This window comes from Staurois parvus, unplaced genomic scaffold, assembly GCF_062004578.1.
Source record: "Staurois parvus isolate SC_StPar_1 unplaced genomic scaffold, SC_StPar_1.0 ptg001376l, whole genome shotgun sequence".
Lineage (NCBI taxonomy): Eukaryota > Metazoa > Chordata > Amphibia > Anura > Ranidae > Staurois > Staurois parvus.
Window position 1 is genome coordinate 536,236 of NW_028319172.1, and position 136,674 is coordinate 672,909.

The window sequence follows — 136,674 nt, forward strand, 5'->3', positions numbered from 1 at the left end:
AGACCCAAGGAGATAAGTGAGAGCAAACCGACAGAAAAGCGTGCCAAGAGGAGGGGAGGAAGGAGACATCCAGCAGATGGTGGACAGTGCCAAATGCAAAGAGAAAACAGATAACTAGTAAACGGGAGGAGGAGGACAAACAGAGAGGAGGAACAAAACAGCCAACAGGTAGAGGAGAGAAACAAATCACAGAGGAGAAAAAAAGACAGCGAGCTAACAGAGGAGAGTGCCAAGGGAGAAGAGACTGCAAACCCGAGAGGAGGAAAGAAGAGACAGAAAGTAGAAGAGAGCGCCAAACGGACAGAGAGAGCGTACAGAAAAGTAAAAGGCGGAGAAAAGCCAAAGCAGATCAGCACAAGGGACACGCTGCAGAGACAGCAACCGTGCAAAAGAGGGAGTCTACCGGACCATAGAGACAGCTGGGTGCTAAGAAACAGAGCAAACAGCCGGCAAGAGACATCTAGACTAAAACAAGAGGAGATGGACAAACAGAACTGACAGCAGGGGGCGGACAAACAGAACTGACAGCAGGGGGCGGACAAAGAGAACTGACAGCAGGGGGCGGACAAAGAGAACTGACAGCAGGGGGCGGACAAAGAGAACTGACAGCAGGGGGCGGACAAAGAGAACTGACAGCAGGGGGCGGACAAACAGAACTGACAGTAGGGGGGCGGACAAAGAGAACTGACAGCAGGGGGCGGACAAAGAGAACTGACAGCAGGGGGCGGACAAACAGAACTGACAGTAGGGGGGCGGACAAAGAGAACTGACAGCAGGGGGCGGACAAAGAGAACTGACAGCAGGGGGGCGGACAAAGAGAACTGACAGCAGGGGGGCGGACAAAGAGAACTGACAGCAGGGGGCGAACAAAGAGAACTGACAGCAGGGGGCGGACAAACAGAACTGACAGTAGGGGGGCGGACAAACAGAACTGACAGCAGGGGGCGGACAAACAGGACAGCAGGGGGCAGATAAGCAGTCCCAAAAGGAAACATTGTTACACCTGTCACAAAAAGACTAACAAGGGATAAAACGCAGGACAGGCCTGGACAAAGAGTACTTGTAGGATTTCCTTGAGAGCCAACAAGAAGACCAAAAGACTCATCATGTCTTCAGAGACCTCATCAGCTGATGACACCAAAGACCCCCAAATACCGTCACACCCCATGTACACCAAGGAGCCCAGATCATATTATACCCCTCAAAGCATCAACCCTGAAATAAACAAAAGCACCACCACCGAGGAGTACTTCATATTCAGGGTAAGAATGGTGAAGGATGCCCTCTTTAGGGCTGTTTTTGCCATAATGGCACACTTTGGGGCCTGGGCCTAGGGAGGCAGGGGTGGAAGGGGCACCAGAACTCAATATGTATAAGTTATAATAATGTTTTTCTAATTTTGTTGTACTTTTCCATCCATCTCTGAAGATTTCTGGCTAAATTCAGTATAAATACTATGCGGGTGCAGGGAACACAGAGTACAGGAATCACAAACCATCTCTTCTTTCTCTTGTTTGGTGGTCTGTAGGGTTGAAAAGCCATCTACTACCAATAGTGCATCACAACGATAGGTTTTACTAAAATATTGAGCTTGTACAGAGGACAGGCATCAGTCAAGTGAGCTCAGGATGGTATGTGATGTTTGTCTTTTGTGGCACAAAGCATAAACAGTGCTTTAGTTATGAGGCCTAGGGGCATATATACCACAAGGCAAACAAGGCATTTGCCTAGGGCAGCATTTTTCAGGGGGGCAGCACTGTCCCCTGGAAGAAGGGACTGAAGAAGGGACACACACGGCATGGGGATCAGGTGGGATCCGAGAGAGGCTGTGGGCTGGTTGACAGTATATGCAGAGCCCAACTCTCATTCCCAAGGATATCCAGAGCTGTGAAGGCGAGTGTCTTTCTTTCTCTCTTGCCGGGTGGGGAAGGTGGTGTATGGGGGGCAATGGTAGTGGAAGGCTCTCTCGAGTGGAGGGGGGCAGGGGTGCTGTTGGTCAAAGTCTCAGGCTCTCTCCTCCACGGGAGTGGGGGGGTGGCGTTGGTTGGTGTCAGGCTTTCTACACAGAGGGTTGTGGGGGTGGCCAATGTTTGTGTTGCCTAGGGCTGCACAAAACCTACATACACCACTGATGAGGCCCATAAAACATAGGTGTGTGGCTGGGTGCAGCGTGGTGCAGTGGCAATAACACACTTGGTCCAGATCCAATTGAAAGAACTTGTAATGAAGTCAACTTAAAACAATCCACAACAGGCCGGGCTGAAGGTAGCCCAACCGGGAACACTCACAGAAGACAGCAGCATGTAGCAGAGCAGGTCTCAGTCGCCTGGCCGGTCCAAGTCCAAGTGGGGAGGTTTCCAAGAAGAGTAGTGGATCCCTAAACTTTCCCTACTTGTCTAGAACCTTTCCTTGCCGCTGATACTGTCCTTCGCAGACCGGTGACCTTTCCCTACACTATCCACACGTTGAAAGAGCTCCAAACCCAAACGCCAGGGTCCTAAGTAGACTCTGTCTGACCCAAAATGGCCACCAGAGTCACATGGGCTGTCAGCATCCACTGCACCAGTGACCCAGGAAACCATAGAGGAACCATGTTCCTTCTGACTTCCTCTCCCTCTGCATTGCCGCATTGAGCACCACCTGTAGTAGAGAAATGGACTGCACCGGCCTACAGGTGGGTGTCGGTATCAGTCAGAACCACCTACTGTTTTTATGCCCCACCTGCCGTGGCCACTATGTAGAGTCCTTCACTCCCTGTTAGATTTTTACCATGCATTAGAGTAGGGTTGCACCAATATTGTTTTTTTTATTGGCAAGTACAAGTACCAATACTTGTATTCAAGTACTTGCCGACACCAATTAGTGATACCTTTGCAGTGCGATTTGAGCCCATATAAAATGAAAAGTCTCAAATCACGCAGATGCCGGTATTGGTGTCGATACCGAGTAAACCTCCCTGCATGCATCCCATGGTGTCACAGAAGGAAAAGCTGGAGATTTGAAATCCCCACGGCTTTCTCTCCTCTAAATGCAGGGATGACCATATGGGCTAGATGGCTTTTAATTGGCCAGCACGTCATCGTACTGACCATTCAGAAGCTGTCTAGCCCATACAGTCATCCCTGTAAGGAGAAGAGGGAGAGCCGCAGGGAGTTCAAATCCCAGACCTGTGAAGCTTCTTTCCTCTCCTTGCAGCCCTCAGCTGGTATCCTCCAGAGAGCTTCTTCAGACCATAAGCGAGAGACCCCAGATTTTAGGGAAAAGCTCCCCCAGCCTAAGCTATTGCTGGGACCTCAATGATCCCCACACAGCGGACTGCCCAGAGGGTCAGAGGCCCTTGGACAGGGGACTAAGGGCAAGGTTCACCCAAGAACCCACTGATCTGGTCCTTCAGGCTAATTATGGGCTCTCCAACCACCTTCTGGGCACACCTTTCCAGAGATTGGATAGGTTCCCATAAATATTCAAGCTGCTGTCCCATTCTTTCTCCCACTGTATTTCTAGAATCTTCCAGAATGCAGGGGAAATCTATCAAACCAGAAATGCATGTGGTTTCCCCACCGCTCCTGTGTGAACCCAGACTGGTCACAGCCAGAGTTCACACAGTAGTGTTGCGGCATCCTTGCAAGAGAGGAGAAACAGCCGCAGGGATTTCAAATCCCCAGATCTGTCCAGAGTCTTTCCTCTCCTTGCAGCCCTTAGCTAGTATCCTCCAGAGAGCTTCTTCAGACAAAAGCGAGAGACCCCAGACTTTAGGGAAAAGCTCCCCCAGCCTAAGCTATGGCTGGGACCTCAATGATCTCCACACAGCAGACTGCCCAGAGGGTCAGAGCCCCTTGGACAGGGGACTAAGGGCAAGGTTCACTCAAGAACCCACTGCTCTGGTGCTTCAGGCTAGCTCTCCAACCACCTTCTGGGCACACCTTTCCAGAGATTGGATAGGTTTCCATAAATATTCAAGCTGCTCTCCCATTCTTCCTCCCATTGTATTTCTAGAATCTTCCAGAATGCAGGGGAAAGCTATCAAACCAGAAACCTGTGCAACACCAAGCAGGCTAGAACAATCAACCCCTGCTCCACTGATAGCTAAACTAAATTTACCTAAAAACTTGTACTAACTAGGAGGGTTCTACAGGTGAATGGATATGCAAGGGAACAAAAGGGAGGTAAATATAAGCATCTGAAGCACAAGTTCACTTTAAAGCTAAGTTCAGATATTTATATTAGTTACATTTAAAATATATTTAATGATGTTTAATGGGCACAAAACTACATTCATTGGTGTTGTTTGGAGTTCAGCTTTAAGTGACTTCCAGGTCTTGTGGTCTTTTCATGGAACACCAAGTCTCAGATTTCCTGATGTCTCTCACTCTGTCTTTCAATAGCCTTCAGTTGTCCAGCAAGCAGTGCAGAACCTTACAGGGTATCTCTCCGAAGATGAGGATGGGCAACTCCAAAGCTCCTGGATCTTGGCACAGTGAGTATTGAATCTGAGCTTGTGCAAATAAGAGCCTTTATTACCTGGTTCCATCTGTTCCAAAAATGGGATTGATGAAAGGGAACAGCAGGTGGGGTGGGTTTACTAAAACTGGAGCTTGCAAAATCTGGTGCAGCTGTGCATTGAAACCAATCGGCTTCTGACTTCAGCTTGTTCAATTAACCTTTGGCAATAAAACCTTGATTGGAAATCATGAATGTGCTTCTGGTGCCACTCAAGACTGACAGAAAATGAAGGTCACCCCACCGGCAAAGAAGAAAAGATGGGAGCAGCGTCCCAAGTAACTCCAGACACTTAGAGATATAGATGAGGATGGACGCTGCTCAAAACGAACTCCAGGAGTAAGAGAAGAACGGGATGTAGTAGGATGGCCTCAGCAGTCACTCTGGCCACGCCTCTGACTCCTGGGGTTCGGTTTGAGTGGCGTCCATCCTCCTCTATATCTGGAAGCTGATTGGTTTCTATGCAGAGCTACACCAGATTTTGCAAACTCCAGTTTTAGCAAATCAGCCCCATTTTGCCAAAGTGTACGGAAAGAGATAGCCAAGCAGGATATTGGCTCCTATCCCCATTGCCATATGGATGAAGGAAAGTAAAAAGTAATGTAGCACTACCTTAGAGATTGCTGATGAATTTGGGCCCCCCTATTGTCCTGCACAGCCAGTCAGTTAGCATTTTCCACACAAGCTTTCATCCGTAGAAAGAAATCAGGCCTTGAGCATTGGTTTTGTTATTTTATTGAGGGGATTAAACTTGGATAGGGTAAGGGATGTATAGGATGCCCAAGGGAACTAGAATCTGAGGACATCTTCCTGAACTATTCACAACTTCTCCTTCTTGAAGCAACATAGTCTCTGTTGGAGTGCTAGCCAACAGCTCCAGTGGTACCAACCCAGACCCTAGATCAGCAATGGGCAAACTACGGCCCGCGGGCCGTATACGGCCCGGCGGACCTTTTAATCCGGCCCGCGGAGCTAGGCTCCCGCAAGGCCAGTGGTCGGCTAGATGCGGCTCTCCTGTGTGCCGGGCGCCCGCTCCCCTCCCTCCACTCGGGCGGGCGGGCGGCCTCCTCTCCTCCTCTCCCCTCCCCTCCTCTCGGATGGCCGCCCCCCCTCTCGGATGGCCGCCCCCTCCCTCCTCTCGGGCGTCAGGACTCTGCAGCTGTCAGGATGTAGGCGGGGCCGCCAGGATGTAGGCGGGGCAGCGTGACAAACTCTTCTCTCACAGTCCTCCCTGAAGACCAGAACGGCGCGGGAATACGAGAGGAACGCGCGGAGCAAAGGTAAGTGAATTGACACAGGGGGGACTTACTATATGGGGAATGAATTACTATATGGGGGACTTACTATATGGGGGGGGACTTACTATATGGGGAATGAATTACTATATGGGGGACTTACTATATGATGAATGAATTACTATATGGGGGACTTACTATATGGGGAATGAATTACTATATGGGGGACTTACTATATGGGGAATGAATTACTATATGGGGGACTTACTATATGGGGAATGAATTACTATATGGGGGACTTACTATATGGGGGACTTACTATATGGGGAATGACTTACTATATGGGGAATGACTTACTATATGGGGGATGAATTACTATATGGGGGATGAATTAATATGGGGGATGAATTACTATGTGGGGGATGAATTACTATGTGGGGGATGAATTACTATGGGGGATGAATTACTATATGGGGGATGAATTACTATATGGGGGATGAATTGCTATATGGGGGATGAATTGCTATATGGGGGATGAATTGCTATATGGGGGATGAATTACTATGGGGGACGAATTACTATATGGGGGACAAATTACTATATGGGGGACAAATTACTATATGGGGGACGAATTACTATATGGGGGATGAATTACTATATGGGGGATGAATTACTATGGGGGATGAATTACTATATGGGGGATGAATTACTATGGGGGATGAATTACTATATGGGGGATTAATTACTATGCTTACTATGGGGGAATATTACTATACTTACTCTGGATGACACATACACATCATTCATCTACTCTTGGTCCGGCCCCCGGGTCCAATATATGAACCCATTGCGGCCCTCAAGTCAAAAAGTTTGCCCACCCCTGCCCTAGATGAACTCCTCTTCACCCAGCAATCTGGAGACTTTCTTCCTGAGCAGGGGATCTGGCTCCTGTTCCTTTAAATGGGTAACAGTCACTAGTAGGGGGCTAATCTGGTTGCCCACCAGAGTGCTCCTTCCTCTATCTGCCCAGGGGGTGCAGGTATACTCACTCAGATCCTCTCCTGTACCACTTGCGGAATGGCTGCTGCTACCAGGCCTGTCAACTGGGCTGCTCCTTTCCTGCCATACAGGTGGTCCTCTCTCAGGGGGCCAGTGAGTCCTAAGTTTTCCCCCCTTTCCAGTTCCAGGCTCACAGGCAGGCCCATCCCAATAGGCCTCCTGGAAGCCTTCCTCCTTCAGCTTCCCATCTTTCTTCTTCTCATTCCTCTCCAGTGGTGGACTGACAACTCATGGGGCCCCCAGGCAATAGGGGATCATGGGGCAACTGTGTCCTCACCCACGCTCAAACCACACCCAAAAAAACCTATGCAGTGCCCGAGCGCCCAAATGGTCAGTCCGCCTCTGCTCTTCTCCCACCACCACACTCCTGCTACTGAGCAGGCTCTTCCACTTTGAACAGAGTCCAGCCCCTTGCCAAGCCTCCTGTTGGGGATTCACGGAAATCCCTCAAAAGTGCAGCCAATCACTCCTCAGATCCACCCACTGCCTCTAAGGCCCTCCTCCGAAAGCCTCAGAGCAGGGGAAAATTCTAGAGGGGATGGCCTGCAGAGTCTCAGTCTTGACCAGAATTTGACCCCTCTGGCTATCTCACCTGAGCTGCTAATCAGCTCCTAACTAACTATTAGGGTCTAGCTCCCCTTAGCTAAACTAGGAGGGTGCTACAGTACAGCTGGATTTATGTTTTTCATATCTACATTTCAACCAAGTTCAGCTGGGGTTGGTTTTGGCATTAAAACACTGGCACCAAAGATTGATATTCAGCATTGTATTGGTACTTATGGGACAGTGCCTACAGCAGCAGCTCGACAGGGGGTCACCCTAAGCTGCAAAATTTACTGTGGTCATTTTTCTTCATTTTGGTTTCATCTTCTGATAATTTGTGGATGTTTCTGATACAATTAAAAAAACTGTAGGAGGAAGAGATTGCAGGGGATATTGGGAGGAGTCAGAAGACTCTCTATTGTTCAGGAAACATGAAACCATCTCTGCTTTCTCTTCTCTGCTGGCCTGTACAGTTAAAAAGTAACTCTGGATACATAGAAAACTCTATGGTAAATGCAAGAACATATGCATTGTGGTGCCGCTAAATAAAAAAACAAAAAACAGGTAGCTAGGATTTTTGGTGCATGGAGGGCCTACTGGAAATGTAAAGGCAATGCACTATAATGTGAGTCAATATGTGCACAAAAACATAGGAGTGAATGTGCCCTAGAAGTCCAGGGAAACCCACCTACCCTTACACCAAGCACCAACCTTAATGGTCAAACTAACCTCTAAGGCTTGCCATAAATGGCCATCACCATGGCCATGAATTAGACAAAATTCAAGCCATGGATGGCTTTGCAAATTTCATTGGGCTTGACAAAAGTTGGTTTTGGGTTTAAACCTATTGGCGGAATGTTGCCTGCATCCTATCAGATATTCAAGCAGCCGCTGCCTGAATACAATAGGCAGTAGATACTGTTAGTATGTAGGCTTCAGGTAGAGAGGTTGTCAATAGAAAAGCATCAATGTTTCTATGCTCTCTTTAATTTCATTGGTCTCCTACTTGTCTTCTACAGGATTAGCCACTGGGGCACAGAGCGTGAAGTTCTTGTCTTCCTGTGTGAGCATTCCTTTCTGATCTGTTACTATAACTTCCTAGAGATGGGCAGCTGCCGTTTATTCCGCATCCCTCTGAATTACATTGACACAGTGATATGGGGACCTCTGGCCTACTCCAAGATGGCGCTTAACAAGTGAGTCTTCTGCAAAACCCAACAATGTACAACAATTCGACCATTTTTATTTTAGTCTTGGATAGGGTAGGGAGGGTTAAAATCACTGGAAGTTTATGTTTTCTTTTCATGTACCATTGTGAAACCTTCCCTTCACTTCCTATCTCAAAGAAAAAACAGGAAGATAGTGGAAGCTAGTAGTTGTTGGTCACAGTCAACTGGATTTGTTCTGTAATGTTGAAGACGTTTCGGAGCCTCTCCAAGACACTTCTTCAATTCCAATAAATGTCAGGAAGAGTGGTTACCCAATATTCACACCTCCCATCCTGTTCTTGGGCAATGCCAGAAAGATGCCCCAAAATTTTTATCAGCCTGTTGCCCTCGGAGCCCTTTGATGTGGCCTTCTACTTTAATCCAGGGAAGCACATGGCCAGGGTCGGCAACTCATTGATTTGGGCTTTTCGACCCACCATCTCAGAGCATGAGAGTGCAAGTGCACTTTGCTTGGAACCTAGCAGCCTGGAGATGGAGAGCGATGCAGGAAAATAAAGTCAGTGTATTGAACAACACATACGCAGCACTTTTGCAATGGACATATTGGCACCTATAAGGGGTCAACAACTATTAGGCTGCTTTCACACTGATCCGAGGGTGCATTGCAGTGCACCCGTAGCTTTCCTGCGGGTTAACTGCACTGAGCCATAGGCTTCTATTATATCCTGTGGGTTTGGTGCACTGAAAACACCCCAAAATTCCTGAATGCAGGAGTTTTAGTGCACTTTCAGAAAGTGCACCACACCTGCAAAATATAATAGAAGTCTATGGCAAAGCACGACTAACCTGTAGGAAAGTCACACATGTACTGCGCTGCACCCACAGAGCAGGTTAACCATGGCGCATTGCTGTGAAAGCAGCCTTATAGGGGGCTCAGAACAGTAAGGGCTCATCTGCAGTTTGTGGGGGCAGTAAAACCCCATAGTTGAGACATTATTTTTACCACACACCTCAACCACTGGTGTCATAATGGGTCGTAATGGCGACCCTGACCCATGACGCTACACCAGTGATTGGGACAGGAGGGGCGGCAGAAGCGGCATATACAGGAACCGATCCTCTCCATTTTTCTCCTGCAACTGCTGAAAGCCGGCTTCTCCTCCTCTCCCTCCTGCCGTCATTGCTGTAGGAGGAAAATGTTCCTTATGCTATCCAAAATAAAAAAAAAATTATAGTCTGAACCATTTCATTTCATTGTAGCCTGTGACTGGTTACCAAACGACTTAGGTGGCCCTCACTCTTCAAAAGGTTGAGAACCCCCTAATTTATATCAACACCCTAAGGAACTTTAATCCAAATCCTTATGGAAAGTGTTGATGTTGATTGTCCAACAACAGGATGGGAGATGTGAATGTTTGTGTAACCAATCTTCTTGACATTCATTAGAACTAGAGAAGTGGCTTGGATGAGATACAAAATGTCAACATTACAGAAAAAGTCCAGATGAATGTTACCAACTATCACAAGGTACACCATGACCTGGATAAATGAACGCTTTCATAAATGTGAATGGAGATCTCCCAAGGTGAGGGGCTTTACCCTCTTAGACAGTTGTCCCCAAAAAAGGTATCCCCATTGAAGGATTTCCGCTCACCACTTGTTCTGGGGGTGACTCTAAAATGTTGGGTTTCTTCTCACTTCCTTTCTCAGTGACAATGATTAGCAGGATATAGAGAGAGGGTGAATCTTACCAATGGGGTCACAGACAGAAATAAAAACTTGTCAATAAATATAACTTTTTGCTCACTACATCCAAAAGTTAAAGAAGGGCTTTCCTAGAGTTACACTGTAAGATAAATCCTGGTTAACGTGGTGGTGGTAACAATTAGAGATGAGCGAAGAAATGAAAAATTCGATTCGACTGATTCGGCGAATTCGTGGACAATATTCGATTCGAGTCGAATAAATTCGCTGTGAATTTAACTTAAAAAAGGGTGTTTCTAGGCTTCAGAGAGACTTAATATTAGTGCAGAACACTGTACCTTTAATTTAAATGCCCTTGGAGTCTGCTGGGGAAGAGAAATAATACTGTCTGTCAGTATGACATGCAGATGAGTGCCGTCGATCTTAGAATCACTGCACACTTCACTCCTTTGGCCAGTCACGGGGCCAAAACCAGTGTTTGGAGCCACAGTGTGGCGGTGGAGGCAGCAGCAATGGGAGGCCATACAGCAACCTATGACAAAATGGAAACCAGCAGGAGCGTGAGGAGACCTGAAAGTGGCACATGGCAGAGTGGGAGCAATGGGAGGCGGTACAGGGACCCAGGTCACACTGTGGGCCCAGCAGCAGCGTGACCAGGCGGTACGGGGGCCCATGGCCGATATGGGGCTTGGTGGCACCAATGGAAGGCCTGTAATCTGCCAGCAACCTATGACAAAATGGACAACCGCAGGAGTGTGAGGAGATTTCAAAGTGGCACATGGCAGAGTGGAAGCAATGGGAGGCCGTACAGGGACCCAGGTCACACTGTGGGACCAGCATCAGCGTGAACAGGCGGTACGGGGGCCCATGGCCGATTTGACCTCATTCATCCCATAGTCCTGCCGACTCACGAATAGCGTGGCCTCCTCAAAGGGCCTGAGCAAGCGCAGGTGTCACACATGAGCTGACAATGGCTGACATCTAAGTTACACAGGGAGTACCTTTATCCGCTTTTAACATCAGGAAATCTGTGATGGCCTTTAGCTGTTCGTAAAGGCGGTCTAACATATGTAGGGTTGAATTACACCTTGTTGCAACGTCACAGCATGAGGAGTCGGTACGGGGGCCCATGGCAGATTACATGTCTGGCAGCAGCAATGGGAGGCCCGTAATCTGCCAGCACCCTATGTCAAAAAATTTAACACACCAGCAGTGTGAAGAGACCTGAAAGTGGCACATGGCAGCAGAGTGTGGCGATGGAGACAGCAGCAATGGGAGGCCGTACAGGGACCCATGAGAGACTCTGGACTTGGCAGCAGCATGAGGAGGCGGTATATAGGGGCCCATGGCAGATTAGGGGCCTGGCAGCAGCTATGTGAGGCCCGTAATCTGCCTGCACCCTATGTCAAAAAATTAAACACACCAGCAGTGTGAAGAGACCTGAAAGTGGCACATGGCAGAGTGTGGCGATGGAGACAGCAGCAATGGGAGGCCGTACAGGGACCCATGAGAGACTCTAGACTTGGCAGCAGCATGAGGAGGCGGTATATAGGGGCCCATGGCAGATTAGGGGCCTGGCAGCAGCTATGTGAGGCCCGTAATCTGCCTGCACCCTATGTCAAAAAATTTAACACACCAGCAGTGTGAAGAGACCTGAAAGTGGCACATGGCAGCAGAGTGTGGCGATGGAGACAGCAGCAATGGGAGGCCGTACAGGGACCCATGAGAGACTCTGGACTTGGCAGCAGCATGAGGAGGCGGTATATAGGGGCCCATGGCAGATTAGGGGCCTGGCAGCAGCTATGTGAGGCCCGTAATCTGCCTGCACCCTATGTCAAAAAATTTAACACACCAGCAGTGTGAAGAGACCTGAAAGTGGCACATGGCAGCAGAGTGTGGCGATGGAGACAGCAGCAATGGGAGGCCGTACAGGGACCCATGAGAGACTCTGGACTTGGCAGCAGCATGAGGAGGCGGTATATAGGGGCCCATGGCAGATTAGGGGCCTGGCAGCAGCTATGTGAGGCCCGTAATCTGCCTGCACCCTATGTCAAAAAATTTAACACACCAGCAGTGTGAAGAGACCTGAAAGTGGCACATGGCAGCAGAGTGTGGCGATGGAGACAGCAGCAATGGGAGGCCGTACAGGGACCCATGAGAGACTCTGGACTTGGCAGCAGCATGAGGAGGCGGTATATAGGGGCCCATGGCAGATTAGGGGCCTGGCAGCAGCTATGTGAGGCCCGTAATCTGCCTGCACCCTATGTCAAAAAATTAAACACACCAGCAGTATGAAGAGACCTGAAAGTGGCACATGGCAGAGTGTGGCGATGGAGACAGCAGCAATGGGAGGCCGTACAGGGACCCATGACAGACTCTAGACTTGGCAGCAGCATGAGGAGGCGGTATATAGGGGCCCATGGCAGATTAGGGGCCTGGCAGCAGCTATGTGAGGCCCGTAATCTGCCTGCACCCTATGTCAAAAAATTAAACACACCAGCAGTGTGAAGAGACCTGAAAGTGGCACATGGCAGAGTGTGGCGATGGAGACAGCAGCAATGGGAGGCCGTACAGGGACCCATGACAGACTCTAGACTTGGCAGCAGCATGAGGAGGCGGTATATAGGGGCCCATGGCAGATTAGGGGCCTGGCAGCAGCTATGTGAGGCCCGTAATCTGCCTGCACCCTATGTCAAAAAATTTAACACACCAGCAGTGTGAAGAGACCTGAAAGTGGCACATGGCAGCAGAGTGTGGCGATGGAGACAGCAGCAATGGGAGGCCGTACAGGGACCCATGAGAGACTCTGGACTTGGCAGCAGCATGAGGAGGCGGTATATAGGGGCCCATGGCAGATTAGGGGCCTGGCAGCAGCTATGTGAGGCCCGTAATCTGCCTGCACCCTATGTCAAAAAATTTAACACACCAGCAGTGTGAAGAGACCTGAAAGTGGCACATGGCAGCAGAGTGTGGCGATGGAGACAGCAGCAATGGGAGGCCGTACAGGGACCCATGAGAGACTCTGGACTTGGCAGCAGCATGAGGAGGCGGTATATAGGGGCCCATGGCAGATTAGGGGCCTGGCAGCAGCTATGTGAGGCCCGTAATCTGCCTGCACCCTATGTCAAAAAATTAAACACACCAGCAGTGTGAAGAGACCTGAAAGTGGCACATGGCAGAGTGTGGCGATGGAGACAGCAGCAATGGGAGGCCGTACAGGGACCCATGACAGACTCTAGACTTGGCAGCAGCATGAGGAGGCGGTATATAGGGGCCCATGGCAGATTAGGGGCCTGGCAGCAGCTATGTGAGGCCCGTAATCTGCCTGCACCCTATGTCAAAAAATTTAACACACCAGCAGTGTGAAGAGACCTGAAAGTGGCACATGGCAGCAGAGTGTGGCGATGGAGACAGCAGCAATGGGAGGCCGTACAGGGACCCATGAGAGACTCTGGACTTGGCAGCAGCATGAGGAGGCGGTATATAGGGGCCCATGGCAGATTAGGGGCCTGGCAGCAGCTATGTGAGGCCCGTAATCTGCCTGCACCCTATGTCAAAAAATTAAACACACCAGCAGTATGAAGAGACCTGAAAGTGGCACATGGCAGAGTGTGGCGATGGAGACAGCAGCAATGGGAGGCCGTACAGGGACCCATGACAGACTCTAGACTTGGCAGCAGCATGAGGAGGCGGTATATAGGGGCCCATGGCAGATTAGGGGCCTGGCAGCAGCTATGTGAGGCCCGTAATCTGCCTGCACCCTATGTCAAAAAATTAAACACACCAGCAGTGTGAAGAGACCTGAAAGTGGCACATGGCAGAGTGTGGCGATGGAGACAGCAGCAATGGGAGGCCGTACAGGGACCCATGACAGACTCTAGACTTGGCAGCAGCATGAGGAGGCGGTATATAGGGGCCCATGGCAGATTAGGGGCCTGGCAGCAGCTATGTGAGGCCCGTAATCTGCCTGCACCCTATGTCAAAAAATTTAACACACCAGCAGTGTGAAGAGACCTGAAAGTGGCACATGGCAGCAGAGTGTGGCGATGGAGACAGCAGCAATGGGAGGCCGTACAGGGACCCATGAGAGACTCTGGACTTGGCAGCAGCATGAGGAGGCGGTATATAGGGGCCCATGGCAGATTAGGGGCCTGGCAGCAGCTATGTGAGGCCCGTAATCTGCCTGCACCCTATGTCAAAAAATTTAACACACCAGCAGTGTGAAGAGACCTGAAAGTGGCACATGGCAGCAGAGTGTGGCGATGGAGACAGCAGCAATGGGAGGCCGTACAGGGACCCATGAGAGACTCTGGACTTGGCAGCAGCATGAGGAGGCGGTATATAGGGGCCCATGGCAGATTAGGGGCCTGGCAGCAGCTATGTGAGGCCCGTAATCTGCCTGCACCCTATGTCAAAAAATTAAACACACCAGCAGTGTGAAGAGACCTGAAAGTGGCACATGGCAGAGTGTGGCGATGGAGACAGCAGCAATGGGAGGCCGTACAGGGACCCATGACAGACTCTAGACTTGGCAGCAGCATGAGGAGGCGGTATATAGGGGCCCATGGCAGATTAGGGGCCTGGCAGCAGCTATGTGAGGCCCGTAATCTGCCTGCACCCTATGTCAAAAAATTTAACACACCAGCAGTGTGAAGAGACCTGAAAGTGGCACATGGCAGCAGAGTGTGGCGATGGAGACAGCAGCAATGGGAGGCCGTACAGGGACCCATGACAGACTCTAGACTTGGCAGCAGCATGAGGAGGCGGTATATAGGGGCCCATGGCAGATTAGGGGCCTGGCAGCAGCTATGTGAGGCCCGTAATCTGCCTGCACCCTATGTCAAAAAATTAAACACACCAGCAGTGTGAAGAGACCTGAAAGTGGCACATGGCAGAGTGTGGCGATGGAGACAGCAGCAATGGGAGGCCGTACAGGGACCCATGACAGACTCTAGACTTGGCAGCAGCATGAGGAGGCGGTATATAGGGGCCCATGGCAGATTAGGGGCCTGGCAGCAGCTATGTGAGGCCCGTAATCTGCCTGCACCCTATGTCAAAAAATTTAACACACCAGCAGTGTGAAGAGACCTGAAAGTGGCACATGGCAGCAGAGTGTGGCGATGGAGACAGCAGCAATGGGAGGCCGTACAGGGACCCATGAGAGACTCTGGACTTGGCAGCAGCATGAGGAGGCGGTATATAGGGGCCCATGGCAGATTAGGGGCCTGGCAGCAGCTATGTGAGGCCCGTAATCTGCCTGCACCCTATGTCAAAAAATTTAACACACCAGCAGTGTGAAGAGACCTGAAAGTGGCACATGGCAGCAGAGTGTGGCGATGGAGACAGCAGCAATGGGAGGCCGTACAGGGACCCATGAGAGACTCTGGACTTGGCAGCAGCATGAGGAGGCGGTATATAGGGGCCCATGGCAGATTAGGGGCCTGGCAGCAGCTATGTGAGGCCCGTAATCTGCCTGCACCCTATGTCAAAAAATTAAACACACCAGCAGTGTGAAGAGACCTGAAAGTGGCACATGGCAGAGTGTGGCGATGGAGACAGCAGCAATGGGAGGCCGTACAGGGACCCATGACAGACTCTAGACTTGGCAGCAGCATGAGGAGGCGGTATATAGGGGCCCATGGCAGATTAGGGGCCTGGCAGCAGCTATGTGAGGCCCGTAATCTGCCTGCACCCTATGTCAAAAAATTAAACACACCAGCAGTGTGAAGAGACCTGAAAGTGGCACATGGCAGAGTGTGGCGATGGAGACAGCAGCAATGGGAGGCCGTACAGGGACCCATGACAGACTCTAGACTTGGCAGCAGCATGAGGAGGCGGTATATAGGGGCCCATGGCAGATTAGGGGCCTGGCAGCAGCTATGTGAGGCCCGTAATCTGCCTGCACCCTATGTCAAAAAATTTAACACACCAGCAGTGTGAAGAGACCTGAAAGTGGCACATGGCAGCAGAGTGTGGCGATGGAGACAGCAGCAATGGGAGGCCGTACAGGGACCCATGAGAGACTCTGGACTTGGCAGCAGCATGAGGAGGCGGTATATAGGGGCCCATGGCAGATTAGGGGCCTGGCAGCAGCTATGTGAGGCCCGTAATCTGCCTGCACCCTATGTCAAAAAATTTAACACACCAGCAGTGTGAAGAGACCTGAAAGTGGCACATGGCAGCAGAGTGTGGCGATGGAGACAGCAGCAATGGGAGGCCGTACAGGGACCCATGAGAGACTCTGGACTTGGCAGCAGCATGAGGAGGCGGTATATAGGGGCCCATGGCAGATTAGGGGCCTGGCAGCAGCTATGTGAGGCCCGTAATCTGCCTGCACCCTATGTCAAAAAATTAAACACACCAGCAGTGTGAAGAGACCTGAAAGTGGCACATGGCAGCAGAGTGTGGCGATGGAGACAGCAGCAATGGGAGGCCGTACAGGGACCCATGAGAGACTCTGGACTTGGCAGCAGCATGAGGAGGCGGTATATAGGGGCCCATGGCAGATTAGGGGCCTGGCAGCAGCTATGTGAGGCCCGTAATCTGCCTGCACCCTATGTCAAAAAATTAAACACACCAGCAGTGTGAAGAGACCTGAAAGTGGCACATGGCAGAGTGTGGCGATGGAGACAGCAGCAATGGGAGGCCGTACAGGGACCCATGACAGACTCTAGACTTGGCAGCAGCATGAGGAGGCGGTATATAGGGGCCCATGGCAGATTAGGGGCCTGGCAGCAGCTATGTGAGGCCCGTAATCTGCCTGCACCCTATGTCAAAAAATTAAACACACCAGCAGTGTGAAGAGACCTGAAAGTGGCACATGGCAGAGTGTGGCGATGGAGACAGCAGCAATGGGAGGCCGTACAGGGACCCATGACAGACTCTAGACTTGGCAGCAGCATGAGGAGGCGGTATATAGGGGCCCATGGCAGATTAGGGGCCTGGCAGCAGCTATGTGAGGCCCGTAATCTGCCTGCACCCTATGTCAAAAAATTTAACACACCAGCAGTGTGAAGAGACCTGAAAGTGGCACATGGCAGCAGAGTGTGGCGATGGAGACAGCAGCAATGGGAGGCCGTACAGGGACCCATGAGAGACTCTGGACTTGGCAGCAGCATGAGGAGGCGGTATATAGGGGCCCATGGCAGATTAGGGGCCTGGCAGCAGCTATGTGAGGCCCGTAATCTGCCTGCACCCTATGTCAAAAAATTAAACACACCAGCAGTGTGAAGAGACCTGAAAGTGGCACATGGCAGCAGAGTGTGGCGATGGAGACAGCAGCAATGGGAGGCCGTACAGGGACCCATGAGAGACTCTGGACCTAGCAGCAGCATGAGGAGGCGGTATATAGGGGCCTATGGCAGATTAGGGGCCTGGCAGCAGCTATAGGAGGCCCGTAATCTGCCAGCACCCTATGTCAAAAAATTAAACACACCAGCAGTGTGAGGAGACCTGAAAGTGGCACATGTTTGAGGCATGATTCATGGCGGATTTAGTCAGTTGTGTCAGGAACTGGTGGTTTGAAATCCAGACTAATCCACGCCTGATTCATTTTCACAAACGTGAGTCTCTCCACACTTTGGGTGGACAGTCGTGTCCTCCGCGGAGTTACAATACCTCCTGCCGCACTAAACACGCGCTCCGATGCCACGCTACTGGCCGGGCATGACAGCCTTTCAAGGGCAAATTCAGCTAGTTGGGGCCAAAGGTCAAGTTTCGTTGCCCAGTAGTCAAGGGGATTGTCTACCTCGGTTGGCAGGGTGCTGTCCAAGTAGGCCCAAGCCTGTTGTTTGAGCTCCTGCTCCAGGTCCACCTGATGCTGCTGCTGCTGCTGCGGCTGGTTAGTAGTTTCCTCACTGCGCTGGTGAAGAAAGCTACTCATCATCGACTGCAGACTGAGGCAGCCACTGCTGGTGGAGCTGCCACTGCTCCTACCACCCCACCCCTCCCCTGCTGCCATGCCAGCGGAACGTGAGCGCACAGGGCCCACAGTGTCTGAGGATGGACGTTGGCGCACAAAGGCAGAGACCAACTGACTACATAGGTGGTTTTTATAGTACGTAATTTTGGCCTCCCTCTCAGCAGGTGTGAAAAAGGCCACCATTTTGGACCGGTAGCGAGGGTCCAACAAGGTGGACAGCCAAAAGTCATCCCTCTGTCTGATGGTTATTATTCGGCTGTCGCTACGCAAGCAACCGAGCATGCTATGGGCCATTTGTGCCAAGGAATGCGAGGGACTCCCTGCCTCCATCTCCACAGCATACTGCCACGGTGCGTCTGGGTCCTCTGTCTCCTCCTCCTCCTCCTCTACCAGATGCTCCTGCTCCTCCACTCCTGTCCGCTGAGTGGAAAAACCACCCATTTCACTCAATAATTCCTGAGCACAAATGTCCTCCTCTACCTCCTCCTCTTCTTCCTGTCCTGCCCCCACAGGGGTCATGTGGCGTTGAGATCTGTGCGCCACATCTACCGCACCCTGACCAGCCATTGTTAACAGCATTTGTTCCAGGACGTGCAACAGAGGAATGACGTCGTTCATCCCATAGTCCTGCCGACTCACGAATAGCGTGGCCTCCTCAAAGGGCCTGAGCAAGCGGCAGGTGTCACGCATGAGCTGCCAATGGCTGACATCTAAGTTACACAGGGGAGTACCTTTATCCGCTTGTAACATCAGGAAATCGGTGATGGCCTTTCGCTGCTCGTAAAGGCGGTCTAACATGTGTAGGGTTGAATTCCACCTTGTTGCAACGTCGCAGATCAGGCGATGCTGTGGAATTCCGTTCTGCCGCTGCAGCTCAATGAGGGTGTTCTTTGCGGTGTAGGAATGGCTGAAATGCATGCACAGTTTACGTGACATTTTAAGGATGTCTTGCAGTGGGATGGTGGATTTTAGGAACCGCTTGACAACCAGATTGAACACGTGAGCCATGCATGGCGCATGGCACAACCTTCCTTGACGCAGAGCAGACACCATGTTCTTTCCGTTGTCAGTCAACATGGTTCCGATTTTTAGTTTGCGCGGAGACAGCCATCTGTCGATTTCTCTGTTCATTACACTCAGCAGTTCCTCCCCTGTGTGACTACGTTCGCCAAGGCATACCAGGTGCAGCACAGCGTGACACCGTTGCGCCCTGCACATGTGATATGCCGGTCGGGTAATGGGACTTGGCACGGGGGTGGCGGCTGAGGACACGGCGGAAAAAGAGGTGGTAGAGGCGGACATGCTTGCTGGACCAAGGACGTGCAAACGTGGAGGCAAAAGCGTCGTGACCTGTCCAAGTTGCTGGTGCGGCTGTGCCGGCACCACGTTCACCCAGTGGGCCGTAAATGACATGTACTGTCCCTGACCGTAGTTACAGCTCCACACGTCGGCGCTGCCGTGCACTTTGGCAGAGACCGACATGCTCAAAGACTGGCCCACCATCTCTTCTACATGTGAATGCAGGGCTGGCACTGCCTTTTGGGCAAAGAAATGACGGCTTGGCACTCTCCACCGCGGCGCGGCACAAGCCATCATTTCTCGGAAAGGTGCTGAGTCCACCAGTTGGAAAGGGAGGGACTGCAGCACCAGCAACTTGGACAGGAGGACGTTCAGCTTTTGCACCGTCGGGTGCGTGCTCGCAAACTGTTGTCTCTTGGATACGGATTCCAAGAAAGACTGTTGACGGAATCCGAGAAGAGGAGTAGCAGGAGAAGGAGCATCTGAACGAGCGGAAGATGCCAATGAGCGACAACTCCCCTCAGCAGAGGTGTTGGAGCCTTGACTGGCTGATAGAGGGCGATTGACGACGTCGGGTGACGGAGCAAGTAACGGAGCGGGTGATGGAGCGGGGGCTGGGGCAGGCAGAACCGCCGTATGTTTATCACGGTTTTCCCAGGCCACCGAATGGTGACGCTGCATATGCTGACGCAACGCTGTAGTCCCAACATGGGCCCCCTGGCCACGCTTGCATTTCTGGCCACATAGTCGACATACGGCTACGTTTACTTCCTCGGGCGGCTTGAGGAAAAATTGCCACACCACCGAGTAGGAAACTTTGCCCCCGCTACTCTTCACTGGCTGACTGCTACTTCCTCCGTGCGCACCGGCACCACTACTGGCCGTGGTGGTAGGCTGCAGTGGAGCTGGTGCTCTACTCCGTGGACGTTTGGCTCCACTGACACTGATGCGACCCTGCTGCTGTCTCCTGGGCAACCCACCGACTGTTTTGCTCGCTGCCAAGCTGCCACCCTCTTCTCCTGATGATGCGGAAGAAATTGACTGATGACGACGAGGCTGCCAAGTGCGATCAACCTCCTCATCATCAAGTAGGGTCTCCGCCTCACTACTAGCCCCCTCGGCTGCGTCTGGGTCAGGAGACAGACCTGTCTCTAGACCGGCTACCGAGCCACTCTCCTCGCCAGTACTTGTTCGCTTGGCTGCTGAAAAGGCCGATGTCTCCCCCCGTTCCTGACCGCCCTCTGTTAGCTCTTCCTCACTGTACAGTGGGGCTGAGCCCACAGCATGCGATACTTCGCTTGGTGAGGGAACAGCAAAGGACAGGGGCAGGTAGAGGACACGTGATTTCAGTGGGCTTGGTCCCGGGCCATGCCAACTAACGGTTGTGTCTGACGTACCCACCGACCGTTGGCTGTAGGTGTCAGAGGTGACCTGGGAAGAGGAAGACGACCGAGCCAACCAATCAATGACGGCAGGGTTGTCGGTGGAGACACGACCGCTGGATGACACCGGGAGCACTGGCCTCTGGCTGCGAATACTGCTGCCTCGACCCCTTCCTCTGCTGCCACGTCTGCTCGCTCCTAAAACATTGCCTCCTCTGCCACTCCTCTGCATGTTGTCTGACATACTATTTAATTCAACGATTAGGTGTCCCTGAGTAACAATTCTCTGGCACTCAGTAACAATTCTGTCTGTCCCTGAGTATGAATTCTGTGGCCCTGAGTAACAATTCTGTGTCTGTGCGAGTAACAATTCTGTGTCTGTGCGAGTAACAATTCTGTGTCTGTGCAAGTAACAATTTTGTGTCTGTGCGAGTAACAATTCTCTGGCACTCAGTAACAATTCTGTCTGTCCCTGAGTAACAATTCTCTGGCACTCAGTAACAATTCTGTCTGTCCCTGAGTAACAATTCTCTGGCACTCAGTAACAATTCTGTCTGTCCCTGAGTATGAATTCTGTGGCCCTGAGTAACAATTCTGTGTCTGTGCGAGTAACAATTCTGTGTCTGTGCAAGTAACAATTTTGTGTCTGTGCGAGTAACAATTCTCTGGCACTCAGTAACAATTCTGTCTGTCCCTGAGTAACAATTCTCTGGCACTCAGTAACAATTCTGTCTGTCCCTGAGTATGAATTCTGTGGCCCTGAGTAACAATTCTGTGTCTGTGCGAGTAACAATTCTGTGTCTGTGCAAGTAACAATTTTGTGTCTGTGCGAGTAACAATTCTCTGGCACTCAGTAACAATTCTGTCTGTCCCTGAGTAACAATTCTCTGGCACTCAGTAACAATTCTGTCTGTCCCTGAGTAACAATTCTCTGGCACTCAGTAACAATTCTGTCTGTCCCTGAGTAACAATTCTCTGGCACTCAGTAACAATTCTGTGTCTGTGCGAGTAACAATTCTGTGTCTGTGCAAGTAACAATTTTGTGTCTGTGCGAGTAACAATTCTCTGGCACTCAGTAACAATTCTGTCTGTCCCTGAGTAACAATTCTCTGGCACTCAGTAACAATTCTGTCTGTCCCTGAGTAACAATTCTCTGGCACTCAGTAACAATTCTGTCTGTCCCTGAGTATGAATTCTGTGGCCCTGAGTAACAATTCTGTGTCTGTGCGAGTAACAATTCTGTGTCTGTGCAAGTAACAATTTTGTGTCTGTGCGAGTAACAATTCTCTGGCACTCAGTAACAATTCTGTCTGTCCCTGAGTAACAATTCTCTGGCACTCAGTAACAATTCTGTCTGTCCCTGAGTAACAATTCTCTGGCACTCAGTAACAATTCTGTCTGTCCCTGAGTAACAATTCTCTGGCACTCAGTAACAATTCTGTCTGTCCCTGAGTAACAATTCTCTGGCACTCAGTAACAATTCTGTCTGTCCCTGAGTATGAATTCTGTGGCCCTGAGTAACAATTCTGTGTCTGTGCGAGTAACAATTCTGTGTCTGTGCAAGTAACAATTTTGTGTCTGTGCGAGTAACAATTCTCTGGCACTCAGTAACAATTCTGTCTGTCCCTGAGTAACAATTCTCTGGCACTCAGTAACAATTCTGTCTGTCCCTAAGTAACAATTCTCTGGCACTCAGTAACAATTCTGTCTGTCCCTGAGTATGAATTCTGTGGCCCTGAGTAACAATTCTGTGTCTGTGCGAGTAACAATTCTGTGTCTGTGCAAGTAACAATTTTGTGTCTGTGCGAGTAACAATTCTCTGGCACTCAGTAACAATTCTGTCTGTCCCTGAGTAACAATTCTCTGGCACTCAGTAACAATTCTGTCTGTCCCTGAGTAACAATTCTCTGGCACTCAGTAACAATTCTGTCTGTCCCTGAGTATGAATTCTGTGGCCCTGAGTAACAATTCTGTGTCTGTGCGAGTAACAATTCTGTGTCTGTGCAAGTAACAATTTTGTGTCTGTGCGAGTAACAATTCTCTGGCACTCAGTAACAATTCTGTCTGTCCCTGAGTAACAATTCTCTGGCACTCAGTAACAATTCTGTCTGTCCCTGAGTAACAATTCTCTGGCACTCAGTAACAATTCTGTCTGTCCCTGAGTAACAATTCTCTGGCACTCAGTAACAATTCTGTCTGTCCCTGAGTAACAATTCTCTGGCACTCAGTAACAATTCTGTCTGTCCCTGAGTAACAATTCTCTGGCACTCAGTAACAATTCTGTCTGTCCCTGAGTATGAATTCTGTGGCCCTGAGTAACAATTCTGTGTCTGTGCGAGTAACAATTCTGTGTCTGTGCAAGTAACAATTTTGTGTCTGTGCGAGTAACAATTCTCTGGCACTCAGTAACAATTCTGTCTGTCCCTGAGTAACAATTCTCTGGCACTCAGTAACAATTCTGTCTGTCCCTGAGTAACAATTCTCTGGCACTCAGTAACAATTCTGTCTGTCCCTGAGTAACAATTCTCTGGCACTCAGTAACAATTCTGTGTCTGTGCGAGTAACAATTCTGTGTCTGTGCAAGTAACAATTTTGTGTCTGTGCGAGTAACAATTCTCTGGCACTCAGTAACAATTCTGTCTGTCCCTGAGTAACAATTCTCTGGCACTCAGTAACAATTCTGTCTGTCCCTGAGTAACAATTCTCTGGCACTCAGTAACAATTCTGTCTGTCCCTGAGTATGAATTCTGTGGCCCTGAGTAACAATTCTGTGTCTGTGCGAGTAACAATTCTGTGTCTGTGCAAGTAACAATTTTGTGTCTGTGCGAGTAACAATTCTCTGGCACTCAGTAACAATTCTGTCTGTCCCTGAGTAACAATTCTCTGGCACTCAGTAACAATTCTGTCTGTCCCTGAGTAACAATTCTCTGGCACTCAGTAACAATTCTGTCTGTCCCTGAGTATGAATTCTGTGGCCCTGAGTAACAATTCTGTGTCTGTGCGAGTAACAATTCTGTGTCTGTGCAAGTAACAATTTTGTGTCTGTGCGAGTAACAATTCTCTGGCACTCAGTAACAATTCTGTCTGTCCCTGAGTAACAATTCTCTGGCACTCAGTAACAATTCTGTCTGTCCCTGAGTAACAATTCTCTGGCACTCAGTAACAATTCTGTCTGTCCCTGAGTAACAATTCTCTGGCACTCAGTAACAATTCTGTCTGTCCCTGAGTAACAATTCTCTGGCACTCAGTAACAATTCTGTCTGTCCCTGAGTAACAATTCTGTCTGTCCCTGAGAATGAATTCTGTGGCCCTGAGTAAGAATTCTCTGGCACTCAGTAACAATTCTGTCTGTCCCTGAGTAACAATTCTCTGGCACTCAGTAACAATTCTGTCTGTCCCTGAGTAAAAATTCTGTGGCCCTAATAACGTTTCTGTGGCCCTAAGTAACAATTCTCTGGCACTGAGTGAAAATTCTGTCTGTCCCTGAGTATGAATTCTGTGGCCCTAACTAGCGTTTCTTTGTCCCTAAATAACGATTCTGTGGCCCTCATTAACAAGTCTGTGTCCCTGAGTAATGGTTCTCTGTCCCTAAGTAACTTCTCTCTGTCCCCAATTCTCGTTTCTGTGGCCCTAACTCTGTCCCTGTCCCTAGTACAGAGCGGTCTGCCTCTGTTCAATGACTGCAGGCAAATGAAGATTTCCAAAATGGCCGCTATATATACCTCGACCATTACACAGTGCTGGCTGGCTGGCTGCTGATTGGCTGATGCGATCACATGTCGTTGAGGAATGCATTATGGGGCAGCGCGCCTTGTCTGCGCGCCTTCCCCGACATCCCCGCTCCGTCGCCGCACATGTCAGCCGCCATTTTCGGAAAAATTTCGATTCGCGCGTCCGAATTAGGCTGTTTTTCGGATTCGGCACGAATCAAAATTTTTCCGATATTCGACTCGAATTCCACTTCGGATACTTCGATTCGCTCATCTCTAGTAACAATGTTTCTAGAGACTTTTTTTCTGGAGTTTTTCTTTTGCCAAAACAAAGATGGGAAAATAACATACATTTCCATAGCCAATGAGCATTGACACAGAAATGAATCAAAGACCAATATAAAACCTACAATAGACCAAAGGAACGATCCTCCTCCAATGATGTTAGGTGGAGAATAACTCAAAAGAAACAAGCAAGAGTGAACAACTTCAATTACCCTAGAACAGGGTGTCCAAACTATGGCCCTCCAGCTGTTGAATACTACAAGTCCCATCATGCCTCTGCCTCTGGGTGTCTTGCCTGTTGATGTCAGAGTCTTGCAAGGCCTCATGGGACTTGACACCTGGAGGGCCATAGTTTGGACACCCCTGCCCTAGAAGCACTAAATCTATCAAGAAATCACATCACGTCCACCCACTTGTGAAGAAAATGTGCAACTAAATAGTAGACAATGAAAATGTCCTTCAACAAAGGTCCATAAACTTTATCTTCTGGATCCCTTGAGAGTTCCACACCACCATTGTGCTTTATGTGAAACACACTCCCGTCTTTCCACCGCACTCACCGCTAATTATTGCCTCTCTATCACGGTCTGGGGTAAGGTTCAGAGACCAGTAGCTATAGCAGTAGCCCAACCAACAGGTCACCCTGGGAAATGGCGCAGGCTCACCTGAGGTGCGGGGTCTAAGCACTAACCGGTTTTCACCAGAGCTCCTGACGGTGGAGATGGGTTTTGCTGCGTGTTAGTACCAGGTCGCAGTTCTCAGGATCACCCCACCAGGAAGTGAGCAAGCCGGAATCCCGTAGCAGATAGGGCAGGTAGGGATCTAGCAGAAGTGGAGTCAGTCAACAAGCCAAGGGTCGGTAACAAGCAGTAGCAGGTGGGAATGAGGCAGAATCGTAGTCAGGAACAAACCAAGGGTCGGTAACGAGCGGTAGCTGGTGAGGATGAGGCAGAATCGTAGTCAGGAACAAGCCAAAGGTCGGTAACAAGCGGTAGCAGGTGGGGATGAGGCAGAATCGTAGTCAGGAACAAGCCAAGGGTCGGTAACAAGCGGTAGCAGGTGGGGATGAGGCAGAATCGTAGTCAGGAACAAGCCAAAGGTCGGTAACAAGCGGTAGCAGGTGGAGATGAGGCAGAATCGTAGTCAGGAACAAGCCAAAGGTCGGTCACAAACGGTAGCAGGTGGAGATGAGGCAGAATCGTAGTCAGGAACAAGCCAAAGGTCGGTCACAAACGGTAGCAGGTGGAGATGAGGCAGAATCGTAGTCAGGAACAAGCCAAAGGTCAGTCACAAACGGTAGCAGGTGGAGATGAGGCAGAATCGTAGTCAGGAACAAGCCAAGGGTCGGTAACAAGCGGTAGCAGGTGGGGATGAGGCAGAATCGTAGTCAGGAACAAGCCAAAGGTCGGTCACAAACGGTAGTAGATGAGGATGAGGCAGAATCGTAGTCAGGAACAAGCCAAAGGTCGGTAGCTAAGGTATGGATGGCAGCAGGAGAGACAAGTGAGATACTGACTGGAGAAGGCACAATAATCTGCAAAGAGGAAATGCAGAGACATGGCTTTTATCAGGAAGTTCATGGGAGGAGCAAGGGGTTCAAGGTTCAAGATAAACAAGGTCAAGGTAGGATCATCCAAATACTTGTCAAGGGTGCTGTCCAGCATTCCAGGTGGCTCAGCGAGAAAAAACATTGCCTCTCACCACAGAAGGCCCAGGTTCGGGCCCAGGCTCTGACACTCTCATTACTGATCAGCTCAATGCGCTCAAACACTTTATGATGACAAAGGAATCAGGCACTGGTCAGCAGTCCCAGTTAAACTGGTCTTCAATTCCACTAGGATCTCAAGCATAGGGGACACAAAATGCTCCTCATAGTGTGATCCAGTATAAATAAATTTATTAAAAAGTGAAAATACACTCACAGCGATAAAACAACCTGTAGCTCATCAAATTCAGAGTTATGTTCCGGCCAAAGTAACAGTTGCATACTGCATCTCACCGCATCACCAGGATTCGCATCGCATCCGGTCGTCTTTCTGACGTCACTTACTTTTGCCTTATAGTCATCCCCTGACATTCCATCCTTCCGACGTGATCTTAGGGTGTGACTAGAGGGCCTTGCTCTTCCAGTTTTATTTACTTTCTCCTCTGGCAGTTAACCCTTTAATATCCAACATATACAAATGGTGGTTTGTATAGATATACATCATCTTGAACAGCGGCCATTGCAGCCTACCATAGGTACTACTACATCATCATTGCCAGGGTTATAAACAACATGTAGATTGGAGCTAGCCATGGGGTCAGAGAGAATTGACTCCCTCTACACATATCCATGCTGCTGCAATCTTGGTTAATTCATCAAAATAAATAATAATAAAATAAATCCATAATAAAAACATAATTAAAACCTAAGTACTGCATCCTCAATACCAGGGTATATGGAATTCATAGAATTACCCTAGCCGTGGGGTCAGAGAGCAATACATCTCTCTGCATCATCACTCGGTAGAGACTTTTGCCGGAACGTAACTGAATTTGATGAGTTTTTTTATCGCTGTGAGTGTTTTTTTTTTTTACTTTTTAATAAATTTGTTTATACTGGATCACACTATGAGGAGCGTTTTGTGTTCTCTATGCGTAGCCTCCCTGGCGGGGTAAAGTTTCAGCATCAAAAGCGGTAACCTCCCCGAGCTACACTCAGGCTTACCATGCGGCGCTGCTCCGGGATCTGTTCTTCTCTTACCTTGTCCTGCGCTCCCACGATGTCCCCCCTGCAGTGTCCCCGGCAATATAATCCGGCGGATGCCGGTATCTGTCTTCCGGGTTCCGTTCCCTGCGACGTTGGGACGTACGGGGGACAGAACTGGCGGGAAATTTGAAAATGACAAAAAGTGACATTCACTAAAATCACATAGTATAACATTCCTGTATCAAACCATTTCACATACATTTTGTCCCGAGTGCTTTGTCCGGCGCCCTGCCTGCATTTTTACTGTTCTTTCTGCCTGGAAACTGAGAAACGTCCATGGCGTCCAAAAAGCGTCCCTTTAGGTCAAAAGCGGTTTTCGACCGGCTAGAGAACAGCGATAGTAAATCAGAACCACTTGCAGAATTGAGTGATAATGATTCGTGGGGGAAATTCCTCATCAGACGCTGAAAACGATTCTGCGACTGAGCTCAGCGATGTGCGAACTTGGCGCTCTATTTCACATTTCAGTGTTTTTGGTTTGATTATATTATTTATTTATTTTTTTTATTCCATAAAAGTTTATTAGTGAGATACAGAATGGTACAGGAAATATGCGTATGAATCGGATATCAGGCGCTTGACAAAGCATAAAACAAGAAACAGGAAAAAATGGAATGAAATGCAACACTGTGAGTAAAATGAACATGTCGGGTCACCACAAGGCCTGTCATACTCAGGTCTATAGAGGATTGAGGCGTCGTACCTCCATCAAGTATATGTCAATGTGTAAATCTGTACAGGGAGGGAGGATATATTTGAAACATATGTAAAAGTTATTATTACAATCGTAAGATGATGGAGATATCGGAATGCAAGTGTGAGTTGTCGTGAGAGCCGCTAATAAAAATAAGGGGGGGTATGCTATCCACCTGCCAAATGTTCCTGTGATGAATAACTGAAATTATATACAGGGTGCAGCAACATAACTTCCTTTTTTCAAAACACAATAAAACCCATTTTATAAATCAGAATTGTTTTTATTGTCTTTAACCACTTCCTGTCCGGACACTTTCACCCCCTTCCTGTCCAGGGCAATTTTCAGCTTTCAGCGCTATCACACTTTGAATGACAATTGCGCGGTCATGCAATACTGTACCCATATGAATTTTTTACCATTTTTTTGAGACAGATAAAGCTTTATTTTGGTGGTATTTATTCACCGCTGGGATTTTTATTTTTTTTACTATGTAAATGAAAAAGTCCAAAAATTTTGAAAAAAAGTGTTTTTTTTTTATAAAATTTTGCAAATAAATAATATTTCATCCTAAATCTTGGCCAAAATTTATTCCGTTATTTTTTTAGTAAAAAAAAAAAATCCAAATTAGTTTATAACCAAACATTATAATTTTTAAACATTTTTTTTTACATTTTTATTTAATTTTTTTTTATATTATTTTTTTATTTTTTTTTTTATTTTTACATACTGTCACCCTAGCAGTACAGTGTCACCATGGTGACACTGTACTACTTGTGGGGGGTGATGAAGATTTTTTTTTTTTTTTTTACACTGATTGCTTTTACACCCATATAGGATGTAAAAGCAATCATTTCTCTTTCTCTCTGTCTGCATTCTTGCAGTCATTGAGAAATACTGAGTGAGCTGTGATTGGTCACAGCTTGTCACATGGTACAAGGCTGTTGTGAATAGCCTTGTACCATGTGACCTCTGTGATCATTCACAGATTTCACACGTAGTAAGCAATGATGTCACAAGTGACATCTTGCTTACTACTTTGCATGTGATCACTGATTCGCCAATCAGTGATCACATGACCGGGACCTCGTACAGAGGTCCCGTCCGACGATCGGTGTTTCACTGTGTCCGGAGGACACAGCGGACACCGGATCGCGGTGGTGCGCGCTCCTAGGGAGCGCGCACAGCTAGAAAAGGCGGGTGCCGTTTAGGAACAGCAACCCGACCTTGGACTGCCACCGCCCTGCCGTTTATAAACAGCAGGCGGACGGCAAGAGGTTAATAATGTAGGTACATATCTAAAGTTCTGTTTTACACAGTTTTGAAAATCATATCAGGTAGGTGACGCCCCCCATTGTCCATACACTGAATAAGCCGATTTCTGGCGGTTTTCATGACCCTTACCAGCATAGCAGCGGGTATGTTGGCAATTTCTGCGCGGATGTTGGCCTTCGGGTCTTGTAGGGTCCTTGGACGGTTTACATAAACGCGGGATTTCAAAAAACCCCACAAAAATAAGTCACAAGGGGCCAAATTGGGGGAGCGGGCTGGCCACTCCAAATCGCCCCTTATTGAGATGAGGCGCTCCGGGAAGTGTTCGCTTAAAACAGCCATTGATGCTCTGAAGTGTGAGCCGTTGCTCCGTCCTGTTGGAACCAAATGTCCCCTAAGTCCAATTCAACAAGTCGTGGAAAAACAAATTCCTCCAACATGTTCACATACCGGTCTGAATTCACTTATTCAGTGTATGGACAATGGGGGGCGTCACCTACCTGATATGATTTTCAAAACTGTGTAAAACAGAACTTTAGATATGTACCTACATTATTAAAGACAATAAAAACAATTCTGATTCATAAAATGGGTTTTATTGCGTTTTGAAAAAAGGAAGTTATGTTGCTGCACCCTGTATATATATATATATATATATATATATATATATATATATATATACAGTATATATAGGAACCTGTAAGAGAAGGAAGAAAAGAGAAGAAAAGTTGGGAGTAGGGGAAACACAAAAAAAAAAAGGGGGGGGGGGGAAGCAGTGGGAGGGGATGAGGTATGGGAGGTGGAAACTTGCGGATTTTGTTTCATCGTCAGTATATTATTGAATTAAATTTATTATTATATTATTATTTTTTATGATTATTTATTAAATTATAATTTATGATTTCCTGTTTCAAATTTTATCCTACCCGGGATGTTTACTAGACTCTTGTTCGGACAGATTTCAGTGAGTTATTCCTAAAAATTACAGGCCGACAATAAAAAAATACATATTATTATTATTATTATTATTTTACAGTATTTATATAGCGCCAAAGGGTATGCTCAGCACTGTACAGTAGCAAGGGGGACAGAACATGAGACAAGACAGAAACAATACAATACACGAGGGGATCGAGGGCCCTTCTCTTTCGAGCTTACAATCTAGGAGGGAGGGGAAGGTGGCACAGGAGGAGATGGCTGTGGAGGGATGGAGTGGTGGGTGGAGTGGAGGAGGTTAGTTGTTAGGTGAGGTCGGGTGTTAGGTGAGGGTGGGGTAGGCTTCCCTGAAGAGGAGGGTTTTCAGGGTGCGCCTGAAGGTGAGGAGGGTAGGTGACATTCTGATGGATTGGGGTAGGGAGTTCCAGAGGATGGGGGAAGTCCTAGAGAAGTCCTGCCATCGGGCGTGCCAAAAAATCCATGCAAAAAAATGTACCGCTATGAGCACAGAAATATGGACATAATCAGACCGCCAGGGAGGTTAAGTTTCTAATGGAATTGAAGACAAGTTTAATGGGGACTGCTGACCAGTACCGGATTAGCGGTGAGTGCGGTGGCAATAGGGGAGTCTGTTTCACCTAAAGCACAATGGTGGTGTAAGTCTCTCAAGGGATCCAAAAGCTATAGTTCATGGACCTTTGATGGACATTTTCATTGCCTACTATTTAGTTGCACATTTTCTTCACAAGTAGGTGGAGGCGGTGTGATTTCTTGATGGACCGAGCGCTGCTAGAGTAATAGATGTTGTTCACGCTTGCTTGTTTGTATTGAGTTTTACTGATTAAAGCAGCAGTTGACTATAATAGATTGAGTGGGTTTTCACCAATCTTCCAAGAGCACTTAATATAGTTGGTATGATAACTCAAAAGAGCCTCAAACAGGGAAAGACTGAGAACTCATGGGGCCCCCGGGCAATAGGGGATCATGGAGCCCCTGTGTCCTTGTCCACACTCAAACCACACCCAAAAAAGCCTATGAAAGGTACTAGGTGCATCTCATGGGGCCCCCTACTGACCCTGGGCACTCGGCCAGTGCCCGAATGGTCAGTCCGCCCCTGGCCTCAAAGACCTTTTTGCTGGGCATCACTTGCGACAGGACCCAATGGTCCCAATAAAGCTGAACTGGGTGAATACCTCTGCAGCGTATGGAGCTGGTGGACTTTGCCAACACTCAACTAGAATGGCGTCTTTTCTAAGTTTGTCTCCCGATAAAGATGGTTGACATCTTTGTCCAATTTTCAACTTAGCACGGTAAAGAGCTTGGGGAAGGAATACTTAAAAGGTACAGGGAAGAAGGTAGAGGGTGCAAAAGGGGATTACGACAAAGCAGGAAAGGAGGAAGGATGTTGAGGAGAAAGAAAGAGTAAAGTTGAAAGAGAAAAGGCAGAGAAGACGGGAAGACGGGATAGTATATTAGTTGGGGTGTTTTTACTTCAAGACAAAAGACTTTATCAAAGAGCAAACATGTTTTGGGGGTCAGAGAACACCCCCTTCATCAGGGCTTGAAGAGGGAAGTAATAAAAGTAAGAGACATTTTAAACCAGGCAAATATTAAAGCACAAAGTCTACCAGCAGATGGTTCAAGATGCCTGCACCGCACAACACTTCGTGCTTCAATAATTTCCTGGTTTAAAAACGGTGTACATTGAATCCAGCAGATATTACTTCTCACCAGGGGCGGACTGACAACTCATGGGGCCCCCGGGCAATAGGGGATCATGGGGCCCCTGTGTCCTTGCCCAAACTCAAAAAAGCCTATGAAAAAGGTACCAGGGGCATCTCATGGGGCCCTCTACTGACCCCGGGCCCTCAGGCAGTGCCCGAGTTTCCAAATGGTCAGTCCACCCCTGCTTCTCACTTCAATCCACCAAGAGCAGGTAGACCAGGAATAGGATGACACCACATACAGTGGCGGTGAGAGTCCCAAGAAGAGCCAAGGTGCAGAGTCTAAGGAGCTGCCTGGTCTTCACCAATGCGCCCAGCAAGGGACGGTGGGATTTGCTGTGGGACGGCTTTATGGTTGTGGCCCTTTGACCCATCAAATAGGGAGCTTCTGTACAGGAAGTACAAGTACATGAGAGAGAGCATCTGAGAGCACTGGGGGGCTGGGATTACAAGACCAGGAGTGAGAGTGTCTAGGAGCACTAGGATCTCAGTAATACAGGGATGGGAGTCACTTGCAGCACTGGGGTATCACATGAGTAGGAGTGAGAGTCTCCAAGAGCATTGGGGTGCTGGCAGCGCTGGGACATGGTCATCCTGCGCCCACAGCAAAGACAAAGATGCCACAATGCCCCGCCCCCCCACACACACCTCCTTCATGATGTGCAAGCTTAGGGGGTCCTATGCCCTGCAGTCATTTGTCAAAATCACTCTGCAGCTCCTGATCTGTCAGTCAGGTTTTGCATTAACCTGAAAGTGCGCAGTTTTTCCAAAGCAGTCCCACCACAAGAGGCAGGGAGGAGAAGGAGAGAGAAAGAGCACAGCCTGCACCATCTCCCTGCTCACTCCTTACCACTCCCAGAGCTGGGCAGACAGGAGTAGTGATGCTGCTGTCACTGCTCCTGTCAGACTTGTAACAGAAGGAAGGTGCGCCCATCCCTATAGTAAACCACCCCTACCACCCACCCCTGGGTGCTGGTATTGCAGGGACACTGAAGTGAGCATCTCCAAGAGCACTGGGGTACTGATATCACAAGAGTAGGAATTAAAATTTCTAGGAGCACTGGGGTGCTGGGATCATAAAGCAGAAGTAAGTGTCTCTAGGAGCACTGGGGTGCTGGGATCATAAAGCAGAAGTAAGTGTCTCTAGGAGCACTGGGGCGCTGGGATCACAAAGCAGAAGTAAGTGTCTCTAGGAGCACTGGGATCGCAAAGCAGGAGAGTCCTGCTGGGATGCTAAGACTGCAGGAACATGGAAGCGAGAGCCTCTTGCAGGGCTCTGGAATCACTGGATGACAGGATACAAGGGTTACTGGAACCTAGAAGCATCTTGAAAGTGCACAGGGGACACAGAAGAAGCTGAAAGCAAGAATTCTGGGGATTACAGGGGCACACAAAGAGACTTTAGAAGGCAACCAGGGTGGGGGGGGGTGGGGGGAGGGGGTCAGCACCTAGACTGTAAAGTTGAGAAACACATGCACTGGCCCTTTGAGGAAGCGGCCAAGCTCTACTTGGTGGGACACTGGAGCAGAAAGCGGCTGAGTGTAACAATAACTCCTTACAGCAGTAGGACAACCCTAGGGTTCCATTACCACCATTTCAGTATGCCCAAGCAGGGACAGACTGACAACTCATGGGGCCCCCGGGCAATAGGGGATCATGGGGCCCCTGTGTCCTTGCCCAAACTCAAAAAAGCTTATGAAAAAGGTACCAGGGGCATCTCATGGGGCCCCCTACTGACCCCGGGCCCTCGGACAGTGCCCGAGTTTCCAAAATGGTCAGTCCGCCCCTGTTCCCAAGTCACCATAACTTTGATGGCCAGTCGCTGCCAGCAATAATAATTCATCTGACTTGTTCTGACTGCTACACCACATGGCCTACGGTTCATGAACACCTGACCATAACACCGATAGGCGCCATATTGCCTCTGTACATCCAACTGCCCCCAACCACTTTCGGGCTATAGCAGATATGTAGATTTGGTGGCACTGGTAGAAACATTTATGGTAAGGTCACAGTCAAAGAACATTCCGTCATTTTAACCTCTTCAAAAGCAAAAACTTTTTTTTTTTTTTTGACCACAGCTCCTGCCTAATGCAGACTTATTATTGGTTGTCTCTGTTCTCTCCAGGAGGGAGGGCTATGCTCTCCAGGTGAAATGGGACAAGCTCCGAGCTCCTCCATCTTTCCTGTCATGGTGGAATCCATGGACAGAAGACCTGTCCTATGTCAACCTGATCCAACACCCAGGAGTGGCCACCCAGGAGGACCTAAGAGACATGTGCCAGGTAAGATGGGAGAGGATAACAGCAGCAAAGCCAAACAAAAATGTCTATATTAGCAGACATTGACAGTTTACCTAGCGTCAGATATATTTTTTTATGTTAAGTATATGGTGTTGGGGATGCTGTATGTCAGGGATGGCAAACTGGTGGTCCTCCAGCTGTTCCAAAACTACAAGTCCCATCATGCCTCTGCCTTTGGGAGTCATGCTTGTATCTGTCAATCTTGCAATGCCTCCTGGGACTTGTAGTTTGGCAAGAGCTGGAGGGCCGTCAGTTTGACACCCATGCTGTATGTGATCATGCGTCATAGTCAGGGGCGGACTGTCAATTTGGAAACTCGGGCACTGCCCAAGGGCCCGGGGTCAGTAGGGGGCCCCATGAGATGCCCCTGGTACCTTTTTCATAGGCTTTTTTGAGTTTGGGCAAAGACACAGGGGCCCCATGATCCCCTATTGCCCGGGGGCCCGACGAGTTGTCAGTCCGCCCCTGGTCATAGCACTCCTCAACCCCTTCAGCTCCGGAAAGGTTTTACCCCCTTCATGACCAGGCCACTTTTTGCTATTTGGCACTGCACTACTTTAACTGCGGTCATGCAACACTGTACCCAAATGAAATTTATATACTTTTTTTCCACACAAGTAGAGCTTTCGATTGGTGGTATTTGATCACCGCTGGGTTTTTTATTCTTTATTATATAAACGATAAAAGGCCTAACATTTTGGGAAAAAAACAATATTTTTTACTTTCTGCTATAAAACTTATCCAATAAAATATTTTATAAAATTATTTTCAAAGTTCTTCATACATTTAGACCAAGATGTATTCTGTTACATATCTTTGGTAAAAAAAAAGAGTCCCAAGAAGATTGGTTTGTGTGAAAGTTATAGCATCTACAAACTACGGGATATATATTGGAATTTTTATTTATTTTATATTACTAATGTTGGTGATCAGCATCATATCATGGGACTGTGATAGTGCGGTGGGCAATTTGACACTAACTGACACTGGGTGGGAACCAGTGGTGTATTTAGGTTTCGGCTCCCCCCCCCACGGAGAGACCCTGACACTGACCAACACCCCCCTCCCCCACGAAGAGACCCTGATATTGACCAACAACACCCCAGCCCCCACCCCCACTCGAGACATCCTTCCACTACCACCGCCCCCATACACTGGCAACCCCACCCAGGCAAGAGAGAGGACACTCACCTTCACAGCTCCGGACATCCCCGGGAACAACAGTAAGGCTCTGTAGACACCATCAAGCAGCCCGCAGCCTCTCTCAGATCCCACCTGGTCCCCGTGGTGTGTGTGTCCCTTCTTCCATCCCTTCTTTGGGGGGGCAGCGCTACCCCCCTGAAAAATGCCACCCTAGGCAAATGCCTTGTTTGCCTTGTGGTAAATACGCCCCTGCATAGACCTCCTGATCTGAAATTTCAGCTGGTGTGCAGTGGGTGATGCAAAGTAATATTAGCCCTTTCGGGGGACGGCACTGCCCCCCTCAAGAATGCCGCTGCCCCCCCTGAAAAATGCCACCCTAAGCAAATGCCTTGTTTGCCTTGTGATAAATATGCCCCTGGTGGGAACTAAGTGCCACTGACACTAATATGATAATACTATACGCTGTCCCTGTAATAATGACGCTGGCTGGGAAGGGGTTAGCATTTCGGGTAATCAAGGGGTTAAATGTGTGCCTAACTATGTGTAATCTTTGCTGCTTTTTACTAGACATCTCTTCCTTCTGTACAGAGCCCTGTGTTGATTGTCAGCACAGAGCTCTGGGCTGTAATTGGACACAGCCAATCAGCAGGTCTCGGCCATGAATCACTGGACCTGCTGACTAACTCCTGCTATGTACAGTCACAGCAGGAGCAGGCGGGCAGGGGCGCACACAAGCGCCCTGTACCCGGAAGAGGCCAGCACCGTACAGGTACGTCGCTGTGTCTGTACTGGCCACCCATCCTCAGTACATCGCAGGTAGTGATGGGCCCCTCCTTTTCGGTTCGCGGTCGAACATTCAAACCTAGCAAACGTTGGAACGCGAACTTCGAACACAATGCAAGTCTATGGGACTTGAACTTGCAAATTCAAAAGTGCCCATTTTGAAGGCCTATATGTATGTTATTGGCTATAAAGGGGGGTATGGGGACTCAGGTACTGCCCTGAGGGACATGAATCTGTGAACAAAAATAAAAAAGTACCATTTTTAAAGGGGCAGGCATTTTTCATTGCTTAAAGTAAAAAAAAGAAAATTAAAATTCCTTTAACCCCTTCCAGTCCAGACACTTTCCCCCCCCCCTTCCAGTCCGGACACTTTCACCCCCTTCCAGTCCGGACACTTTCCCCCCTTCCAGTCCGGACACTTTCACCCCCTTCCAGTCCGGACGCTTTCCCCCCCTTCCAGTCCGGACACTTTCACCCCCTTCCAGTCCGGACACTTTCCCCCCCTTCCAGTCTGGACACTTTCACCCCCTTCCAGTCCGGACACTTTCACCCCCTTCCAGTCCGGACACTTTCATCCCCTTCCAGTCCGGACACTTTCCCCCCTTCCAGTCCGGACACTTTCACCCCTTTCCAGTCCAGACACTTTCCCCCCCTTCCAGTCCGGACACTTTCACCCCCTTCCAGTCCAGACACTTTCCCCCCCTTCCAGTTCGGACACTTTCACCCCCTTCCAGTCCGAACACTTTCCCCCCCCTTCCAGTCCGGACACTTTCGCCCTCTTCCAGTCCGGACACTTTCACCCCCTTCCTGTCCGGACACTTTCACCCCCTTCCAGTCCGGACACTTTCACCCCCTTCCAGTCTGGACACTTTCACCTTCTTCCAGTCCAGACACTTTCCCCCCCTTCCAGTCCCGACACTTTCCCCCCCCTTCCAGTCCGGACACTTTCCCCCCTTCCAGTCTGGACACTTTCACCTTCTTCCAGTCCGGACACTTTCCCCCCCTTCCAGTCCGGACACTTCCCCCCCCTTCCAGTCCGGACACTTTCCCCCTCTTCCAGTCCGGACACTTTCACCCCTTCCTGTCCGGACACTTTCACCCCCCTTCCAGTCCGGACACTTTCACCCCCTTCCAGTCCGGACACTTTCACCCCCCTTCCAGTCCGGACACTTTCACCCCCTTCCAGTCCGGACACTTTCACCCCCTTCCAGTCTGGACACTTTCACCCCCTTCCTGTCCGGACACTTTCACCACCTTCCAGTCCGGACGCTTTCACCCCCTTCCAGTCCGGACACTTTACCCCCTTCCAGTCCGGACACTTTCACCCCCTTCCAGTCCGGACGCTTTCACCCCCTTCCTGTCCGGACACTTTCACCCCCTTCCTGTCCAGGGCAATTTTCAGCTTTCAGCGCTATCACACTTTGAATGACAATTGCGCGGTCATGCAACACTGTACGCCATATGAATTTTTTAGCATTTTTTGAGACAGAATAAAATTTTGCAAATAAATAATCATTCTTCATAAATCTTGGCCAAAATGTATTCAGCTATCTTTTTTAGTAAAAAAAAATTACACAAATTAGTTTATAACCAAAAATTATAATTACAAAAAAAATAGTTTTACATTTTTATAATATTATTTATGGTTTTTATTTTTTTCACCATGGTGACACTGTACTACTTGTGGGGGGTGATGAAATTTTTTTTTCTCTTTTTTTACACTGATTGCTTTTACACCCATAAAGGCTGTAAAAGCAACCATTTCTCCTTCTCTCTGGCTGCATTAATTTTTTTGTTATATAAATGAACAAGTCCAAATATTTTTTAAAAAAAGTGTTTTTTCTGATAACATTTTGCAAATAAATAATCTTTCTTCATAAATCTTGGCCAAAATGTATTCATCTGTCTTTTTAGTAAAAGAAAAATAACCCAAATTAGTTTATAATCAAAAATTATAATTTTTCAAAAAATGTATTTACATTTCTGTTTTTTGTTATATTATTATTTATATTTTTCTTACATACTGTCACCCTAGCAGTACAGTGTCACCATAGTGACACTGTACTACTTGTGGGGGGTGATGAAGATTTTTTTTTTTCTTTTTTTACACTGATTGCTTTTACACCCATAAAGGCTGTAAAAGCAATCATTTCTCCTCCTCTCTGGCTGCATTCTTGCAGCCATTGAGAAATACTGTGAGAGCTGTGATTGGTCACAGCTTGTCACATGGTACAAGGCTATTGTGAATAGCCCTGTACCATGTGATCTCTGTGATCATTCACAGATTTCACACGTAGTAAGTAATGATGTCAGGAAGTGACATCTTGCTTACTACTATTCATGTGATCACTGATTGGCCAATCAGTGATCACATGATCGAGGACCTCACACAGAGGTCCTGTACAGCGATCTGTGTTCCGCTGTGTCCTCCTCTGTGTGAATAGCCCTGTACCATGTGACCTCTGTGATCATTCACAGATTTCACATGTAGTAAGCAATGATGTCAGGAAGTGACATCTTGCTTACTACTATTCATGTGATCACTGATTGGCCAATCAGTGATCACATGATCGAGGACCTCACACAGAGGTCCTGTACAGCAATCTGTGTTCCGCTGTGTCCTCCTCTGTGTGAATAGCCCTGTACCATGTGACCTCTGTGATCATTCACAGATTTCACACGTAAGCAATGATGTCAGGAAGTGACATCTTGTTTACTACTGTTCATGTGAATTCATTGGCCAATCAGCGATCACATGTTTGAGGACCTCACACAGAGGTCCCATACAGCGATCTGTGATCCGGAACGCAGTGCCGCGCGCTCCCAGGGAGCAAGCACAGGCAGTTAATGCGGCCGCCATTTATAAACGACAACCCGCTTCGGCTCTGCTCCCGTCCAGCCGTTTATGTACATGGGCTGGACGGGAAGTTTTTAGATATCATGCCTGGGGGGGTCCCCTTAAACTACCTGCAAAGTCGCACACCTGTACAATGTATAGAACCTGCTGCAGCAGGACTGACATTTTTTTTTTTTAATTACATTTTTATAAAACAAAAAAAAAACAGTGTGGGGTCCCCCCTCCCCCAATCCATACCAGACCCTTTAGGTCTGGTAAGAAGGTTAGGAGGGACCCCACAGTAAAAAAAGAAGTGTGTGGGTTTCCCGCTAAAAGCCATCCTAGGCAAAGATTTCCCACTAGATTTTCAGTAACCCTCTCATAATGCATCTTTATTAGCGCTGAGACTTTTCTTGTGTACGGGGTCACCATGTTCTGTCGGTGTTTGTAGATCTATGGCTTCCATCCAGCCACAGCCATCACTAATCTATATTGATCGGTGGTGTCTGATAAATAATCTGCATTCCTTGTGAGGCATTTGTTACAAAATCCCCTTTGTGGTATCGCGCCGCCATCATTCACTGTTGGGTATCGATCAGTTTACTGAGTCCGGCGCGCGTAACAAATTAGCTTCTTGTCATACCGGCAATTTGTCCAGGAAAGCTACCGTATTATTATCCTCCCAGCCTCCTCTAAGTCAATTACCAGTGTGCTGGGCTGAGAAGGGAATGACACGCCGGGCAATATCATTGTTCACAAAGAAAGATGGCTTCTCCCTGCCATGGCTGTAGGTACAGGAAAGAAGAAACCATTGCAAAAAAAAAAAAATGTAAAAGACGTTTTAAGAGTCAGTCCACCCAAAAGTGAAACTAAGGTGCCGGCTACTATGGAGAAAAGGGCAACGCGATGACGTCACCAAAGATCCTGTTAGGGATCCGGGTATGACCAGAAATGTGTGGGAACACAGGTGTAGTCAGGGCTGGAGAGGTGGAATGGTCGGGCAGGCCGTTTGGTACTGTTAAGCACCGCCTGGCGGCGTCTCTAGCAGCCCACGGCACGGGGTTCCTCAGGGCGCGGGGTCTAAGTCCCAATCTGCTTATTCACCAGAGCCCCTGATGGTGGGGATGGACTTGGAGCAGACTGAGACAAGGTCGCGACCCCTGAGTACGTCTGGCAATGGTAGAGAGCGTCGTCAGAGGTGTGCCTGACGTGAAGAGGCTAGCAGACCTGGTAACATGGACAGATCGGTGCGGGATGGATGGATGGATCGTCTGGGTAACGTAAGGCATAGTCAGGCAGGCCAAGTCAGCAACGTGCAGGCAGCGAGGTACCGGAGGAGCAGGCAGAGAATGGTCAGGGTCACAAGCCGGGTTCAGTAACTCACGAGCAGCGCGATACAGAGGATCAGGAATAAGGATGGTCAGGCAAGCCAGGGGTTAAACAGGAGACGGTCAGCAGGGTCAGGAACAATGCAGAGGTCGGCAACAGAAGATTCACAGGATACCAGGTATAGGGGCTCATGGGAAACAAACACCAAGGCACTGATTGCAGGCCTGATCCTGCTTAAATAGACCTCCTGCAATCAGCCTCAGGTGATGGCTTGATTGCAGGAGTGAGACCCTGGCTGCTGAAAGCACCCTCTGGTAGGAGCTGGTACTGCAGCCCACAGAACAAGTGAGCCACAGCACCACCAGTGGTGAGTCCATTCCTGACAGATCCATTTTCTCCTGCGCTCAAAGACTCAGATCAAACGGGCATTAGTAACAAACAGCGTGTTCATCCGCTGGTGATCAGAGGTTGTGCAGCTCTATCATGAAGCTGGGGAAGCTTCATAAAACTGTAGAAGAGGATGAAAGAAAGAGCGCACAAACCTTGCGCATTACCTCAATAAATAGTGACTAATTTTGTTTTATTTAGGAAATATACTCACAAAAGTGATGGTAAAACAGGCATAAGTTAGCCATAATCCACACAGGGTTACAGGTAAATCCAAAGAGGGAGGGCTAAGGAGCACTAAGCCCCCCTTGAACAAACTCCCAAAGCCCAAATCAACAACACTACCAGCCCACCTGGCTGCCTTGGAGAGTGTTCCAGAACAAGAGATTTAGGTAGCTGTGACATTGTCCTGTTGGGAGCTTGTCATGTCTTCTCCTTCAGACTGCAGGGTAGTGGAGATCACTCTTTCCAGCTTCCTTTCCTTCCCTCTCCTTCCTCAGCTTAAGCTTGGAGGCAGAGCCCCCCTTCCCCAGGGTCCCTCTCCCCCGGCTCTATGATCCTCAGCACTCCATCTTCCACTCAATCACCAGACTCTCTAACTGGCCAGGCTCTTCAATATTTATGTGCTGACCAAGCTGCCTTGTCAGGCCTCCTGTCTAGGGATTGGCCAGATTCCCATAAACATGCAGATCACAGCCTCTTGGTCTCCGCCCAATAACTTCTAGAATCTTCTAAAAGACTCCAGAATCAGGGGGGAGGTACCAGAGGCCTGAACTGTAGAGCCCTCCAACCTGACCTAAAGTAAACCAAAAGCAATTCCCCAGACTCACCCCACTACTGTGAGCCATTAAATCGTCCTCACTCTAACTGCATGCTAGAGGGTGCTACACATAGAAATGAAACAAATCATTCTACATAAGTTGTACCTGTTTATCTGCAACATCTCTTCTCTACAGTAGTTCGAAGTCCAGAATTTATATAGCTTGTCTGAGCTTTCAGAAAGCAGATGGGTGGGGATCTGCAGTTACACACTACAGTGCTCAGTGAGGAGAGTTGAGAGCTGATTGGAGGGAAAGGATACACCCCTCCCTTTACACAGGAACAGAGCTGAGGCTGTCAATCACAGGCTGTGTGCCAGAAATCCCTCCTCTGACATCCCTCTCTTGATGCCAAGAAAACTTGTCAGACATAATTCATGCAGATAGCAGAGGACCGAGGAAGCAAACAGAAATGACACCCAGTGCTCTGGATTGAGACATATAAACACACTATAGAGGGATATTCTTTGCTTATATTTCATGTTAGAGACTTACAACCATTTTAACCTCCAGTGGATTTTGTGTTTTCACAGCTGGAGCAATTTAAGGAGAAGCTGATGGAGATGGTGAAGCTGGAACACCAACACAGTCCCCTCCCTGGGACAGCCAATGGCCCACTCATCCTCAACAGGCCTGTACAGATAGATACATCCATAGGACTGGTCTCTCTAGTCAACAGCAAAGTCCAGTTGGGTTACGCCAAGCCAAGGTGGGGATTTGGATTTTGAATGGTCCCATTTTGACTTTTATGACATTAACCACTGTAAATATTACCAAAAACACATGATGGATCCAAGAAGCCATCATAGTTACTTAGTTACATAGTTAGTCTGGCTGAAAAAAGACAAAAGTCCATCCAGTCCAACCATATAAAAAAAAAAAAGTTATAATCCTACACCCACAGTTGATCCAGAGGAGGGCAAAAACCCCAGCAAAGCACGATCCAATTTGCTCCTGCAGGGAAAAAATTTCTTCCTAATCCCCCGAGAGGCAATCGGATATTCCTGGATCAACTTTCCCTATAAATGTTATATCCAGTTATATTCTGTGTATCCAAGAAAGAATCCAGGACTTTCCTACAGCAATCCACTGAGCTGGCCACAACCAACTCCATGTATAAGACATGAGGGGGGATATGATCTTCTCAAGAGAGAATAAATTCAGTTCCTCTAATCTGTCCTCATAGCTGAGCTCCTCCATGCCTCTTATCAGTTTGGTTGCCCTTCTCTGTACTTTCTCCAGTTCCCCAAGGGGAGGACTTCTACCCGAACGTACAAAAGTCATCATATCTACAAAACTCAATGGTTTTTCTCATGTGTAGCTAACAGCCAGGTCTAAGACTAAGACACTTAACTGCATTCAAGACTTCAAGTGATGGAAAATGCCTCTCACCCAGTGGAAGTTGACAAAGGATAAAACGTGTGGGCAAAGGTCTGTCTTATGAAGTACTTTAGAAATATATTTCTATACAGAAGTGAAGTTGCATGGTAACAATTTGTTTGAGCAATAAAGGTTGCTGAGGAAAGAACAACTGGATGTCTTGTCTCATTCTTATTGTGAATCATTCATCACTGTCTCTGGGGGGAGGATAATCCGTCATTGTAACACTTCAAGCTATGTACTTACATGGAGGGGGAGGAAGAGGAGCAAGAGAGTGCTAGAGAGGCAGAGAGAGGAAGGAAGGAAGGAAGGAAGGAAGGAAGGGGATGGAAGGGAGGGAGGGAGGGAGGAAGGAAGGAAGGAAGGGGAGGAAGGAAGGAAGGAAGGAAGGAAGGAAGGAAGGAAGGAAGGAATGGGATGGAAGGGAGGGAGGGAGGGAGGAAGGAAGGAAGGGGAGGAAGAAACGGGATAAGAGGGAGGGAGGAAGGAAGGAAGGAAGGAGAGGAAGAAATGGGATAAGAGGGAGGGAGGGAGGAAGGGAGGAAGGGGAGGAAGAAACGGGATAAGAGGGAGGGAGGGAGGAAGGAAGGAAGGAAGGAAGGAAGGGGAGGAAGAAACAAGATGGAAGGGAGGGAGGAAGGAAGGAAAGAAGGAAGGAAGGAGGGGGAGGAAGAAACGGGATGGGAGGGAGGAAGGAAGGAAGGAAGGAAGGAAGGGAGGAAGGGAGGGAGGGGAGGAAGAAATGGGATGGGAGGGAGGAATGAAGGAAGGAAGGAAGGGGAGGAAGAAATGGGATGGGAGGAAGGAAGGAAGGAAGGAAGGAAGGGGAAGAAGAAATGGGATGGGAGGGAGGAATGAAGGAAGGAAAGAAGGAAGGAAGGGGAGGAAGGAAGGAAGGGAGGGGAGGAAGGAAGGAAGGGAGGGGAGGAAGAAATGGGATGGGAGGAAGGAAGGAAGGAAGGAAGGGGAGGAAGAAACGGGATGGGAGGGAGGAAAGAAGGAAGGAAGGAAGGAAGGAAGGAAGGAAGGAAGGAAGGGGAGGAAGGAAGGAGAGGGATATCAGAGATAGATGATAGAGTCCTCAGAACTATAGAGTGTGGATTCAGAAAATGAAAGAGGGAGTCCATAAAATGATAGAGTAATTATATAGTTGATGAAATAAGAATGATAAATTATAGAAAGAAAGTACATAAAATTATATATTGAGAGAGAAAAAGAAAATAGCCCAAGAAATGTAGGAAGGAAGAAGACCGAATCAAAGAAATGAGAGAGAGCGATGACTGGGTCCAAGAAATGATAGTGAGATAATTGGATCCGTGAAATTTTAGAGAAAGGGTCCTGGAAGTGACAGAGAGAGTAAGAAAGAGAGTCCATTAAATGATGATACAGTCCAGGACATGAGAAGGAATCCAAGAAATGATAGAGATTCAAAGATAGAAGGGGGAGATAGAAAGTCCAGGAAATGAGAGATTCCAAGAAATGAAAGAGTCAATTAAATGATATATTTGAGTGAAGAACATGAGTTCTTAGAGAGAGAGAGGGGTGCAAGAAATGAGAGAGAAAAAGAGAATGTAGAGGGCCCAAGAAATGATAGAGAGATGATTGAGTCCAAGAAAAGATGGAGGGATGATCAAGTCTAAGAAATAATAGAGAGATGATTAGATCAGAAACATGATAGGAGTTGTGAATGGGTCAAAGAAATATTAGAGAGGTGATTGAGTCCAAGAAATGATAAAGAGATGATCAAGTCCAAGAATTGGTAGAGAGATGATTGGGTCCAGGAAATGATAGATGACTGAGCCCAACAATTGATAGAGAGATGATTGCATCCAAGAAAGTACAGAGCGTTAACTGGGCTCAAAAAATTATAGAGACTACTGAGTCCCAGAAATGAATGAGAGATGATTGGTTCCAAGAGATGATTGGTTCCAAGAAATGATAGAGATGATTGGGTCCAAGAAATGATAGATAGGTGATTGGGTCCAAGAAATGATAGAGATGATTGGGTCCAAGAAATGATAGAAAGGTGATTGGGTCCAAGAAATGATAGAGATGATTGAGTCCCAGAAATAAAAGAGAGATGATTGTTTCCAATAAATGATAAAGAGATGATTGGGTTCAAGAAATGATAGAGATGATTGGGTCCAAGAAATGATAGAGAGGTGATTGGGTCCAAGAAATGATAGAGAGATGATTGGTCCCCAGAAATGATAGAAATATGATTGGTTCCAAGAAATGATAGAGATGGTTGGGTCCAAGAAATGATAGATAGGTGATTGGGTCCAAGAAATGATAGAGATAATTGGGTCCAAGAAATGATAGAAAGGTGATTGGGTCCAAGAAATGATAGAGATGATTGAGTCCTAGAAATGAAAGAGAGATGATTGTTTCCAAGAAATGATAAAGAGATGGTTGGGTCCAAGAAATGATAGAGGGATGACTGAGTCCTATAAATGGTAGAGAGATAGCTGGGTCCAAGAAATGATAAAAAGATGATTGGGTTCAAGAAATGATAGAGAGATGATTGGGTCCAACGAATGATAGATGATTGGTCCCAAGAAATGATAAAGAGATGATTGGTTCCAAGAAATGATAGAGATGATTGGGTCCAAGAAATGATAGAGAGGTGATTGGGTCCAAGAAATCATAGAGATGATTGGTTACAAGAAATGATAAAGAGATGATTGGGTCCAAGAAATGATAGATGGTTGGGTTTGAGAAATGGTAGAGATAATTGGGTCCAAAAAATGGTAGAGAAATGATTGGGTCAATGAAGTGATAGAGTGATGACTGGGTTCAAGAACTGACAGAGAGATGACTAAGTCTAATAATAGAGAAGTGTTTTTTTTCCTGCAGTCACTCTTGCATTTTGGCAAGCAAATTGAGAGGTGGGATAGTGAAGAGAAGGTGAGTAATGAGCAGGGGCGGACTGACAACTCATGGGACCCCCGGGCAATAGGGGATCATGGGGCCCCTGTGTCCTTGCCCAAACTCAAAAAAGCCTATGAAAAAGGTACCAGGGGCATCTCATGGGGCCCCCTACTGACCCCGGGCCCTCGGGCAGTGCCCCAGTTTCCAAATGGCCAGTCCGCCCCTGATAATGAGCTGAGCTGGTGGGGCCACCATGGAAGTAAATCTGTTCCTTTGCCATGCATGGACTTCAAATGTCATGTATATTTTAAAGCTCAGCTCCACCTTTTACACAAATTGTGTGCGCAAATAAAAAAGAATAAGTGACGGTAACAAATGACTAAGGATTGTGACAAGCCTCCCTGAGGAGACAGGTTTTTATTAGAGCAAGGGAGGAGACTCCAGAACACAGCTGCAGCAGGGGAGAAGTCCTGGATGTGACAGTAGGAGGAGATAGGGAGGGAGGATGACACACAAAGAGTATAACTAAGAATGAAGGATGAGAAGTAGTGAATGCAGCATTTTCAGGAGATTCGAGTCAAAAAATAGTTTAAATTTAGTCCTACAAGCAGAGACTGTCACAGGACAGAGACGTAAGCAGAGCAGCTGCTAAGAAAGATAAGCCTGGCAATTAAATTTATGACTGACTGAAGTGCTACCGACTTTAGGAGGAACTTCAAATTTAAAATCCCTAACATTAGTCCTTGTATGAAAATTAAAAAAAAAAAAAAAAAGTAGGGGACCCCATGAGATGCCCCCGGTACCTTTTTCATAGGCTTTTTTGAGTTTGGGCAAGGACACAGGGGCCCCATGATCCCCTATTGCCCGGGGGCCCCATGAGTTGTCAGTCCGCCCCTGATCTGGCTATCCCTATGTGCCTTTCCTTTTTTGTATGAGTCATAATATCTTTGTGGATGATGCAATTTGAACACCTATGCCAGGGGTCTCCAAACTTTCTAAACAAAGGGCCAGTTTACTATCCTTCAGACTTTAGGGGGGGGCCGGACTGTGGCCATTGGGATTTGAAATTGTCCTGGTGTCAGTGGAAGTAAACAATGCATCTTTGGTATTAGGGGGAGGAATAGTGCCCCATTGCTGGTGTCAGTGGGAGGAATTGTGTCTTGTTATCAGTGGGAAGAAAAGTGCCTCAAGGGTCGGATAGAAGCAAGCAAAGGGCCGCAGTTTGGAGACCACTGACCTATGCACTTGTTATGTCTTGTTCTTTCTTTTAGTAAAGAAAAAAATTGCAATAAAAATGATTGAAACAGAAAATTAAAAAAAAAGAGACACAGTTGCTAGCCCGTGGTGTCCAGCATTTTCTTCTTTCCAGGTGAAGTTTTGCTTGCTTTGCTCTTCTCCTGCATTGCCATGTTCTGGCACACGCATCAAATGTCATGGGTCTCTGACAGGTACCAGAGATCGTCCATGCATGCGCAGACACACCACAGAAATCCACAGCATGTCCATATAGGCGTGAGATCCCACAAGCTGCCTCCTGGGATGTGTGATAAAGACATAGCAGGAGACAGTGGAAGCTTCACTTTAAATGGACCCTGATCATCTTTGCTGGTAAAAACCCGGAAAAATTAAGTATTTTCAATGCTTGCTTGCAGTTTTATTCTTTCTCTAAATGTTTTTTATTACCTTGAAGTGCTCCTCCCTTCTTTCTTTGCTTGTCATAGTCCTCTTCTCTTCTGTTTAATTGCTGTCTGTGCTGGCCCAGCTCCTCTACCCCTTCCTTTTCCTATAATGTAGCAGCCAGGAGAGAAACACAGGGGAATACCATAGAGCAGTAGATCCTAACTTTATTGAGGCCAGGGATTCTTCCAAAACCTTTCATGCCTCAACAGTAAAGAAAAAAAAGTGTACACTAATACAATAAAACATTATGAAATGCTGGAAGGCTCTGGATGGGGCTGGGTGTCACTGTGGGGGGGGGATGAGAGTTCTGGAGGTGCAGTAGATTTGATGGTCTTGTAGCAGGTGAGGTTTCTAGGAAGAACTGGGGGCAGCTGTGGCGGATGGGGTTTCTCTAGGGGGCTGTGGGTCCCTTCAAAAGGATGGGGGCACTGTGGTAGACTGGAGCACACTGCAGAGACTGGGGGTGCACTGTGGGACTTGAGGCTCTGCAGTAAGCTAGGGGGCTCTGCAGGGGGCTGGGGGGGGCATTGTGGGAAGTTGGAGGCATTGCGAGACATGAGCTATCAGGCAGCTGGGGGTACTGTGAGAGGTTGAGGGGCATGGTGGGCCACTATGGAAGGTTGGGTGGCACTATGGGAGCTGGGAAGTACGTGGGGAGGTTGAGGCATCTGCAGCTGACTGGAAGCCTGGGGGCAGGAGGCCGTGCCTAGGCATTGGACCACAGCCAGTGGTCGAGAACAATTGCTTTAGAACAGAGGTCTCCAAACTGCAGCCCATGAGCTGAATGCGGCCCTTTGCTTGGTTTTATCTGACCCATGGGGCATTATTCCCCCTACTGTAAGCAGAAGTGGGCATAGTTCCTGTCATTGACACCAACAATGGGACACTATTATTCAAACTGACATCAATGGGGCACTATTCCTCTCTCTGACACCAATGATGGGGCACTATTCCTCTCTCTGACACCAATGATGTGGCACTATTCCTTCTTCGGACACCAATGATGGGGCACTATTCCTCCCACTGACACCAATGATGGGGCACTATCCCTCCCACTGACACCAATGATGGGGCACTATTCCTCCCACTGACACCAATGATGGGGCACTATTCCTCCCACTGACACCAATGATGGGGCACTATTCCTCCCTCTGACACCAATGATGGGGCACTATTCCTCCACTGACACCAATGATGGGGAACTATTCCTCCCTCTGACACCAATGATGGGGCACTATTCCTCCCTCGGACACCAATGATGGGGTACTATTCCTCTCTCTGACACCAATGATGTGGCACTATTACTTCTTCGGACACCAATGATGGGGCACTATTCCTCCCACTGACACCAATGATGGGGCACTATCCCTCCCACTGACACCAATGATGGGGCACTATTCCTCCCACTGACACCAATGATGGGGCACTATTCCTCCCACTGACACCAATGATGGGGCACTATTCCTCCCTCTGACACCAATGATGGGGCACTATTCCTCCCACTGACACCAATGATGTGGCACTATTCCTTCTTCGGACACCAATGATGGGGCACTATTCCTCCCACTGACACCAATGATGGGGCACTATCCCTCCCACTGACACCAATGATGGGGCACTATTCCTCCCACTGACACCAATGATGGGGCACTATTCCTCCCTCTGACACCAATGATGGGGCACTATTCCTTCTTCGGACACCAATGATGGGGCACTATTCCTCCCACTGACACCAATGATGGGGCACTATCCCTCCCACTGACACCAATGATGGGGCACTATTCCTCCCACTGACACCAATGATGGGGCACTATTCCTCCCACTGATACCAATGATGGGGCACTATTCCTCCCTCTGACACCAATGATGGGGCACTATTCCTCCCACTGACACCAATGATGGGGCACTATTCCTCCCTCTGACACCAATGATGGGGCACTATTCCTCCCTCTGACACCAATGATGGGGCACTATTCCTCCCACTAATACCAATGATGGGGCACTATTCCTCCCACTGACACCAATGATGGGGCAGTATGCCTTCCACTAACACCAATGATGGGGCACTATTCCTCCCTCTGACAGCAATGATGGGGCACTATTCCTCTTACTGACACCAATGATAGGGCACTATTCCTCCTACTGACACCAATGATGGGGCACTATTCCTCTTACTGACACCAATGATAGGGCACTATTCCTCCTACTGACACCAATGATGGGGCACTATTCCTCCTACTGACACCAATGATGGGGAACTATTCCTCCCCCTAATACCACAGATGTGGCAATGTTTTCTTTCACTGACTCCAGGACATTTTCTACTCCTGCTGACCACAGTCTGTCCCACCTAAAGTTTGAAGGACAGTACACTGGCCCTTCATTTAGAAAGCTTGGAGACCCCTGATATAGAGTATCACTTGAGTGACAACTCTGAGTCTGCTGGGGCTGCTGACATCACATCCAAGATGGCGGCTCTCAGCAGCAATCTCTAGGCTTTAGGATGTTCACACAAGGGAGGCTTTTACAGGTAAATGACATGCAAAACATACATTGAATAAACATAAAATCTTATGGGAGTTTTTTTGTTGAAATGAATGGTCTGATGACAGGCTCTTTCTAGTCATTGGTAAACCAGTTGGTAAAGCATTGCCATAGTGGAAACAGAAAATGATAAGCAGACACATGAATATTTCAACAGATTCATTAGTTGGGTACGGTGAATATCAGAGATGTTTTACATCTGAAAGTGGTAAGATTTGTAGAGCTTTGATGTGGGGGTGAAGGATGGAGCAAGAGAAAGTTCACATGTAGCAATGTTAGCTGAAGGCAGGATAACCAATCATTCAGATTTGGAGGTGAGCTAGAGGGACCATTAATGAGATGAGGGACAGGTTTTTTGAGTAATTTATCACAGAAGGTGAAAGTTCAAGAGCAGAAAAATACAAACTGAATGTCGTTGCATCCAGATGGTGCCTAAAGTCAGCAATTAAATTTCCCAGGGGTCCTGTGTACAACAAGAATAGGAGGGAACCAAGCTCTGACCCCATCTGCAACCAACCGATAAACAGCTATGTAGTGCAAAGACGTACGAGGATGAGAACTGAATGGCTTGCTTAGGTAGTCTCTCTTTTGAGAACTGGATACACATCACTGGAGCTTGTAGGCTTCTAGCATGCAATGCATGTTAAAAATCCTTCAGCCGCTGTACATATGACACCTTCTCCATGTTGGGAGCTAAGTGTGGGTCACACAAGAGGACTACCCTGGGGTGGGCTCCCCTGGGCTATGCTTGGCACCTGTAACAGGATCGCTCTCCTACACATGGGGTACCCTTGTGCCATTTTAACCAATGCCCTGGGACAAGGCTGAGGCTGCCATGGAGGAATACTCAACCGTAAGGCGGGCCTCTACTTTTAAAGATAAATGTACACCAAGTACATGTGCACCATAACTGTTCTTCAGTCAACTCTCAGGTCCCCATGCAAATGCACATCTTCCCACTGCAATTTGCAATTAGGAGGGACATGCAGAGCCTATGTCCACATCCACCTGCCCAGTGTTTTCCAGTACCCTTCTCCCAGTAGTGGAATGGGCCCCACTGTGCACCTAGTGTGGGCTTCATACATGCACTTGTCGAAACTCTTGAGCTTCTGCACCTTTGTACAGGATGGGAACCTTGGTGGGGCCGATACGCTCCACTTGCCATGGAAGACAGACTGCTGCCGAAGGAGTGCTGGTAACCTCTCCCTAGAGGCCGTGTTTCCTGTAACAGGCACACGCTACCAACTGGCTGCTTTAACTGACTGTAAACTTCTGTTACCCATAGAAATCTCATGTAGAACTGCACTAGGATGACGCTTTAAGTGTTGTCTTCATACCCCAATGTACCAGAGGCCCATAACTGTAGCAGGGTGTTGGTTATTCACATTACACTCCTTTAAATTACTTTAGGCCAGGCAGAAGGCAAAGCTCAACATTTTACTGAATCAAACTGAAAACATTACAGAGTCCAACAGATGATCCCTATCCCCACTCCTACTCATGTGCTTCCCCGGCATACCTGCAAAGGAAGAGTCTACAGGGCTGTCTTAATGCATGGGCACCTCTGGGCACTGCCCAGGGGCCCCAGGTGCATGGGGACCCCATGATAATCTTGCCCTATACTTTACTTAGCAACTGTCCCGGATTTGCCAGGACAGTCACGCCTTTTACTAAGTTGTCCCAGGATGGCCCGGGCAGCCTCCCAGAACCTGAACTGTTCCCCCCTGTGATCCCAGTATTGTGCCCTCCTGACTCCCCCTGTACTGTGCCCTCCTGACTCCCCCTGTACTGTGCCCTCCTGACTCCCCCTGTACTGTGCCCTCCTGACTTCCCCTGTACTGTGCCCTTCTGCCTCCCCCTCCCCCTCCCCATACTTTGCATATTGTGTTGATTAGTCTTTGATTAATGGTATGTTTTCTTATTGTTTAAAATCAATTTTATTGAAAGTACAAATAAATATATGTTTAATTCTATCAAATATTTATAATTTAATTCTTGCAAGTAGGTGCATAAATTGGGGCAGGCTGGTAGGGGCCCTAGTGAAATACTTTGCCCAAGAGCCCATGATGCTATTAAGACGGCCCTGGGAGTCTATGTGTAAAAAGATCCATCAGTGGCATTCTCCAGCAGCTGGTGTCGTTGGAGAGAACCCCAAGTTGATGGGTTTCATATCTCTTGCTCTTCAGTGTCTGTACTCCTCACAGGGCAGATGGACCAACAGCAAAGCTCTCAGACTCTCTCCAGGGAACTCTCTGGCCTCGGACCACTGTCCCTTTTTATAACCACAAAAGCAGAGGGTCAAACCAAAAGACCCCACCAAAAAGAGGTACTAAGTTAACCCTCCCACCAGGGCAGCACCTGAATAGCTCATTTTAACCTGCTTACATGTCCTTCAAGTCCACACTGAGACAGAAGCTTGTACATCCAACAGACCCAACACAAGTAAGTAAGCCCAACAGAGGTAAGTAGGTATGTGCAATGCAGTGTAGCGAGGAAGGCAAATAGCTGTACATTGGGGACATTAGGGAACCTCTTAATGGCCCAACATAGGAGGGCCAGTTCTACAGAACAGGACTCAACAGTCTTCCAATACCTTAAAAAGGGACATTCTTTCGAGGACAGTGATGTGCACATTTTGAACAGAGAGGACAACTGGTTCACAAGAGGCATGAAGGCCATCTATGTCAAACCTGAACAACCACCCCAAATAAGGGTGGGGGCTGTCAACACAATCTGTCTTCCACACATAATGATGTTTTAACATCTCTACACCAGTGATTGATAATAAATCACACCTTCCGTCCTGTAAACCAAAGGATTTACACCATCCAGGCACCAAAGGATGTCTCCAGAAGCTTTCATACCCACCATCCTGTTCTTGGACAATCAACATCTGCCTGGACACATTACATGGCATTTGGATGAAGGGGTCTGTGCTCCCTGTGTGGATATAACCAGTATGTGGGGTATCTTCATGACATTCGTTAGAACTGATTTGGATAAGCTATGAAACATTTTCAACATTACAGAACAAGTCTAGTTGAATGTGACCAGGGCCATGGATAAAGGGGTACCACCAGTCCTCTTGTATGGGGCCCAGGCCAGCAGGGGGGCACAGGCAGCTGGGTGAATCGGATGTGGGCAGGGAGGGTGATTGGTATGGCGGAAGGGGGAATTACTGGAACCAATCCCCTGTATGGCTCTCCCTGCAGCAGCTGAAAGCCGGCTTCTTCTGCTTGCTTTCAGCTGCTCAGAGAAAGCCATACAGGGGATCGGTTCCAGTAATTGCCCCTTCGTTGGTGTCATTTGGTAGGAAGAATCATGCCCCATTATTGGTGTCACTGGGAGGAACTGTGTGTCATTATTAATGTCACTGGGACCAGGAGCGGACTGGCAATAGGGGATCATGAGGCCCCTGTGTCCTTGCCCAAACTAAAAAAAGCCTATAAAAAAGGTACAAGGGGCATCTCATGGGGCCCCCCACTGACCCCGGGCCCTTGGTCAGTGCCCGAGTTTCCAAATGGTCAGTCCGCCCCTGATTGGGAGGAACTGTGCCCCATCGTTGGTGTCAATAAGAGAAACTGTGTCCTTTCGTTGATGTCATTGGGAGGAGCTGTGCCCCTTCGTTGATGTCATTGATAGGAGCTGTGCCTCTTCGTTAGTGTCATTGGGAGGAGCTATGCCTCTTCATCAGTGTCATTTGGTGGGAAGAATCATGCCCCATCATTGATGTTACTGAGAGGAACTGTGCCCCTTTGTTGGTGTAATTTGGTGGGAAGAATCATGCCCCATCGTTGGTGTCACTGGGAAGAACTGTGCCCCTTCATTGGTGTCATTTGGTGGTAAGAATCATGCCCCATCATTGGTGTCACTGGGAAGAACTGTGCCTCTTTGTTGGTGTAATTTGCTGCAAAGAATCATGCTCCATCATTGGTGTCACTGGGAAGAACTGTGCCCCTACCTTGGTGTAATTTGGTGGGAAGAATCATGCCCCATCATTGGTGTCACTGGGAAAAACTGTGCCCCTTCGTTGGTGCCATTTGGTGGGAAGAATCATGCCCCATCATTGGTGTCATTGGGAGGAACTGTGCCCCTTTGTTGGTATCAGTGGGGGGGGGGGAATTATGCCCCAAAGTTGGTGTCAGAGAATGAAATATTGCCCCAAGGACAGGATTAAAAGCAAGCAAACTGCCACAGTTTGGAGATCACTGCTTTAACTTCATTGTTATCCCATAGGGGGCTGACAAGTCTCGTTCAGATATGGAAATTCTCCATTCTTCGCCTTCGATTTTTTTGCCATCCCTTCGATTCATCTCCGACAACCGTTAGAAAATCGAATGAACGATCCGAAAACGAACATTGTCCAATGAAGTTCTACCTAGAAAGCCGAATCCTTCCCATGGGGTGGGAAGGGGGACTTCATCTTCTGTAGAGTTGTGGAAGCTCTCTATGGAGGGTGGCCTTGTACAGTATGGGATCCAGGCCGCGTTTTTTCCGTTGAAGACTTTTCTGGAAATTTCCGGCCGGACTTTTGCATATTTGGTGACGACAATTCCAGGTGGTCTTACAATGACAACATTCAGGTCTCCAGTCTTCCCCCAGCCTGGAATGTAGCTTTCTATCCTGACTAGTCCCCCCAGGCTGAACCATCAGCTGGGAAGTTTCTCCTCCTCCCAATCCTCCTCCCTCCTCTCTGGCTGCTGTGTGATCCTCCATGCAGCCAAAAAATATGAGGTTCCCCCTGATTCTGCTGCCCCTTGCCCTGGCACAGAGCCTGTCCCTGCCGCCCCCCGATGAGCTGCTGATGGACGGGGTGGCCCTTTTCTCCCGGGGAGACTGGTCCGGGGCCCGGGACCGACTCTGGGGGGCCCTGCGGAGCCTGAGGGAAGTGCGGGGGGCCCGGCTACGCTGCGGGGAGGAGTGCGGGCCCCGGGGGGCCCATCTGGAGGAGCTGGTGCTGGAGAGGGCCGACTGCCTCCTGAGCTGTGAGAGGCTGCAGCTGGGGCAACCGTCCCTTTACCGACTGACCCAGGAGACCGAGAAGATCTTCCTGAGGGGGGCGCCCTACAACTACCTGCAGCTGGCGCACTACAAGGTGAGCGCGGGGGGGGGGGGGGGCAATGCTCTGCAACTGGGAGGGTGCAGTGGTTTGTATTTGGGTATTATTATTATTATTATTATTATACAGTATTTATAAAGTGCCAACAGTTCACTCAGCGCTGTACATTACAAATAGAAATGCTCTTCAGTGTGAAGCAGGGGCGGACTGACAACTCACGGGGCCCCCGGGCAATAGGGGATCATGGGGCCCCTGTGTCCTTGCCTATACTCAAAGCACACCCAAAAAAAGCATATAAAAGGTACCAGGGGCATTTCATGGGGCCCCCTACTGTCTTGGAATGGTCAGTCCGCCCCTGGTGTGAAGGTGGTATGGTCTGTAACTGGGTGCACTGGTCTGCAGGATATAAATGCAATGGTCTGCAGAGTATGAGTGCAGTGGTTTGTAACATGGTGTAGTGGTCTGCAGGGTATAGGGGCAGTGGGCTATAACGTGGTAAAATCCTCAAAAACTGGGTGCAATGCTCTGCAAACTATGAGTGCTGCATTCCAATACTTGTCGTAATGCTCTGCAGAGTATGGGTGTAGTCATCTGTAAGGTATGGGGTAGTGGGCAATAAATTGGCGCAATGCTCCCTAAAGTATGAGCTCTGTGGGCTATAACTTGGTGTAATGTTCTGCAGAGTATAGGTGTAGTGGTCTGCAGGGTATGGGGGCAGTGGGCTAAAACCTGGTGCAATCCTCTGCAGCTAAGTGCAATGCTCTTCAAGGTATGAGCTCTGTGGGCTACAACTTGGCGTAATGCTCTGCAGGGTATGGAGGCAGTGGTCTATAACTGGATGTAGTGGTCTGGTGCAATCCTCTGCAGAGCATGGGTGCATTGGTCTATAATGCTCTGCAGGGTATGGAGGCAGTGGTCTATAACTGGATGTAGTGGTCTGGTGCAATCCTCTGCAGAGCATGGGTGCAGTGGCCTATAACTGGATGTAGTGGTCTACAGGGTATGGGTGCAGTGGGCTGTAACTGGATGTAGTGGTCTGGTGCAATCCTCTGCAGAGCATGGGTGCAGTGGCCTATAACTGGATGTAGTGGTCTACAGGGTATGGGTGCAGTGGGCTGTAACTGGATGTAGTGGTCTGGTGCAATCCTCTGCAGGGTATAGGTGCAATGGTCTCCAAGATAGGGATGCAGTGGGCTATATTCTGGTGCAATCCTCTGCAACTGGGTGCAATGCACTACAAGGTATGAGAGCAGTGGCAAAAAAAAAACTTGGCAAAATGCTCTGCAGGGTATGGGTGCAGTAGTCAATAGCTGGGTGCAGCTTTTTTTAATGTATGGGTTACGTGATCTGTAACTGGATATGATGCTCTGCAGAGTATGGGGTCAGTGGTGTGCAACTGGGAGCAATGCAGTGGGTTTCAACATGATGAAATGCTCTGCAGGGTATGGGTGCAGTGGTCTGGAAATGGGTGCAGTGGTCTCCAAGATATGTGTGCAGTGGGCTATATTCTGGAGCAATCCTCTGCAACTGGGTGCAATGCTCTGCAAGTTTAGAGAGTAGTCGGCTATAACTTGGTGAAATGCTCTGCAGGGTCTGGGTACAGTGTATGTCAATGTAGGGGTAAAGTGGTCTGGAACTGGATGCAATGCTCTGCAGAGTTTAGTGCATGTGCTGTGCAACTGGGAAGAATGTTTCTCTAAGTATGGGTGAAGTGGCCAGCACCTGGGTGCAATGCTCTGCAGAGAATGGATGCAATGATATGTAGATGGGTGCAATGCTCTTCGACATACATATTCAAATAATTTGCTGTGCCTGCCTGAGTAGATGTCCCATCATTGTGTAGCATATGTGCTAACTGAGCCCTGGTTGCAATGCTCTGCAGAGCATGGATCCAGTGCTATGTACCTGAGCGCAGTGCTTCGCAGAGCATGGATCCAGTGCTGTGTACCTGGGCACAATGCTCTGCAGAGCATGGATCAAGTGCTATGTAACTGGGTGCAATGCTCTACAGAGCATGGATCCAGTGAAATGTGGGCACAATATTCTGCAGAGCATGGATTTAATATGTACCTGGGTGCAATGCTCTGCAGAACATGGATCCAGTGATATGTATCTGGCAGCAATGCTCTGCAGAACATGGATCCAGTGAAATGTATGTGGACGCAATATTCTGCAACACATGGAACCTGTGAAATGTATGTGGGTGCAATATTCTGCAGAGCATAGATCCAGCGCTGTGTAAGTGGGTGCAATGCTCTTCAGCATACATGGTAACATAATCTGCTGCGCTCATTGAGCCCTGGGTGCAATGCTCTGCAGTTAACACGGACCATGCCTCAAAGAGCACAATACCATTCAGTTCATTGGGTGCAATGCTCTGCAGAAAATAAGTGCAATGTTCTGCAATCCCAGAACGTTCTGCTTTGGCTGTACAGGAGGATGAATGTCTTGTACAGGAAAGTGTGCAAACATCTGCAAAGTGGGTGCAATGCTCTGCAGAGTGATGGATGCAATCCTCTGCAGTCCTGTCCCAGCCTGATGTCTAGGTGCACCATACAGGACTTTCCCCCTGGAGGAGGAGGGGGGGTCCCCAGGCTGACATGTGGGGGAGGGTAGTGACCAGGACCAGCATGCATTGCAGTGTAGCCTGGTTTGCACACGTGGATATGTAGAGTGTAGAGTGGGGGATGGGCGGAGGATAGTTGTTACTTGATAGTTACATTGTATCAATGTTTGTAAACAGAAGAGATGTAACTATAAACAATCACATCCTTTCATCTCTTTTTGTGTGATGAGATCTGATTGGTCCTTTTCAGCCCCAGAACCTGCATGATCCATATGTAGGGGATGAGTTGGCAGCTGGAAAATCTTCCTCATTCATTCCAATGCAGCTCCTGCCTGCCACTCGCAGTATCCTCGTCCGATATGGAAAGTCCCATGAATGGGGTTCAAATCGCACAAACGCAGGTATACGGCGTAAACACGCACTGCGATTCTCTGTCCAAACACGCACTGCGATTCCTTGTCCAAACACGCACTGCGATTCCTTGTCCAAACACGCACTGCGATTCCTTGTCCAAACACGCACTGCGATTCTCTGTCCAAACACGCACTGCGATTCCTTGTCCAAACACGCACTGCGATTCCTTGTCCAAACACGCACTGCGATTCCCTGTCCAAACACGCACTGCGATTCCTTGTCCAAACACGCACTGCGATTCCCTGTCCAAACACGCACAGCGATTCCTTGTCCAAACACGCACTGCGATTCCCTGTCCAAACACGCACTGCGATTCCTTGTCCAAACACGCACTGCGATTCCTTGTCCAAACACGCACTGCGATTCCCTGTCCAAACACGCACTGCGATTCCTTGTCCAAACACGCACTGCGATTCCTTGTCCAAACACGCACTGCGATTCTCTGTCCAAACACGCACTGCGATTCCTTGTCCAAACACGCACTGCGATTCTCTGTCCAAACACGCACTGCGATTCCTTGTCCAAACACGCACTGCGATTCCCTGTCCAAACACGCACTGCGATTCCCTGTCCAAACACGCACTGCGATTCCTTGTCCAAACACGCACTGCGATTCCTTGTCCAATCACACGGTAGTGGGTTTTTTTTCGTTGTAATTCTAATGTGATTCTCTGCAGTGCAAATCGATACAGAGCGACCAACCAGCTGCGCAAAAATTCCAGACCAGGGGCGGACTGACAATTTGGAAACTCAGGGCCCAGGGTCAGTAGGGGGCCCCATGAGATGCCCCTGGTACCTTTTTCATAGGCTTTTTTGAGTTTGGGCAAGGACACAGGGGCCCCATGATCCCCTATTGCCCGGGGGCCCTATGAGTTGTCAGTCCGCCCCTGTTCCAGACATCCTTTTTTTTTTTATTTTCCAACGTTCACCAGCGTAGCACGTTGGGGGTGAACTGAGGGACCGTAGTACATGCGAAAAACTGGCGTGTTCTTGCATCAGGACCGTGCTGCTGGTATGCACAAGCCCTGCGCCCTGGTTCACACCAATGCATGCGTTTTTTTTAGTCCATTCAGCCTGGGTTCACATACATGCGGTGCGGTATATCGCATGTGATTCGCACAGGAACTGCACCGCACTCCTGCGCAAATCACATGCGATTTGTGTGCGGTGCAATCGGAGCAGTGCATCATGTATGGCTCTAATCACACCGCACCAAAAACGTGCAGGACCCCTTTTTTGGATCCGCACTAGAATCGGACCGCACGGGTATTCACACCTATGAGATCCGATTCTGTCCATCGCACCGCGTTTTGCAGACCACTTTCGGGGTGTTGTTAACTTAACATACTCACAGCGGGTCACATGAACGGGGTGCGATTCTGATGGGGTGTGGACTTCGCACTGAAAACGCTGTAAAGTCAGTGTGAACCCCGCATACGGCGGGAACAGGCACCCTCATCTTTTTACAACCAAGAAGTCCAAGGATGAATTTGAAAAATCTATAGCAAAGGTTAAAAAAACCAAAAAAATTTAGTGCCGGTCACACCGGTGCGATTTCAGGTGCAATTTGCGAATTGAAAATCGCACCTGAAAATGCATCTAATGAATGTGAATGTCGGTGTCTTAACGTGTGATTTGCTGCGGTGCGATCTCTAAAGCAGTTCTTGCATGACTTTTTCTGCAGTTTTGTTGCGATTTCACCTACATAGAATATAATGGAAATCGCACTGCAAATCGCAGGAAATCATCTTCTCTTCGGGGACTGATGTGACACTGCTCAAAAAAACCCATCAGATCTCAATGGGGAGGAATCTCCTGCTGGATCTCTATACTGACATGGACGGGGTGATGTGTGAGGAACGTAAGGACGGCCCATCGTTTGATGGAAATGAAAATGAAAATGACCGACCTACAGAGGACTGAACTCAAAGACACCCCGAAAGTCAAAGTGAAAAAATGATGCAGCAGGCGAGTCCATTTTGCTGAAATGTCATTGCAGCAACTCAGAATGGTCCTCAGTAGTTTGTGTGGCCCCCACGTGCTTGAATGCATGCCTGACAACGTCGGGGGATGGGGGCTCCTAATGAGACCACGGATGGTGTCCTGGGGGATTTTCTCCCAGATCTGGACCAGGGCATCACTGAGCTCCTGGACAGTCTGAGGTGCAACCTGGCGGAGTTGGATGGGCCGAAACATGATATCCCAGAGGGGTTCTATTGGATTTAGTTCAGGGGAGCGTGGGGGCCATTCAGTGGTATCAATTCCTTCATCCTCCAGGAACTGCCTGCATACTCTCCCCACATGAGGCCGGGCATTGTCGTGCACCAGGAGGAGCCCAGGACCCACTGCACCAGGAGGAACCCAGGACCCACCGCACCAGGAGGAACCCAGGACCCACCGCACCAGGAGGAACCCAGGACCCACCGCACCAGGAGGAACCCAGGAACCACCGCACCAGGAGGAACCCAGGACCCACTGCACCAGGAGGAACCCTGGACCCACTGCACCAGGAGGAACCCAGGACCCACTGCACCAGCGTAGGGTCTGACAATGGGTCCAAGGATTTCATCCCCATACCTAATGGTAGTCAGGTTGCCATTGTCTAGCCTGTAGAGGTCTGTGTGTCCCTCCATGGATATGCCTCCCCAGACCATCACTGACCCACCACCAAAACGGTCATGCTGAACCATGTTACAGGCAGCAGAACGTTCTCCACGGCTTCTCCAGATCCTTTCACGTCTGTCACATGTGCTCAGGGTGAACCTGCTCTCATCTGTGAAAAGCACAGGGTGCCAGTGGTGGACCTGCCAATTCTGGGGTTCAATGGCCAATGCCAATGCAGCTCTATGGTGCCGGGCAGTGAGCACAGGGCCCACTAGAGGACGTCGGGCCCTCAGGCCAGCCTCATGAAGTCTGTTTCTGATTGTTTAGTCAGATACATTCACACCAGTGGCCTGCTGGAGGTCATTGTAGGGCTCTGGCAGGGTTCATCCTGTTCCTCCATGCACAAAGGAGCAGATACCGGTCCTACTGATGGGTTATGGACCTTCTACGGCCCTGTCCAGCTCTCCTAGAGGAACTGCCTGTCTCCTGGTATCTCCTCCATGCTCTTGAGACTGTGCTGGGAAACACAGCAAACCTTCTGGCAATGTCACGTATTGATGTGCCATCCTGGAGGAGTTGGACTGCCTGTGCAACCTCTGTAGGGTCCAGGTATCTCCTCATGCTACCAGTAGTGACACTGACCCTAGCCAAATGCAAAACTAATGAAAAACAGTCAGAAAAGATGAGTGGGGAAAGAAATGTCAGTGGCCTCCACCTGTAAAACTGCACCAAGTGTCTGGGCAACCAATCACTAAGCAATTAAACAGCCACATAGGAGAAAAGGAAATCTGTCAAATGGCTCTCTGTACTTGTAAGTATTGGGTATTTGTCTTTGCTCATAGCAGCCAAACAGACTGGTTAGGAGGTGAATAAAAGGTGAGTATGAGCAGCTGGGGAGTGCAGCAATTAAGTAAAACGTTTGCCTTGCCCTGCATTGACAAATCATAGAATCCCCTTAAATGAAAATTCAAGAAATCTTTACCAAATGTTTTCTTCAATATCTCTGATTCTTTTAGTGTTTTGTCCTCCTATTAAATTATGTAAATAGAAAACATTAAGGAAAGATGTGCACTTGGGGCCACCAGTGGGACACCAATGGGGTAGCTGCTTTGCATAAAGGTTCTTGTGATATATACTCATGACTGACAGGTTCTCTTTCCCAGTTGGAGGAGTTGGATGAAGCTGCAGCTGCTGCATTTACGTTCTTCACAAGGAATCCGCACCATGAGCAGATCCAGGATGATCTCCAACGTTACCGAAAGATGAAAGGGGTTCAGCAGCAGAGCCTTCGAGACTTGGAGGAGCCTCCTTACAGGGTAAGATATCAAACACTACCCTAAACGTTTGGATTGATTTATTCTAGGTTATGTAGAATGCTGCAGGAGGAGTGGTAGCACCTGAAGTTCCAAGAGGGTCGGGAGCACCTGTAGCTTCAAGGTGCGTGAAAGCCACCACAGCTTCAAGGTAAGTAAAAATCCCTGCAACTTCAAGAAGGGCAAGAGTCTCCATAACTCTAGATAGGCAGTAGCCCCAAGGTTGGTGGAAACAGGGTGACTCCCCAAGCCTTTACACAAGGTACACAATCCATTATGAAAGTTTTCTTCTTCCTTATGGATTTTTAAGTTATTCATTGTTACAGAGGATGCTGCAGGAGTGGGAGCCCCAAGCACTCCTAAGTGGGTAGGAGCCCCTGGAACTCCAAGATGGGTGAGAGTCCTCAGAACTTCAAGGTGGGTGGGAGACCCCAGAACTCCACAGTGGGCAAAGTCTCCAAAACTCGGGAGCCAAAAATCAGGAGCCCTGAAAACTCCTAGGTGGGTGAGAGTCCTCAGAACTTAAAGGCGGGTGAGAGTCCTCAGAACTCCAAGGCAGATGAGAGTCCTCAGAACTCCAAGGCAGATGAGAGTCCTCAGAACTCCAAGGCGGATGAGAGTCCTCAGAACTCCAAGGCGGATGAGAGTCCTCAGAACTCCAAGGCGGATGAGAGTCCTCAGAACTCCAAGGCAGGTGAGAGTCCTCAGAACTCCAAAGGGGGTTAGAGTCCTCAGAACTCCAAGGCGGGTGCGAGTCCTCAGAACGTCAAGATGGATGGGAGCTTCCAGAACCCTAAGGTGGGAAGGAGCCCCTGGAACTACAAGGTGGGTGAAAGACCCTAGAACTCCAAGGTAGACAAAATTCTCAAAACTCTCAGGTGAGTGGGAGCTCTTGGAACTCCAAGGTGGGTGAGAGTCCTCAGAACTCCAAGGTGGGTGGGAGCCCCTGAAACTCCAAGGTGGATGGGAGCCTCCAGAACCCCAAGGTGAAAAGGAGCCCCTGGAAGTCCAAGGTAGGTGGAAGACCCGAGAACTCCACGGTGGACAAAGTCCCCAAAACTCCAAGGTAAGCGGAAGCCCCAGAACTCCAAGGAGGGGTGATAGCTCCCAGAACTCCAAGGTGAGCAGAAGTCCCCAAAACATCTGCTCCAGTGAAAGTGCCATGGCTTTCCACAATGCTTTAGGTCAACCATTTGAACAAGGTGGGAGAATGATAGCGAGATGCGGCAGTGTGTTGCTTCATCTTCATTATTCCAACGACTGGCTGGTTGTAAGTCAGTGACCAAGATGTGCTGCTTAACTGCAGCAGAAAAAAGTTGGGTTACCTACTTGACTGTTGGCTGGTAGGACCATTAATGATCCAAGTATAGTTCTCAGCTGACAGCAAGAGCAAGGATGGAAACTTATATCTGAAAGCTTGGTTGTATTAAATGGCTTTTAAAGATGCACATATTCTTTATTAACTATTGAGTAATTGCCATATGAGACATTCCTACTGTCAAAGCTGTATGTGTACATGCAAGTGCAGTAAACCCATAATTCTCCATTGTCATGGTCCTCTTTTGCTCCTTCTTTTTAGACACTCTTCTCCCAGGCCAAGTCTTTGCTGTCTCAGGGTAAACTGGCTTCTGCGGTACTGAAACTGGAGGAGTCATTATCCGCCTGTTTGTCTGCGCTTCGTGAGTGTCGTACCCTCTGTGAGGGAACCCGAGAGAAGGAGAACCAAACTCACCAAGAGATATCCGAGGTGATTGCAGGTACCTAACCACAGACTCCCAGCTCCTGAGGTCAGTACCTCTCGGACTGGCCACTGTATTTCGAGGGAAACATGGAACAGCACTAAAAGTTTAACTTGCTTCCAAAAGCTCCCCTTCCTGTGGCATGGATAACTTTCCAGGCCTGCGAAATGGCACTGTGTCCAGAATCGTGGCTCATCTCTTGAGGTTGAACAGTCTTCTGCCAGCTGTTGTCAGAGGATGTAAATAGAGATTCCGGTTTACATTGGGTAGAACAATGTGCAAAATAAAAAACAACTTACTGTACCAGTAGGTCTGGTTTTTTTCTCTCTGCCGTAACATTGCTGCATCTTTGTCACCTGTGGACAGGGTAGTCTGAGCACTGGTGTACATTGTACATTATACAGGCCAAGTGAGGGGGTGCATCTAAATCTAAGGAGACAAGGTGGGAGGGCTGAATGTGTTGTAAGCTGGGGGTAAAGTGGGAGCAATGGATGCGCTGTGAGCTGGGGAGTAAGGAGGATCAAAGGAATGCACTGTGAGCTTGAGGGTAAGATGGATGGAATGAATGCCCTGTGATTTGTGGGGCAAGGTGGATGGAAGGAATGCTCTGTAAGTCGGGGAGCAAGGAGGGTGGAAGGGATGCACTGTGAGTTTGGGGCAAGGTTGGTTGAAGGAATCTGCTGTGAGTTGGGGAGCAAGGTGGGTGGAAGAAATCCTCTGTGAGCTGGGGGTAAGGTGTATGGGAGAAATGTGCTGTGAGATGGAGGTAAGGTGGATGGAAGGAATGCGCTGTGAACTGGAGGTAAGGTGGATGGAAGGAATGCTCTGTGAGCTGGGGTAAGGTGGATGGAAGGAATGCTCTGTGAGCTGGGGGTAAGGTGTATGGGAGAAATGTGCTGTGAGATGGAGGTAAGGTGGATGGAAGGAATCCTCTGTGAGCTGGGGGTAAGGTGTATGGGAGAAATGTGCTGTGAGATGGAGGTAAGGTGGATGGAAGGAATGCGCTGTGAACTGGAGGTAAGGTGGATGGAAGGAATGCTCTGTGAGCTGGGGTAAGGTGGATGGAAGGAATGCGCTGTGAGCTGAGGGTAAGGTGGATGGAAGGAATGCTCTGTGAGCTGAGGGTAAGGTGGATGGAAGGAATGCTCTGTGAGCTGAGGGTAAGGTGGATGGAAGGAATGCTCTGTGAGCTGGGGGTAAGGTGTATGGGAGAAATGTGCTGTGAGATGGAGGTAAGGTGGATGGAAGGAATCCTCTGTGAGCTGGGGGTAAGGTGTATGGGAGAAATGTGCTGTGAGATGGAGGTAAGGTGGATGGAAGGAATGCGCTGTGAACTGGAGGTAAGGTGGATGGAAGGAATGCTCTGTGAGCTGGGGTAAGGTGGATGGAAGGAATGCTCTGTGAGCTGGGGTAAGGTGGAAGGAAGGAATGTTCTGTGAGCTGAGGGTAAGGTGGATGGAAGGAATGCTCTGTGAGTTGGGGGTAAGGTGGATGGAAGGAATGTGCTGTGAACTGGAGGTAAGGTGGATGGAAGGAATGCGCTGTGAGCTGAGCTGAGGGTAAGGTGGATGTAAGAAAGGAATGGGCTGTGAGTTGGCGGTAAAGTGGATGGAAGGAAGGAATGCGCTGTGAGTTGGGGGTAAGGTGGATGGAAGAAAGGAATGCACTATGAGCTGGGGGTAAAGTGGATGGAAGGAAGGAATGGGCTGGGAGTTGGGAGTAAGGTGGATGGAAGGAAGGAATGCGCTGTGAGCTGGAGGTAAGGTGGATGGAAGGAAGGAATGCGCTGTGAGTTGAGGGTAAGGTGGATGGAAGGAAGGAATGCGCTGTGAGCTGGGGGTAAGGTGGATGGAAGGAAGGAATGCGCTGTGAGCTGGGGGTAAGGTGGATGGAAGGAAGGAATGCGCTGTGAGCTGGGGGTAAGGTGGATGGAAGGAAGGAATGCGCTGTGAGTTGAGGGTAAGGTGGATGGAAGGAAGGAATGCGCTGTGAGCTGGGGGTAAGGTGGATGGAAGGAAGGAATGTGCTGTGAGTTGGGGGTAAGGTGGATGGAAGGAAGGAATGTGCTGTGAGTTAGGGGTAAGGTGGATTAAAGGAATGCGCTGGAAGTTGGTTTGGCAAGGTTGGTGGGATGTGCTATGAGCTGAGGGAGAGAGACTGTTGGATTGAATGCGCTGTGAGCTAAGGGGCACATTCGTTGGGAGGGATGCTCTGTGAGCCAAGGAGCGAGGTGGGTGGAAGGGCCATGCTAGGGGTGAGGTGGATGGGAAAAGTGCGCTGTTAGCTGGAGGGGAGGTAGGTGGGAGGAGTGCACTATGACCTAGGGGCAAGATAGCTGGGAAAGATATGTTTTGGCCTGAGGAGAAATTGGGTGAGAGTGATGCACAGTAAGAAAAAAATGGGTGTGCTGTGAATCATGTAAATTGTTTCTTGGCTCCATTTCCTAAGTTCCCTGCTCCCCTTACAGCACTCCTTCTCCATCTCCATGGCCCTCCCGGAGCTCTGGAGCCTTTGTCCTCCATTTCCATTTCTCCCTTGGTTCCTTGTGGGTCTGTGAGCTGGTTAGGCAGGTTCGCTGTCAGCCACTTGATACACTCTTCAAGCAGAACTGAAGGCCTTTAAAAAAAATTGAAAGCAAGTAGGCTAATGGAGACCAGACATGCAGTGTCTCTTCTGCAATAAAATACTCATACCTGCCGGCTCACAGTTTTCGGTGGCATTTAGCGCAGCTCAGTTTACATCACCAGTATGGTCCCTCTGTGGGATGAGTGATGCTCATGCATGAGTTGCATCATCCCATGTCACATAGTTACATAGTTAGTCTGGCTGAAAAAAGACAAAAGTCCATCCAGTTCAACCATAAAAAAAAAAAAAAAAGTTATAATCCTACACCACAGTTGATCCAGAGGAAGGAAAATGAAACTGCCCAAAGGCCAGCACCCAGGGAAACGATGGTGATGCCGGGGAGCTCAGTATAGTGACTTTGGTTCTGCTTTAATGTGTTAAATGTTTTGGCCAAACCCTGTAACTGACACTTTTGTTGGACAGCTTGGCCAATTCTAAGAAGTGGAAAAAAACAAATCTACTGATGGGGAGAAAAATAAAAACTGCCGTGTTATTGTTAGAGACAGACTACATAATGTATATAATATATCACCTCCCTATGCTGATGGCTCACGTCTCTTCTTTCTGTCCTGCAGATTATTACACTCAGGTATTGCAATGTAAGCAGCGCTGTATTCTAGATCTCACCTTGGTGCCGGGGCGCAAACGTCCAAAGCAAGATTCCATTGTGTCTCATCTGCAATTGCTGGAGGACACCTACTCCCAGCGTAAGTTTCTTCTAGCCATGCATGAGACCATATAACTCAAACATTAAAGGGAGCCAATCACATTCTAATTTCAATATTATTTTACCAGCTTATTAAATCTCCAACATGCATAAGAATATCTTAGAGGCCATATTATTATATTGGTCTTATTCAGGGGCGGACTGACAACTCATAGGGGCCCCCAAGCAATAGGGGATCATGAGGCCCCTGTGTCCTTGCCCAAATTCAAAAAAGCCTATGAAAAAGGTAACAGGGGCATCTCATGGGGCCCCCTACTGACCCCGGGCCCTCGGGCAGTGCCCGAGTTTCAAAATGGTCAGTCCGCCCCTAGTCCTATTGAATTACATGAACACTTGACTAACCCCCTTAATTCACAGTATACAACGATCAGCCATAACTTTATGACCTCCCATCTAACATTGAGTAGGTCCCCCAGCCAGCCCAGACCCATCAAGGCATGGACACCACTAGTCCTCTGAAGGTATGCTGTGGTATCTGGCACCAAGCTGTCAATAGCAGATCCTTTAAGTCCTGTAAGTTGTGAGGTGGGGCCTCCATGGATCAGACTTGTTTTACCAGCACATCTCATGGATACTTGATTGGATATAAATCTGGAGAATTAGGAGGTCAAGTCTACGTCTTAAACTCGTTATTGTGTTCCTCAAGCCAATCTTGAGCCATTTTTGTAGTGTAGCAGGGAGCATTGTCCAGGTAAGTGACGCACACACATCCGGCCAGCCACATGAAAAAGGAAACGTGGCCACCTTTTTCCATTGCTCCGTGGTCCAGTTCAGATGCTCACGTGCCCATTGTAGGCACTTTTGGCTGTGGACATGGGTTAGCATGGTCTCCTGGCCCACAGCCCCATACACAACAAACTGCAATGTCAATTTTTCTGCTTTCAACACATCAACTTTGCTTGTAATTGCTCCCTAATAAATCCCACCCATTTTCAGATGCCATGGTAAGGAGATAATCAATGTTATTAATCTAACCTGGCAGTGGTCAGAATATTATGACTGATCGGTGTATACATGAGCATGTGTGTGTGCATATGTGTATATATATATATATACATATATATAGACAGTGGGGAAAATAGTTATGTGATCCCCTGCAGATTTTGTACGTTTGCCCACTTACAAGGAAATGGGGGGGGGGGGGTCTATAATGTCTATCATAGGTTACATAGTCTGGCTGAAGAAAGACAAAAGTCCATCCAGTTCAACCAGAAAAAAAAAAAAGGTTTAATCCTATACCATATGAGAAAAGAATACAGAGGGGCGCCACACTAAGTGCAGTATATTGACAGTTACGTTTACTAAAGATAAGCAAATTGGGAAATCACTATCAGACAGATATGATTAGGCATTTAAAACCATGTAGGAAGGACTCCATGGTGATCCAGTAAGTATTCTACTTAAATGGGACTGTCAATATACTGCACCTAGTCTGGTACCCCTCTGTGTTCTTTTCTCATAGAGCTTACAGAGCCTCGGCTTCACTCTGGAGGGAGCTGCCACTGGTGCCCATCTCCCCTCCTATTTCTTAGAATCCTACACACACAGTTGATCCAGGGGAAGGCAAAAAAACCAGCAAAGCACGATCCAATTTGCTCCTGCAGGGAAAAAATTCCTTCCTGATCTCCTGAGAGGCAATCGGATATTCCCTGGATCAACTTTACCTATAAATGTTATATCCAGTTATATTCTGTGTATCCAAGAATAGGTGTATTTTAACCTCCCTGACGGTATTCCCGAGTGTAGCTCGGGGTAAAGTTTCAGTACCAGAAGCAGTAACCCTGAGCTACACTCGGGCTTACCATGCGGTGCTGCTCCGGCATCTGTTCTTCACTTACCTTGTCCTGCGCTCCCGCGATGTCCCTCCTGCAGTGTCCCCGGCAATGTAATCCGGCGGATGCCGGCATCTGTCTTCCGGGTTCCGTTCCCTGCGACGTCGGGACGTACGGGGGGATGGAACTGGTGGGAAATTTGAAAATGACAAAAAGTGACATTCATTAAAATCACTAAAATCACATAGTATAACATTCCTGTATCAAACCATTTCACATACATTTTGTCCCGAGTGCTTTGTCCGGCGCCCTGCCTGCATTTTTACTGTTCTTTCTGCCTGGAAACTGAGAAACGTCCATGGCGTCCAAAAAGCGTCCCTTTAGGTCAAAGCGGTTTTAGACCGGCTAGAGAACAGCGATAGGAAATCAGAACCACTTGCAGAATTGAGTGATAATGATTCGTGGGAAAAATTCCTCATCAGACACTGAAAACGATTCTGCGACTTTGCTCAGTGATGTGCGAACTTGGCGCTATATTTCACATTTCAGTGTTTTTGGTTTGATTATATTATTGAATTAAATGTATTATTATTATATTATTTTTTATGATTATTTATTAAATTATAATTTATGATTTCGTGTTTCAAATTTTATCATCCCCGGGATGTTTACTAGACTCTTGTTCGGACAGATTTCAGTGAGTTATTCCTAAAAATTACAGGCCTACAATAAAAAAAACTACATATTTCCATGCAAAAAAATGTACCGCTTTGAGCACAGAAATATGGACATAATCAGACCACTAGGGAGGTTAAATGATAGAGACAGAATATCAACCAAAAATTCAGAAAAAATACTTAATACAAATGTTATAAATGGAGTTGCAGTTCAGTGAGTAAAATAAGTATTGGATCCCCAAGCAAAACATGGCTTAGTAGTTGGTGGAGAAACCCTTGTTGGCAAGCCCAGAGGTCAGACGTTTCTTGTAGTTGGTTACCAGGTTGGCACACATTTTGGTCCATTCTTTGAGGGATGAGGGATTTTGGTCCATTTTTCTTTACAGATCTTCTCTAAATCCTTAAGGTTTCTTGACTGTTGCTTGGCAACTCAAGGTTTCAGCTCCCTCCATAAATTTTCTATAGGATTAAAGTCTGGAGACTCCATGGCCTTAATATGCTTCTTCTTGAACCACTCCTTTGTTGCCTTGGTGGAATGTTTTGGGTCGATGTCATGCTGGAAGACCCATCTTCAGTGTTGTGGCTGACGGGAGAAGGTTCTTGTCCAAGATCTTACAATACATGTCCCTCAATGTGGCAAAGTCTGCCTGTACCTTTAGCAGAGAAACAGTTTTTGATGACTGTGGTTCCAACTGCCTTGAGATCATTCACAAGCTCCTCCCATGTAGTTCTGGGTTGATCCCTCACTTTTCTCATGATCACCCTTACCCCATGAGGCAAAATCCTGCATGGAGCTCCAGACCGAGGGAGATTGATGGTTATTTTGTATTTCTTCCATTTGCGAATAATCACTCCAACAGTTGTCTCCTTCTCCCCAAGCTTCTTGTTGATGGTCTTGTAGCCCATTTCAGCCTTGTGCTGGTCTACAATCTTGTCCCTGACGTCCTTTGACAGCTCTTTGGTCTTGGCTACGATGATGAGGAAGAATGAGATTCTGTGGACAGGTGTCTTTTATACACATAACGAGTTATCATTACGAGCACCTTCTTAAATTGACAGGACCAATCTGTGTACCACATGAGCACATAGCCAGTCTTTGGGAGCCAGAATTATTGTTGGTTGGTAGAGGATCAAATACTTATTTTACTCACTGAACTGCAACTCAATTTATAACATTTGTATCCTGTGTTTTTTCTTGATTTTTGGCTGATATTCTGTCTCTTATCAATTAAAATACACCTATGATAAAAATTATAGACCCTTCATTTCTTTGTAAGTGGGCAAACTTAGAAAATATACAGGGGATCAAATAATTATTTTTCCCACTATACATATATATATATATGTTGTTTTAAGAAATGTGGTGCAGGTATATTAGTTTGATCCAATCCAATTTACTGTCCCTTTAATTCTGTTGTCCGCAGTTGGAGAATGGGAGTCCGCTACAGAGATCGCCAAATCGTTATTACTCTTCCACCCTCATAAAGAGTCCATTATGAAGAAACTGCAGCGCTATAACAACAAACTTGGAGAAAAGACTGGAGGAAAACCACGAGAGGTAACTTTCTGTGCCACAGACCAGAAAGATTTGAAGGAAAAACGAATTTGTGATCAAAAATTAGCCTTCTATACTAGGTGTAACAAAACTCTTCATACATATTTGTGTTTTGGTACTTTTTAACCTTCCATGGAGTAATCATACTTACATAGTTACATAGTTAGTCTGGCTGAAAAAAGATAAAAGTCCATCCAGTTCAACCATTAAAAAAAATTTTTTTATAATCCTACACCCACAATTGATTGGGGATTTGGATTTTGAATGGTCCCATTTTGACTTTTATGACATTAACCACTGTAAATATTACCAAAAACACATGATGGATCCAAGAAGCCATCATAGTTACATAGTTAGTCTGGCTGAAAAAAGACAAAAGTCCATCCAGTCCAACCATATAAAGAAAAAAAAAAGTTATAATCCTACACCCATAGTTGATCCAGAGGAAGGCAAAAGACCCAGCAAAGCACGATCCAATTTGCTCCTGCAGGGAAAAAATTCCTTCCTGATCCCCTGAGAGGCAATCGGATATTCCCTGGATCAACTTTACCTATAAATGTTATATCCAGTTACATTATGTGCATCTAGGAAAGAATCCAGGACTTTCCTACAGCAATCCACTGAGCTGGCCAGAACCAACTCTAGAGGGAATCTATTTCACATTTTCACAGCTCTTACTGTGAAGAAACCTTTCCATGTTTGGAGATTATATTTCTTTTCCTCCAGATGTAAAGAGTGCCCCCTTGTCCTCTGTGATGACCTCAGGGGGAATAACTCTACACCGAGTTCACTATATGAACCACTGATGTATTTATACATGGAGATCATATCCCCCCTTATGTATTATACATGGAGATCATATCCCCCTTATGTATTATACATGGAGATCATATCCCCCTTATGTATTATACATGGAGATCATATCCCCCTTATGTATTATACATGGAGATCATATCCCCCTTATGTATTATACATGGAGATCATATCCCCCTTATGTATTATACATGGAGATCATATCCCCCCTTATATATTATACATGGAGATCATATCCCCCCTTATGTATTATACATGGAGATCATATCCCCCCTTATGTATTATACATGGAGATCATATCCCCCCTTATGTATTATACATGGAGATCATATCCCCCCTTATGTATTATACATGGAGATCATATCCCCCCTTATGTATTATACATGGAGATCATATCCCCCCTTATGTATTATACATGGAGAGCATATCCCCCCTTATGTATTATACATGGAGTTCATATCCCCCTTATGTATTATACATGGAGATCATATCCCCCCTTATGTATTGTACGTGGAGATCATATCCCCCCCTTATGTATTATACATGGAGATCATATCCCCCCCTTATGTATTATACATGGAGATCATATCCCCCCTTATGTATTGTACGTGGAGATCATATCCCCCCCTTATGTATTATACATGGAGATCATATCCCCCTTATGTATTATACATGGAGATCATATCCCCCTTATGTATTATACATGGAGATCATATCCCCCCCTTATGTATTATACATGGAGATCATATCCCCCTTATGTATTATACATGGAGATCATATCCCCCCCTTATGTATTATACATGGAGATCATATCCCCCTTATGTATTATACATGGAGATCATATCCCCTCTTATGTATTATACATGGAGATCATATCCCCCCCTTATGTATTATACATGGAGATCATATCCCCCCTTATGTATTATACATGGAGATCATATCCCCCTTATATATTATACATGGTGATCATATCCCCCTTATGTATTATACATGGAGATCATATCCCCCTTATATATTATACATGGAGATCATATCCCCCCTTATATATTATACATGGTGAGCATATCCCCCTTATGTATTATACATGGAGATCATATCCCCCCTTATGTATTATACATGGAGATCATATCCCCCCTTATGTATTATACATGGTGATCATATCCCCCCCTTATGTATTATACATGGAGATCATATCCCCCCTTATGTATTATACATGGAGATCATATCCCCCCTTATGTATTATACATGGAGATCATATCCCCCCTTATGTATTATACATGGAGATCATATCACCCTTATGTATTATACATGGAGATCATATCCCCCCCTTATGTATTATACATGGAGATCATATCCCCCCCTTATGTATTATACATGGTGATCATATCCCCCCTTATGTATTATACATGGAGATCATATCCCCCCTTATGTATTATACATGGAGATCATATCCCCCTTATGTATTATACATGGAGATCATATCCCCCCTTATATATTATACATGGAGATCATATCCCCCTTATGTATTATACACGGAGATCATATCCCCCCTTATGTATTATACATGGTGATCATATCCCCCCTTATGTATTATACATGGTGATCATATCCCCCCTTATGCATTATACATGGTGATCATATCCCCCCTTATGTATTATACATGGAGATCATATCCCCCCTTATGTATTATACATGGAGATCATATCCCCCCCTTATGTATTATACATGGTGATCATATCCCCCCTTATATATATATGCAGTGGGGATCGAAAGTTTGGGCACCCCAGGTAAAAATTTGTATTAATGTGCATAAAGAAGCCAAGGAAAGATGGAAAAATCTCCAAAAGGCATCAAATTAAAGATTAGACATTCTTATAATATGTCAACAAAAGTTAGATTTTATTTCCATCATTTACACTTTCAAAATAACAGAAAACAAAAAAATGGCGTCTGCAAAAGTTTGGTCACCCTGCAGAAATTATAGCATGCACTGCCCCCTTTGCCAAGCTGAGACCTGCCAGTGTCATGGATTGTTCTCAATCATCGTCTGGGAAGACCAGGTGATGTCAATCTCAAAGGTTTTAAATGCCCAGACTCATCTGACCTTGCCCCAACAATCAGCACCATGGGTTCTTCTAAGCAGTTGTCTAGAAAACTGAAACTGAAAATAGTTGACAGTCACAAAGCTGGAGAAGGCTATAAGAAGATAGCAAAGCATTTTCAGATGTCAATATCCTCTGTTCGGAATGTAATTAAGAAATGGCAGTCATCAGGAACAGTGGAAGTTAAAGCAAGATCTGGAAGACCAAGAAAAATATCAGACAGAACAGCTCGCAGGATTGTGAGAAAAACAATTCAAAACCCACGTTTGACTGCACGATCCCTCCAGAAAGATCTGGCAGACACTGGAGTTGTGGTACACTATTCCACTATAAAGAGATACTTGTACAAATATGGTCTTCATGGAAGAGTCATCAGAAGAAAACCTCTTCTACGTCCTCACCACAAAAATCATCGTTTGAACTTTGCAAATGAACATATAGACAAGCCTGATGCATTTTGGAAACAAGTTCTGTGGACCGATGAGGTTAAAATTGAACTTTTTGGCCAGAATGAGCAAAGGTACGTTTGGAGAAGAAGGGGCACAGAATTTAATGAAAAGAACCTCTGTCCAACTGTTAAGCATGGGGTTGGATCAATCATGCTTTGGGGTTCTGTTGCAGCCAGTGGCACAGGGAACATCTCAAGAGTGGAAGGAAAAATGGAGTCAATAAAATTTCAGCAAATTTTGGATGGTAACTTGATGCCATCTGTGAAAAAGCTGAAGTTAAAGAGAGGATGGCTTCTACAAATGGATAATGATCCTAAACACACCTCGAAATCCACAGGGGATTACATCAAGAGGCGTAAACTGAAGGTTTTGCCATGGCCTTCACAATCTCCTGACCTCAACATAATTGAAAATCTATGGATAGACCTTAAAAGAGCAGTGCGTGACAGACAGCCCAGAAATCTCAAAGAACTGGAAGACTTTTGTAAAGGAAGAATGGGCAAAGATACCTCAAACAAGAATTGAAAGACTCTTGGCTGGCTACAAAAAGCGTTCACAAGCTGTGATACTTGCCAAAGGGGGCAGTACAAGATATTAACTCTGCAGGGTGCCCAAACCTTTGCAGACGCCATTTTTTTGTTTCCTGTTATTTTGAAAGTGTAAATGATGGAAATAAAATCTATCTTTTGTTGACATATTATAAGAATGTCTAATCTGTAATTTGATGCCCTTTGGAGATTTTTCCATCTTTCCTTGGCTTCTTTATGCACATTAATACAAATTTGTAGCTGGGGTGCCCAAACTTTCGATCCCCACTGTACATGGAGATCATATCCCCCTTATGTATTATACATGGAGATCATATCCCCCCTTATGTATTATACATGGTGATCATATCCCCCCCTTATGTATTATACATGGAGATCATATCCCCCTTATGTATTATACATGGAGATCATATCCCCCTTATGTATTATACATGGTGATCATATCCCCCTTATGTATTATACATGGAGATCATATCCCCCTTATGTATTATACATGGTGATCCTATCCCCCCCCCCCCCCTTATGTATTATACATGGAGATCATATCCCCCTTATGTATTATACATGGAGATCATATCCCCCCCTTATGTATTATACATGGTGATCATATCCCCCTTATGTATTATACATGGTGATCATATCCCCCCTTATGTATTATACATGGAGATCATATCCCCCCCTTATGTATTATACATGGCGATCATATCCCCCTTATGTATTATACATGGAGATCATATCCCCCTTATGTATTATACATGGAGATCATATCCCCCCTTATGTATTATACATGGAGATCATATCCCCCCTTATGTATTATACATGGAGATCATATCCCCCCTTATGTATTATACATGGAGATCATATCCCCCCTTATGTATTATACATGGAGATCATATCCCCCCTTATGTATTATACATGGAGATCATATCCCCCCTTATGTATTATACATGGAGATCATATCCCCCCTTATGTATTATACATGGAGATCCAATCAGATTACAGCTGTCATTGTTCTAATGTGGTCATGTAAATGAAGGAAAGGATTTGTCTGTTTGCCTTGGGCAGCAAAGATAACTAGCCCTCACATAGACTGTAGAACATCTTATATAAATGTTGCTTATTATATCATCAGAGTCATTATATTCATCCAGTGCCAACAAAGTCCCCGTCTTTCAAACTGCAAAGCGCCATTCACAACTGACCCTGAGGCTGACTATTCTGACAGCTGAAGTAAACAGTTAATGCGCTGCCTTTTTAACTGCTAACTACATGCATTCGTAATATGAAGGACATGGATGGTGCATGTACATCTGGCACATTTTCACATGGCATTGAGACTCTTTCTGCAGCATTTTATGGTCATCATCTGCTAATAGCCGCTTTAACTCAGCGCAAACTCTTCCGATGGACATAAATGGTGTAATTAGCAGGCTGCTGTTAGGCAGTTTTCAAGCTGTTAGGAAGCGTTGGAACATTATTTTTAAATATATCTTCATGCTGGTTGTTTGATAACCCTTCGTGATGTATCTCAGCAACTTCCTAAAAGGAGAATGCGAAGGCATCAAATGAGCGATCTGCCATCTGTATCTAGCAGTAAAGTATATCTGAAGATAAAATGTTTTTCTACCTTGGGAGAGACTAGGGAAGAATTAGAACCCATTTCCGGTTTTATGGCTTGGCACAATAAATGTGCAAGAATGTAAGCTTCAGAAGAATTTTGTAAACTCCAGAAGATTATAATCCTTATGTTTTGTCATCCCTGGTTCTTCCTTCTCCCCTCATCTACAGGCTATTGGAACTTTTAAATAAAATCCTATTAATCCACCATTGGCCACATACAGTATATGGGTAAATGTGTGTGGACATCTGAGCACCACACCAAAATGAGCTTGTTAGTTATTCCATCCTGAAATGATGGACATCAATATGGAATGGGCCTCTGTTTGTTACTAAGAGCCTCCACTCCTATGGGGAGGCTTTCCACAAGGTGTAAGATCATATTTGTGTGAAAAAGTAATTTGTGAGGTCAGGTATTGATGTTGGATGAGTAGAAGTTTCTCACAATTGGGGTTCCAAATCATCTCAAAGGTGTCAGATATGACACCTGTGAAGACCACTTGAGTTCTTCCACAACAAACTGATCAAACCATATTTTTATGGAGCTTGTTTTGTGTATATTGTCACGTTGGATGAGAATATGTGGCTCACAATAGGTGTTCCAATTCATCCCATTGGTGTTCAGTAGGGTCAAGGTCAGGGCTCAGTGGAGGCCACTTGAGTTCCTCTACACCAAAGTCATCAAACCATATCTTTATGGAGCTTGTTTTGTGTATATTGTCACGTTGTGTTTCAATTCATCCCATTGGTGTTCAGTAGGGTCAAGGTCACACCTCAGTGGAGGCCACCCGAGTTCCTCCACACCAGAGTCATCAAACCATATCTTTATTGAGCTTGTTTTGTGTGTATCGTCACGTTGTGTTCCAAATGATCCCATTGGTGTTCAGTAGGGTCAAGATCATGGCTCAGTGGAGCCACCCGAGTTCCTCCACACCAGAGTCATTAAACCATATCTTTATGGAGCTTGTTTTGTGTATATTGTCACGTTGTGTTCCAATTCATCCCATTGGTGTTCAGTAGGGTCAAGGTCATGGCTCAATGGAGGCCACTCGAGTTCCTCCACACCAGAGTCATCAAACCATATCTTTATGGAGCTTGTTTTGTGTATATTGTCACATTGTGTTCCAATTCATCCCATTGGTGTTCAGTAGGGTCAAGGTCATGGCTCAGTGGAGGTCACTCAAGTTCCTCCACACCAGAGTCATCAAAGCATATCTTTATGGAGCTTGTTTTGTGTATATTGTCACGTTGTGTTCCAATTCATCCCATTGGTGTTCAGTAGGGTCAAGGTCATGGCTCAGTGGAGGTCACTCAAGTTCCTCCACACCAGAGTCATCAAACCATATCTTTATGGAGCTTGTTTTGTGTATATTGTCATGTTGTGTTCCAATTTATCCCATTGGTGTTCAGTAGGGTTAAGGTCAGGGCTCAGTGGAGGCCACTCGAGTTCCTCCACACCAGAGTCATCAAACCATATCTTTATTGAGCTTGTTTTGTGTGTATTGTCACGTTGTGTTCCAATTTATCCCATTGGTGTTCAGTAGGGTCAAGGTCAGGGCTCAGTGGAGGCCACTCGAGTTCCTCCACACCAGAGTCATCAAACCATATCTTTATGGATCTGACTTTGTGCACAGTCATGCTGGAACAGAAATTTACCTTCACCAAACTATTGTCACAAGGGTTGGAAATACACAGTTGCCTATAATGTCTTTGTATGCTGTAGTATTAACAGTACCCTTCACTTCAGACCCCTGAACTCCATCATATGGAGTCCACAAACATTTGGCCATATAGTGTAGAACAGGGCTGGGCAACTGCTGCCCTCCAGCGGTTGGTGAACTACAAGTCCCATCATGCCTCTGCCTTTGGGAGTCATGCTTGTAACTGTCAATCCTGCAATGCCTTATGGGACTTTTAGTTCTACAACAACTGGAGGGCCACAGTTGCTTACCCCTGGTGTAGAAGATTTTTTCCAACTCATCCATAATGTATTTGAGTAATTTCTGCTTGTGTCATATCTTATAGAGCATTGTGTCATACGTGCGTCAGTCATTGGCAGAGAAGAAGCTATTGTATTATGCCATGGAAAACCTGGACATCCCGTTTCCAGATCAGGTAATCCTTATTTCTTGGTGTTTGGATACGGTGGTGAGAAGATTTTGTCCCCTACTTATTCTAATGAAATAATTTCAGCATGCCTTCAGTACTTTTGTCTGGTTGTCTGATCAGTCTGGTCAGGACTGATGTTTTAAATGAGGGTGGAGACCAATAGGTTGAATCATCCGATTTTCCAGCTCCACCACCACAAGCATTGCAAAGTCAAACAAGGGAGTCTCTTGGCTTCTATCATATTATACATAAGGCAACATTTCTTAAATTGCTAAAATATTGAACAGGGACAAAGACTCCTGCCTTTATCATCCGATAGGTAGGCTTAGCTGGGAACACATCCAGAAATCTGTCCAACGTGTTTTATTTATTATAGGTATTTATATAGCATTGAAAATATGTGCAGCATTTTACATGCAAGTCAGTCCCTATCCTCAACTAGCTTACAAGGTCATTACATCACATGTAGCATACTGTACATACACGTAATAGGGCCAATTTAGAAAGGAGACAATTAACTTACCAACATGTCCTCAAAACATAGAAGATGCAAATGAAGCAAGGGCGTAGATAAGGAGGGGGATAAGGGGGTCCAAATCTATGGCACCACAGCTACTGCTGACAGTTGCTGTATAGCACAAGCACTGCAGCTGGTGCTTCTGTCAGAACTCAGAGACAGGTAGTGGCAGTTCAGAGGGAGGGAGGCTCTCCTTATCTCCTCCTTGGCTCTGGTCACATGACACAGTTAAGGGAGGACTTCCCCTCACTTTGAAATGCCTGGTCTGGTGAGTGGAATTCATAGGGGGGGTGGGGAACTCTACTGGTCTGTGTGTGTTGGGGGGGGGGTATCTGTACTGGGGGAAGCTGTACCAGGGGCGGACTGACAACTCATGGGGCCCCCGGGCAATAGGGAAACATGGGGCCCCGTGTCCTCGCCCACACCAAAAAAGCCTATGAAAAAGCCAATGAAAGGTACCAGGGGCATCTCATGGGGCCCCCTACTGACTCCGGGCCCTTGTGCAGTGCCCGAGTGCTCGAATGGTCAGTCCACCCCTGAGCTGTACTAATTGTGGGAAGGGTAGCTCTTTACTAGGGGGAACTGTGCTGAGGAGGGAGATCTGTACTAGGGTGTAATTGCCCAGGGGGAAGGGGATCTGTACTAGGGGGAGATCTGTACTGCAGGAGGGAATCCATACAGTGGGGGTATTGTGTACTGTACTTGGAGGATGGGATCGTTACAAGTGGGAGCTGATGCCAAACCTGCCAAGGAAAGTATCTATGGCCCTGCACTGAGGGATTCAACCGGCTGGTGTCTGTCCAGTATAATTAATTAGGTATGAGCACAGAAAGCCTTTAATTCAGAAACAAAATCATATATGCACACATTTCCTGTGAAAAGTTCCCCTGCCAATCCTCTCCACTCTCTGCATAAACTGCAGGCACTGTAATAATACAACAATAATAATAATAACTAATATTTTTAGTTTTTTTTTATGACACCAATAAAACATGGTGGGGAAATAGCACTGCTGGAGATACGTATCCATTCTGCCTAATAACAAGGTCCTGCTGTACCATCATCCTGTGAGATGTAGATGGCCGAATGTGAATGGATCCATCCAGCTGGACCTCATCTCCAGTCTGTATTGCTTCATACCATTGGCTAGCCATCTACAGTATGACGCAGTGATATGGGAGGAGGGCCAATCCTTTTTATCCAAAGCTTTATGTAAACTGTAGTTGGAAGACATCACCATAGCATACAGTATAAGGCATGTTTATATATATATATACATACCCACATGGAAAAAAAATATATTTGAAATATATTTTGAAAATATTCTTCCCAAATATATTGACATATATTTGAAAAAACTACAATATATATACCGTATTTTTCGCTCCATAAGACGCACTTTTTTCCCCCAAAAAAAGGGGGGAAAATGTCAGTGCGTCTTATGGAGCGTATATGGAGCGGTCAGTCCGGTATTTCTGCCGCCGCCACCATGTCAGAATACCGGGCCGGCCGCTCAGCTCTTCTCTCCTGCAGGACTTTACCTGTTCCTCTGTCCAGCGCTGTAGTCTTCCCGTGCCGGCTTCCGTGACAGCCGGGTGCCCACTGCGCATGCGTGAGAAGCGCTGCGCTTTGTGAATGGTCCAGCGACTTGTGGGATACATGACAGGTCCCAGAAGGCGTCGGGCCATTCACAAAGCGCAGCGCTTCTTGCGCATGCGCAGTGGGCACCCGGCTGTCACAGAAGCGGGAAGAAGCCAGCGTACCCACACTAAAGAAAGGGCAACTTCAGGTACCCGCTCCCCCTTCCTCCCCAAAGGTCCGCAGTCTTAGTCATCCCCTGTACTGTCTGCAGTCTCTGGTCATCTGTACTGTGTCCGCAGTCCCTGGCATTTTCCCTGTACTGTGTCCGCAGTCTCTGGTCATCCCCTGTACTGTGTCCGCAGTCTCTGGTCATCTCCTGTACTGTGTCCGCAATCTCTGGTCATCCCCTGTACTGTCCGCAATCTCTGGTCATCTCCTGTACTATGCCCGCAGTCTCTGGTCATCCCCTGTACTATGCCTGCAGTCCCTGGTCATCCCCTGTACTATGCCCACAGTCTCTGGTCATCCCCTGTACTGTGCCCGCAGTCTCTGGTCATCTCCTGTACTATGCCCGCAGTCTCTGGTCATCTCCTGTACTGTGTCCGCAGTCTCTGGTCATCCCCTGTACTGTGTCCGCAGTCTCTGATCATCCCCTATACTGTGTCCGCAGTCTCTGGTCATCTCCTGTACTGTGTCCGCAGTCTCTGGTCATCTCCTGTACTATGTCCGCAGTCTCTGGTCATCTCCTGTACTATGTCCGCAGTCTCTGGTCATCTCCTGTACTATGTCCGCAGTCTCTGGTCATCTCCTATACTATGTCTGCAGTCTCTGGTCATCCCCTGTACTGTGTCCGCAGTCTCTGGTCATCTCCTGTGCTGTGTCTGCAGTCCATTGGTTCAGAATATTTTTTTTCTTGTTTTTCACCTCAAAAACCTAGGTGCGTCTTATGGTCAGGTGCGTCTTATGGAGCGAAAAATACGGTATATGTATATATATGTTGAAATGCGTTTTTATATATTACAAAATATATGAAAAATATTTTTAAAAATACATTTTATTTTAAGTATATTGACCTATAAAAAAGTAAGTTTAACATATTTTACATATATTTGTAAATGCATTCTAAAAATGTAGATTAAATGTATTTTTAAAGACATACAGTATATCTGATGTATTTTTAAAAATATTTTTTACATATATTTTGTAATAAAAACTAATTTCAACATACAGTATGTATATATATAATATACAGTTGTGACCAAAATTATTCAACCCCCAATGCTGTAAAGGGGTTTAGGGACTATAGTGTACATTTGGAATTGTATTCAGAATCAAATCCTACAAGGACGTTGTAACTACCCAAATGCAACTAAAATGACATCAATTGTTTATGTAATACAGTAGTAAATGGTTCTTATGTGGTTTCTTCATTGCCACAATTATTCAACCCCTTAAAGACTACCACTCTGAAGAACAGAGGTTCATACAGGTGCTTTCCATCAGGTATTGAAAACACCTGTGGATGTCACCGAGCAGCAATCAAGCATAATAAGCACCAATTAGGCAGCTTTAAAATGACTGTGATACTCAGCTCCTTCTAGACATTTACTGGTGTGGTTACAAACATGGTGAAGGCAAGAGAATGGTCCAGGAAGACAAGAGAAGAGGTGATTTCTCTTCACAGGAAGGGCAATGGCTATAAGAAGATTGCAAAGATGTTAAACATACCAAGAGACACCTTAGGAAGCATCATTCGCAAATTCAAGGCAAAGGGCACTGTTGAAACGCTACCTGGTCGTGGCAGAAAGAAGATGCTGACTTCGACTGCTGTGCGCTACCTGAAGCGTAGAGTGGAGAGAAGTCCCCGTGTGACTGCTGAGGAACTGAGAAAAGATTTGTCAGATGTGGGTACAGAAGTTTCAGCCCAGACAATAAGACGCACACTGCGTAATGAAGGCCTCCGTGCCAGAACTCCCAGGCGTACCCCCTTGCTGTCTCCAAAGAATAAGAAGAGTCGACTGCAGTATGCCAAAAGCCATGTGGACAAACCACAAAAGTTGTGGGATAGTGTTCTGTGGACTGATGAAACAAAATTAGAACTGTTTGGGCCCATGGATCAACGCTATGTTTGGAGGAGGAAGAACAAGGCCTATGATGAAAAGAACACCTTGCCTACTGTGAAGCATGGTGGAGGGTCAATCATGCTTTGGGGCTGTTTTGCTTCTGCAGGTACAGGGAAGCTTCAGCGTGTGCAAGGTACCATGAATTCTCTTCAGTACCAGGAGATATTGGATGGAAACGTGATGCAGTCCGTCACACACCTGAGGCTTGGGAGACGTTGGACCTTTCAACAGGACAATGATCCCAAGCATACCTCCAAGTCCACTAGAGCATGGTTGCAGAGGAAAGGCTGGAACATTTTGGAGTGGCCATCGCAGTCACCAGACTTAAATCCGATTGAGAACCTCTGGTGGGACTTAAAGAAAGCAGTTGCAGTGCGCAAGCCTAAGAATGTGACTGAACTGGAGGCCTTTGCCCATGAAGAATGGGCGAAGATACCCGTAGATCGCTGCAAGACACTTGTGTCAAGCTATGCTTCACGTTTAAAAGCTGTTATAACTGTAAAAGGATGCTGTACTAAGTACTAAGATTGAATGTCACTTGGGGGTTGAATAAAACTGATAATGCTGTGAGCACAGAAAAGACATTTGTGGTTATTTCATTATAACTGTTATGTTATATTTGTCTGACCTACAAGTGCCTCTTTAATGTAAATGTAAGCAAGATGACTGAATGATCAAAAGCAATGTCAAACTGGCCAAAACACTCAATTTCAGTGGGGGTTGAATAATTTTGGTCACAACTGTATTTCAAATATGTCAATATATTTGGAAAGAATATTTTAAAAATATATTTAAAATATATTTTTCTTCCATGTGGGAGTATATAAAATGTAATGTATCTTTTTAAGCTTTTATTATGTTTAGTGCTGTTTTTGCACCCTATATACAGAACTGTGTCTGGGGCATAGATAATTATATTTCTATTACTGATTTGTGTTGCAGGATCTATGGACGCCGGAAGATATTGTCCCAGAGAGTCTACGGGACAGAGTCAGGTCAGAATTCTTCTTATTCTGGGCAGTATTACCAAATGCATGGGCTGCACGGGAGAAAGTTAGGGTGGTGCTACAGCATAGGTTAGTGGTGCAAGAGCCAGGCAGATGATTACAGTTTGCGTTTTGAGGGTGCTATGTGCAGCACTGCAGCTGTCAATCAATAGGTGAGAGCAGAACATCACATCCTCCTTGGACCTACAAGCGGGTGTTTCTGTGATCAGTCTGCTAGTTCAAAGGAGGCACTTTAAAGGTCTGTGTAATGGAACCAACCCAGCCTGAGCTGAGTACTTCCATTAGAATACTGTTTCCCCATCCAAACACTGACAACAGACACCACAGCCGACCATACAAGACTAGACGACACCAATCTTGAAGTAAACCAGAAGGTAGATTACTTTATTTGAACACAGATACAAGATATATACACTCAGGGGACAATCCCCCCTCCCTGCATAACAGGCACAGGGTGACTTACACATACACATACTTACACATACGTATTATTAAAGACATACAGTATATTTGAAATGTCATTTTAAAAATATTTTTAATATATTTTGTAATAAAAATGCACTTCAACATAAAGTATGTGTGTGTATATATATATATATATTTTTTTTATATTTAAATATATTTTGAATATGGCCAAAATTTTAGTATTTCAAATATATGTCAATATATTTAGGAAGAATATTTTAAAAATATATTTCAAATATATTTTTCTTCCATATGGGCCCTCCATCCCTCAAATTCTGCATGTGTACAGTTGTGCTGCAGAGCTACAGGTCCCAGCAGATCCCCATGACACATCTGCGCACCGTTGATTTTCTGCGCACCTGCGCATGCACGAAGATGGGGCTGGTATGGAAATCCCAAGCTCACCGAGTCTGCGCATGCACAGAAAAACCACTGTGCGTACACAGATGTGTGTTGCAGGGCTCTCCCGGGATCCAAAGACCAAGCAGAGCCCTTTGCCATGTTTGCATATGCTCCATTATAATAAACACGGCAGTGTCATGGTTAGGGCGGGGCCAAAACTAACGGGGACTGAAGTTCCTGATAAAGCGCGTTTCTCGATATATGATTAGATAAAGTACAATTTGGTGTGGTTGGCCATCTTTTCATATAATATAGTATATTGCAGAGTGTCTCTATTATTACAGTCCAACATGTGTTACAGTTCATAGGTTCGATTATTAATTAGGATGTTGGGGCTTTGTTGTAACAATAAAATATTTTCTTCTGTTATCTAGGGCAGAGAGAGCAGCAGCGGAGGAGGCTGGAGGTGAGTATGAGTATATCTCAGGGGACCAATAGGGAGCTGTAATTGTAAGGACATGTCATATGATGTTGTAATATAAAATAAGTGATATCGTATGATGGGGAATCTGTTGTTATTACAGCAACTTTGTCATAGTAAAACTCCCCACATGGAAGAAAAATATATTTTAAATATACTTAAGAGATATTCTTCCCAAATATATTGAGATATACTTGAAATACTACAATTTTGGCCGTATTCAAAATATATATATATATATATATATATATATATATATATATATATTTATTTATTTATTTTATATATATATATATATATATATATATATATACAGTGGGGATCGAAAGTTTGGGCACCCTAGCTAAAAATTTGTATTAATATGCATAAAGAAGCCAAGGAAAGATGGAAAAATCTCCAAAAGGCATCAAATTACAGATTAGACATTCTTATAATATGTCAACAAAAGTTAGATTTTATTTCCATCATTTACACTTTCAAAATAACAGAAAACAAAAAAATGGCGTCTGCAAAAGTTTGGGCACCCTGCAGAGTTAATATCTTGTACTGCCCCCTTTGGCAAGTATCACAGCTTGTAAACGCTTTTTGTAGCCAGCCAAGAGTCTTTCAATTCTTGTTTGAGGTATCTTTGCCCATTCTTCCTTACAAAAGTCTTCCAGTTCTTTGAGATTTCTGGGCTGTCTGTCACGCACTGCTCTTTTAAGGTCTATCCATAGATTTTCAATTATGTTGAGGTCAGGAGATTGTGAAGGCCATGGCAAAACCTTCAGTTTACGCCTCTTGATGTAATCCCCCGTGGATTTCGAGGTGTGTTTAGGATCATTATCCATTTGTAGAAGCCATCCTCTCTTTAACTTCAGCTTTTTCACAGATGGCATCAAGTTACCATCCAAAATTTGCTGAAATTTTATTGAATCCATTTTTCCTTCTACTCGTGAAATGTTCCCTGTGCCACTGGCTGCAACACAACCCCAAAGCATGATTGATCCAACCCCATGCTTAACAGTTGGACAGAGGTTCTTTTCATTAAATTCTGTGCCCCTTCTTCTCCAAACGTACCTTTGCTCATTCCGGCCAAAAAGTTCAATTTTAACCTCATCGGTCCACAGAACTTGTTTCCAAAATGCATCAGGCTTGTCTATATGTTCATTTGCAAAGTTCAAACAATGATTTTTGTGGTGAGGACGTAGAAGAGGTTTTCTTCTGATGACTCTTCCATGAAGACCATATTTGTACAAGTACCTCTTTATAGTGGAATAGTGTACCACAACTCCAGTGTCTGCCACATCTTTCTGGAGGGATCGTGCAGTCAAACGTGGGTTTTGAATTGTTTTTCTCACAATCCTGCGAGCTGTTCTGTCTGATATTTTTCTTGGTCTTCCAGATGTTGCTTTAACTTCCACTGTTCCTGATGACTGCCATTTCTTAATTACATTCCGAACAGAGGATATTGACATCTGAAAACGCTTTGCTATCTTCTTATAGCCTTCTCCAGCTTTGTGAGCGTCAACTATTTTCAGTTTCAGTTTTCTAGACAACTGCTTAGAAGAACCCATGGTGCTGATTGTTGGGGCAAGGTCAGATGAGTCTGGGCATTTAAAACCTTTGAGATTGACATCACCTGGTCTGCCCAGACGATGATTGAGAACAATCCATGACACTGGCAGGTCTCAGCTTGGCAAAGGGGGCAGTGCATGCTATAAATTCTGCAGGGTGCCCAAACTTTTGCAAACGCCATATTTTTGTTTTCTGTTATTTTGAAAGTGTAAATGATGGAAATAAAATCTAACTTTTGTTGACATATTATAAGAATGTCTAATCTGTAATTTGATGCCTTTTGGAGATTTTTCCATCTTTCCTTGGCTTCTTTATGCACATTAATACAAATTTTTAGCTAGGGTGCCCAAACTTTCGATCCCCACTGTATACACACTGTATATTGAAATGCGTTTTTTATATATTACAAAATATATGAAAAATATGTTTAAAAATACATTTTCAAATATACTGTATGTCTTTAAAAATACATATAATCTACATTATTGGAATGCATTTACAAATATATGTAAAAAATATATGTTAAAATGATGTTTTTATATGTTTAAAAAAATCTGAAGAATATATTTAACCGTTTCAATACCGGGCAATTTTACCCCTTCCTGCCCAGGCCATTTTTCAGGTTTCAGCGCTCTCACACTTTGAATGACAATTGCGCGGTCATAAAACACTGTACCCAAACTAAAATTTTATCATTTTCTTCACACAACTAGAGCTTTCTTTTGGTGGTATTTAATCACCGCTGGGGTTTTTATTTTTTGCTAAATTAACAAAAAAAGACCAAAAATGTTGAAAAAAAACACATTTTTCTTTGTTTCTGTTATAAAAGTTTACAAATAAATAATTGTTCTTCATAAATTTAGGCCGAGATGTATTCTGCTACATGTCTTTGGTGAAAATAACCCAAATTAGGATGTATTATTTAGTTTGTAGGAAAGTTATAGAGTTCACAAACTATGGTATAGATCTGAATATTGATCAATCCTGAAGTACTGACAGCCAATCTAATTTCATGAGGTCCAAGAATGTCAGAACAGTACAGATATCCCCCAAATGTCAGGACAGTACAGATATCCCCCAAATGTCAGGACAGTACAGATATCCCCCAAATGTCAGGACAGTACAGATATCCCCCAAATGTCAGGACAGTACAGATATCCCCCAAATGTCAGGACAGTACAGATATCCCCCAAATGTCAGGACAGTACAGATATCCCCCAAATGTCAGGACAGTACAGATATCCCCAAATGTCAGGACAGTACAGATATCCCCAAATGACCCCTTTTTGCAGAGTAGACAGTCCAACGTACTTCATAAGAGGCATGGCGATTTTTTTGAAGTTGTATTTTTTTGTCATAATTTTTCGGAAAATGAAAAAATTAAAAAAATTATTTTCACTATTTTTTTTTTTTACATACTGTCACCAGTGCAGTACAGCGTCATCATATAACTGGCATGGTGGTGAACAGGGACACTGACTGGTGACAGTATGAAAAAAAATATATATATATATTTTTTTTTATTTTATTTTATTTTTTTATTATATTTAATTTTTTATTACATTTTTTAATTTTTTTAAAGATTTTTTTTTCATATTTTACTATGACCAAAGTAGTACAATGTTACCATAGTAACATTGTACTACTTTGGGGAAGTGATCAGTATTTTTTTTTTTTTACACAATTTGCTTATAGCAAAGAATTACTTTGCTATAAGCAAGCATTTACCTGAATGAAATCGATTCATTCACCTTTTTTTTTTTTTTTTTTTTGTGCTTAGCTGTGATTTGGTCACAGCTAATCACATGACATGTGCATGTGATTAGCTGTGACCATTCACAGCTAGGCACTAGTATACAATGGATTGCATCATGAATGAAGCCATCCATTGTATACAACTGTCATGTGACCTGCTGTGATTGGTCACAGCAGGTCACATGGTACCAGCAACGGGAGCCGGTACTCGGATCTGTTATCGGCCGTGTCCGAGGTGCACGGCCGGTGACAGATCGCACTGCTGCGCCGCTCTGCATTAGCGCAAACTGCGCATGTGCGGGAGCACGCCAACTGGCGTGCCCCCGGAGTGCAGAGACACTTTTGAAGCCGCCAAACGGCCATTGGCCGGGCGGCTAATGGTTAAATAATATATATTTTAAAAAATATTTTTCATATATTTTGTAATATATAAAAAACGCATTTCAACATACAGTGTGTGTATGTGTGTGTGTATATATGTATGTGTATATAATATTGAAATAAATTGAATATGGCCAAAATTGTAGTATTTCAAAAATATATCAGTATATTTGGGAAGAATATTTTTACAACATATTTAAAATATATTTTTCTTCCATGTGGGTCTTGTGGCTCATTATTGGGCAGTTCAGTTAATCATGCTCTGTGGGGTCTCTATTACCAAGATAACTAAACCCAAGAACAAAAATGTAATATATTACAGCTTGCTGAGCCTTCGTTGTGAGAGCTACATTAGCTTTCTTTTTTTCACAAGAATATTTTAGCAAGTATAGAACATACCTGTCAATCTTGTGAGAATTTCAGCATTTTTGTCAACTATGAGCAAAACTGGAAGCATAAAACAATGTTATGTTTAATCCAGGGTTGTATTTACCACAAGGCAAGCAAGGCACTTGCCTAGGGCTGCATTTTTCAGGGAGGCAGCACCTTCCCCCCAGAAGAAGTGATGAAAGAAGGGACAGGCATGCCATAGGAACCAGACGGGATCTGAGAGAGTCTGCTTGAGGGTCTATGTAGAGCCTGACTCTCATTCCCAGAGATGTCCAGAGCTGTGAAGATGAGTGTCTTTCTCTCGGGTGGGTAGTAGAAGGCTCTCCCAGGTGGAGGGCAGGGGTGTTGTTGGTCAATGTCAGGCTCTCTGAGGATGGTGTTGGTCGGTGTCCATGGGGGCAGACGATTTTTGTGTTGCCTAGGGCAGCACAATACCTAAATACATCACTGCTTTAATCCCTAAAACACCAATCTCCCCATACAATGAAGGCCGTTGTGACAACCATGGCTTCCTCTATAGATACAGTTGAGGAATGAGCTTAGCCACCCAGGCACGGGAGTTATTTTCAGAATTACCGTGAAGAAAAAACCTCAACAGGAAAAGTGGAATAACTACTCTAAGGACTGAAAAGCTGCAAATTTTTTACATTTTTGTTTTTGGGGTTAGATGCACTTTAAATGGTCAGTCTGCCCAAAAGGAATATTTTAGCTGTTAGTAGACAAGGAAGAGAGGAAAACCTATCAGTAGGACAATGTTACAAAACTGGCTCTTGGACGGGGATATTGGTCTGACATAAACAGCTTTTTGAAGACGGCTCTGAGCTTTCAGAATTTATGTAGTCCTACAGTTTTAGGCATACTTGATAAGTTGCAAATAACTGTTTCCTTTTTTATGGCAAGAAGGTTATTCCTCTGACTTGGAGGAACCTTCTCCCCCCAAACCATAAAAAAATGGAAAACGTGGTTGTCCAGATCCTACCAACTTTCACTGGTAAATTCTTTCCCTACAAAGGATTAATTGAGAATAGAGGTTGTCCAACACTGACTTTGGTTATCATCTACTTCTATAATACCCAATGTAACTTACAGTCCTTGGTATATGTGTACCTTCTACTTGTCCACTAATAAATGGTCTTTTTCCATTTACTCTCCCCTCCTTTTTTTTATTTGCCAATGTATTGACAAACCCGTGTATGTAACAAATGCTGTACTGAAAAAACATTTTCTGTTAAAAAAAAAAATAATAATAATAATTTAAGAAAAAATATCTCTTGGACTAAAATGTGGGCAAGTTATACTTTTAATGTGAAAGGCTCCCAGCAGGGTGGGCATAGCCATCCACTTACCCAATTTTTAGGTCCCTTGGTTCCTGGGATTGGCCCAGCCTTGGTTGGTTCCTGGGATTAACCCAATCTTGATTCTTGGGATTGGCTAAGCCCTGGCTCCTGGGATTGGCCAAGCCTTGGCTCCTGGGATTGGCCCAGCCTTGATTCCTAGGATTGACCCAGCCTTGGTTCCTGGGATTGGCCCAGCCTTGATTCCAAAGATTGGCCAAGCCTTAGTTCCTGGGATTGGCCCACCCTTAGTTCCTGGGATTGGCCCAGCCTTGATTCCCAAGATTGGCCCAGCCTTGGTTTCTGGGATTGGCCCAGCCTTGGTTTCTGGGATTGGCCCAGCCTTGGTTCCTGGGATTGGCCCAGCCTTGATTCGTAGGATTGACCAAGCCTTGGTTCCTGGGATTGGCCCAGCCTTGATCATGAGATTATTTTGTCTACACCTTTTTGGGCTTTTTTTGGAGCCTTGTCTGTCTACTGGTTCTAGGACTGAGCTCCAACACTCAAATCGAAGTTGAGTAGTTTCCCAACCAATTTGATTTAATCACTAAGATGAACCAAGCAATTGGTCAAGCATCATTGATTTTACCCTTTGGAAGTGGTGTGTGGCTCCAGAATTTTGCTCAAATGTGTGTGGGAAGAGCAGACCCCAGAGGAGTGAGCACCTGCAAGCTGGAGCCGAGGACTGCAGAGGTTTTAGGAGTGACTTCATTTTTGTAGTTAAGTAATTGGTTTGCTTTATTTCTGCTCCTGTGTTGTTTTTCCAGCCTTTGTTTTAGGCTTTCCTGGATCAAACTTGCCATGTCATATGGAGCCTTTGTTGGCTCCACATGGTCTAGTGGTCATGGGATGGAGAATCTGTTGCCACAGTAGGAAGTGATGGGCATATTTGTAGGGCCTCTTTAGTACCAGTATGGAGTTTATATTGATGTGGTCATGTGACACAAGATCTTTTTCTCCCCATAGGAGATCTGCCCTATGATGAGGTATCTGTCACACTCACCCCAAGACAGATGAATGGAACAGTCAGGGTCACTCTCGATGGTGTCTTCAGTAAGGATGAGTGTGAGTCTCTGCTCAGTCTGGTTCAGGTGAGTGGAGAAATAGAGGGGTGTGCCTTGAAAGATACAACATGTAGGATTGGGGGGGGGGGGGGTTTAAAGGTTGGCCATGGCTTGGTGTGGGAAGAGGCAAGTCATTATTATTTGCGACTTTCTTTCCTTCCATTTTCCCCTATCAGGAAGCTGAAGCCTCAGGAGATGGGTTTAAAGCTAGACGGTCATCTCACACCCCCCGAGAGAAGATCCAGGCCTTGACTGTACTGAGAGCACTACAGGTTAGCACAACATGCATGCTACTAAACAAAGGGGACTATGTGATTTAAAGCCTATCCATGGGAAAATGTTTTCTACTTTGAAGGGATGTTCCACCGTCCTTGGGGTCTGTACACCCACTGTGCCCATTATGAGCGGTTCCCACCACCTGGTTGCTGAGGTCCCGGGTCTGTACACCTAGTATGCCTAATATGAGCGGTTCCCACCACCTGGTTGCTGAGTTCTCGGGTCTGTACACTTAGTGATCCCATTATGAGGGGTTCCCACCATCTAGGTGCTGAGTTACCGGGTCTGTATACCTAGTCTGCACATTATGAGGGGTTCCCACCACCTGAGTGCTGAGTTCCCGGGTCTGTACACTTAGTGTCCCCATTATGAGGGGTTCCCACCACCTGGGTGCTGAGTTACCGGGTCTGTATACCTAGTCTGCCCATTATGAGGGGTTCCCACCACCTGGGTGCTGAGTTACCGGGTCTGTACACTTAGTGTGCCCATTATGAGGGGTTCCCACCACCTGGGTGCTGAGTTACCATGTCTGTATACCTAGTCTGCCCATTATGAGGGGGTCTCACCACCTGGTTTCTGAGTTCTCGGGTGTGTATACCTAGTCTGCCCATTATGAGGGGTTCACACTACCTGGTTGCTGAATTCCCTGGTCTGTACACCTAGTGTGCCCATTATGAGGGGTTCCCACCACCTGGGTGCTGAGGTCCCGGGTCTGTACACTTAGTGTGCCCATTATGAGGGGTTCACACCATCTGGGTGCTGAGGTCCTGGGTCTGTATACCTACTCTGCCCAGTATGAAGGGTTTCCACCAACTGGGTGCTGAGTTCCTGGGTCTGTACACTTAGTGTGCCCATTATGAGGGGTTCCCACCACCTGGGTGCTGAGGTCCCGGGTCTGTACACTTAGTGTGCCCATTATGAGGGGTTCCCACCATCTGGGTGCTTAGTTCTCGGGTCTGTATACCTAGTCTGCACATTATGAGGGGTTACCACCACCTGGGTGCTGAGTTCTTGGGTCTGTACACCTAGTATGCCCATTATGAGGGGTTCCCACCATCTGGGTGCTGAGTTCCTGGGTCTGTACACTTAGTGTGCCCATTATGAGGGGTTCCCACCACCTGGGTGCTGGGTTCCTGGGTCTATACACCTAGTGTGCCCATTATGAGGGGTTCCCACCACCTAGGTGCTGAGTTCTTGGGTCTGTATACCTAGGCTGCCCATTGTGAGGGGTTCCCACCATCTGGGTGCTGAGTTCCTGGGTCTGTACACTTAGTGTGCCCATTATGAGGGTTACCCACTACCTGGGTGTTGAGGTCCTGGGTCTGTATACCTAGTCTGCCCATTGTGAGGGATTCCCACCACCTGTGTGCTGAGGTCCCGGGTCTGTACACTTAGTGTGCACATTATGAGGGGTTCCCACCATCTGGGTGCTGATTTCCCGGGTCTGTACACTTAGTGTGCCCATTATGAGGGGTTCCCACCCCCTGGGTGCTGAGGTCCTGGGTCTGTACACTTAGTGTGCCCATTATGAGGGGTACCCACCACCTGGTTGCTGAAGTCCCAGGTCTGTACACCTAGTGTGCCCATTATGAGGGGTTCCCACCATCTGGGTGCTGAGTTCCTGGGTCTGTACACTTAGTGTGCCCATTATGAGGGGTTCCCACCACCTGGGTGCTGAGTTCCTGGGTCTGTACACTTAGTGTGCCCATTATGAGGGGTTCCCACCACCTGGGTGCTGAGTTCCTGGGTCTGTACACTTAGTGTGCCCATTATGAGGGGTTCCCACCATCTGGGTGCTGAGTTCCTGGGTCTGAACACTTAGTGTGCCCATTATGAGGGGTTCCCACCACCTGGGTGCTGAGGTCCCGGGTCTGTACACTTAGTGTGCCCATTATGAGGGGTTCCCACCATCTGGGTGCTGAGGTCCCGGGTCTGTACACTTAGTGTGCACATTATGAGGGGTTCCCACCATCTGGGTGCTGAGGTCCCGGGTCTGTACACTTAGTGTGCCCATTATGAGGGGTACCCACCACCTAGTTGCTGAAGTCCCAGGTCTGTACACTTAGTGTGCCCATTATGAGGGGTTCCCACCACCTGGGTGCTGAGTTCCTGGGTCTGTACATCTAGTGTGCTCATGGCAAACAATCTCACTGTTGTAGTGTCCATAGACATAATACAATGATCACAGTAACAGGCCAAGATCAGTGGAAGAGCTCATCTATATCGTTTTGTGTTCCTATTGCTAGCAGTTGGGACATTGTAGTGTTTTGGGGTTGCCTTTTCATACTTCTTGTTTTATGTATTCATATTGTTTTATAGTTATACATAATACATTGATACATAGATATATCATTTATTTACATGGAAGTGATTTTCAGTTCCAATGATCATAGTGATGAATGTTGTATTATGTTATGTATTTGTATTGTATTATAGTTCTTTTATTATCATGTTTGGGTCTAGATGGCGTCGGCAGGAGCAGTGGACACGACCCGGGCGCATCTATTTTATTATGCCGGTGAGCGAGCTCGGATCCTGGCGCAGTCGTATTTTGAAACGAACCCTCTGCACTTCTCCTACACTCAGCTTGTGTGTCGGACGGCCATTGAAGGTAAGTACAGCCGCATTGTACACACACTGCAGGAAAGGGCTGGTGAGTTCCGTGTCAGACATGTGCAGGGGCGGACTGACCATTCGAGCACTCGGGCACTGCCTAAGGGCCCCGGGGTCAGTAGGGGCCCCATGAGATGCCCCTGTTACCTTTTACAGGCTTTTTTGGGTGTGCTTTGAGTGTGGGCAAGGACACAGGGGCCTCATGATCCCCTATTGCCCGGGGGCCCCATGAGTGTCTGTCCCTGGACGCATGCGATCCATTGCATTACGAAATGAAATTCAGACAACATTTTCGTTATTCAGAGGTTTGGATGTATCCGAATTCCTGCATCACAATAATAGCAAATTTCAATGAATCCGAAATAGATTTTAACTAAACGATGTATCCGAATTTGAAATTGTATTTGAATTTGAGAAAGAATTCAGATTTGAAATGGAAACATATTGTAATAAATACAGTAAGGAATAAAAGTGAAATAAGATGAAGGTGCTCATTTAGGCCGATGAATAGAGTAGAATAGAACAGAAGAGAATAGAATAAAATAGAAAATAAAAAATAGAACAGAATAGAGTAGAATAGAATAAAATAGAAAATGATAGAATAGAATAAAACAATAGAATAGAAAATAAAAGAATAGAACAGAATAGAGTAGAATAGAATAAAATAGAAAATGAAAGAATAGAATAAAATAGAAAATAAAAAATAGAACAGAATAGAGTAGAATAGAATAAAATAGAAAATGATAGAATAGAATAAAACAATAGAATAGAAAATAAAAGAATAGAACAGAATAGAGTAGAATAGAATAAAATAGAAAATGATAGAATAGAATAAAACAATAGAATAAAAAATAAAAGAACAGAATAGAGTAAAATAGAATAAAATAGAAAATGATAGAATAGAATAAAACAATAGAAAAGAAAATAAAAGAATAGAACAGAATAGAGTAGAATAGAATAAAATAGAAAATGAAAGAATAGAATAAAACAATAGAATAAAAAATAAAAGAACAGAATAGAGTAAAATAGAATAAAATAGAAAATGAAAGAATAGAATAGAATAAAACAATAGAATAGAAAATAAAAGAATATAGTAGATCAGAATAGAATAGTATAGAATAAAAAATTAAAATAGAATAGAAAATAATGGACTAAAAAAAATGTAATAGAATAGAAAAGAATAGAATAAAAAGTGAAAGAATAGAATAGAAAAGAATTCAATAGATTAGAATAGATTATAATACAATAAAACGAATATTACTCAATTCCTGTTTTATGTTGTTCTATTTTATTCTACGCTATTCTGTATTTCCCTGTTCTATTCTTTTCTGTTCTATTCTATAAAGAGCTTAAGTAGGAATCATCATCTTATTTACCTTACTGTATTTATTGCAATATTTTTTCAAAATCAAATTCGACTTCATTTTTGAATTCAAATTCAAATTAATTTTTTGGATTTGAATAATTTTTGAATCGATTTGAAAATAATGCACATAGGAAACAACTCCAAATATATAAAACAAATTTTGATAAAGGAATCATTCGAACATAATGAATATAATGAAACAAAATTATTATTTTAAAGTGTTACTAAACCCCCAACAGTACAATCAGTATGTAGATGCAGTAAAGCGTGCTTGTTATACTCACTGTGGACCCTAAGGGGCTAATCCTTTGCTTTGTGTAAAAAAGCTGTTTGATCCTGTCTTCTCTGATCCTCCTCTTCCAGTGTCCCCCTCTTACCTCCTGATAAGACATGTCATGGAGACACTGTGCACATGCTCAGTTTGGTGTGTATTGCTAGAAAGGTTTTTTTGTTTTCTTGGGAGAGTGCATGTGATCAGCACAGGGCCAATCAGCACTGTTCAGACAGAGGTCAGGGGTTCTGCATCCTCCTCGAGCAGAAAGAAAACTCCTACAAGCTTTAACCAGTGATCTGCTGAGCACTGATAGAAATCACACGACTGCTATATACTGCTGATCAGAAAAGGTATTTAGCAGTTTATGTTTACTAAAATTGCATTTCCATGTTGTGTGTACTGTGGGAGACCAGATATAGTGAATGCAGGGTCCAGGGAGAGCGGATATAGTGAATGCAGGGTCCGGGGAGAGCGGATATAGTGAATGCGGGGTCCGGGGAGAGCGGATATAGTGAATGCAGGGTCCGGGGAGACCAGATATAGTGAATGCAGGGACCTGGGAGACCAGATATAGTGAATGCAGGGTCCGGGGAGAGAGGATATAGTGAATGCGGGGTCCAGGGAGAGAGGATATAGTGAATGCGGGGTCCGGGGAGACCAGATATAATGACTGCAGGGTCCGGGGAGACTGGATATAGTGAATGCAGGGTCCGGGGAGAGCGGATATAGTGAATGCAGGGTCCGGGGAGAGCGGATATAGTGAATGCGAGGTCCAGGAAGACCAGATATAGTGAATGCGGGGTCTGGGGAGATCAGATATAGTGAATGCAGGGTCCAGGAAGACCAGATATAGTGAATGCAGGGTCTGGGGAGATCAGATATAGTGAATGCAGGGTCCGGGGAGACCAGATATAGTGAATGCAGGGTCCGGGGAGAGCGGATATAGTGAATGCAGGGTCCGGGGAGAGCGAATATAGTGAATGCAGGGTCCTGGGAGACCAGATGTAGTGAATGCGGGGTCCGGGGAGAGCAGATATAGTGAATGCAGGCTCAGGGGAGAGCGGATATAGTGAATGCAGGGTCCGGGGAGACCGGATATAGTGAATGTGGGGTCCTGGGAGACCAGATGTAGTGAATGCAGGGTCCGGGGAGAGCGGTTATAGTGAATGCGGGGTCCTGGGAGACCAGATGTAGTGAATGCAGGGTCCGGGGAGAGTGGATATAGTGGATGCAGGGTCCGGGGAGACCAGATATAGTGAATGCAGGGTCCTGGGAGACCAGATGTAGTGAATGCAGGGTCCTGGGAGACCAGATATAGTGAATGCAGGGTCCGGGGAGAGCAGATATAGTGAATGCAGGGTCCGGGGAGACCAGATATAGTGAATGCGGGGTCCGGGGAGAGAGGATATAGTGAATGCAGGGTCCGGGGAGAGCGGATATAGTGAATGCGGGGTCCGGGGAGAGCAGATATAGTGAATGCGGGGTCCGAGGAGAGCGGATATAGTGAATGCGGGGTCCGGGGATAGCGGATATAGTGAATGCAGGGTCTGGGGAGACCAGATATAGTGAATGTAGAGTCCGGGGGGAGTGGATATAGTGAATGCAGGGTCCGGGGAGAGCGGATATAGTGAATGCAGGGTCCGGGGAGAGCGGATATAGTGAATGCAGGGTCTGGGGAGACCAGATATAGTGAATGTAGAGTCCGGGGGTAGTGGATATAGTGAATGCAGGGTTCAGGGAGACCAGATATAGCGAATACAGGGTCCGGGGAGACCAGATATAGCGAATACAGGGTCCGGGGAGAGCGGATATAGTGAATGCAGGGTCCGGGGAGAGCGGATATAGTGAATTCAGGGTCCGGGGGGAGGGGATATAGTGAATGCAGGGTCCGGGGAGAATGGATATAGTGAATGCAGGGTCCGGGGAGACCAGATATAGTGAATGCAGGGTCCGGGGAGAGTGGATATAGTGAATGCAGGGTCCGGGGAGACCAGATATAGTGAATGCAGGGTCCGGGGAGAGTGGATATAGTGAATGCGGGGTCCAGGGAGGGCGGATATAGTGAATGCAGGGTCCGGGGAGAGCGGATATAGTGAATGCAGGGTCCGGGGAGAGCGGATATAGCGAGTGCGGGGTCCGGGGAGACCAGATATAGTGAATTCAGGGTCCGGGGAGAGTGGATATAGTGAATGCAGGGTCCAGGGAGACCAGATATAGTGAATGCAGGGTCTGGGGAGAGTGGATATAGTGAATGCGGGGTCCGGGGAGAGCGGATATAGTGAATGCAGGGTCCGGGGAGAGCGGATATAGTGAATGCAGGGTCCGGGGAGAGCGGATATAGTGAATGCAGGGTCCAGGAAGACCAGATATAGTGAATGCAGGGTCCAGGAAGACCAGATATAGTGAATGCAGGGTCCGGGGAGAGTGGATATAGTGAATGCAGGGTCCGGGGAGAGCGGATATAGTGAATGCAGGGTCCTGGGAGACCAGATGTAGTGAATGCGGGGTCCGGGGAGAGCAGATATAGTGAATGCAGGCTCAGGGGAGAGCGGATATAGTGAATGCAGGGTCCGGGGAGACCGGATATAGTGAATGTGGGGTCCTGGGAGATCAGATGTAGTGAATGCAGGGTCCGGGGAGAGAGGATATAGTGAATGCGGGGTCCTGGGAGACCAGATGTAGTGAATGCAGGGTCCGGGGAGAGCGGATATAGTGAATGCAGGGTCCTGGGAGACCAGATGTAGTGAATGCAGGGTCCTGGGAGACCAGATATAGTGAATGCAGGGTCCGGGGAGAGCGGATATAGTGAATGCAGGGTCCGGGGGAGGGGATATAGTGAATGCAGGATCCGGGGAGAGTGAATATAGTGAATGCAGGGTCCGGGGAGACCAGATATAGTGAATGCAGGGTCCGGGGAGAGCGGATATAGTGAATGCAGGGTCCTGGGAGACCAGATGTAGTGAATGCGGGGTCCGGGGAGAGCAGATATAGTTAATGTAGGCTCAGGGGAGAGCGGATATAGTGAATGCAGGGTCCGGGGAGACCGGATATAGTGAATGTGGGGTCCTGGGAGACCAGATGTAGTGAATGCAGGGTCCGGGGAGAGCGGTTATAGTGAATGCGGGGTCCTGGGAGACCAGATGTAGTGAATGCAGGGTCCAGGGAGAGCGGATATAGTGAATGCAGGGTCCGGGGAGACCAGATATAGTGAATGCAGGGTCCTGGGAGACCAGATGTAGTGAATGCAGGGTCCTGGGAGACCAGATATAGTGAATGCAGGGTCCGGGGAGAGCAGATATAGTGAATGCGGGGTCCGGGGAGAGCGGATATAGTGAATGCAGGGTCCGGGGAGAGCGGATATAGTGAATGCAGGGTCCTGGGAGAGCGGATATAGTGAATGCGGGGTCCGAGGAGAGCGGATATAGTGAATGCGGGGTCCGAGGAGAGCGGATATAGTGAATGCGGGGTCCGAGGAGAGCGGATATAGTGAATGCGGGGTCCGGGGAGAGCGGATATAGTGAATGCGGGGTCCGGGGAGAGCGGATATAGTGAATGCGGGGTCCGGGGAGAGCGGATATAGCGAATGCAGGGTCCTAGGAGAGCGGATATAGTGAATGCAGGGTCCGGGGAGAGCGGATATAGTGAATTCAGGGTCCGGGGGGAGGGGATATAGTGAATGCAGGGTCCGGGGAGAGTGGATATAGTGAATGCAGGGTCCGGGGAGACCAGATATAGTGAATGCAGGGTCCGGGGAGAGTGGATATAGTGAATGCGGGGTCCAGGGAGAGCGGATATAGTGAATGCAGGGTCCGGGGAGAGCAGATATAGTGAATGCAGGGTCCGGGGAGAGCGGATATAGTGAATGCAGGGTCCAGGAAGACCAGATATAGTGAATGCGGGGTCCGGGGAGATCAGATATAGTGAATGCAGGGTCCAGGAAGACCAGATATAGTGAATGCAGGGTCCGGGGAGATCGGATATAGTGAATGCAGGGTCCTGGGAGACCAGATGTAGTGAATGCGGGGTCTGGGGAGAGCAGATATAGTGAATGCAGACTCAAGGGAGAGCGGATATAGTGAATGCAGGGTCCGGGGAGACCGGATATAGTGAATGTGGGGTCCTGGGAGACCAGATGTAGTGAATGCGGGGTCCGGGGAGAGCGGATATAGTGAATGCGGGGTCCTGGGAGACCAGATGTAGTGAATGCAGGGTCCGGGGATAGCGGATATAGTGAATGCAGGGTCTTAGGAGATCGGATATAGTGAATGCGGGGTCCTGGGAGACCAGATGTAGTGAATGCAGGGTCCGGGGAGAGTGGATATAGTGAATGCAGGGTCCGGGGAGACCAGATATAGTGAATGCAGGGTCCGGGGAGAGTGGATATAGTGAATGCAGGGTCCGGGGAGACCAGATATAGTGAATTCAGGGTCCGGGGAGAGTGGATATAGTGAATGCGGGGTCCAGGGAGAGCGGATATAGTGAATGCAGGATCCGGGGAGAGCGGATATAGTGAATGCAGGGTCCGGGGAGAGCGGATATAGTGAATGCAGGGTCCAGGAAGACCAGATATAGTGAATGCGGGGTCCGGGGAGATCAGATATAGTGAATGCAGGGTCCAGGAAGACCAGATATAGTGAATGCAGGGTCCGGGGAGATCGGATATAGTGAATGCAGGGTCCTGGGAGACCAGATGTAGTGAATGCGGGGTCTGGGGAGAGCAGATATAGTGAATGCAGACTCAAGGGAGAGCGGATATAGTGAATGCAGGGTCCGGGGAGACCGGATATAGTGAATGTGGGGTCCTGGGAGACCAAATGTAGTGAATGCGGGGTCCGGGGAGAGCGGATATAGTGAATGCGGGGTCCTGGGAGACCAGATGTAGTGAATGCAGGGTCCGGGGATAGCGGATATAGTGAATGCAGGGTCTTAGGAGATCGGATATAGTGAATGCGGGGTCCTGGGAGACCAGATGTAGTGAATGCAGGGTCCGGGGAGAGCGGATATAGTGAATGCAGGGTCCTTGGAGACCAGATGTAGTGAATGCAGGGTCCGGGGAGAGCGGATATAGTGAATGCAGGGTCCTTGGAGACCAGATGTAGTGAATGTAGGGTCCTGGGAGACCAGATGTAGTGAATGCAGGGTCCTGGGAGACCAGATATAGTGAATGCAGGGTCCGGGGAGAGCGGATATAGTGAATGCAGGGTCCGGGGAGAGCGGATATAGTGAATGCAGGGTCCGGGGGAGGGGATATAGTGAATGCAGGATCCGGGGAGAGTGAATATAGTGAATGCAGGGTCCGGGGAGACCAGATATAGTGAATGCAGGGTCCGGGGAGAGCGGATATAGTGAATGCAGGGTCCGGGGAGAGCGGATATAGTGAATGCAGGGTCCGGGGGGACCAGATATAGTGAATGCACGGTCCAGGGAGAGCGGATATAGTGAATGCAGGGTCCGGGGAGACCAGATATAGTGAATGCAGGGTCCGGGGAGAGTGGATATAGTGAATGCAGGGTCCGGGGAGAGCGGATATAGTGAATGCAGGGTCCGGGGAGAGCGGATATAGTGAATGCAGGGTCCAGGAAGACCAGATATAGTGAATGCGGGGTCCGGGGAGATCAGATATAGTGAATGCAGGGTCCGGGGAGATCAGATATAGTGAATGCAGGGTCCGGGGAGATCAGATATAGTGAATGCAGGGTCCGGGGAGAGCGGATATAGTGAATGCAGGGTCCGGGGAGAGCGGATATAGGGAATGCAGGGTCCGGGGTTTAGTAACACTTTAAGAAGCAAATCCAGAACAAGACACATTTTTCTGCTGTACACATCTCTAGTCAGTGTGTCAACCAGCAAGTACTATTAAAAAATGAGGGAAAGTTTGCTCACCTTGCAATCAGCAGAAATGTTTTAGAAAAGTCAGACCAGTGGCTTTTATCTTTACAGACACAATTGTCGGTGGATATCTAGGATTTTTCCAGCTCTGGGTTGTTAGAATGGGATTAGATGGAATTGGTGTAGTTTTAAGACCTTCTTCCTGTTTTTCTGATTGTAAAATAAGCCTGCTGTCTGCAAACCTCAGTAGCTCAAGGTGAAATTTACATACAAACCTGAATGAGTCAGATAGGTGAGAGAACGCCTAAAAGTGAAGTATAAATATCTAGCAAAACCTTCAGTGTGCTGAATATATTGAAATACAGAGTGGACGTTTTCAAGAAACTATTTTCACATAGAGCTTTGCAAAGTTTGATGGACATTTATTAATTTTTATAGTGTTTTTTATATATTGGGATTGCATGATAATAGATTGTCACATTCATAGGTTGATGCACTTTACATAAGTACTTTATATTTTGCTTTACCTGAAAGGAAAGGACTTCTGTTTTACTGTCTCTTTAGCTAACCCCTAGTGCTCTGGGAATCCTTTGTCATCTATTAAATCTATTACGTTTTAATTTGTATAATTGCTGTGAGCTTTCTTAATCTCGTCTCCCCTTTCTGTCTTCTCTATGACCGTCTGAATTAGGAGAACAGGAGGGTCGCACAGACGTCAGTCACCCCGTTCATGCTGATAACTGTATTCTGGACACTGAGGAGAAAGCTTGCTGGAAGGAGCCGCCTGCATACATCCACAGAGACTACAGGTGGGGTTCTGGGGCCGAACATAATCATCCTACAGCACTTCCTCATATTTGAAATAACTGAAAGTTTGTGAACACCTGACCAGCACACCAATATGAACCCATTGAACATCCCATTCCAGAAACAGGGGCATTCACCACCTGCTGATGGCTCACAGTAACCATTCCGCGAGCAGGCGGCAGGTGCATGTGTGCGCCCCCTGCTGGCCCATGCTGTGATTGAACACAGCACACATTTGGCATTGGACACAGCACACATTTGGCAGCAGATTTCAGCCAATGATTTTGATGAAACCTGCTAATCGTCTGTGTCCAATCACACACACAGGGTTCTGTGTTTGCAAAACACACAGAACTCTGTGTACACTGTACAACAATATGGCTGTTTCTTCTCTCTGGAAAGCAGGGAGAAAAGACAGCCAGATCTGTGTGTAAAAGCAGCACAATTACACATCGTGAGTCACACGGTTAACCCCTTGATGTTAACCCCTTCCCAGCCAGTGTCATTAGTACAGTGTACAGTATTATCACTGATCACTGTATTAGTCTCACTAGCGACATCAGTGTCAGTTAGTGTCTCTCCTAGTCAGTGTCTGTTAGCACATGGTTTCCTGCCACACTGTCACAGTCCCACTATAAGTCACTGATCACCGCCGTTACTAGTATAGCGTCATTCCAGTATATACCCCATAGATTACAGATGCTATGACTTTCACACAAACCAATATTATACACTTGTTGGTATTTTTTACCAGAGACATGTAGCAGAATACATTTTGTCCTAAGGTGTCCTTATCAGAGTACCCCCTTACATCAGGGTCCCTGTCAGAGTGCCCCCTTACATCAGGGTCCAAATCAGACTACCCCCTTACATCAGGGTCCTCATCAGACTACCCCCTTACATCAGGGTCCCCATCAGAGTTCCCCCTTACATCAGGGTCCCCATCAGAGTAGCCCCTTACATCAGGGTCCAAATCAGACTACCCCCTTACATCAGGGTCCCAGTCAGAGTGCCCCCTTACATCAGGGTCCCCATTAGAGTAGCCCCTTACATCAGGGTCCCCATCAGAGTACCCCCTTACATCAGGGTCCTCATCAGACTACCCCCTTACATCAGGGTCCCCATCAGACTACCCCCTTACATCAGGGTCCCCATCAGAGTTCCCCTTTACATCAGGGTCCCCATTAGAGTAGCCCCTTACATCAGGGTCCCCATTAGAGTAGCCCCTTACATCAGGGTCCCCATCAGAGTACCCCCTTACATCAGGGTCCTCATCAGACTACCCCCTTACATCAGTGTCCCCATCAGAGTGCCCCCTTAAATCAGGGTACTCATCAGAGTGCTCCCTTACATCAGGGTCCCTGTCAGAGTGTCCCCTACATCAGGGTCCCCGTCAGAGTGCCCCCTTACATCAGGGTCCTCATCAGAGTACCCCCTTACATCAGGGTCCCCGTCAGAGTGCCCCCTTACATCAGAATCCCCATCAGAGTGCCCCCTTACATCAGGGTCCCCGTCAGAGTGCCCCCTTACGTCAGAATCCCCATCAGAGTGCCCCCTTACATCAGGGTCCCCGTCAGAGTGCCCCCTTACATCAGAATCCCCATCAGAGTGCCCCCTTACATCAAGGTCCCATCAGAGTGCTCCCTTACATCAGGGTCCCCATCAGAGTGCCCCCTTACATCAAGGTCCCATCAGAGTGCTCCCTTACATCAGGGTCCCAGTCAGAGTGCTCCCTTACATCAGGGTCCCCGTCAGAGTGCCCCCTTACATCAGAATCCCGGTCAGAGTGCCCCCTTACATCAGGGTCCCCGTCAGAGTGCCCCCTTACATCAGAATCCCTGTCAGAGTGCCCCCTTACATCAGGGTCCCCATCAGAGTGTTCCCTTAAATCAGGTGTCCTCATCAGGGTCCCCCCTTACGTCAACTGTCCCCATCGACATGCCCCTTAAAATCAATGTCCCATCCAGTGCCCCCTTGAATCCAGTGCATCCCCATCAATGTTCCCCTTACCTTAACTGTTCCCATTAGAGTGCCCCCTTACATATTATCAATTACCCTATCAGAGTGCCCCTTACATCAGATGTCCAAATCAGAGTGCCCCCTTACATCAGATGTCCAAATCAGTACAGTAGAGTGCCTAGGTACATGGATTGTCCCGTTCAGAGCGCCCCTTACATTAACTGCCTGCATCAGCACGCTCCCTTACATCACTTGCCCTCAGAAGGCTGGCTCATAAATGAGTGGATGCACTCTATGAAACCTGGGGGGGGGCTCAACTAAAATCTCGGGGGTACAACTCACCCCAGCACCCCCCTAGATCCGGCCCTGCTATCTATCTGTAGGTGTGATCCTGTGCTGCCCACGCTAGATTGGCCGTATACTATATTGGTGGACGCAGTCAATTTTGACGTTGATAATGATCTGTTACAAATGTCTGATTTGTCCTGCAGTGGGATGCTTTACTTGAATGACGACTTTCAAGGAGGAGATCTCTTCTTTACGGAGCTGGATGGGACAACGGTCACGGTAAGGGAGAATCGAGTCCACTTTCAGATCCCGCCAGGCCATTCCTTAAACACCGGGCCTATTCTGACACTTCTCTCAGAAAATCTACATTTTTTTGCCAGTAAACAGGGGCGGACTGACAACTTATGGGGCCCCCGGGCAATAGGGGATCATGGGGCCCCTATGTCCTTGCCCACAGTCAAAGCACACCCAAAAAAGCCTATAAAAAGGTACCAGGGGCATTTCATGGGGCCCCCCACTGCCCCCGGGCCCTCGGGCAGTGCCTGCGTGCTCGAATGGTCAGTCTGCCCCTGCTAGTAAATTACCCCCAAACATATAATGTTTTTTTTTTAAAGCAGAGGCTTCAGAGAATAAAATGGTGGGTGTTGCGATTTTCTTTTTAAAGTCACGCGGTATTTGTACAGCAGTTTTTAAAACGCAATTTTTAAAAAAAAAAATAAATTTGAATGAATTTTAATTCACAAAAACACATGAAATACCAAATTGTTTGGCACTATATGAAAGACGATGTTATGTCGAGTAAATTGATACCAAACATGTCACACTTTTGATTGCGTTCGCCGGTGGAATGGTGGCAGACTTCGGTACCTAAAACCCCCATAGGGGACAATTTAAAAGCCTCTACAGGTTACCAGTTACGAATTACAGAGGAGGTCTGGCACAAAAGTGATTTCCCTCGCTCTGACATTCATGGCAATACCTCACGTGTGGTGGGATTGCTGTTTTACATATGTGCGAGTGTTCACATTTGCACCTGAGCACAGGGGGGGAATGGGGCTCTTTTTTAAAAAAAAAATATTTATTTTATTTTTTAAAAATTGTTTACACTGTTTCTTCAATTTTTAAGAAAGCACAGTGGCTAAATGGTTATCATTTCTGCCTGGCAGTACTAGAGTCGTTGGTTTGAATCCCAACCATGGCAGCACCTGCCTGCAGTTTGCATGTTCTCCCTGTGCCTATGTGTATTTCATCTGGGTACTCCGGTTTCCTCCCACACTCCAAAGACATGCTGGTAGGTTAATTGGCTCCTGTCTAAATTGTCCCTAGTATGTGTATGTGTGAATGTGAGTTAGGGACCTTAGATTGTACGCCCCTTGAGGGTTAGGGACCTTAGATTGTACGCCCCTTGAGGGTTAGGGACTGATGTGAATGTACAACATATATGTAAAGTGCTGCGTACATTGATGGCGCTATATAAGTACCTGAAATAAATGTAAAGAAAAGGCGTGCACAGGGGGTGTATTTACTACAAGGCAAACAAGGCATTTGCCTAGGGCGGCATTTTTCAGGGGGCAGCACCGCCCTCCAAAAGAAGGGATGTAAGAAGGGACACACGCAGCATGGGGACCAGTTGGGATCTGAGAGAGGCTGCGGGCTGCTTGATGGTGTATGCAGAGGCTGACTCTTGTTCCCGGGGATGTTCGGAGCTGTGAAGGTGAGTGTCTTATCTCTCACTGGGGTGGGGGGGTTGCCAGTGTATGGGGGGCTGTGGTAGTGGAAGGCTCTCTTGGGTGGGGGCTCGGGTGTTGTTGGTTGGTGTCAGGGTCTCTTCGTGGGGGGGGGGTGTTGGTCGGTGTCAGGGTCTCTTCGTGGGGGAGGGGGGGTGTTGGTTAATGTCAGGCTGTCTTCATGGGGAAGAGAGGTGTTGGTCGGTGTCAAGGTCTCTTCGTGGGGGAGGGGGGGTGTTGTCTGTGTCAGGGAGTCTTTGTGGGGGAGGGGGGTGTTGGTCATTGTCAGGGTCTCTTTGTGGGGGAAAGGGAGTGTTGGTCGGTGTCAGGGTCTCTTCGTGGGGGAGGGGGGTGTTGGTCAATGTCAGGCTCTCCTCGTGGGAAAGGGAGGTGTTGGTCGGTGTCAGGGTCCAGGGTCTCTTCGTGGGGGGGGGAGGTGTTGATGAATGTCAGGGTCTCTTCGTGGGGGGGGGGTGTTGGTCAATGTCAGGGTCTCTTCGTGGGGGGGGGTGTCGGTCAATGTCAGGCTCTCTTCGTGGGAAAGGGAGGTGTTGGTCAGTATCAGGGTCTCTTTGTGGGGGGGGGTTGGTCAATGTCAGGGTTTCTTCGTGGTGGGGGGGGGTGTTGATCGGTGTCAGGATTTCTTCGTGAGGGAGGGGGGGTGTTGGTTGGTGTAAGGGTCTCTTCGTGGGGGAGGGGGGTGTTGGTCAGTGTCAGGGTCTCTTCGTGGGGGGGGTGTTGGTCAATGTCAGGCTCTCTTTGTGGGGAAGGGAGGTGTTGGTCGGTGTCAGGGTCTCTTCGTGGGGGGGGGGGGGTGTTGGTCAATGTCAGGCTCTCTTTGTGGGGAAGGGAGGTGCTGGTCGGTGTCAGGGTCTCTTCGTGGGGGGGGGGGGGGTGTTGGTCAATGTCAGGCTCTCTTTGCGGGGAAGGGAGGTGTTGGTCGGTGTCAGGGTCTTTTGGTGGGGGAGGGGGGTGTTGGTTGGTGTCAGGGTCTCTTCGTGGGGAGGGGGGGTGTTGGTCAATGTCAGGCTCTCTTCATGGGAAAGGGAGGTGTTGGTCAGTGTCAGGGTCTCCTTGTGTGGGGGGGGGGGTTGGTCGGTGTCAGGGTCTCTTCGTGGGGGGGGGTGTTGGTCAATGTTAGGGTCTCTTTGTGGGGGAAGAGGGGGGGGGTGTTGGTCAATGTCAGGCTCTCTTCGTGGGAAAGGGAGGTGTTGGTCAGTGTCAGGGTCTCTTTGTGGGGGGGTTGGTCGGTATCAGGATTTCTTCGTGGTGGAGGGGGGAGGGTGTTGATCGGTGTCAGGATCTCTTCGTGAGGGAAGGGGGGTGTTGGTTGGTGTAAGGGTCTCTTTGTGGGGGAGGGGGGTGTTGGGCAATGTCAGGGTCTCTTTCTGGGGGAGAGGGGTGTTGGTCAATGTCATGGTCTCTTGGTGGGGGGGGTTGGTCAATGTCAGGCTCTCTTCGTGGGGGAGGGGGGGTGTTGGTCGGTGTCAGGGTCTCTTTTTGGGGAAGGAGGGGGTGTTGGTCGGTGTCAGGGTCTCTTCGTGGGGAAGGAGGGGGTGTTGGTCGGTGTCAGGGTCTCTTCGTGGGGAAGGGAGGTGTTGGTTGGTGTCAGGGTCTCTTCGTGGGGAAGGGGATTGTTGTTCAGTGTCAGGGTCTCTTCGTGGGGAAGGAGGGGGTGTTGGTCGGTGTCAGGGTCTCTTCTTGGGGAAGGAGGGGGTGTTGGTCGGTGTCAGGGTCTCTCCGTGGGGGATGGGGCAATTTTTGTATTGCCTAGGTCAGTACGAAACCTAAATACACCACTGGGGGAACATAAATTGTATTTTCACGGTTTGTGAGCATGTAATACCTCCTTATGGTCAGTAGGAGGCGCTATCTGCTTGTATTGGAATTCACTCAGCCCTTCAGCAGAATGTAGCAAAAAGTCCATTCCAGTCTCTGAATATTTGATGAAGTATTGATAACGACATCTCTTGAGTCCTCAGCTCTACTTGATATTTCCTAGGCATGTGGGGGATGGGGCGATCTGGTGTGAAAAAACAATATTTTACGGTTTGACTTTACAGCCCCGGAGTGGAGATCCAGAGCCCCGAGCAACATTCAGAACTGGGACACACGGCATTGGATCTTCACTCCTAGCATTGTATTAATAGAATAAAATGGTGGGCAGCACACTGGCTGAATAGTTAGCACTTCCGTCTGGCAGTACCAGGTTTGTCAATTCAAATCCCAACCAAAGCACCACTTGCCTGGAGTTTGCATGTTCTCCCTGTGCCTGCGTGGGTTTCCTCTGGGTACTCCACTTTCCTCCCACACACAAAAGACATGCTGGGAGGTGAATTGGCCCCTGTCTAAATTGTCCCTAGTATGTGTATGTATGAATGTGAGTTAGGGACCTTAGATTGTACGCCCCTTGAGGGTTAGGGACCTTAGATTGTACGCCCCTTGAGGGTTAGGGACCTTAGATTGTACGCCCCTTGAGGGTTAGGGACCTTAGATTGTATGCCCCTTGAGGGTTAGGGACCTTAGATTGTACGCCCCTTGAGGGTTAGGGACCTTAGATTGTACGCCCCTTGAGGGTTAGGGACCTTAGATTGTATGCCCCTTGAGGGTTAGGGACTGATGTGAATGTACAATATATATGTAGATCAGCACCATGGATAAGGGGACACCACCAATCCTCCTGCACGGGGCCCAGGCCAGCAGGGGGTGGGTGAATTGGATGTGGGCAGGGAGGGTGATTGGCATGGTGTGGGGGGGGGGGGCAATTATTGTAATCAATCACCAGTATGGCTATCTCTGCAGCATCTGAAAGCTGGCTTCTTCCCCTCTGCAGACAGAGCCATCTTCCACTAAGTGCCCATCATGCCGATCACCCTCCCTGTGCACATTTGATGCACCCAGCTGCCTGGGCCCCCACAGTGCTGGCTTCCCTCCTCTCCCTCCAGCAGCAAGCACACAGTAGGATACTTCAGGATGGAGAGTGGGAGAACGGTCCGATAAATCTGTTACGTCAACCAGCCCCTTCCATTGCTGAATGAACACAATGAGTGATCGGTACTGATCACTCACCGTGTTCATTCATAACTGAAGCATAGTAAACTGTGTTTTGTATTTTTTGTAGGTGACCCTGTCAGGTTGGCTATATGGGGCCCAGTGGTTTCTAACTGCAGCCCAGCCTGTAATAATAATAATAATAATAAAATGTTCCTCCAGCCGAAGCCATATGTAGATATGTTCTGTGCAATGCGGCAAAAACCAATGTTCCCAGGCTATGTTACCTGCAGATCGAATGTGTGCGCAAGGAGCAAATCCTGCCACTAGATGGCGCTGACTATAGTAGGAAATATATCTGCTCCTTGGCTCCATCTGGTGGCCATAATGGATGTTCTGTATTGAACTGCATCAGGTTAACCCCTTCCCGCCCGCCCTGGTGACCCTATAAACAGTTCGGGACGCCCAGGGGGTAGGAAGGATCAGCAATCATGTGACCGCCTTTCCAGTGGTCACATGATCAGAAGCCGATCGTTCGTTTGTACCAAGAGTTGTCTTTGACAGGCCATTGTCTGTGCCGGGAACACGCAGTGAGCATGCTCTGAGGCATCGGCTGCCCAGCGACGCATACGTGCAGCATGTGGGCGTTTCAAAGCTCATCCTTTTGACTCAGCACATATGTGTTGGGCGCTCTTAAAGGAATTAATATTGTTCTGTAGTATGCTGACATCTAGTGGTGGTTTTGGGCCAGTACAACTTGTTTACTATATGATTCTGGTTTCTTCCACTGTCAGCCCCTCCTGTTTAGTGCCAATTAGTTTTCCTTCAGTCGGTGCTAGCACTTCGGAGGGCTTCGGGCTAAGTCGTTGTCTTGTTACACTTCAGAAGACTGGAAAAAAAAAAGCATCCTCTGTGCTGGAAAAAGCTGAAAGTTACAGCGCATCCAGAAAGTATTCCCAGCGCTTAACTTTTGCCACATTGTGTTATGTTACAGCCTTACTCCAAAATGGATTCAATTCATTTTTTTCCTCAAAAAAAAATGATCAAGGTATTATTTTTTTATTTTAATTTAATTTTTAAATTTTATTTCTCTTTTTTTTTTTATTTACAAACAGTTATTTTTTTTTTCTCTATGCAAAGAGAGAGAAAGAGAAATACAATGTATCTCTCTCCTCCCTTTAGAGATAAAAAAAAACAAGGGGGGCGGGCTTCACAGTGACTGATCACTGTGATAGCTAATCACAGGCTATCACAGCTGGGGGCAGACTGACCATTCGGACACTCAGGTACTGCCCGAGGGCCCGGGGTCAGCTGGAGGCCTCATGAGATGCCCCTGGTACCTTTTCATAGGCTTTTTTGGGAGTGGTTTGAGTGTGGGTGAGGACACAGGGGCCCCATGAGTTGTCACAGTAATCATGTGACCCAGAATCGGGAGTCCCGGGTCCCAATCGTTAGAACGGGACCCGAGGCTCTCAGTGACACCCCAGTCTTTGTGCTTCCAGCAGAAAGACAGGTACACAAGCAGGGGCGGACTGACCATTTGGGAACTCGGGCACTGCCCGAGGGCCTTGGGTCAGTATGGTACCCCATGAGATGCCTCTGGTACCTTTCATAGGCTTTTTTGGGTGTGGTTTGCGTGGACACAGGGGCCCCATGATCCCCTATTGCCCGGGGGCCCCATGGGTTGTCTGTCCGCCCCTGTACACAAGTATGCAGCCCCGCGGGAAAAAAAAGCCCAGATCTGTGAGGTTGCAGATTTGTGTTACGTCGACGTTGAGGGGTTAATGTTTAAAAGGTCAATATTAAAATCAACTATGACATTATTCCGTGTGGAAACATTTGCGGTCAGACTTACTAAGATGGCTGCCGATCCGGACTCCGGCAACGTCGGCATGACGTCAGCACGTAAAGGCTCCACCCGACGCGTTTCGTGCACATGCACGTCCTCAGAGATGAATGCACATTCCTTCTAGATCGTAAGCTCTAACGAGCAGGGCCCTCTGATTCCTACTGTATGAACTTGTATTGTAAATGTACTGTTTGCCCTCATGGCTGCGCCAGGGGCAGACTGACAACTCATGGGGCCCCCGGGCAATAGGGGATAATGGGGCCCCTGTGTCCTCGCCCACACCCAAAAAAGACTATGAAAAATCCAATGAAAGGTACCAGGGGCATCTCATGGGGCCCCCTACTGACTCCGGGCCCTCGGGCAGTGCCCGAGTGCTCGAATGTTCAGTCCGCCCCTGGGCTGCACAAACTGTTGGCGCTGTATAAATCCTGTATAATAATAGAATAATAACAATTCCTAGTTCTCTTCTGCAGCTTTAATGAATGCACGTTGTTGCCAATAAACCAGTCCTGTTTCCTCTTCTGATTGGTGTCGCTCTTTCTGTGACAGGCGGTGGTCCGGCCTCAGTGCGGCCGCCTGGTGATGTACGGCTCCGGAGGAGAGAATGCCCATGGGGTGCGGGCAGTGACCGGGGGTAGACGGTGCGCCATCGCGCTGTGGTTCACGGAGTCAGCGGAACACGCAGAGCAGGTAACACTGGAAACAGATACAAGGAAACACCTTCCGATCCGTCTGACCTGTTCTGTTATCTGAAGATCTCCCTTTCCATCCTCAGAATTCTCTCTCTATGTAGATCCCTTTATTTATTGACAGGCTATTTTTCTCTTCTATTCTTCCTGGAAAGAATTGCTTCAGGGCCGGTTCACACTAGAAATGCAGTCCAGATGCGTTTTTGCATGCGTGTTTTTGGCGCGTTCCGGTGCGTTTTTGATGTGTGTTTTATGCATTCCAGTTCATTTTTTTTCTTTTTCTTCCATTTAAATAGGGACGTATGTGTTTCTGGTGCGTTCCAGTGCATTCCGGTGCGTTTTTTATGTGTTTTACTGCGTTCCAGTACAGTTCTGTGCAGAAAAAAATGCAGCCTATGCTACTTTTTTTTTTTTCTGCAACCGGAACGCACTGGAACTGCAAGCACTGATGTGAGCTATGACACTGATGACCATATCACTTACTTTCTGTGCGTTTTTGGATGCAGAAAAAATGCAACTGAAACACATGGAGTGTGAATCTGCCCTTAACCACTTCCCATCCGGCCGCTGTATATAAACGGACGGACGGTGGCAGTGCAGGGGCGGGTTGCCGTTCATAAACGGTGCCCGCCATTTTGGATTGTGGGTAAATGGTTAGCGCAGTGGCTAAATGGTTAGCACTTCCGCCTGGCAGTACTAGGTCGTTGGTTCGAATCCCAGCCACGGCACCACCTGCCTGGAGTTTGCATGTTCTCCCTGTGCCTGCGTGGGTTTCCCCCGGGTACTCTGGTTCAGGGGCGGACTGACAACTCATGGGCCCCCGGGCAATAGGGGATCATGGGGGCCCCGTGTCCTTGCCCAAACTCAAAAAAGCGTATGAAAAAGGTACCAGGGGCATCTCATGGGGCCCCCTACTGACCCCGGGCCCTCGGGCTGTGCCCGAGTTTCCAAATAGTCAGTCTGCCCCTGCTCTGGTTTCCTCCCACACTCCAAAGACATGCTGGTAGGTGAATTGGCTCCTGTCTAAATTGGCCCTAGTATGTGTATGTATGGATGTGAGTTATGGACCTTAGATTGTACGCTCCTCAGGGGCGGGGACTGATGTGAATGTACAATATATATGTAAAGTGCTGTGTAAATTGACGGCGCTATATAAGTACCTGAAATAATAATAAATAAATAAAAAATAATAAAATTCTCAAGCATTGGCATAGCCTTCACAATAAACATATCAGAACAATGACAGGGATTTATCATGATGGCCATGCAAATGCTTGAGAATTTTTAATAACGAGACCCCCAACCAGGAAATTACTGCATTACGGCCACTAGGTGGAGTTGAAGATAACAGGAAATAAACATATTATAAAAATTACAGGGATTTATTTCCTATCATCCTGACTGGGTTATTTCAGGAAAATACAACATTATGGCCACTAGATGGGGCTAACGATTATAGAAAGTAAATTTAGGGGATTATTTGTGAAGGCTGTGACACTTTCGTACATTTTTTTTTTTTTTTTATAAATATACCCCCCTATAGTGTTGCAAGCTGTAGATACGGAGACACACGCGAAGAGGGGTGCCATCTTGAATGAAGTTTATAATGGCCATTTTCCGCTCAGACAGTCGTGTTATTTTGCATCTTAGAAGGGCTTGCAGTAATTGTGCTCAGAGATGCGCGTGTTCCTGTGGTAGAGATAATTGGAGTCATTTACATAGCTGTGCTCAAGAAATTCTGGCTGGTGGTACAAAAGCTAAAAGCTCCAGAGATGGGGGAGGGGGTCAGTTCATATTTTGCTCCAGGGGATATTGCTGCCTGGATCTTCCGCAGGTGTCACTCACGGATAATGGCAGCGGCCCGCAGGTGTCACTCACAGATAATGGCAGCGGCCTTTCTGAGGGTCAGAGGTACACAAGAACTTGCATAAGTCAACACAAAAGATCTTCAACTGTCCCTTTTTAGGAGGCACCTCCCTTATTTTCTTTAACCTGTAAATTCCTTGGTTGGATTCTTGGGGAGGACTTGGAGTACAGTATAGGCTGAGGGTGCTCAGGAGAAATTATAAGTACAGAAGCCTGAACTTGTGCTAGCCATTCAGACCACGTTTCCTGGTGAGAAAACATGGAGCATGGTGCATGTATGGGAGGTCCACCCATTCATCGACCAGAGCCCTGAGTAGAAGCCAAAACATCTGGGTAAGGGGGAGCACCTAACTGTCTCCCCTTCCTCCCACAATGCAAAACTCAGGGTCAAGGACAGGAATTCTACCTGTGGCATTCCATAGAGACAGCTGTATTCCATGGAGGCAGGCGTGTCTTTGGCTCCTACAGTAGGGTTTCTCAACCAGCATTCCATGGAACCCTATGGTTCCTCCAGAGTTTGAGCAATGAGCAATCTTTGCCTCTCAGATAAGTTCCCACTGACACCATTGATCTTTTTAGTTACCTGTAAGGGGGTAATTCTTCTCAATGACCACAAGTGTAAGGAGCATTCTTCCCAGGGGTTCCCGGAGACTGGAAAGTTATTTTCAAGGGTTCCTTTGTGTTGAAAAGGTTGTCCTACAGTAATGATGGTGTCATGCTGGTGATCTTGACGCTTAGTATTAGAATTGCTAAGAGAAGGACTTCAGGTCTTCAGGAAATCGCTCCCTCACTTGCGAGGCCAGTGAGATATCACTCCCTTGCTGCCCTGTCCCTAGCAAGGGAGAGATGGTATTGCTCAGGCCCAGCAAGTAAGCGATCCTACAGAGGTATCTGGAAGGTTGTCCCATGTGACTTCAACTGGCAATGTTAGAGGGTTCTATAGCAAGGGTTTTGTGGAACCCTGGGGTTCCTTTAGAAGAGAGCAGTGGCAAATTGATATCCTGCCTACTCTGACCAACAATGTAAGGGGTCACTTCTACAATGAATACCAATGTCGGTGGTCACTTCTACACTGGTTACCAATGGAAGGGGTCACTTCTACACTGACCTTCAATTTAAGGAGTCACGTCTACACTGACCTCTGATGTAAGGGGACAATTCTACGCTGACCAAAGGTAGGGGGTCTATTCTACGCAGAGCAACAATGTAAGGGGTCACTTCTTCAATGAATACCAATGTTGGTGGTCACTTCTACACTGGCCACCAATGGAAGGGTTCATTTCTACATTAACCTTCGATTTAAGGGGTCACTTCTACACTGACCTTCGATTTAAGGGGTCACTTCTACACTGACCTCTGATGTAAGGGGACACTTCTACACTGACCTCTGATGTAAGGGGACACTTATATACTGACCAAAGGTAGGGGGTCTATTCTACACAGAGCAACAATGTAAGGGGTCACTTCTACAATGAATACCAATGTCGGTGGTCACTTCTACACTGGTCACCAATGGAAGGGGTCACTTCTACACTGACCTTAGATTTAAGGTATCACTTCTACACTGACTTCTGATGTAGGGGACAATTCTACACTGACCAAAGGTAGGGGGTCTATTCTACACAGAGCAACAATGTAAGGAGTCACTTCTACAATGGCCACCAATGGAAGGGGTCACTTCTACACTGGTCACCAATGGAAGGGGCCACTTCTACAATGACTACCAATGTCAGAGGCCACTTCTAGACTGGCCACCAATGTAAAGGGACACTTCTACATTGACCACAAATGGAAGAGGTCACTTGTAAACTGACCACCAATGAAAGAGGTCACTTCTACACTGGCCACCAATGTTAGTGGTCCCTTCTACACTGGCCACTAATATAAAAATGTATTTCTACACTGACCACCAATGTAAGTAAAAACTTCTACACTGACAGTCACTGTAGGAGATCACTTCTACACTGCCCATGTGACTCTGCAACTGACGATGTTAGAGGGTCTATAGCTACCTTTCTCAACCAGGGTTACGTGGAGTCCCAGGGTTCTTACAGAGGCTGCTAAGAGTTCCCAAACAAGAGAGCATGGCAAATTGACATCCTACCTATTCTGACCATCAATGTAATGGTTCACTTCTACAATGACCACCAGTGTAAGGGGACACTTCTACACTGGCCACCAATGTCAGTGGTCACTTCTACCTTGACTACCACTCTAAGGGGGCACTACAATTTTCACCGTCTGTGTTTCGTCTCTGACCAGTATTATTGGTTTGTGTCATAATTATTAAGTAGATAAAAACTCTGTACAACCTACTTATCCCGCTAATTTACTATGAGCTGAAGGTCTACTAAATTAATGGGGATTTCCTGAGACTTAAACTTTGACCTTTCTGTCTGAAGGACCTTGTTCTGGCACTGGCTGGTGCTATGGTTGCTAGCAAATGAGTATATCCTATATGGCAACACCACTTTTTCAACACCTCTTTCCTCCAACAGGAACGACATCAGGCAAAGATTCTGGTAAAAGGTGACACCAATTTGAAGGAGCAGAAAGAACAGGAAGAATCCAAGACAGCAAGACAGACCAGAAGGTCACGGACATCTTCAGACGATGATGAGCCTGAAAAGCCCTCTGGTCGGCAACAGAGGAGAACAGCTAGAAAAATTAAAGATGAACTTTGAGATTCAGTGCAAGAGACTGCAGAGTGCAGAGACTTTCCCGCAATAGCTTCCTGGGGCAGAATGGCAAGGGTTAATAGAGCCCTGGGCTGCAGATCGATGCTGGGATTATGGGTAATACGTGATGGAAAAGATGTTAAAGAAGAACTCCAGTCATCACAATTTATATATAAAATGACTCTATAGAGGAACCTGTTTTTAAAAACATGGGTGGAGAGGGCATGTTAAAGGGTTAGGGCCTCTTTAACATGGCTTGCACCTAAGTCATAAAAGCTTCGCTCCAGTTTTGGTACCGGTACCGACACATGTGCCAGATTCAGGTAATTCTTACTACCGCCACTTTTAGAATCCGTTGCTATGACTGTGACAGATTCTAAAAGAATCACCGCCAATCCGCAGATAAGCAAACCGGCGGTGATTAACACCAGCTCTGCATTGGCGCACAGAGAAACGCTGGTGCTCACAGTGGGGCATTTCACGCAAGGAAGCTGTAATGAAAATGGCAACTTACCACACAGGGCTCCATGGTTACCATGAAGCCGGCAGCCACTGGCGTCATAGCAACCTATGACTTGTCCCTGTCCCTATTCAGCTGCTGACCAACAGCTGAAAGAAAACAAAGGAGCAGCCCCCTCCTTATGTTTGCTTTCAGCTGCTGGCCAGGGAATCTCCTGGCCTATAGCTGGATGGAGGCAAGTCATTCATTGATATGACTGTGTCGGCTGTGCAGATGAATGGGGCTGGGGAGGAGTCATTGGTTGCTATGATGCCAGCAGCTGCCAGCTTCATAGCAACCAGGGAGCCTTGTGAGGGAAGCTGTGCACTTAGCAAGGGCAAGGGTAGGAGTAAGGACGCTCCGTCCCGCCCCCTTCCATGCAAGAGATTTACAGTATCTCACAGAAATGAGTCCCACCCTCACATTTTTGTGATAATTTGATTCTATGTTTTCAAGAGACAACACTGAAGAAATGACACTTTGCTACAATGTGACGTAGTCAGTGTACAGCTTGTATAACATGTAAATTTGCTGTTCCCTCAAAAATCACTCAACACACCGCCATTAATGTCTAAAGTGAGTCCACCCCTAAGTTACAAGGTCCACATTGGGCCCAATTAGCCATTTTCCCACCCCGGTGTCATGTGACTCGTTAGTGTTACAAGGTCTCAGGTGTGAATGGGGAGCAGGTGTGTTAAATTTGGTGTTATCGCTTTCTTACTTTCTCATACTGGTCACTGAAAGTTCAGCATGGCACCTCATGGCAAAGAACTCTCTGAGGATCTGAAAAAAAGAATTGTTGCTCTACATAAAGATGGCCGAGGCTATAAGAAGATCGCCAAGACCCTGAAACTGAGCTGCAGCACGGTGGCCAAGATCATACAGTGGTTTAACAGGACAGGTTCCACTCAGAACAGGCCTCACCATGGTCGACCAAAGAAGTTGCGTGGACGTGCTCAGCGTCATATCCAGAGGTTGTCTTTGGGGAATAGACGTATGAGTGCTGCCAGCATTGCTGCAGAGGTTGAAGGGGTGACGGGGGTCAGCCTGTCAGTGATCAGACCATACGCCACACACTGCATCAAACTGGTCTGCATGGCTGTCGTCCCAGAAGGAAGCCTCTTCTAAAGATGAAGCAAATGAAAGCCCGCCAACAGATTGTTGAAGACAAGCAGACTAAGGACATGGATTACTAGAACCATGTCCTGTGGTCTGATGAGACCAAGATAAACTGATTTGGTTCAGATGGTGTGAAGCGTGTGTGGTGGCAACCAGGTGAGGAGTACAAAGACAAGTGTGTCTTGCCTACAGTCAAGCATGGTGGTGGGAGTGTCATGGTCTGGGGCTGCATGAGTGCTGCCGGCACTGGGGGGCTACAGTTCATTGAGGGAACCATGAATGCCAACATGTACTGTGACATACTGAAGCAGAGCATGATCCCCTCCCTTCAGAGACTAGGCCGCAGGGCAGTATTCCAACATAACGACCCCAAACACACCTCCAAGACGACCACTGCCTTGCTAAAGAAGCTGAGGGTAAAGGTGATGGACTGGCCAAGCATGTCTCCAGACCTAAACCCTTTTGAGCATCTGTGGGGCATCCTCAAATGGAAGATGGAGGAGTGCAAGGTCTCTAATATCCACCAGCTCCCTGATGCCATCATGGAAGAGTGGAAGAGGACTCCAGGGGCAACCTGTGAAGCTCTGGTGACCTCCATGCCCAAGAGGGTTAAGGCAGTGCTGGAAATAATGGAGGCCACACAAAATATTGACACTTTGGGCCCAATTTGGACCTTGTCACTTAGGGGTGGACTCACTTTTGTTGCCAGCGGTTTAGACATTAATGGCGGTGTGTTGAGTTATTTTGAGGGGACAGCAAATTTACATGTTATACAAGCTGTACACTGACTACATCACATTGTAGCAAAGTGTCATTTCTTCAGTGTTGTCACATGAAAAGAGAGAATCAAATATTTACAAAAATGTGAGGGGTGGATTCACTTCTGGAAGATACTGTATGTACTTGTTTCCAGCAGGCACACAAATCTGTCCCCAGCACTGCATTTGTAGTGCGGAAACTCTAAAGAGCGTCTACAGCACTCGTTATGATTTCCATAGATCAGTGGTCTCCAAACTGTGGCCCTTTACTTGCTTTTATCTGGCCCTTGGGGCACCATTTTCATCCACTGATACCAACAATGAGGCATAATCCCACTCCCCCCCACTGACACCAATGAAGGGGCAGAAATACTTCCTATGACATATGGTGTAAAATTCCTCCCAATAACACCAACAATGAGGCCCAATGACACTCACAATGGTGCATTTTTCCGCCCACTAACACCAAAGATGCAGCATTTTTTATTCCCACTGACGTCGGGACCTTTTCTTCTCTCAATGCTCACAGTCCGGCCCCCCTTCAGTCTGAAGGACAGTAAACTGCCCCTTTGTTTATAAAGTTTGTAGACCCCTGCCCTAGAAGGTGCCTCCATACCTCAAGCCGCCAGTTATCTGCGGGAATGTTCATTTTGTTCCCCTCTGTGGCCACTCCTCCTTCGCATGTAGCAGCTGTGTAGGCTTGAACCATTAAAAAAAAAAAAGTTTAGTCCCAATAATGCAAAAAGGACCTTCCCTTGTATACGCAATGTGATCACCGCAATGTAGTGAAGAGAGGAGGCCATAGACACATATTGGCATGTATGGCACCTTTGAAGGCACTTAAGGCATGCTGAAGTGGCATCTCAACCATTATTGTTGTTTGTTGTTTTAGCATGCTTTACGTGCTGTTTTGCACACGCAGCAAATTGAGCAAAATAGAGTAACCAATAGGGATTAATTTTACCGAAACCTCAGGAAAACAAAATGGATTCTGTTTGGTTGCTCTTGGTAGACTATGTGTTGCTTTCGGCTTCGTTCTCCAAAACCTACCTATGCAGGTAAGGGGCGTCTGTAGATAAAACCAAACTGTACAGCTTTGACTAAAGGTAACCTCTTCACGCCGGCCGAGCGCAAATGTGCAGCCTCCCGGCGTCTGGGCCTAGACACCGAGCGGTCGCACATTTGCGTTCTATTAAAAAAGAACATAATGTGCTGGGACCCAGCACACATGTCCGGTACTCACGGAAAGGTCCCGATCTCCTCTTTCGATTGGGACCTTTCCCGATCATGTGACGGCGTGTCACGGCGGTCACATGACTCTAAACCCCGCCCCGCCTCCCGTCTTCTGAAACCCTTTGCCGGTGCGAAGGGGTTAATAATGCCCTTGCTATAGGTGTAGGCCATTTACGTACACCCCAAAGCCTGGCTGAAAAATTCACAGAAATGGCATCAGCCCATCCTGTCTTGTTGCTAGGATGTTGCTAAGACACTCTCAGTTGATTCAAACCCCTTGTCATGTGCTCTCTCTCTCCCCTGTTACAGTAGCTCTGATGCTGCAATGGAGGAGATTGTGGACCACACGTGTATGGAGGTTTGAGAGCTCACTCCTGTGGTGGTGGTGAGCAGTAATGGCTGGGAGTGCCTTAGAAACGTCCTAGCAACAAGACAGGACAGAATAATGTCGTCTCTAGGAGATATTTGGCCAGGCTTTGGGAGGTTCTTAATTCACCTACGCCTATAGCAAGGACATTACCAACTTTATTCAAATTTTTAGTTTTTTTTTTCATCTACAGCCTTTTACCTGTATAGGCAGTTTTTTTGGTAAAGGTGAATTAACCCTTTGACTGGAGTTTTCCTTTAACGTAGGATCTGCAGGACACAGGCCTGGAGTAATGCTCTGCGGGTCTCAGGTTGGAGCAGGTCTCAGGACAGAGCGTTCCTCCGGCGGCCGGTTCCTGTTCTTTGCAGGGCGTTTGTTTCCCTCCGGGAGGCAGGGGGTTAATGAACATGGTGGCATGCCAGCCGTGTATTTTTGTAATTGTTTTATAATAAACCGCGGTGTTTGCTGTCAGCGTGTCCTGCGGGGTGAGGCGAGGTGCGCGTTCTGCCAAAATCCCAAGATGTGTGTACACAATAAGGTGTCTGTGTGCGAGGCCTGGGGGGAGATGGAGCCCGATGACTTTATATGGGATCCTACCAGAGAAGTGAGACTATGCGAGAAATTGGGATTTATTTTGCTTTATTAACAAAGGAAGCACACAGGGTTTAAGGGCAGTCAGAGCAATGGAGCATGATTATGTATTGGTTGCTATGGGTTACGGTGGCCTCAATCTCAGTATGGGGGTGCGGAGGGTTTAGGGCAGCCATAACAATGGAGGACAGTGAAAGGATCTATTGTTATGGGTTACCATGGCCTCATTCAGTGCAGTGGGTTTAGAGCAGCCGTTACAATGGAGGACAGTTAGGGATTGGCCACTTTGAGTTACCATGGCCTCAATCAGTGCGGCAGGTTTAAGACAGCCATAACAATGTAGGACAGTTAAGGATCAGTTGCTATGGGTTACAATGGCCACATTCAGTATGAGGGTGCAGAGGGTTTAGAGCAGCCATTACAATAGAGGATTATTAGGGGTTGGTTGGTATGGGTTATCATGGTCTCAATCAGTGCGGCAGTGTGGTGGGCTTATAGCAGCCATAACGATGGAGGACAATTAGGGATTGGCAACTATGGGTTGCCATGGCCTCATTCATTATGGAAGCATGGTGCGTTTAAGGCAGCCATAAATATGGAGGAGGACAATCAAGGACTGGCCACTATGGGTTACCATGGCCTCATTCAGTATGGCATCATGGTGGGTTTAAGGCAGCCATAACAATGGAGGACAATTAGGGAGCAACTATGAGTTACCATGGCCTCATTCAGTATGGCAGTGTCGTGGTTTTATGGCAGCAATAACAATGAAGGACAATTAGAGATTGGCAACTATGGGTTACCATGGCCTCATTCAGTATGGCAGTGTGGTGGTTTTATGGCAGCAATAACAATGAAGGACAATTAGAGATTGGCAACTATGGGTTACCATGGCCTCATTCAGTATGGCAGCATGGTGGGTTTAAGGCAGCCATAACAATGGAGGACAATTAGGGAGCAACTATGAGTTACTATGGCCTCATTCAGTATGGCAGCATGGTGGGTTTAAGGCAGCCATAACAATGGAGGACAATTAGGGAGCAACTATGAGTTACTATGGCCTCATTCAGTATGGCAGCATGGTGGTTTTATGGCAGCCATAACAATGGAGGACAATTAGGGAGCAACTATGAGTTACCATGGCCTCATTCAGTATGGCAGTGTCGTGGTTTTATGGCAGCCATAACAATGGAGGACAATTAGTCATGGCCATATCATCAAGATGAGGGGCATCTCAGACTCTGCCTAATCAGGGAGGAGCTTAGTCTTGGCTATATCATCATTGGAGGGAGGGCAACAGCTCAGTCTCTCCCTTTACTGGAGGAGTGGATTTTGGCCATGTCATCAAAGATAGAGGCATTAGCTTTGTCACTACCTTATCAGGGGAGTAGCTCCTTTTTGGCCATGCCATTAATGGGAGTTCCAGCGGTTTGGCCTCTTCCTTATCACCTGGGAAGTAGCTCAATCTTGGTAGCATCATGAGGGGTAGAGCTCAGTCTTGGCAGATTTATTGAGGGTCTAATGAAGACTATGACTGCAAGAAAAGAGTTGGCTAGAGCCAATTCCAAATGGCATGTACTGGAGAGAAAGAGCTTGGGGTAACTGACCTTACTAGAGGTTAGTAACCTAGAAAAAAATCAAATATACATTATCAAGATGACCATGTCAGCAAGGATAAGAGCAACGGCTTCGGGTCCCTCACAAAGACACACGGCCACCTAATGAAGCTGGACAACAAAAGGTTCAACCTTAAACTGTGTAAGGGTTTTTTTTTACTGTTATAGCGGTAAGGATGTGGAACTCCCTTACACAATTGGTGGTTGCAGCAGGTAATGTTGCTAATTTCAAAAAACATTTAGATGGCCATCTTATTGAACACAATATATAGGGATATGGGAAATAGTAGAGATAGTACACACACACACAGGTTGAACTAGATGGACTGATGTCTTTATTCAACCTTAACAACTACGTAACTATGTATCTTCCTTCTCAATGGATGCAGATCAATTCTGGTCATGTCAGTTACGAGAGTTCCAATGACTTGGCCTCCTCCTTATCATCCTGGACGTGGCTCAATCTTGATAGAATCATGAGGAGCAGAGGTCAGTCCTGGCAGCATTATTGAGGGTCTGCATTTCAGAATGGAGTGAAGACCATGACTGCAAGAAAAAAGTTGGCTGGACCCTGGAGCCAATCCCAAAAGGGGTCTACTGGGGAGAAAAAGCTTGGTGTATCTGACTTCACTGGATGTTAGTAACTTAATAAAAAAAAAAAAATAATAATATATATATTATCAAGATGAGGGGCAGTAGCTCAGTCTCTGCCTAATGAGAGGAGGGGCATTTTGCCATGTCATCAAGGGTAAGGGCAATGGCTTTGTCTCTACCTTCTCGGGGAAGTAGCTCAGTTTTGGGGAGTTCTAGTAGCTTGACCTCCTCCTTTTCAACCAGGAAGTGTTTCAATCTCGGTGGCCTCATGAGGGACAAAGGCAGCTTAATCTTGGCAGCACTGTTGAAGGTCTGCATTTCATAAAAGGGTGAAGACCATGACTGTAAAGGTTGGCTAGAGCCAGTCCCAACTGGGGTCTACTGATGAGAAAAAGCTTAGAGTAGCTGACTTCATCAGAGGTTAGTATTTGGGGAAAAAAAATGTCATATATATATTTATTATCTCACAGAAGTGAGTACACCCCTCACATTTTTATAAATATTTTATTACTGTATTTTATCATGTGACAACACTGAAGAAATGACACTTTGCTACAATGTGACGTAGTCAGTGTACAGTTTGTATAACAGTGTAAATTTGCTGTCCCCTCAAAATAACTCAACACACAGCCATTAATGTCTAAACTGCTGGGAACAAAAGTGAGTCCACCCCTAAGTGAAAATGTCCAAATTGGGCCCAAAGTGTAAATATTTTGTGTGGCCTCCATTATTTTCCAGCACTGCTTTAACCTTCTTGGGCATGGAGTTCACCAGAGTTTCACAGGTTGCCAATGGAGTCCTCTTCCACTCCTCCATGATGACATTACGGAGCTGGTGGATGTTAGAGACCTTGCGCTGCTCCACCTTCCATTTGTAGATGCCCCACAGATGCTCAATAGGGATTAGGTCTGGAGACATGCTTGGCCAGTCCATCACCTTTACCCTCAGCTTCTTTAGCAAGGCAGTGGTGGTCTTGAAGGCGTGTTTGTCACAGTACATATCGGCATTCATGGTTTCACTTCATGAACTGTAGCTCCCCAGTGCAGGCAGCAGTCATGCAGCCCCAGACCATGACACTCCCACCACCATGCTTGACTGTAGGCAAGACACACTTGTCTTTGTACTCCTCACCTGGTTGCCACCACACACACTTGATGCCATCTGAACCAAATCAGTTTATCTTGGCCTCACCAGACCACAGGACATGGTTCCAGTAATCCAAGTCCTTAGTCTGCTTGTCTTCAGCAAACTGTTTGCGGCTTTCTTGTGCATCATCTTTAGAAGAGGCTTCCTTCTGGGACGACAGCCATGCAGACCAATTTGATGCAGTGTGCAGCGTATGGTCTGAGCACTGACAGGCTGACCCCTCACCCCTTCTCCCTCTGCAGCAATGCTGGCAGCACTCATACGTCTATTTCCCAAAGACAACCTCTGGATATGACGCTGAGCATGTGCACTCAACGTCTTTGGTCGACCATGGCAAGGCCTGTTCTGAGTGGAACCTGTCCTGTTAAACCACTGTATGGTCTTGGCCACCGTGCTGCAGCTCAGTTTCAGGGTCTTGGCAATCTTCTTATAGCCTAGGCCATCTTCATGTAAAGCAACAATTCTTTTTTTCAGATCCTGAGAGAGTTCTTTGCCATGAGGTGCCATGCTGAACTTCCAGTGACCAGTATGGGAGAGAGAGAGCGATAACACCAAATTTAACACACCTGCTCCCCATTCACACCTGAGACCTTGTAACACTAACGAGTCACATGATCCCGGGGAGGGAAAATGGCTAATTGGGCCCAATTTGGACCTTGTCACTTAGGGGTGTACTCACTTTTGCTTTCAGCGGTTTAGACATGAATGGCGGTGTGTTGAGTCATTTTGAGGGGACAGCAAATTTACATGTTATACAAGCTGTACACTGACTACGTCACATTGTAGCAAGATACTGTGTGTGTATATATATATATATATATATATATATATATATATTTATATATCAGGGGCGGACTGACAACTCATGGGGCCCCCGGGCAATAGGGGATCATGGGGCCCCTGTGTCCTTGCCCAAACTCAAAAAAGCCTATGAAAAAGGTACCAGGGGCATCTCATGGGGCCCCCTACTGACCCCGGGCCCTCGGGCACTGCCCCAGTTTCCAAATGGTCAGTCCGCCCCTGATATATATATATATATATATATATATATATGTGCACACACTGTATATATACAACATCACAGTTATTCAGGGGAGGGGCTCAGTCTTGGCCATATTATCAATGGAAGGGCAGCAGTTCAGTCTCTGTTCTACTAATGGAGTGGCTTGTGGCCATATCATCTCACTATGGCTTTGTTTCCACCTTCTCAAGGGGAGTAGCCCAATTTTGGTCATGCCATTAAGGAGAGTTCCAACAGCTTGGCCTCCTCCTTATCATCCAAGAAGTGGCTCAATATTGGTGGCATCATGAGCACAGTCCTGGAAGCACTATTGATGATCTGCTTTGATGATAGGATGAAGACCACAAAAAAAGTTGGCTAGAGCAAATCCCAAATGGGGTCTTCTGAGGAGAAATAGCTTGGGGTAACAAACTTCACCAGAGGTTAGTAATTTAGTCCAAGCATTTTCAGTGGAAGCACCACAATTCCAGAACATATATGTTTTGAGGCTGTATAACAGCTATATGTTCTCTTCCACAGAAGCCCTTTTTCCCCAGAAGCGGGTAAGATAATAAATTAATAAAATGCCTTATGCAAACTCTTGATTGTAAAGCCTATTTTCCTATAGTCACTGCTAATTACCATCGTACTACTCACAGGTGGCCTCATGCGTAGACAAGAATCTGAATATTCAGTCTTGCATAATTATAATGGTGACAGCATACACACATGTATAAACATCGGGTAAAATAACTATTGAACACGTCACCATTTTTCTAGGTAAATATATTTCTAAAGGTGCAATTGACATTGACATTGTTTTCTGGGGTGATGTGTAGTGCCATTTTACCTCCAAACATGGCGAGTATTATGGCATTCAAAGAGTTCCATTTTGGCCTCATCTGACCAGACTATATTCTCTAAGTATTCCACAAATGTTGTGCAGCAAACTTTAAATGACCTTCAACATTTTTCAGCAATGGAGACTTGCGTGGTGAGGGTTCATACAGGCCATGGTGTTTGTGTGCGTTACTTATTGTTTTCTTTGAAACCATTGTAACTGCTAATTCTGAGGCTGTCCACAAACTCTTCTGAAAATTCTTTTCACTCCTCCGTCAGAAATCCTGCGAGGAGCACCTGGTCATGGCCAGGTTATGGCGAAATGATGTTCTTTCCACTTATGGATTATGGCCCCAACAGTGCTCACTGGAGCATTCATAAGTTTAGCAATCCTTCTGTAACCAATGTCATCAGTAAATTTTGCAACAATAAGGTTGCGAAGGTCATGAGAGACCTCTATGCTTTTACCCATCATGAGATATTTCTTGCGTGACACCTTTTTATAGGCCATCAGTTGAGAATGAACCAGTTGATATTAAATTGCACTGACGAGGGTCAGGATTGCTTTCTAATTACTGATCGATTTCAGCTGGTGTCTTGCCTTTCCATGCCTGTTTGCATCTCCCTTTCTTTATGTGTTCAATACTTTTTCCCTGTGTCATTACATTTTATTACACATAAAATAATTTCTAAACTTATTTTTTTTTTGGTTTCTTTGTATGTATGGATCGCATGGGTTGTTAACTGCATGTGCTGAAAATGTCATGTCAATAGCAGCTTTAGCTATTTATCTAGAAAAATGGTGACGTGTGCAAGTCTTATTTTACCCGCTGTATGTCGTCTTATTAACTTCACTTTCTTTGTTTGAGCCTACCACTTTAGCTTCAGAGTCTGGGGTCAGAGGTCAGTTGAAATCTGATGGTTGCTATTCTTTAACAACTTGGCCTTGTACACAGTCTACCCAACTCTACAAATTGGATCAAATGACTCAGCCTGCTGTTTGCATTCCTCAGGCCTCTATTACGGGAGGTCAGTCAGGTGATGAGAAACCAATTGTGGAACTTCTGGTGGCCCCTGACCCCGAAACTTGAGCTACAGAGTCAGACACATATCTTTAATCAGTGAGTTTTTCCAGCAGAGGTAGTGAATCAGTCAACAGTAAGTGGATTCAAACATGACTGGGACAAATGTAAAACTATACACAGACAATAGAATAAATCCAAAAACACATACATTTAAAAAAATGGAGCTGGCAAAATCCAATAAAAATGTATTGAAAAAAAAAATGGGACAGGCTTGATGGACCGCTTGCTCTTTTTTCTGCTGTCACTCTTCTATGTTTCTAGTTTGCACAATTTTACTAATCAAAGAGGGGCAAAGGGACAGCATCAAACATGAATATCATTGGGAACCCCTACCCATTGATACCTCTCCAGCATTACCCCCCCCCCCCCATTCCTTCCTCCATTGCAATGGTGTGAAATGGCCAGGGCTTTTATGTATGTGGAAGAATATGCAGTTGCAAGAAAAAGTATGTGAACCCCTTGGGATTACGTGGAGTTTTGCATGAATTGGGCATAAAATGTGCTCTGAACGTCATCTAAGTCACAACAATAGAAGAACACAGTCTGCTGAACATAATACTACACAAACATTAGATGTTGCCATGGTTTAATTGCACATAACATGTAAACATTCACAGTGCAGGGAGGAAAACGTATGTGAACCTTTGGACTTAATAACTGGTTGACCCTCCTTTGGCAGCAATAACCTCAACCAAACGTTTCCTGTAGTTGCAGATCAGACCTGCACAAGGATCTGGAGTCATTTTGGACCACTCCTCTTCACAAAACTGTTTCAGTGTAGCAATATTCTTGGGATGTCTGGTGTGAATCGCTCTCTTAAGGTCATGCCACAGCATTTCAATCGGGTTGAGGTCAGGACTCTGACTGGGCCACTCCAGAAGGCGTATTCTGTGCTGTTGCAGCCATTGTTTTGTTGAATTACTTGTATGCTTTGGGTCATTGTCCTGTTGCATCACCCATCCTCTGCGGAGCTTCAGTTGGCGGACAGATGGTCTTACTTTTTCCTGCAAAATGTCTTGATAAACTCTGGAATTCATTTTCCCATCAATGACAACAATCCGTCCAGGCCCTGAGGCAGCAAAGCAGCCCCAAACCATGATGCTCCCTCCACCATGTTTCACAGTGGGGATGAGGTTTTGATGTTGGTGTGCTGTGCCTTTTTTTCTCCACACATAGTGTTGTGTGTTCTTCCCAAACAACTCAATCTTGGTTTCATCTGTCCACAGTATATTTTGCCAGTAGTGCTGCGGAACATCCAGGTGATCTTTTGCAAACTTCAAACGTGCTGCAATCTTCTTTTTGGACAGCAATGGCTTCCTCCGTGGTGTCCTCCCATGTACTCCATTCTTGTTTAATGTTTTCCTTATTGTAGATGTGTCAACAAAAATGTTAGCATGTGCCAGAGATTTCTGTAGGTCTTTAGCTGACACTCTGGGATTCTTCTTTACCTCATGCAGCATTCTGCGCTGTGCTCTTGCAGTCATTTTTACAGGACGACCACGCCTAGGGAGAGTAGCAACAGTGCTAAACTTTCTCCATTTGTAGACAGTCTGTCTTACCGTGGACACATGAACATCAAGGCTTTTGGAGATACTTTTGTAACCCTTTCCAGCTTCATGCAAGTCAACAATTCTTGATCGTAGGTCTTCTGAGAGCTCTTTTCTGCGAGGCATGGTTCACATCAGACAGTGCTTCTTGAAACCAGTAAACCCAAAACAGGTGTGTGTTTTTTAAGGGCAGGACAGCTGTCAGCAACACATCCAATATCATCACACTGATTGGAGTCAAGGTTGGCTCACTCCTGGCTCCAATTAGCTCTGGGAGAAGTCATTAAGCTAGGGCCTCACATACTTTTTCCTCCCTGCACTGTGAATGTTTACATGTTATGTGCAATTAAACCATGGCAACATCTAATGTTTGTGTAGTATTATGTTTAGCAGACTGTGTTCTTCTATTGTTGTGACTTAGATGACGTTCAGAGCACATTTTATGCCCAATTCATGCAAAACTCCACGTAATCCCAAGGGGTTCACATACTTTTTCTTGCAACTGTATATTCTTCCACATACATAAAAGATCTGGCCATTTCACACCATTGCAATGGAGGAAGGAATGGGGCGGGTAATGCTGGAGAGGTATCAATGGGTAGGGGTTCCCAATGATATTCATGATTGATGCTGTCCCTTTGCCCCTCTTTGATTAGTAAAATTGTGCAAATTAGAAACATAGAAGAGTGACAGCAGAAAAAAAGAGCAAGCGGTCCATCAAGCCTGTCCCATTTTTTTTTCAATACATTTTTATTGGATTTTGCCAGCTCCATTTTTTTAAATTTATGTGTTTTTGGATTTATTCTATTGTCTGTGTATAGTTTTACATTTGTCCCAGTCATGTTTGAATCCACTTACTGTTGACTGACTCACTACCTCTGCTGGAAAAACTCACTGATTAAAGATATGTGTCTGACTCTGTAGCTCAAGTTTCGGGGTCAGGGGCCACAATTGGTTTCTCATCACCTGACTGACCTCCCGTAATAGAGGCCTGAGGAATGCAAACAGCAGGCTGAGTCATTTGATCCAATTTGTAGATTTGGGTAGACTGTGTACAAGGCCAAGTTGTTAAAGAATAGCAACCATCAGATTTCAACTGACCTCTGACCCCAGACTCTGAAGCTAATGTTGTAGGCTCAAACAAAGAAAGTGAAGTTAATAAGACGACATACAGCGGGTAAAATAAGACTTGCACACGTCACCATTTTTCTAGGTAAATAGCTAAAGCTGCTATTGACATAGGTCCTAGCTTATTGACTTCTCCAAGAGCTAATTGGAGCCAGGAGTGAGCCAACCTTGACTCCAATCAGTGTGATGATATTGGATGTGTTACTGACAGCTGTCCTGCCCTTAAAAAACACACACCTGTTTTGGGTTTACTGGTTTCAAGAAGCACTGTCTGATGTGAACCATGCCTCGCAGAAAAGAGCTCTCAGAAGACCTACGATCAAGAATTGTTGACTTGCATGAAGCTGGAAAGGGTTACAAAAGTATCTCCAAAAGCCTTGATGTTCATGTGTCCACGGTAAGACAGACTGTCTACAAATGGAGAAAGTTTAGCACTGTTGCTACTCTCCCTAGGCGTGGTCGTCCTGTAAAAATGACTGCAAGAGCACAGCGCAGAATGCTGCATGAGGTAAAGAAGAATCCCAGAGTGTCAGCTAAAGACCTACAGAAATCTCTGGCACATGCTAACATTTTTGTTGACACATCTACAATAAGGAAAACATTAAACAAGAATGGAGTACATGGGAGGACACCACGGAGGAAGCCATTGCTGTCCAAAAAGAATATTGCAGCACGTTTGAAGTTTGCAAAAGAGCACCTGGATGTTCCACAGCACTACTGGCAAAATATACTGTGGACAGATGAAACCAAGATTGAGTTGTTTGGGAAGAACACACAACACTATGTGTGGAGAAAAAAAGGCACAGCACACCAACATCAAAACCTCATCCCCACTGTGAAACATGGTGGAGGGAGCATCATGGTTTGGGGCTGCTTTGCTGCCTCAGGGCCTGGACGGATTGTTGTCATTGATGGGAAAATGAATTCCAGAGTTTATCAAGACATTTTGCAGGAAAAAGTAAGACCATCTGTCCGCCAACTGAAGCTCCGCAGAGGATGGGTGATGCAACAGGACAATGACCCAAAGCATACAAGTAATTCAACAAAACAATGGCTGCAACAGCACAGAATACGCCTTCTGGAGTGGCCCAGTCAGAGTCCTGACCTCAACCCGATTGAAATGCTGTGGCATGACCTTAAGAGAGCGATTCACACCAGACATCCCAAGAATATTGCTACACTGAAACAGTTTTGTGAAGAGGAGTGGTCCAAAATGACTCCAGATCCTTGTGCAGGTCTGATCTGCAACTACAGGAAACGTTTGGTTGAGGTTATTGCTGCCAAAGGAGGGTCAACCAGTTATTAAGTCCAAAGGTTCACATACGTTTTCCTCCCTGCACTGTGAATGTTTACATGTTATGTGCAATTAAACCATGGCAACATCTAATGTTTGTGTAGTATTATGTTCAGCAGACTGTGTTCTTCTATTGTTGTGACTTAGATGAAGTTCAAAGCACATTTTATGCCCAATTCATGCAAAACTCCACGTAATCCCAAGGGGTTCACATACTTTTTCTTGCTACTGTAACCTTCTTCAGCGATGTCCTTCTTGGGCTTAGCTGAAGCCCTGTCACATGATTGAGGGCAGTGACGGGACAAGGTCACCTAGTGCCCCGGGCAAAGATGACAAACTGCACCCCCTCCCCTAAGATCTATGAGCATTATGTGTCAGCAAAATCCTTCCCCCCAAAAAATCAAGCACCAGTCTGCACATTTATCCCCAAGCATAAATTCCCTTTGCAAGCCATAATTCTCCCCAAACCACAAATCCCCCTTCCCAGTACAAATCCCCAATGCCCCCACTGAAATCCCCCTCCCAGAACATGAGTCTTACATTTCCCATCCAGGAGCACTGCAGCTGTGGAGCTAGAGAGGGGAGAGAGAGCACAGCCTGCGCCTCCTCCTGGCTCTCTTCTCCTCTTGTCACTACCCACGCTAAGCTGACAGGAGTAGTGATGTTGCTGTCACTACTCCTGTCACCTTGTAGCGTCAGGAACTCTCCTTGGTGCCCCCCCTCCACCTCACATGATACCAACACCTAGGGCAGCCACTCCTCCTGCCCACTCCTTGTCCAATGGCTGATTGAGGGGATGGGGCGTCATGTGGGTTGTCACCCCAACCCTTCAAAGCCAAACACATATTAATTACACAGGTTCTGGGGTTGATTAAGGTGATAATTGAACTCACCTAGTGCCTTTTCTGTATTAAATTAGCCCCAGAACCTTTTTAATCTATATGTGTTCGGTTTTAAAGGGATGAGATGGCAACCCTAGGTGTCGCGCTCTGGGCCCCGACACTGGGTATTCTGGCAGGAGGTTGCTGGAGAGGTGAGTATAAGTGGATTCAGGGAGGTGCCCTTTTCCTAAGTAACAATGTGTCTTTAACCACTTCCAGTCCGGACACTTTCACCCCCTTCCAGTCCGGACACTTTCACCCCCTTCCAGTCCGGACACTTTCACCCCCTTCCAGTCCAGACACTTCCCCCCCTTCCAGTTCTGACACTTTCACCCCCTTCCAGTCCGGACGCTTTCCCCCCCTTCCAGTCCGGACGCTTTCCCCCCCTTCCAGTCCGGGCGCTTTCCCCCCCTTCCAGTCCGGACGCTTTCCCCCCCTTCCAGTCCGGGCGCTTTCACCCCCCTTCCAGTCCGGATGCTTTCACCCCCTTCCAGTCCGGACGCTTTCCCCCCCCCTTCCAGTCCGGACGCTTTCCCCCCCCTTCCAGTCCGGACACTTTCAACCCCCTTCCAGTCCGGACGCTTTCCCCCCCTTCCTGTCCGGACACTTTCCCCCCCTTCCAGTCCGGACACTTTCCCCCCCTTCCAGTCCAGACACTTCCCCCCCTTCCAGTCCGGACACTTTCCCCCCCTTCCTGTCCGGACACTTTCACCCCTTCCAGTCCAGGCCAATTTTCAGCTTTCGGCGCTATCACACTTTGAATGACAATTGCGCGGTCATGCAACACTGTACCCATATGAATGTTTTAGCATTTTTTTGAGACAAATAAAACTTTATTTTGGTGGTATTTATTCACCACTGGGAGTTTTATTTTTTTGGTATATAAATGAAAAAGTCCAAATTTTTTTTTAAAAAGTGTTTTTCTTATACAGTTTTGCAAATAAATAACCTTTCTTCATAAATCTTGGCCAAAATTTATTCAGCTAAAAAAAATAACCCAAATTAGTTTATAACCAAAAATTATAATTTTTCAAAAACATTTTTTTCTTTTTTTTATTATATTATTATTATTTTTTTAAATATACTGTCACCCTAGCAGTACAGTGTTACCATAGTGACACTGTACTACTTGTGGGGGGTGATGAAGATTTTTGTTTTCTTTTTTTACACTGACTGCTTTTACACCCATAAAGGCTGTAAAAGCAATCATTTCTCCTTTTCTCTGGCTGCATTCCTGCAGCCATTGAGAAATACTGTGAGACAGGGGCGGACTGACAACTCATGAGGCCCCTGGGCAGTAGGGGATCATGGGGCCCCTGTGTCCTTGCCCAAACTCAAAGCACACCCAAAAAAGCCTATAAAAAAGGTACCAGGGGCATTTCATGGAGCCCCCTACTGACCCCGGGCCCTCAGGCAGTGCCCGAGTGCTCGAATGGTCAGTCCGCCCCTGCTGTGAGAGCTGTGATTGGTCACAGCTTGTTACATGGTGCAAGGCTGTTGTGAATGGCCCTGTACCATGTGATCTCTGTAATCATTCACAAATTTCACAAGTAGTAAGCAATGATGTCAGAAGTGACATCTTGCTTACGACTCTTCATGTGATCACTGATTGGCCAATCAGTGATCACATGATTGGGACCTCACACAGATGTCCCGTACAGCGATCTGTGTTCCGCTGTGTCCTCCGGACACAGTGGGCACCGATCGCGGTGCGGAGCAAGCATAGGCAATGGATGCGAGGGGACGTTTATAAACGTACCCCCGCATCGGCAGCACTCTCGTCCAGCCGTTTATCGACATGGGCCGGATAGGAAGAGGATAAAGTTTAGTTCCACTTTTGTTGAGAAAAAAAAAAACATTCCTCCGGTGATCTGTGTACACTGCAGGTATTTTAACAAACTTTGTTGGCGATTCCTATCATTTGTTATTCTGAGGAAATAGCTGTTTGTTTCACCGTGTTCTTTGCAGGCTGATTCTGAATGGGATGGTCTGGTTCATTATTATCACCTGCTGCACTCTCAGTGTTATAATGAGAAAAACGGCAGGGTCAGCATCCCTTTAGAATTTTCAACCCCTCAGTTATCTCACAAAACCTATTGCAGAGGATGCCTAAAATCTGACTTAGCATCTTAGTGCAGACTTTTGGGAAAAATCAGCGAGCCAATCACACAAGCAGAAAATTAAATTTTTTTGGATGTGTTTTGTACAGCTCCAGGTTGCCATATTGCATTGAAGTTTACAGAAAATTAAAGAGCTGAAGATTAAAAAGGAAAGGTTATTTTTAATAACATTCAATTCTAACATGGCTTGTGTAGCAATTGTTCTGCCTAAGCTATAATATTTCATTTTATTTGGCTATATTTTTTTCATTGAAAGTGAAGTTAACCTTTAAAAAGTGTTACTAAACCCCGGACCCTGCATTCACTATATCCGCTCTCCCTGGACCCTGCATTCACTATATCTGGTCTCCCCGGACCCCGCATTCACTATATCCAGTCTCCCCGGACCCCGCATTCACTATATCTGGTCTCCCCTGACCCTGCATTCACTATATCCGCTCTCCCCGGACCCTGCATTCACTATATCCGCTCTCCCTGGACCCTGCATTCACTATATCTGGTCTCCCCGGACCCCGCATTCACTATATCCAGTCTCCCCGGACCCCGCATTCACTATATTTGGTCTCCCGGACCCTGCATTCACTATATCCAGTCTCCCCGGACCCCACATTCACTATATCTGGTCTCCCCTGACCCTGCATTCACTATATCCGCTCTCCCCGGACCCTGCATTCACTATATCCGCTCTCCCCGGACCCCGCATTCACTATATCCGCTCTCCCCGGACCCCGCATTCACTATATCCAGACTCCCCGGACCCCGCATTCACTATATCCGGTCCCCCGGACCCGCATTCACTATCTCTGCTCTCCCCGGACCCTGCATTCACTATATCTGCTCTCCCCGGACCCTGCATTCACTATATCCACTCTCCCCAGACCCCGCATTCACTATATCCGCTCTCCCCGGACCCCGCATTCATTATATCTGGTCTCCCTGGACCCTGCATTCTCTTTATCTGGTCTCCCTGGACCCTGCATTTTCTATATCTGGTCTCCCTGGACCTTGAATTCACTATATCTGGTCTCCCCGGACCCGGCATTCACTATATTCACTCTCCCTGGACCCTGCATTCACTATATCTGCTCTCCCAGGACCCTGCATTCACTATATCTGCTCTCCCAGGACCCTGCATTCACTATATCTGCTCTCCCCGGACCCTGCATTCACTATATCTGGTCTCCCCGGACCCTGCATTCACTATATCCGCTCTCCCCGGACCCCGCATTCACTATATCTGCTCTCCCACAGTACACAGAACATAGAAATGCAATTATTTTAGTAAATATAAACTGCTAAATACCTTTTCTCATCAGCAGTATATAGCAGTCTTGTGACTTCAGCAGAGCACTGGTAAAGCTTGTAGGAGGAGTTTTCTTTCTGCTCTAGGAGGATGCAAAACCCCTGACCCTCTGTCTGGACAGTACTGATTGGCCTTGTGCTGATCACATGCACTCTTACAAGAAAAAAAAAAACCTCTCTAGCAATACACACTAAACTGAGTATGTGTAGAATGGCTACGGGTTCAGTCTCTCTTATTAGGTGGACATTTGAACAAGAGGAGGAGCAGAGAAGTCAGGATCAAATGGCCTTTTTACACAATGCCGAGGATTAACCCCTTAGGTTCCACAGTGAGTATAACAAGCACGCTTTACTGCATGTACAGACTGATTGTACTGTTGTGGGTTTAGTAACACCT

At 46.8% G+C, this 136,674-nt stretch overlaps 2 protein-coding genes across 2 annotated transcripts; both read left to right on the forward strand.

The window, feature by feature from the left end:
- Positions 1-841: 841 nt before the first annotated feature.
- Positions 842-43,315, forward strand: LOC149436333 (tumor protein p63-regulated gene 1-like protein). Its single transcript, XM_089661716.1, has 5 exons — positions 842-1,262; positions 4,386-4,477; positions 8,357-8,533; positions 34,314-34,470; positions 42,318-43,315. Exons 1-5 carry the CDS (start codon positions 1,107-1,109, stop codon positions 42,510-42,512), a joined length of 777 nt encoding a protein of 258 aa, XP_089517842.1. The 5' UTR covers positions 842-1,106; the 3' UTR covers positions 42,513-43,315.
- An 11,439-nt stretch (positions 43,316-54,754) lies between these two features.
- Positions 54,755-117,351, forward strand: P3H3 (prolyl 3-hydroxylase 3). The gene is made up of 15 exons (XM_089661717.1): positions 54,755-55,354; positions 62,066-62,218; positions 63,795-63,972; positions 67,155-67,286; positions 71,180-71,313; positions 78,865-78,954; positions 84,112-84,164; positions 85,418-85,449; positions 91,848-91,972; positions 92,122-92,217; positions 94,685-94,832; positions 102,995-103,112; positions 105,561-105,636; positions 112,474-112,614; positions 116,978-117,351. Exons 1-15 carry the CDS (start codon positions 54,974-54,976, stop codon positions 117,161-117,163), a joined length of 2,043 nt encoding a protein of 680 aa, XP_089517843.1. The 5' UTR covers positions 54,755-54,973; the 3' UTR covers positions 117,164-117,351.
- Positions 117,352-136,674: the final 19,323 nt, after the last annotated feature.

What these genes read in the sequence shown, in the direction of transcription:
- LOC149436333 (XM_089661716.1), top strand. Translation starts at nt 1,107, where the DNA reads ATGTCTTCAGAGACCTCATCAGCTGATGACACCAAAGACCCCCAAATA. An exon ending in TCCAAGATGGCGCTTAACAA is followed by an intron (nt 8,534 to 34,313) that starts GTGAGTCTTCTG and finishes TGTTCTCTCCAG; the next exon opens with GAGGGAGGGCTATGCTCTCC. An exon ending in ACCTAAGAGACATGTGCCAG is followed by an intron (nt 34,471 to 42,317) that starts GTAAGATGGGAG and finishes GTGTTTTCACAG; the next exon opens with CTGGAGCAATTTAAGGAGAA.
- P3H3 (XM_089661717.1), top strand. Translation starts at nt 54,974, where the DNA reads ATGCAGCCAAAAAATATGAGGTTCCCCCTGATTCTGCTGCCCCTTGCC. An exon ending in GATATCCGAGGTGATTGCAG is followed by an intron (nt 63,973 to 67,154) that starts GTACCTAACCAC and finishes TCTGTCCTGCAG; the next exon opens with ATTATTACACTCAGGTATTG. An exon ending in CAGCGGAACACGCAGAGCAG is followed by an intron (nt 112,615 to 116,977) that starts GTAACACTGGAA and finishes TTCCTCCAACAG; the next exon opens with GAACGACATCAGGCAAAGAT.